Source organism: Prionailurus viverrinus, chromosome A1 (assembly GCF_022837055.1).
Source record: "Prionailurus viverrinus isolate Anna chromosome A1, UM_Priviv_1.0, whole genome shotgun sequence".
NCBI classification, from domain to species: domain Eukaryota; kingdom Metazoa; phylum Chordata; class Mammalia; order Carnivora; family Felidae; genus Prionailurus; species Prionailurus viverrinus.
Window position 1 is genome coordinate 193,713,988 of NC_062561.1, and position 143,690 is coordinate 193,857,677.

The 143,690-nt window shown below is 46.9% G+C and overlaps 2 protein-coding genes across 3 annotated transcripts; one reads left to right on the top strand and one right to left on the bottom strand.

The window, feature by feature from the left end:
- Positions 1-3,622: 3,622 nt before the first annotated feature.
- FAXDC2 (fatty acid hydroxylase domain containing 2) lies at positions 3,623-29,974 on the top strand. 2 transcript variants are annotated; one of them, XM_047836141.1, is made up of 9 exons: positions 3,623-3,740; positions 15,458-15,502; positions 18,600-18,691; positions 18,807-18,910; positions 21,739-21,860; positions 26,318-26,523; positions 27,012-27,117; positions 27,496-27,662; positions 28,577-29,974. In XM_047836141.1, the coding sequence occupies exons 2-9, from the start codon at positions 15,458-15,460 to the stop codon at positions 28,731-28,733; spliced, it is 999 nt and encodes a 332-aa protein (XP_047692097.1). In that variant the 5' UTR covers positions 3,623-3,740; the 3' UTR covers positions 28,734-29,974. The 2 variants fall into 2 exon arrangements, with proteins under 2 accessions (XP_047692097.1, XP_047692179.1); XM_047836223.1 differs by lacking the exon at positions 3,623-3,740 and adding an exon at positions 3,994-4,318.
- Positions 29,975-35,984: 6,010 nt separating this feature from the next.
- Positions 35,985-89,057, bottom strand: LARP1 (La ribonucleoprotein 1, translational regulator). Its single transcript, XM_047836050.1, has 19 exons — positions 88,193-89,057; positions 55,669-55,730; positions 55,353-55,418; positions 54,224-54,398; positions 53,170-53,298; positions 52,887-53,093; positions 52,625-52,787; positions 51,578-51,722; positions 48,676-48,850; positions 48,402-48,571; positions 46,140-46,532; positions 45,203-45,326; positions 44,874-45,079; positions 44,317-44,423; positions 43,284-43,435; positions 39,721-39,865; positions 38,092-38,201; positions 37,769-37,896; positions 35,985-36,251 (listed from the first exon to the last, which is right to left on the bottom strand). The coding sequence occupies exons 1-19, from the start codon at positions 88,632-88,634 to the stop codon at positions 36,042-36,044; spliced, it is 3,309 nt and encodes a 1,102-aa protein (XP_047692006.1). The 5' UTR covers positions 88,635-89,057; the 3' UTR covers positions 35,985-36,041.
- Positions 89,058-143,690: the final 54,633 nt, after the last annotated feature.

Consider the following 143,690-nt stretch of genomic DNA (forward strand, 5'->3'; position numbering starts at 1 on the left):
GAATGGATAAAGATGTGGTATATATATATATATATATATATATATATATATATACACACACACACACACACACACACACACACACACACAATGGAGTACTACTCAGCAATGAAGAAGAATGAAATCTTGCCATTTGCAACAATGTGGATGGAACTGGAGGGTATTTTACTAAGTGAAATAAGTCAGTAAGAGAAAGACAGATATATGTTTTCACTCATATGTGAAAGCTGAGAAACTTAACAGAAGACCATGGGGGAAGGGAAATTAAAAACAGTTACAAACAGAGAGGGAGGCAAACCATAAGAGACTTTTAAATAGAGAACAAACTGAGGGTGGAAGGAGATGGGGGTCAGGTGAGAAAGGAAAATGGGTGGTGGGCATTGAGGAGGGTGCTTGTTGGGATGAGCACTGCGTGTTGTATGTAAGTGATGAATCATGGAATCTACTCCCAAAGCCAAGATGCATTTTTTTTTAAGTAGACTCCGTGCCCAGCACAGAGCCCAACACAGGGCTTGAAATCACAACCCTGAGATCAAGACCTGAGCTGAGCTCAAGAGTCAGCCACTTAACCAACTAAGCCACCCAGGTGCCTGAGATGCATTTCTTAAAGTATATTATGTGTAGGAAGATAAAATGTTTGAAATATAAGTTGACCCTTGAACAATGCAGCGGTTAAGGGCTCCAATGCCCTGCACAGTTGAAAATCTTTATATAACTTTTGACACCCCAAACTTAACTATTAATAGCCCACTGTTAGCCAGAAGCCTTACTGATAACATAAACAACCAATTAACATGTTTTGTATATTATATGTATTGTATACTATATTCTTTTTTTTTTTTTTTTTGAGAGAGAAAGACAGTTCTCAAGCAGGGAGGGGTAGACAGAGGGAGAGAGAGAATCCCAAGCAGTTTCCACACTGTCCACACTGTCCTTGCTGTCAGCAGGGAGCCCCACACAGGTCTAGAACTCATGAACTGTGAGATCATGACCTGAGCCAAAATCAACAGTTGGACATTTAACCGACTGAGCCACCCAGACACCCGTATATATTGTATTCTTACAATGAAGTAAGCTAGAGAAAAGAAAATGTTATTAACAAAATCATAAGAGAAAATATATTCACATTACTGTACCATATGGAAAAAAATTCACATATAAGCAGACCCACACAATTCAAACCTGTGTTATTTAAGAGTCAACTGTTTTTGGATTTGAAATACAAAGTTGGTGGGTGGCAGTGTCAGTTTGAACCCAGACCCACCCTCTTCCAGGATCTCAGGACCTCTTCTCAAGAGCAATTCCTTTAAAGGAGAGCAGCCAGGAGAGGAGCATCTTACACAACCTTGGGGTGACAAGAAAGCTGAGCAATTCCTCAAAGACAGGATGAAGAGAAAACCCAGGAGGACCAAAGAGAGATTCTCATTTATGCAAGCCTTACTGAGGACCTACTATGCACCAGAATTATACCACCGAGATACACAAAGCTCCTGCTTGAAATGACTATAGAAAAAATTGCCTGCTACTCCAGGGAAACACTGACCACATAAGCTAAAAAACGTTCAGGAAGAAAAGAACCAGAGGTAGAATCGTGGACAGGACCAGGAAGGAAAGTCTGGATGGGAAACTCTATGAGCAATGATATAAGGGTCGGGATAACAGAAGATAGAGAAAAACAAATTCTCCACATAGTAAGTGATCAACAATGCGTCCACATAACAGTGATGCCCAGAGCATTAGAAAGTGGGAAGTAGGGGCACCTCGGTGGCTCAGTCAGTTAAGCATCCGACTCTGGATTTTGGCTCAGGTCATGATCTTGTGGTTGGTGGGATCGAGCTCCCTGTCAGGCTCTGAACTCAAGTGTGGAGCCTGCTTGGGATCCTCTCCCTTCAGCACTCTCTGCTTCCTGCCCCTCCCCCACTTGCACACACACATGCACACACGTGTGCACTCACTCTCTCCCTCCAATAAACTTAAAAAAAAAAGTAGGAAGTAGTGGGGAGTACTGTTATATGAAAGGAGCTAGATTAAGGTGGGCATTGGATCAGGTAGCAAGGTTTGATCAGTGCAGAAGGCAGACTCGGTCTGCAGGGAAATCTATACGTTATAGAAATATCTGGAGTATTAAAAAAAAAATACTGCTACCTCTGAAAGGAGAGAGGAGGAAAAACATGGATAAGTTATACAAAATTAATTAATTTGTGAGCAAGAATTGCGTGTTTCCTGAGCCCTTACATGGTGCCAGGAATTAGGCAGGGAAAGATGACTAAGATATAGTCCTTCTCTGGCCAAATAATGACACATGTGGGTAATGGGACAGCATGAAGCTATTAAAAAGAATGTGGTAGTTCTTAAAGGAACTGTATATAACAATCTCCAAGTTTGCGTGCTAAGTGAAAAAAGCAAGGAGCAGAATAAGCATGTACAGTGTGCTGTTTCTAAAGAAGAGGGGGAGACTTACATGTTTATATTTACACAGACAAGCTCTGGGTGGATATGCAAAACACTGGTCACAGAAGGTGTCTCTTGGGAGAATTAAGGGACTGGGAAAGAGTGAAAAAAGACTTTTTACTATAGACACTCTTTGATTTTCTTGTATTTTATTTTAAAAAAAAAATTTTTTTCAACGTTTATTTATTTATTTTTGGGACAGAGAGAGACAGAGCATGAACGGGGGTGGGGCAGAGAGAGAGGGAGACACAGAATCGGAAACAGGCTCCAGGCTCCGAGCCATCAGCCCAGAGCCTGACGCAGGGCTCAAACTCACGGACCGCGAGAACATGACCTGGCTGAAGTCGGACACTTAACCGACTGCGCCACCCAGGCGCCCCAATCTTCTTGTATTTTATATCAGGTACACATATTGCCTATTCAAAAATAGTTTTTAGAAATTTAAAAATAAAACTCCGTTCTTTTTCAAAAGAGCTCACCATTTCAGGTCATGGATCCCGTATCCTAATGTTAGCTGTTTCAGTCAACATGTAAACTTAACCTCTACAGGGGTACCTTTCCTGCATCTAGATTCACCAGAATATATAGTGATATAGTAGTTGATGAATTTCTCCTCCTTGCCTGCCCTCAGCAGCAACAGAAACAATAAAAATGAGAAAATGAGATCTTCTGGTCCATGTAACCTTTTTGTCCACCTGAATTGCCTACTTTCTGCCTTCCACAGTATAGGATACCCACATCTTAAGTTTATTATTTTTTTTAAAGTAATCTCTATGCTCAACGTGGGTCTGGAACTCACTAGACATCTAGAGTAGCAGCCTCCATCAACTGAGCCAGCCAGGCGCCCTATTTTTAAAAATCTGATTTGATTTGATTTTTTTTATATATAACCATATTTTTTAATGCACCAGCCTCCTACGGGACAGCAACATTTTCTTAAGCTAGGGAAGATGAAGGAAGTTTTTAAAAAGAGGGGGTTAAAAAAGCTCAGAGTTTGGCCGAACGGGCTCTTCGAGGCTCCTACTTGAAGTGCGCATTTCCTCTCCGCTTTCAAGAGATGTCCTTCGACCAGAAGGGCGTTTTTGTCTCCAGTCCACACAGACCCAAACTTTTTCTCTCGTCACGTGCCTGGCCCGGGCCAGTGGGCTGCTTCCTAACTCGATCACCGAAGAGCTGCCAGGATGGGCGGTGCAGTGACAGCCAGCAGCCGCTTAGGTAGAGGCTGAAGGCAAGAGAGGGAAAGCCTGAGCTGTGACCTCCGCAGAGCTGGGAATCGGCCCTTTGCGCAGGTGAGTGGGACCTGCTGGGGAGGGCAGCGGTTTGCCAGGGTCAGGACGCATCGGAGTTCACTTAAAGGCAAAGAATGTTCTGGTCACCTCTGCTGCCTCCCTGGCCTCTCCACTTACCCTACAGGTGAGGTTTGCCTCCGACCAATGTCCTGGGACGTTTTCTTAGGGTGGAGTCCCTACAAGCCTCCCGCTAAGGTATGCATCCTCTGCCTTTGTACCATTCACCTCCTCAGTGGTCTTGTTTTTCTAGCAATTGACAGACAGGCCTGTCAGATTAGACTGGGTTTGGCCTCACAACCAGGTGAATAAAGGAGAAGCTCTCAAGTCAGAACTTGAAAGGGCAAAATCCAACGGGAAGTCTGCCATCAAATTGCTTCTCACACAGCTCCCACAACTGCCATCAAATTGCTTCTTGAACCTGCCAGGATCACCTGGAAGGCACGCAGCCCGTTTTAAATGTCTTAAAACTGTAAAGCGCCAAGAAATGTGTGTGAGCTGGGAGTGGGCAGCCACGTCAACGCTGTCTTGTTGCAACGTCCTAAGTAAGGATTTATCAACAGCTTCAGAATTACTAGCAGGTAGGCACTGCCTCTGGAAGGACTCTCCCAAGTTCACTGGGCGAGAGGGTGCAGCCAGTGTGTGTAGATGGGGGTGGTGTTCAGGGTGCTCACACAGGCCCTCTGGGGCTTCAGGCAAGCAAGACAGGATATAGACTGGGGTTTGCTTCAGTTTTATGTGCAATTCCAACTAGATTTCTCTGGTTGCGATAGCAAGATTCAATTCAGTTTGGTAAAACAGCAATGCTCCAAGCATCAGCCTCTGGCCTTAGAAAAGGAAATGTTGGGGCACCTGAGTGCCTCAGTCAGTTAAGTGTCCAACTCTTGATTTTGGCTCAGGTCATGATCTCACAGCTCCTGAGTTCCCCACTCCTCACTGACAGTGTGGAGCCTGCTTGGGATTTTCTTTCTCTCTCTCTCTGCCCCTTCCCCAAGTGCTCTCTCTCTCTCTCTCTCTCTCTCACTAAATAAGCTTAAAAAAAATTTTTTTTTAAGAAAGGAAAGGCCTTAGGATAAGGACAAGGAAAAGGGGCTGATGTATTTAATAGCAAATGTTAGACACCTTACGAGGGCAAAAAACAATGCTTTTTATTCAATTCCCCTTCTTTCATTTATTCAACAAATACTTCCTGAGTATCTGTTTGGTGCTGCGGATCTCACAGTAAACAAAGGCAAGCTCATTGTCACAGGCACGCAATCAAGTGGGAACAGTTAACTCAAGGGGTGCAAGTCCCCTGCAGCAAGCAAAAGCAGTGAGAGGAACACTTGTAGAATGATCCAGATTCACGGTCTTTTTGGCTCGGAGCTTAACCTTTTCCTTCAGGCATTTCATCTTCTTGAATGCATGTCTTTTCATCTGGAAAATCCTCACTTGCATACAGACGTTGCTGTTAGCAGCTCCCTAGAATCTTCCTCACCAGAGGCTTTAAGCTGTGTAAGTACATTTCCAGTCAGTGTCCTCAGTCTTGGAGGCAGACTGCTCAGCTTTTCCCAAGAATACGAACAGCCCTGCTGAAGTAATGGGCTAGTTCTAGTCCTGTCCGTAGCCCTCTCCCAGTGTCATTTCCCACTCACACAGGAGAATCTGTGTTATTCCAGACACACATGCAGTGTCCGGCAAAGTCTCAGGAAGCCTGGATTTTTCCAGAAACTGTGTGGAGTTTGAAACAAGCCAGTTCTGCTACAGAGGCCTATCTTCTTGGCTTACAAAATAGAAGGGGTAGATTAGGTGATCAATGAGGTCTTGTTTCTTTTTTTCTCCTCTAAAAGTAAATAATTCTAACAATTTCACAAGATGTCTACAAACGAACAGTGCACAGTCCTATAAAGATGCTATATCTTATACCTAGAAAATGGGAGCACTCATCAACCATGCAGAATATTCAGGGACCTAGAATCTGAGAGAAAATCTGAAAGAATCAGGCAGCAGATAAAACTTAAAATTAAACAATCTCTGCCTTTCCCATTCTTCTGCTCAGATTCTCGGAGGTCATGAACATCAGCTGTAGCCTCACTGTTATCACTTTCCTAGGCTGGAGATTCTGCAGTAAGAAGCTTGCCTAGTCAGAATCATCTTATTTTCAAAAGAACCATACTTTAAGAGTATCTAATTTGGATAATCTCACAATATATATCAAATTCCCTTTAAAGCAAAATCAATTCATTGTTCTAAAGTAGAAGGATATTGAATTAAATATGTAATCATTGTGGTTGATTTTGTTTGCCAGAATTTCTAGCTTGAGCACGACCATTGGCAAGCAACGTTAAGGAATGTCTTTGGTTGAAGACACATCGGCCTGCCATGTTTGGGGTCTCTCCTAGAACCTTTCTGACAGACTGTGTCCACTTAAAACTGAAAACATGTCTGCTAGCGTGTAGAGAGACACAGAAGACAAGCTGCTTTGGCATAAAATAGTCAACAGAATGTGGGGTTGTGTAGCTTAGAAGGGTCAACCACCTAGACAAGTATCTTGGGAGATAGCATGTGGGCATAGTAGCCTAGCCAAAGAACAAATGGCCTGCTGGGAAATGTTTCATTGCTTCTAGTGAAATCAGAGGTCAACAGTTAAATGCTGTGATTCCTGCAGCCAAAAAGAGCTTTCCCACCATCAGAAGGTAAGCAGTCACCTTTCCTTTGGCCAGAAGGTTTACCTGGAGCAGAGGGTTCCCAGGTCCCGGTTATATATCAGCCCCTAATCACTCAGGCCAGCCACACTCAGTTTCCATAACATGGATACATTGGGTGTCAGCACTCTGCCTTTTGGAATCAAGCAGGGCTGCCTCCTCCCAGGGTCAAGGTCTCACTGAACAGTCACCCTAGGCTCTCTTAGTTTTTGTTTTTAATTTTAATATCTGGTTCTGTTTATTTATACTTTATACCCAGTCTCCATCTCAAAGGAATTTGAGATAGCTTCCAATAAGGGATATATACAACAGAACGGTTGCAAATAAGTAAAAACTGATTAGAAACCACCAGGCATTCAATAAATACCTTTCATACTGTTTTGCATTGTGATCTGTAGAGAAAAGAACCAGCTGCTTTATTGCCATTGCTTTGCTTTGGGATCATGTAAAGCTGTTAGCAAAAAAAAAAAAAAAAAAAAAAAGGAAGGAAAAGAAAAGAAAAAAAGAAAGAGGCAGAGACAGAGAGAGAAGAAGAAGAAACAGGGCACTAGTTCTTCATCATAGTCACCTTTAATAATCTAACGAAAGCTATGAATCTTTCTCTCCTGGAAAATGAACACGGAAAAATTGGCGTACACTTTCAGGGGAAACAAAGACTTCTCAAAGCCTTTCAGAAATTGAAATTAATCTGATTTAGAGAAGTGGAGAGCTAATTACAGGGAGAGCTAATTACCCTACAAAGCTTCAATACAATGTTTCCTACGAATGGGCATTGAATTTATTTAAAAATTTTGGACAGTTCTGTAATTTTCTGAATAGGTAAAATATAACTTATGGCACAGAATTCAAAAGGCACGTAGCAAACAGATACTCTTCCTCCTCCCCTGTCCCCCCAGCTGCCCAGTTCACCTCACCAGAAGCCACGATTGTAACCGGTTTCTTAGATATTCTTCCAGCAATAGTCTAATATTCTGTGTATTATTCTGTGCTTGCATTAACAGCACACACACACACACACACACACACGCACGCATGCATATGTTCCACACATCGTTTACTGGGTACAAATGTTTCACTCCTGGACGTTCTATATAGTTTATTTCACCAATCACTACTGATGGATATTTAACTTGTTTCTAATCTTTAGCCATTATAAACTGTCACACGGAACATCTTTGTACATACATCATTTTTATACAGGATTATATAATAGAAAAAAATATCCCAAAGTGTAATTGAATATTAAATTTAACTCTGAGCTTACTGGCAGTCAAAGCAAAAAGGCAGGGATCAGGGGACCAAAATGGATTGCCTAAAATTTGTTTGCATTTTACAAAAAAACTTACCATTGCTTTCAAAGAGGAAAACTGTACATTAATGTCTTTGTAGGAATTTATCATCTGTATCCTCATACGAAGTATGTTGCTTCTTTCGGAGAACTAAATAATGGAGTAGGGAATATTTCCAATGGCAGTTTTGATATCCATGTGGTAGATTCATACATCTATCTTGATTTTTTAAAGTTTTTATTTAAATTCCAGTTAATTAATATACAGTGTAACATTAGCGTCAGGTGTACTATATAGTGATTCAAAACTTCCATGTGCTCATCACAAGTGCCCTCCTCAGTCCCCATCATCTGTCTCCCCCATCTCCTGCCCATCTCCCTTCTGGCAACCAGCAGTTTGTTCTCTATAGTTAAGAGTCTGTTTCTTGGTTTGCTGCCCCCCCCCTTTTTTTTCCCTTTTGCTCACTTGTTTTGTTTTTTAAATTCCACATATAGGTGAAAATATGTGCTATTTGTCCTTTTCTGACTTATTTCACTTAGCATAAAATTCTCTAGCTCCATCCATGTTATTGTAAATGGCAAGATTTCATTCTTTTTTATGGCTGAATAATATTCCAGTGTGTGTGTGTGTGTGTGTGTGTGTGTGAGAGAGAGAGAGAGAGAGAGAGAGAGATCTTTTTTAAATTAATTTTTTAATGTTTTATTTATTTCTGAGTGTGTGTGTGAGAGAGAGAGAGAGAGAGAGACAGAGCGTGAGTGGGGGAGGGGCAGAGAGAGAGGGAGACACGGAATCCGAAGCAGGCTCCAGGCTCTGAGCTGTCAGCACAGAGCCCAATGTGGGGCTTGAATTCACCAACCGTGAGATCATGATGCAAGCCAAAGTCGGACACTTAACCGACTGAGCCACCCAGGCACCTCTCACACCTTCTTTATCCATTCATCAATCAACAGATGCTTGGCCTGTTTCTATAATTTAGCTATTGTAAATAATGCTGCTATAAACATAGGGGTGCATGTATCCCTTTGAATTAGTGTTTTTGTATTCTTTGGGTAAATACCTAGTAGTACAATTGGTGGATCATAGGGTAGTTCTATTTTTAACTTTTTGAGGAAACTCCATACTGTTTTCTACAATGGCTGCACCAGTTTGTGTTCCCACCAACAACGCGTGAGGGTTCCCCTTTCACCACATCCTCGCCAACACCTGTTGTTTCTTGTGTTATTGATTTTAGCCATTCTGACAGGTGTGAGGTGCTATCTCATTGTAGTTTTGATTTCCACTTCCCTGATGATCAGTGATGTTGAGGATCTTTTCATGTGTCTGTTGGCCACCTGTATGCCTTTGGAGAAGTGTCTGCTGATGTCTTCTGCCCATTTTTAATTGGATCATTAATTTTTTGGCTACTGAGTTTTAGAAGTTCTTTATATTTTTTGGATACTAACCCTTTATCAGACATGTCAGTTGCAAATATCTTCTCCCATTCCATACATTGCCTTTTAGTTTGGTTGTTTGCTTCACTATGCAAAAGCTTTTTATTTTGATGTAGTCCCAGCAATTATTTTTGCGTTTGTTTCCCTGGCCTCAGGAGACCTATCTAGAAAAAAGTTGCTGTAGCCAATGTCTGAGAAATTACTTTCTTCAAGGAAAGCAAAGGCAGTAATTTCATTGTTTCAGGTCTCACACTTAGGTCTTTAATCCATTTTAAGCTTATGTTTGTGTATGGTGAAAGAGAACGGTTCGGTTTCATTCTTCTGCATGTTGCTGTCCAGTTTTCCCAACACCATTTGTTGGAGAGACAGTCTTTTTCCCATTGCATATTCTTTCCTGCTTTGTTGAAGATTAATTACCCACGTGTAACTGTGGGTTCATTTCTGAGTTTTCTATTCTGTTCCATTGATCTTTGTGTCTATTTTTGTGACATTTATCTTGATTTTTTTTAAGTATGATCTGACTAAAACCTAGCATCCCTTGGATAAGCTAAAATGAAATATAGGAGGAAAAGATTCAGTTTTAAGGTTGGAGACCATATGTCTAAGAGCACAGAGAAAACCTTGGCATTGTCCTCCTCTTAAGATTTCTTAGGTGTGTCAGATCTCCTGATCTACTCAGTTCAGGTCCAGACCTCTAGCCCAGTACTTTCCATATGGACTTTGGAATGATGGGTTTATGTATCTAAACTGAAAGTTTCTCATTTATCTTTACATGTCCAGGGTTCCTTGCACAAAATAAGTTCTTCATAAAAATTCCTGAAAGGAATGGATGAGCTTCTAAAGATCAAATTAGCTTTGCAAGCTCTTGGAAAAGATAATGGTGAGACTTACTTGTAAGCAGAGTTCCCCTGGTATGTTAGTTTTGAAAGTTTAACAGACAAACCCCAGTTCCTCCATTTCTTTCCCCAAAGGGATGGTTATCTCAACAAGGTCAATGGAACCTTTCCCATTTTGTCACAAGAACTGAAGAGGGAAATTCATGGTGATAGGAAGGTTCTACCTGTCTGCAAACGGTTTGCAGACATTTAGGTCCCCAAGTCTTTCTCAGCTTGAGGTGCTTCCTTTGACATTTGGTTCCTCATCATTAAGACACTTGACAGGCTTAGCCCCAAAATGGTATTAGCACCACTTCCTTCCTCGTGCTGAGAGATCTGTGCTTTTCAGAACTCCAGGCAGCAAACTGCCAGATTAAAAATAACCCTGGATCGTCAAAGAATCTTATCACTGGGGAGAGGGTGGCTTCTTGGAATGGGCCCTTATCCACATTGAGGATGTGGATCAAACTCGGAATCGGGCCAACAGGAATTGCTCAGGACAAGTGAGAAAACTTGTTATCGAAGGGAGAGGTCAACGGAATCCTTTTTTTTTCTCAGTTAATTAACATACAATGTAGTCTTGGCTTCAGGTATAGAACCCAGTGATTCATCTCTTACGTAGGACACCCAGTGCTCATTACAAAAAGTGCTCTCCTTAATACTCATCACCCATTTAACCCAGTCCTCCACCCACCCACCCCCATCAACCCTCAGTTTGTTCTCTGTATTTAAGATCTCCTCTGGTTTGCCTCTGACTCTGTTTTTATCTTATTTTTCCTTCCCTTCCCCTATGTTCATCCATTAACTTTCTCAGATTCCACATGTGAGTGAAACCATAATCTTTCTCTGACTGATTTTTTTTATTAAAAAAATTTTTTTTTACGTTTATTTATTTTTGGGACAGAGAGAGACAGAGCATGAACGGGGGTGGGGCAGAGAGAGAGGGAGACACAGAATCGGAAACAGGCTCCAGGCTCTGAGCCATCAGCCCAGAGCCTGACGCGGGGCTCGAACTCACGGACCGCGAGATCGTGACCTGGCTGAAGTCGGATGCTCAACCGACTGCGCCACCCAGGTGCCCCTCTCTGACTGATTTATTTCGCTTAGCAGAATACCCTCCAGCTCCATCCATGTTGGGAATGGCAAGATTTCATTCTTTTTCATTGTCAAGTAGTATTCCATTATATATATATATGTGTGTGTGTATACATGTATATGTATGTATATATATGTGTATACATGTATACATGTGTATACATATACTTCTTAATCCATTCATCAGTTGATGGACATTTGGGCTCTCTCCATTATTTGGCTATTGGGTTTTTTTTTAGTGTTTGTTTATTTTTGAGAGAGAGAGCCAGACAGAATGTGAGCGGGAGAGGGGCAGATAGGGAGACACCGAATCCGAAGCTGGCTCCAGGTTCTGAGCTGTCAGCACAGAGCCCGACTCGGGGCTCTAACTCTCAACCACGAGATCATGACCTGAGCTGAAGTCAGACGCTCATCCAACTGAGCCACCCAGGTGCCCCACTCTGGTGCCTTTTCTTATATCAGAGGCTGTCTCACTGACTGGGTATCCAATGTCCCAGTTTTTCTCCTCGACAGACCTTTCCTCTGAACTAACTGCATCCCTGCTGCGTAACGTCATCTCCTGGAGATGGCAAGCGGCTTACATTTATTTCACCTCCTTCTGCTGTCCTAACTCCTTAACCCCCTAAAGGCACTTCATAGGTCACTGTTCTCTCTTCCCTTCTCCAGCCTAAGTAATATATAAGAAGTGTGAGTCAAAGGGAAGCAGTATTTCCTAAGGACATAGCTGGTAAACGTGCATCCAGAATAATAAAACTGAGTACAATCAAACACAAAAGAATAAAATATCCTTAGAGATATTGGAAGCCGGGCTCTGATCCTGGCTGTGCATTCTACAAACTCTGGGAAGTCACCTGGCCTCCTTTATCTAGGTTTCTTCACCCTCGTCACATGGCAGAACCAGATGATCTGTAATGCTCTTACTTATGTATGTATTATGTATGTATGTACGTATGCAGTAATCTCTACGCCCAACATGGGGCTCCAACTCACAGCCCTGAGATCAAGAGTTGCGAGCTCTACTGACTGAGCCAGCCAGGTGCCCTGTAACACTCTTCAGCTAGAAATAGTGATGACAAATACAGTCATAGTTATGACACTATTTGGCAGGGACCATAATCAGTGTTGGTGAGGACATAAACAAATTAGAGCCCTCATACGTTGCTGTTGGAAATGTAAAGTGGTGCGACCACTTTATAGTCCCAAAAAGGTTAAATGTAGTCACCAGATGATCCAGCAATTCTTCCCCTAGGTACATATCTGGGAGAAATAAAAACATACATCCATGCAATAGCTTGTCCTTGAATGTTTATAGCAGCATTATTCGTAATAGCCACGAAGTGGCAACAGCCCAAATGTCCATCAACAGATGATTGGGTAAACAAAATACGATCTCTCCATGTAATAGAATGTTACTTGGCAAAAAAAAAAAAAAAAAAAAAAAAAAAAAAGAAATACTGATACATGCTACCACCTGGATGGACCTTGAAAACATGCCAAGTAAAAGAAGTCAGTCACAAAGGGCCACATAGTATATGATTCCATTTATAGAAAAATGCCCAGAATAGGCAAATCCATAGAGACAGAAAGTGGATTAATGGTTGCCTAGGGCTGGGGTGGGGGTGGAAGGAGAGAGGGACTGGAGATTGATGACTGAAGGGTGCAGGGTTTTTCTGTGGGGTATGAAAATGTTCTAACATCAGTCCTGGTGGTGAATGCCCCACTCTGTGAATATATACTAAAAGCCACATGAATGTACACTTTCAATGGGTAAATTGTATGGTATGTGAATTACATATCAATAAAGACATTTTTTATTTTGAGTATAGTTGACACACAGAGAACAAATACAGTTTCAAAGTCCCCTCAGCCTCACTAGCAGCTCATGCGATCAAACTTTTGGATTGTTGCCCTGCTGATGGGTGAGAAATAATCTCTCGTAGTTTCAGTTCACACTTCTCTTATCATAGGGGAGGTTCAGCATCTGTTCAATTCAAAGTCCATTTATATTGACTTCTTTTTATCATCTACTAAATTCCCATATATATGTGTATACACATATATAGATTTAGGTCTGTTTCTGGGCTTTCTAACCTGTTATATATGTCTGCCTACTGATAGGCTAGCACCACATTTGTCATTATTAAAGCTTTACAATAAAACAGGTGGTGAGACACTCAACAAAGTCAAGTTGGCTGGCAACTCAGGGCAAGTGCAATCCCCAGCCACCCCCGACTGCCAAATCCAGTCACGGTCCAGGCTGCCACGTTCCCAGAGAAGTCATGGCATTGTTTCACATATGGAGAAACGCTTTAAGTTCATCACAAAAACACTTCATCAGAATGCCAAGATAATACTGGAAAAGGCCAAGATTAGGAAATGCATTCAGAAGGGCACACAGTAGTTGCAAGAACACATACCAAAGACGCAAGCCATCAGGAAAACCAAGCAATTTCTTGAGAATAAAGGCTAACGTTGATGCCGTGGCTGCCTGAGACCAAACTGTAGTGACCATGAGCAAAGGCAAGTCTGTGGCAGGTGCAGTTGGATCACGGCTGCCATGCTGGGGAGTATGAACGTGGACAAAAGATTTCTGTCCGGAAGGATCTTAGATATTTTGAGAAAGAATGAGAGAGAGAGAGAGAGAGAGAGATCACTCACAGTCACATAACTTTTATTCCAGTATATTGTTTTAACTTTTATCGTTGTTGATCTCTTCCTGTGCTGAACTTGTAAATAAAGCTTTATCACAGGTATGCATGTATAGGAAAAAACATAGTATATAAAGAGTTCAGTACCACCACAGGGCCTTGCTCAGAGCAGGACCCAATGGATGGTGCTTACTTAGTTGATTAAACGTGAGTTGAATTTCATCATGTTGGTGATATCTCCCCCAGTTGGTAGACTTAGGGAAGTACTGTCCTGCAGCAGTCAAAACTTCCAGCTTCAGTTTTCTGCCAAGAAGAGGGAATGGGAGTAGGAGTGGGTGAGAAGATGTTTTCCGGGGCCAGCCTGTGCCCCATACACCTCAGGTGATTGCTGCCAGTTTTTATCTCACTCTCCTACCATTATCCTGACCAACTCACAGCACATGGCATACCTAGCCAGGGCTGGCACCAAAGTCCCTCAGAAGAATCACCTCGGGAACAAGTCTAAAATGCAGGTGTCCAGGCTCCACACTAAGAGACCCTGCTTTAGAGTGTAGCCTGTAAATCTGGGTTTCAGCAAACCTCTGATGACTCAGACATAGGAGTTCCTGAGATACATCTAGGGAAACACTGGCCCTCTGCTTGATTCATCCATGCTACATATGCTAAGCACCTACTCAGCAAAGGCCCATGGAAAGCTACACAGAGAGCCTGTTCTCATGGCGCTTACAGCTTCCCAGCAGAAATCACATGAGTGGGATACCCTGTTCTTATTCCCATTTCACAGCTAAGGAAACTGAGGCCCAGAGAGAACATCTTGACCACGATCATAAAACTAATAAGTGATAGACACACGTTTCTGACATGACCTTGAGGAAGGTATCAGATTTCAAGACTGGCTGTCTTAACAATTCCTATATATAAATACACAGTTGGTTTCTGGTCTGAATGCTCCTGGCAAACCTAGTGTCCTGGAGACGTTGAATCATTATTACAGTTTGCAAAATGCTTCAATTTTCATCGGCATTAAAACTGCAGCCCACGTGTGTGGTAACCTGACTTCCGGAGGTTGTGTAAGCTGTCCCAGCCAGCCAGGCAGAGTCCTGGCTTCAGTCCTGGCTCCTTGGGGCTGTGGGCCATTGGCAGTTAGGATACTGTGGAGATGTGGAGGAAAGATCTATTCTGAGTGAGACAGGGTTGTGCTGAGGCTGGGAGTGAAACTATTCAAAAGAAGGATTAGTCACAGCCCATCTCTTGGAAAGCTAGTTCCACGAAGATCGAGTCCCCCATTGCCTGCTCTCTGTGATTCATGTTACCTATGCCCACACCAACTCAGTCTCCAGAGGTGGAGCCCAGACAGAGGTTCTCTAACTCCTCAGGTGACTTTTAATGAGTACCCAGCATTAAAAATCACGTCTGGTGGGGCACCCAGGTGGCTCAGTCAGTTAAGCGTCCGACTCTTGATTTCGGCTCAGGCCACGATCTCATGGTTCGTGGGAGGAAGCCCCATGTTGGGCTCTGCACTGACAGTGTGGGGCCTGCTTGGGATTCTCTTTCTCTCTCTCTCTCAAAATAAATAAATAAACTTAATTTTCTTTTTTTAAATCAGGGCTAGCCATTCACCTTGACTTTCTTCATTCTCTACTTGCTTGGTTGCACGTGAACATGACATCATGACTCACGGGGTGCTTTCTTATTCCAGATGAAGGGAGAAGCCGGAAGTATGCGACAGGAGAAGCCCAAACAGGTAAATGCCAGCACCACCCCCGCTTCCCTAAGCTGGGGAGAACGCAGCCCGTGACTCTTTCCATATCTGCAGGTGCTGCGTATCTGAGGTCTCCCCCAAGGTTTAGGGGTAGCTGACACATTGGTGGTGGTGGTGCTCATTTCAGTAGCTGGGCAGAAACCCTTGGACTTCAGGCTGCCATGTAACCATAGCCCCTTTGCCTGTGAGAGGGAGCAGGACCGCATGAGAGTGGCCCAAAAGCCCTCTAGCTGTGCTCCCATTCCCTCTTGGCCCCTAAGAATGTCCCGTGCCTCAGGCCTTTGAAACCACCCCTTTCTGTAACTGCTCCAGAGACAGGAGAGGCCCAGTGCGGGGCTAGAAAGTGGGACTGGGAAGCGGCTCTCGACCCCAGCTAACTTCTGCACTTTACAGAGCCCTTTGGGCTGTTTCTATTCTGTTCCCTTGGGCTGCAGGAGAGAGAGAAAACACCACAACTACTGAAAAAAAAAAATGGCTAAGCCTATCATGAAGTTAAGGTTTTATTTTTTTTAATATGAAATTTATTGGCAAATTGGTTTCCATACAACACCCGGTGCTCATCCTAACAGGTGCCCTCCTTAATGCCCATCACCCACCCCCCCATCAACACTCAGTTTATTCTCAGTTTTTAAGAGTCTCTTATGGTTTGGCTCCCTCCCTCTCTAACTTTTTTTTCCCTTCCCCTCCCCCATGGTCTTCTGTTAAGTTTCTCAGGATCCACATAAGAGTGAAAACATATGGTATCTGTCTTTCTCCGACTGACTTATTTCATTTAGCATAATACCCTCCAGTTCCATCCACGTTGTTGCAAATGGCAGAATTTCATTCTTTCTCGTTGCCAAGTAGTATTCCATTGTGTATATAAACCACAATTTCTTTGTCCATTCGTCAGTTGATGGATATTTAGGCTCTTTCCATAATTTGGCTATTGTTGAAAGTGCTGCTGTAAACATTGGGGTATAAGTGCCCCTATGCATCAGCATTCCTGTATCCCTTAGTAAATTCCCAGCAATGCTGTTGCTGGGTCATAGGGTAGATCTATTTTTAATTTTTTGAGGAACCTCCACACTGTTTTCCAGAGCGGCTGCACCAGTTTGCATTCCCACCCAAAATTTTTTTATTGTTTATTTATCTTTTGAGAGAGACAGGGACAGAGTGGGAGTGGGGAAGGGACAGAGAGAGAAGGAGACACAGAATCTGAAGCAGGCTCCAGGCTCTGAGCTGTCAGTGCAGAGCCTGACGCGGGGCTCGAACCCACGAACTGTGAGATCATGACCTGAGCCAGTCGGATGCTTAATTGACTGAGCCACCCAGGTGACCCTAAAATTGAGGTTTTTAATTTCATTTAGCTTGATCTGATTACACTGAAATGAAAAATTCCTAGTGAATCCGGAAAAGTTCATGAAAAGGGTCCTCTGAATACTAAAAAAGGAATAAAGGCAAAGTCCAAGTTAAATGTCTGGCAAGCTTGAGGGCGACCTTTCAGTGGCCTATTTAAAAGAACAAGTTCCTCTGATTGGTCCTGCCCATCAAGCCCTCCAGGAGAGAGGGAAAAGTTCACTTCCAGAGTTCAAGACCCTGAGGAGCACCAGCGCTTCAAAAACTTTTCACCAGCCGTGGAAAATGATTTACTTCTTCTTGGTCTTCCGATCGGAAGTGGGATGGGGTACGCTGAGAATAAATAATCCAGTGCAGGTTCAGATTGCTGTGAATGGGTCAGTCAAAACAAGCTGCTCCTTCAGATCTCCAAAGTCTGGATTAAAATGTAGTGTCCCTATGGGATCGGCTTCCCCCAACAGCACCCCCCTGACCCTGTGTACGTGGTACAAGTCACAAAATGCAGATAAGCTTCAGGCACATACCTGTAGGCCACCATCCAGTTCTGTCCCATGAAATATAACCAGACTCCATCTGAGCTTAGATCTAGAATAGAACATGTAAAGGACGTTTGTAATTTCTGTCCATGGTACAATGGAAATTGGTGACACACCTGACAGCCAGTCTTTTTCCCTCTCCAAATCTGGCACCTTGTTTGGCCTTCGAGCTTGCAATGATCTGTCTCTGCTTTAGACTTTTGGAGGAGCATAGGTAAGGGACCAGTGATTGCCAAGGGTCTGTTCTTTGCCCCTAGAACTTCTCATTATCCTGTCCCACTGGCATCCCAGGCTAATCTCACCAGAAACAGAGGCCTTATTAAAAGTCAAAATATGTGTTCGTTCTTTTCTTCACAAGCAAGAGGGTGATGGGGATGGGGAAAGAGGCCTGGCCCATGAACACAGTGAAGTCCCTATGCCCTCATCACAGACTGCAGATCTTTCTGTGATGGCTGACTCAGCCTTGCCTGCCTACTGGAATTAGGGAGCTTTCAGAAACATAGAAGCCCAGGTCTCACCCTGGAGACTCTTAGGAAATCAGCTTGCAGAGGAACCCGGTCATCGGGATTTTTTAAAAGCTCCCGGGTGATTCCACCGGATAAGTGATGGGCATTTCTGTTCCACAGAAGGACTGGTGATGAAAGCCTACCACTGCGGGAGGCTCACCTGACCCTCTCGGGGTGACAAAACCGTTCACTAGTTTCTCTGGGGTCAGGTTTGTTCTCTTCCCTCCCCCAACCTTGAGTTGTTATTTTATAAACACACCCAATGGGGCGCCTGGGTGGCTCAGTCGGTTGAGCATCTGACTTCAGCTCAGGTCACGATCTCGCGGTCCGTGAGTTCGAGCCCCGTGTCGGGCTCTGGGCTGATGGCTCAGAGCCTGGAGCCTGCTTCCATTCTGTGTCTCCCCCTCTCTCTGCCCCTCCCCCGTTCATGCTCTGTCTCTCTCTCTGTCTCAAAAATAAATAAAATGTTAAAAAAAAAATTTAAACACACCCAAATACAGCCTGAGAGCTCTTGCTCAGGAAGAACCTCCCATAGAGGCTGGGAAAAGGTCAGCCGATGCACCACGTTGACGTGGTGGAGATCCTGATCCTACATCATTCCTGCCAGGACTGGGTAGCAGCTCACTACTGTGGGCTGTGACTTCTGCCATGACGGTAGGAGGCTTGCTGGGGCCTGACACTTCTCTTGTCCTCCTCTAGGAGGAACGCATCTGGGGCTCCATGAGGAGGGCGGCTTTCATCCTGAGCTCTGGCCTTCTCTTGCTTGTGGCCTTCTCGAACTCGGTCTCAGGGTAAGTCTACACAACCAGCTTTAATTCCGGAGCTGGGGGCAGGGTGCTGCTGGTCTGGAGGCAGAGCATGGAGTAAGGAGCTTCACCCAGAAACCTGAATGATTTTTCTCCCAAGGCAACTTCAGAGATTTTGGGATGCTTCTGGCTGTTTTCAGCAAGCCCAATGGGAGAGGCTCCTGTCTACATTCGAAGGGAAGGAGTGGATCCTCTACATTATAGGTGAGGTTCCCAGACCACCAGTGCTTAGGGCTTGGGTACATGATTATAGCTTAATTCTTTTTCTGTTGTTTTCTTCTCTATTTTGAGATTTCTCAGCTCTTTATTCCAAGGAATGAAGACTTACAATTTAAGACAGTGTTAATCCCAAAGAGTGCTAAATTTGTGGGCAATCTGTAATGGATGCCTAAGGACATCTAAGAAAAGAACTTGAGATCTCCCCCTCCCAAAATAGAAAAATAAAAAAAGAAGTGATTTGTGTAAAACTGAATGCATGTTTAGAGTAATAATCCTGCTTCTGGATGTCAGGTCCACAGCACAGAGAGCTGCTCTATATCCTGTGAGACTATGTCCTTGTATCTAGTGAAATCTAGCTCTCGGGGCTTGACAGCATGTGGTCACTTAATCAATATTTACCGGCAGTGTGAATGGCAGTCAACAAGCCAAAGAAAAGGTATCATTTCAACATAGATATTTATAACAGCATTGTCTGCAATAGTGAATGTCCTCAATGACGCATTCATTCACTCAAATAATATTTATTACTGTTAGTCTGTGCCAAACTTATATGGAGGACATAGAGGTATTTAAGATGAAATGTTTCCCTCATTTCAAAAGCTATGTCATAGTCCAGAAGGGGAGATTTAAAAAAGTGCCAGCTGTCACAAAGCAAAAGTACAAATAAAACGTCCCTGACAATTTTTTTCCAGCTGGAAGGAGAACTCTGAGAACAGGCTAAACATTAACTATGACAGGTTCAATGCAATCTTATGCAGTCATTGAAAAGAACAATGCAGAGTGCAAATGTATATGGGGAAAGTGGTGGTGAAACATTTGATATATTTCTGTTGCAGTGATAGGAAAACTACCTTTCACCCCAATGATATGCAAATACCAGGGAGGTTAAGTATTTGCAATTTTAAGTGTTACAACTGGAAGAAAGTTCAAGATCTTCTTTTGTTGGGGCTTTTATTCCATATCCCTCAAGGAGCTTTTGGATTCGCAAGCAGGCAGCCACCTTGATGGATGGCCCACCAGGCAACTACCGACCTAACATTTTTTTTCCAAAATAAGAAAGCTTGTTATTTCTGAGAATAAAAGTAAATACATGTTCAGTGTTAAAAATAAAAATCAGACAATTCAAATAAGCATGAAGAAAATGAAACTCACCCAATTCCATACCCAAGAAATAACCACAGTTAATATATAAGTATAAATGTCTTACATATTGGATATATGGTTGAACTTTTAAGACACCATTTTTTTTTTCATTGAATAGATTGTGGACATCTTTCCATGTCAGTTAGTATAGACCGACTTATTATCTTAAGCTGCCTCATCTAATCCATTGTATAGAGATACTCTTCTATTTAGTCCATTCCCTATAAATGGACATTCAGGCTCCTTAAGTGTTCTACTACGATTTTTTTTTTTTAATGCAGTAAAGGATGTGTGTATGGATATATGTGTGTCCTTTTTTCTTTTTTCCTGCCTCTGTTACACTCGCTTTTTTTTTTTAATACCTTCTGATACTGTCAAACTGCTCTCCAGGACATTGTGTTAATCATATTTCCCCACAGTGCTGGCCAAATATTTCTCAGATCCCACCTGCCACAGGCACTGGGTTTCTGGTGGCAGCAAGAAGGGTACTGGAGGAGCGGTACAGAGGCATAGAGTTAAGTAAAATGTCCTTGCCCCTTGGGATATTTAGAAGGAAGAGGCAAACCATGGGCAGCATTAACAGCACAAGAGTTAGGTAACATTGTACTGTCACTCCAATAACTGCCAACAGGGGGGACAAAGTGTTTGTTCACAGTTGGATATCAGAGATACTTGGAATGACTTTGCCAGGAAAGTGGGATGTGGATCCAAAAAAAACCCATATCTAAATTTTAAATCTTGATCAGCATTTTTGAAAGTATCCTGTAGAACATCAGTGCTGTGGGATGTGAATAGGTGGGGTGGCCATACAATTTATCATCCAAATAGGGACATCTGTGAGAGTAAATGAGGCACTGTTAACAATTATGCTAGACTGCTAGATGTAAACTGAAACTATCCTGGGCAGACAGGGATGCATGGCCACCCTATTCTTAGGTGGCCTGAGAAAACAAAAGTTCTAGTATAAAAAAAAGACTGGGAAAGGCTGAGTTTAACAAAGTCAAATAGGTTTCTCCACTGCAGGGATTTTTAGAGCCGTTGGCATGTTAGTCTGGACCATGGCTCTCCAAGAGACTTAGGTATGAACGCTGTTTAATCAAGGAGGGCCTTGAGAGATGAGTTTTCCACTTTGGGAAATGCAGACTGGATTCCCGAAGTCCCACTGCTCAGTTAATAGGGATTAGGTTCCCAACTGACTCCTAGTCCAGTGGCTCATTGGGAACTGAATCATAGCAGGAGCTCCCTCTGTTTCTACCTTCCTTCAAATTCATAAAGGGTTCAGTGGGCACAGACTCCCAGATGTCAACCTAAATTTATTTGTAGTTTATTTATTTATTATTGTATTATATAGGTTATACATGTATTATAAATTTTATTTATATTTAACAAATTTTTGTATTTTTTTTTTTTTGTCTTCAACTACCTAGAAGGTTGTTGTCCCCATTTTACAACTAAGACAATAGACTCCTTAAGTGACCTGGCTGAGTTCCCCCAGCTAGCTGGTCACCCCAGGACTAAAGGTAGGCCATATGGCCCGGAGCTCCAAGACCTCCCTGGTAAGGGACTATCTACAATGCAGCCTTCGTCACCATCAAGCTCGTGTTCAGTTAATACATGTGCTGTGAGAACCTTAATTGTTCTGATTGTTGCCTTCTACTTCCCAACCTTAGCTACCATCCTAGTACCTGCTCTGGTTTTCTGGAGCTTCAACGGGCTTCTGCTGGTGGCTGACACAGCCAGAAAACCAAACTTCATCTCCCGCTACCGAATTCAAGTTGGCCAGAATGAACCAGTGAGTGTTGCTGTGGCTTCTCTTGGTCAAAGCACAGAAAGCAAGAGCTGAAGCCACACTGAAAATTCTCACTGCAGGGATGCTTGGGTGGCTCAGTCGGTTAAGGGTCTGACTCTTGGTTTCGGCTCAGGTCATGATCTCGCGGTTCATGGGTGCAAACCCCACATCGGGCTCTGTGCTGACCGTGTGTGGCGCCTGCTCGGGGTTCTCTCTGTCCTTCTCTCTCTGCCCTTCCCGCTTCTCTTTCTCTCTCAAAATAAATAAATAAACTTAAAGAAAATTCTGATTGCAGGCCCAGGAGAGAGCATGGCCACTGTGAGCCAAGTTATTGTGCACAAGGCTTTCCCAGCTGAGAAGCTTAGAGAGAGGAAGTAATCTGCCCCACTTCTCAGAGCCAGCCAGGCAGGACGAATGTTCCAGTCTCCTGATTCCCAGCCCCAGCTCTGCGCCTGCCTGCACTGCCCCCACAGCACTGCCATCAGCATTTGGGGAACCAAAATGATGGGGTCAGCTTGGCACTGGGCTGAGTGCAGAGGTGTTAGAGGTGCAGAGGTGGCCCCACCTCGGCCACCCGAAGCAGGGATGGCGGTGGCTGGAGGCTGAAAGCGCGGATGACAGCTGTCATGAGTGAGGGACACAGCTGCTGAGACAGTGGCTAGCCCACTGTGAATAGAGGGTTCTGAATGTGTGGGCAGTGGCTGGATTTTAAGCAGGTCCTTCTCCCCAGTCATTTAACTGCTGGTGCGTGGCAGATCCAGAGTGAACAAGGCCTGGACTCTGCTTATGAGGAACCCCTGGCCCGGGAAGGGAGAGAAGGCCAGTACATACATCTTTGACTTACACACCACTGGAAATGAGCCCCACTGTGCCCGGAGCCCAGTCACCCCGTTGGTGCTTTGACAACCTCCAAGAGCCTTTTCTTGTGCAGTGGGGAGCTGATTCCTAAACGCCGGGTTCTTTGTCCAGTTTCCACCCAAAACACATTCTGGCTCCTTTCCTGGAGAAGACAATTATCTTTTAATTAGCTGTCCAGGTGCCTGGGTGGCTCATCTCAGCATTCAGGGCATTCTGCCCCAGCCCAGCACTCCAGAAAGCAGAAAAATAGTGCCCAGGACCCAGGCTTTCGGAATAGCCCCTTCCTGAACCAGGGCTGCTGGCCAGGCTTACAACACCCCTCACTGGACACAATAGCTGCCAGCCAGCCGGGGGCCTCCCCCGGATCCAGCATGGCAGGCATGGACCAGAGCCTATCAAAGCCAGTGCCTGGCTGTCGAGAGCCCTTCATCTGTCAGACCATGGCGGTCTCCTTGCCAGGCACCATTGGCTACAGGCTTAGGTCTTCAAGGCCAAGTACTATAATAGCCTTCATGGGTCAGACGATCAAACAGGCTCTGAGGTGGGACATGGGTAGACGATTCACACTCAAGCTCTCTGACCCAACTCATACTCTTAACCACCAGGCCACATCAGCTGTCAAGAGTATTACCTACCATGACGACATTCATTGTGACCGTCTACAGTGATCGGAGAGGCACACAGGGAAGGGCGGGTTGCATTTTGCAGAAGCCAAGGCGCAGAAAGGTGCAGTGACTAGCTCAAGGTCAGAGCGTCACTAGGAAGCAGAGCCGGGGCGTCGTCTCACTGGACTCTAGGTCCGGTGCTCCCACCTCAGGCGCACAGCTCCCCGCTCCTGCTTGCTCTCTACTCTCCAGGATAGCCAGTTCGAAGCTCCTCCTCCCTCCTCACATCCCCGACTTCCTACTTCACTAAGTAAACAGGGGCAAGCCTAAGAGAGATCCCACAGACTTCCCCACTCCAGCTCCGCCTTCCACCTGATACAACAGGTGCACTCTCTTTGCTCCGTTGCTAACCCCTTCCTCCCCTCTCTGAGTGCTACGCCCTATTACCTCTTGTTTACCTCAGGAAATTTCTCCTTTCTCTTCCCTCTCCCCCTCCCTCTCCCAGGCTCTTTCCCTCTGGATTATTAAACATCCTGTAATTTTTCCCATCTTAAGATCCAACCAAAGCAAACCCCCTTGCCCCCATCCTCCAGACTCAATACCACTCCTATTTCTGCTCTCCTTGGCAACCAGCCTCTTTGAAAGAGTTGTCTGTATAGTTTCCAGTTCCTCTCCATCCGCTTTCCTCCCCCCCCCACCCCCGACATTTTGTAATCATTAAAAACTGGAAGCATAGACGCAGAAGTTGAAAAAGCAGTACAATGATCACTCATTTACACACCGCCTAGCTCCACCAATTCTAAATATTTTACAGGATTTGCTTTATCTCTATGTAAAAATATATAGCTATGTATGCATCTATACTTTTTAGCTTAACCACCTGAAAGTGAGTTCCAGACATTACAAAACTTCACCCTAAATCCTTCAGCCTGTATCTCCTAAATAGCCACAAACCTTTATCATCTCAAGTCTTCTTTGAACCTCCTCTGGTGGGGCCTTTCCCACCACGGCACTGTTTTGCCTAAATAGCTCTCGGCAGGTGGGCTTATCTCATCAGAACTAGTGGGCCTGTTATATCCTTATTATATCTTCTCATACCTGGCTTTTCCGGCCCTTCTGGTTCCTCTCCCCCCCCCCCCCCCCCCACCCCAGCGTCCTACTGCTGAGTGTCCCAGGGCTCAGGCCTTGCTCCCTGTCTCTGTCTTCATACCCTCACTTATCTGTTCCAGTGTCATGACTTTAAATACAATCTATATCCCGACAGCTCACACATTTCTGTCTCTAGCCTGGAACTCTCTTCTGAATTCCAGGCTCAAGTTGCCAAATGCTTCTTTGACATCTCTACGCGGATGTCTAACGGACATCTCCAGTCCAACATGTCCCCAGGAGAATTTCTGATCAACCCCTCAAAGACTGCTACCCACATCCTCCCCAGTCTGAGTTCATGGCAATGCCTCAATTTCTAGTTGGTCCTCAACTACTTTCTCTCCCTCATACTCCACATCCGATCTGTCAGGAACCGTGTTGGTTCTATTTCCAAAATAGTTCCGGAATCCAACCACTTCTCACTACCTCCACTGCCACCACCCTCGTCTGAGCCATCACTGTCTTCTGTCAATATTACCGCAACTGTCATTGGTCTCCCTGTGTCTATTCTTGCTCCTTTACAGCCTGTTCCCAATACAGCAGCCAGAGGATTCCTGTTAAGAGCTTGTCACTTGTCTTCTCACAGTGACCGCCCCCCCCTCCCCATTTCCCTTGGAGTAAAAATCAAAGTTTCCCAATGACCTACAAGGCCCTATCTGCTCTGGCTCCTCCCCACCATTTTGGCCTCACCTCCTACTTCTCCCCACCTCACTCGCTTGCTCCTCCCCAGTCAAGTATACCTGCAATGTCCCTGAGAGCCTTTTCACCAGCTGTTCCCTTGGCCTGAAGACTCTCTTCCCCAGGTATCTGTTTCCCTCACCTTCCTCATCTCTTTGTTCAAACCTCACCATCTCCACAAAGCTTACCCTGACCATTCTGACTATTGCTTCCTTCCCAGCACATGGGACACTGCCTGCGACATAGAGGGTGCTCAGAAGTATCGGTCAAATAAATGAAGGAGTAAACAGATGTGACACACTCCTCTTGGTCGAGGTTTCCAGAAGAGGTATACGGCTTTGTCTAACGGTGCTCTCAAACCAGGCTGGCCAGACCTGGTTTCACCATGGGATGGAACTGAAAGCGTAGAGAGTGGATTCTAGTCAGTCAATATACGCAGTGCCTGCAAAAGTTAGAGGAAGAGGAAGGCCTGAAGACTGAGGATCACTCTGAACCCAGCTTTACCTTGCAGCTGGAACCCCTCCAGCTCACAAAGAGAACTCAGGGAGAAATCCCTTATGACCAATCTGACACTAGCTCCTCAGGACCTGAGAAGTGACCTGTGGTCATGGGGCTATTCCTGGGAGCCCCAGTGCTCTGAAGAAGGGAAGGGTCAGGGGGTTACTGATTCTTGCACAAATGCTTCACTCTGGGCCTTGTCTAGGGGGCTGGGCCACATAAGGAGGCAGAGGACTTTGATCTCTGCATTCTGATCCTGGATCTTCTGCATTCTGATCTTCCTGGATGAGGAGGGGCCCAGAGGCTGAATAAGGATATCAACCTGAGAGCTGACAGCCTTCTCCAAGCACCCTAGAGGCGCCCTAAGGTGCCTGTCAGGAATAGGTGGGGCCTGGCCAGAGAAATGCGGAGAACAGCGGTCACAGTTGCAGGGAGGAGAACGCAGGCTCAGGCCTAGGAGACGGCTACCGGGGAGGGAGTTTCCAAGGGCAGGCGTGTTGCCAGATGGTTCCACCTCAGGCCTTGGGCAGCAGTCAGGGGCTGCCAGCTATGGCCAAACATCATGCCTAGCATCCACCCTGAATGAGGGCCTCCTGTGAGTGGGTCACAGTACAGCCTAATTTCTAGACGGGAAAGTCCATCTTGTCCATCTCCCTCCTTCCTTCCCTGATGCAGGTGGACACCATGAAACTACGCCAGTCTATGCGCACAGTTCTCTTCAACCAGTGCATGATATCTGTCCCCATGGTGATCTTCCTCTATCCCATCATCAAGATGCGGGGAGACCCCTACCGCCGAGAGCTACCCACCTTCCACTGGTTCCTTCTGGAGCTGGCTATCTTCACTCTGATTAACGAAGTCCTATTCTACTACTCACACCGGTGAGTGGGGCCCTGCCGGAGCACAGCTGGCTTCTCCCTCTCCTAGGGCTCACTTTTAAGGGAGGAAATGGAGGCCTCAGAATTGTAGATGTAGGACCACCACCACCGGGCCTCAAAAGCTTCTTATTAGTTAACATGGAGACATCTCTTTGTGCCACAACTGACAAGTTGGAACAAGTGAGAAATGTCCAGAAGAGAGCCTTCTGCATTCATGTGTGCAGCAGGGCACTTTCATTTCCTTTTTGAATCCTTTGTGGGCATCATCCCCACCATGGCTGATGCAACTGAGGTAGGGAGAGGCAAAGTAATCCAAATGATGCAGCATAAGAGGTGGGGGTAGAGCTCGAAGGCAGGTCTGAGTGCCAGTCCAATGTGTTTGCAACTTTCTCGATAGGTAGAACTCCTAGTTCCTACCTTTGGTTTCTCATGGCCTGGTGGGAAAGGGAAAAAGGGAGATTGGCAGATTATTAACTTAACTATTTTCCCAGGCTCCTTCACCACCCAACATTGTACAAGAAAATCCATAAGAAACACCATGAGTGGACAGCTCCCATTGGCGTGATCTCTTTCTACACCCACCCTATCGAGCATGTGGTCAGTAGAGCTCTGCTCTCCCCAGAGGCAAAGGGCAGAGGGCCCCAACCCCCTACCCTAAGGTCTCCTGCAGAGAATTAGACATTGGCCCTTTCTCTCTTCTTCCCATTCAGCAGCTACCATTTATTGTTGGCCTGGCCTATGGTAGGCTATGTGAGATGCCCAACATAACTTATCTCAAACAGTTAATTACTTGTCCCAAAGTTATAAAGCTAAATGACGCGGGCAAATCAAGGTTCTGCAACTCTTTCAGCTTCTCCAGATCTGAGTCAAGGAAGTCTTGACTGGGGCAAAGTAGACACCCTGGGGCAAAGTAGACACACAACTGGTCCCCTCCATCTCTCTTGGGTCCACCTTCAAACAGTCCTACCCTTACAGGCCTCCAACATGCTGCCAGTGGTACTGGGTCCCATCCTAATGGGTTCCCACTTGTCCTCCATTGCCGTGTGGTTTTCCTTGGCCCTCATCTGCGCCACTGTTTCCCACTGTGGCTACCACCTACCTTTCCTGCCTTCACCTGAATTCCATGACTACCACCATCTCAGGTAAGGCCTCCTTCCCCACTGTGGGTAATAGCCTGGGCAACAGCCTTCACCTTCACCCCTGAGGCTTCTAGTAGAGACCCTGGTGTCTCAGTTTAAACGTGCCAGTGCTAGGTGCGGCTGGGTGGCTTAGTCGGTTAAGTGTCTGACTTTTGATCTCAGCTCAGCTCTTGATCTCAGGATTGTGGGTTCATACCCTGTGTTGGGCTCCATTGGGGGTGGGGGGAATGTGCTGGTGCTAGTGAAGGGAGAGGTCTGGAGGTTGGGAAAATAATGACCATGCTGGACCTAGACCTCCTTGCTCTTTTCCTTCTCACACCGGGTCTTCCAGCAGCTGTGTGTTTTTAACCTCTATTTAGGTCCTGGACCCTTTGAATATCAAACGTAAGCTACAGACACTGTCACAACAATGCATGTATGCATAAGAATCCTGTATGCAGTTCAAGGAGACTTGCGTGCTCTCTGAAAGCCTCCAGGCTTTTTCAAGTGTGGTCAACAAACCTCCAGTACCATAATCACCTGAGATACTTTGATAAAATGCAGGTTCTCAGGTTCCACTCCAAATATGCTGAATCAAAGTGTGTGTGTCAGGGGAGAGGACTTGGAAATCTGCATTTTAGTGAGTGTTCCAGGGGATGCTGATGGAGGTGGTCCCTGAACCTACCTGGACAAGCCAAGCTCTGCCACAGGTTGACTTATGAGTATTGGACTCACAAAGAGAGCTTTTCAAAGGCAGATCATAGATTTTCAGTCCAGAGCGGCCCCAGGATGTGTGCAACTCCCTGGAATATTCCAATGTAGGTGGTCAGCATGGTTGGGAACGGTTGTGGGGTAGGGGGGCCTAGAAGTGTGTGAGGCTGACGCAAATGAAAAGTCAGTCAGCGCACCCACCTCCAGCACCTTCCTCTCTCCAACAGGTTCAACCAGTGCTACGGGGTGCTGGGGGTGCTGGACCACCTCCATGGGACTGACACCATGTTTAAGCAGACCAAGGCCTACGAGAGACACAGACTCCTGCTGGGCTTCACTCCACTGTCTGAGAGCATCCCGGATCCCCCGAAGAAGATGGATTGAGAGAGGGCCCAAGTGCCACCTTGGCTGTCCCCCTCAGTGGACTGCTAAGGTGGCCTGAGGCATGCTGACTGTATCTAACTCGCTCCTTCAGCCATGCAGTTTCTTTCTGTCTTATTTTACAGGTTTATTTATTTAGAGAGAGAGAGTGGGAGAGCCATGAGCAGGGGAGGGGCACAGAGGGGGACAGAGGATCCGAAGTGGGCTCTGTGCTGACAGCAGTGAGCCCCACGTGGGGCTTGAACTCATGAAAGGTGAGATCATGACTTGAGCTGAAGTTGGATGCTCAACTGACTGAGCCACCCAGGTGCCCCAACCATGCATTTTCTAATGACAGCACCACTGTGGCAAGGGGAAGCACAGCTTCCCAGAAAGGTAGGGCCAAGGATGGGGCCAGGGCTCCCCCAACAGCCTCTGTTGTCCCTCAACAGGACCAGGAGTTGGCTTAAGGGGGAGAAACAAGAACAATTCCCCAGAATGGAGGCCAGTGAGAAGGAAGAAACCACCTCACTAGGGCTCGGGGCAAGTCCCCCATGGTCCTTTGCTGTGGAAAGGGAGAGGTGAGACCCTGGGTGACTTTTTTATGGCCTAGGCAAGACACAAAGAATGCAAAGGTGGCAGTAAGACTGGAAGCCACTCCCAACTCCAGAGAGAGCTCCTTCTGGTGCCAGGGGGTGAGAGAACCAGAAGGTATTGCTTTGCCCCTTCCTGCACCAAAAAGCTTTTCTTACACCCTACTCTGGCCAGGGCCAGGACACCCCGATTGCCAATACACACACACACACACACACACACACACTCTGAGTCAGCCAACAAAGGCCCCATTTCAACTCTGCTCCACTACAGACATCATCCCTCTATGAAAAGAAAAATGCCAATCAGAGAGAGCCCCTCCCTGGATTAAAACTGAGATACCAAAGAGGTGCAGACCAGACCCTGACACCTACCTTCAGCCATATGCGGAAACCAAAGGCTAAACCCTGTTGATCTATGCTGGGGGCCCTTTTATCCACTGAGGGAAGGGTCAGAGTTCCTGACCTTTGGGGACACCCACCTGAGGCCCCCTTATTAGCCTCCCTGAAGTAGGACCAAAGAGGCTGAAACCCTCTTCCTCCAGTGAGAAGGCAAGAAAAACATGGCTGAGGGGCGCCTGGGTGGCTCAGACGGTTAGGTGTCTGACTTCAGCTCAGTTCATGATCTCACGGCTTGTGGGTTTGAGCCCTGCATCAGATTCTGTGTCTCCCTCTCTCTCTGCCACTCCCCTGCTCGTGCTGTCTCTCTCTCTCTCCTCTCTCAAAAATAAACATTAAAAAAAAAAAAGAACAAAGAAAAACATGGCTAAAAAAGGGCAGAACCCTCTTTCCACCCTCCCCCACCCCCCCACCCCCACCCAAATGATTAACCAGTTGTCTCAACACCATTTATTTCAAATGAAACTTACCTGAAACAAAACCAGAGAGCTGCCTGGGTTGCCGCAGTCCCCAGCCTGGCCTTCCCTTAGCAGACATTGCCAGGAGCCCTGTGGCTCCCAACAATTTGAAGACCAATCTTTGGCTTGCAAGGCCACCATATTGTTACTCAGTTCTTATGTATATTTGGGTCTGTTCCTGAACTCTCAGTTCTCTTCCATCAAGAAAACCATCCATTGTTTTAGAATACGTTAGCATTGGATAAGGCCAACTCTTGAAGCAGAACTATCTAAGATCCCTTCCTATTGGCCCTGCCACTCGAAATCTGCCTAGTGGACCAACTGGGCACTTACAGCTTCCTCCTTGGCCTTCCAAACCCCACCCACCCTCCTCAGGCCTTGGTGGGCTTGGCTCTGTCCCCAGGACAGCTCTTCAGGACACTTCATGCCCTGAGCTTGCAGCACAGCTTCTGCGGCACCGATGGTCCGTTTTCACGGCTGCTAGCCTGCTCCTGCAGCCTGTTCCTACACAAGTAAACATACGGAAAACAGTCCATCTTCTGTACACTTAAGAAGGGTAGGGAATGAGGAGCGTGGAGAAAGAGGAAGAACGGATGCATTTCTTTTCCCCTTTGAGGTCTTTGGATTTCGAGGGGCAAGAGGCTGTCGGTGTCTCATCCCTTTTGGCAGCCAGGTGGTTGGGCTCTGGCAGAGGGTCCCAGCCCTATCCTTTTCTTCATCAAACAGAATGGCCCTGAGGTTGGTAAACAAGTGAGGCTTAAGAAAAGGCTGGGGTCTTGAGGTGCCTGGTGGCTCAGCCGATTAAGCATCTGACTCTTGATTTTGGCTCAGACCATGATCTCATGGTTTGGGAGTTGGAGCCCTGCAGTGGGCTCTGCGCCTGACAGTGTGAACTCTGCTTGGATTCTCTCCCCTCCTCCCCCCCACCCCGCCCCTGCCCTGCTTGCTTTCTCCCTTAAAATAAACAGACTTAAAAAATAAATTGAAAGGGGCGCCTGGGTGGCGCAGTCGGTTAAGCGTCCGACTTCAGCCAGGTCACGATCTCGCAGTCCGTGAGTTCGAGCCCCGCATCAGGCTCTGGGCTGATGGCTCGGAGCCTGGAGCCTGTTTCCCATTCTGTGTCTCCCTCTCTCTCTGCCCCTCCCCCGTTCATGCTCTGTCTCTCTCTGTCCCCCAAAAAATAAATAAACGTTGAAAAAAAAATTAAAAAAAAAATAAAGGGCTGAGGTCTCAAAATTCCCAGCAGATCATGTGAAAGTGAAAGGAATGGAAAATAAACTGGGCTCCTTTTAATGCCAGTAGATGCTTCCGTTTCTTCCTCTCCATTACATGCCTAGTTCCAGCACTCCTGATCACATGGCATCTGGTAGCTACTGCAGTGCAATTAAACAACTGGTGGTAGCCAACCTCATGAGCATCCCTACCAGGCTGTGAAGTGGGTCTGTCTTCCTGTCCCCAAGTCAGTCTGCAGAAGCCCTGGTTCCCAACTCCTAAACTCTACAAAGGCCACCGGAGGTTCTAAAGTAACTGCCCGCCTCAAGAATGGCGGAATTCTCTGGAAGAACATTTCTGATGGGATGCTCAAGCACCAGGCATGGGAGACAGCTGTCAGACTAATGGTTAAGGAAGGACACGCCTCACTTCTAGTTTTATATACACGTAGGCCAGACTGGCACTGAGAATGTTACCGTTGCCAGCACCTGGCCTCAAGAGTCAGGGAAAAGCCACCAACAACCCAGGGGCCAGTCCTCAGTAGGTTAGGGTGTGTTCATCATTCCATCCTTTCCCAGCTTCAATCCTCTGGGCTCAGTGGCTGACCTGGACTCCTGTAAGGCCAGAATGTTGACCTGTTTCTCCTCTACTCTGGCAGGGATGTCTGTTCAGAGAGGGGCTGTGTTGACCCTCCACAGGGAATCACAGCAACCTTCCTAGTGATCTCCTTACAAGATGCCAGGCCACAGCCAGAGGATGGAAATCCTGAGAGTGGGACAAGTGGGCAGAAACCCTGGGATTCTGTTGGACTGGCATCTCTCTGTTCTCTAGCACTGGCTATAGCTGCCATGTTTTAAGACACATGGTGGACGTGAATTCCAGGCTGGCAGACGCTCTCAAAACCACGGAGAATTCCTGGATGAATACATTCCTGGATGTATTCACTAGCAGCCTCTGGAGCCCATTCCCCGGGCAGATTCCCCAAAAGCGCAATGGCAGAGCCCTGCAAAGCTTTCATGTACACATCCTGAGTGCAGGGTTCCCCTGGATCTGAGGGGGCCCTAACCAGGCTCCATCCCTCAACAGCTGTACCCCAGATGGGAGACCAGCCAGTACTTTGCCTTTTCAAGTTTTTATTTTTATACATTTTTTTGTATTAAAAAGAAAAGCATAATTACCACAAATTACAAAGGACTAAAGCAGGACTAGAATAATGAATGAATCACTTCAGCCTGGAAAGCAGATATTCTCAATAATATTAATGTTATAATACAAGCTCATTCAAGTATTTTACATTTTTTTTTGTCCTTTTAAATGTGATATCCTAGCACATGGTAAAGATAATGTACTATGAGCATAAGGTGGAACCTTCTCCGCAAAGCCAGATGACAAGTTTTCCTCTCCAGTGAGAAATGGGCTATAAGTTCTGATCTTCTCTGCCTCTGCCATCAACATGGCTGAAGGAGAGGGTGGGGGCTGGGGCAAATAAATCCAGGGACCCTTCCAGACAGGATACACTTTGGGGTCCCACTCAGGAGGGCACCAGATGACCCAGACCGTTGTACCCAGGCTTTTTGGCAAAAAACCACCCTCACCCGCCCTAGCTCGTCTTCCTTGCCCCTCCTCCCCACTTCTAGGGCCTTCTGAGCAGCTTACTTTCTTTTGTAAAATCAATCATCAGGAAAGGGGAAAAAAAAAGAGCTACAATGGAACAAAACAAAAACGTTAACAACTTTGACATGGGGGCTCACCTGGACCTGAGCCCCGGGGGGTCCAGGCTGGGGCAGGCCCAGGCAGCCCCTCTCTTCTGGTAGTGCATCTGCTCCCAGATTCAGGAGAGGGCGAAAGAAACCGGCCCCTTAGCAGGGCTGAGGCACACAGACCTTGTGATGTTTGATGCCCAAAGGTCGTCCTGGTATGGACCGATCGTGGAAGGGTACAGGATGAGAAGGGTTTGGGCAGGCTGCTGCTTTGTGTCTCAGGTCTTGGACCCCCACAGGAGGGTGGTGGGTGTGGAGCGGCCAACCCTGATGGCTCTGGCCGCTCCCGGCATGCCTGTCACAGATACGTCGGTCCTAAATTCAAGTGTCTTCAGAAAGTGAAGATGTAAACTACTCTTTGCAACATTAACTCCTAACATGTTACAAAAAAAGAAAGAAAGAAAGAAAAAAAAAAAAAAAGCCCTCTCCCCCCCCATCCTCAGCCTACGTTGAGATGAAGTCCTCACCTCCCCACCCCAAAGGGGCTTCCTCCCTCTGGGGTGTCTGTGGGAGGATCAGGGAGGGGATGGCAGCCCCCTGGCCTGGGAGTAAACTCAAGATAAGAACAGCCTTTCCCCACACCCCCAAGGCTTCCTTGTGCCCCCAAACCCAGCAGAGGACAAACACTGAGGTTCTATGGTGCCGGATACAGTACTGGGCTGAGCGACCCGAAGGAATGAAGGGGGATAAAGGGAAGGAGGAGGGGGTGCAGGAGTCCAGTGTCTGGTACAACGGGGGGCAGGCACCAGACTGGGCAGGGAAAGGCCTCAGATCCCACTTTTAGAGCAGTGACCAGACACACTCATCCTTGGCTTTCAAGACAACCGGGTAACAGGAACTGAGGTGGGCTCCCCACACAATAACCACTGGGAGGGCAGAGGTGGGAGAGGGCACAGGCTGAAAGCAATGAGGTGCCCGTGACAGAGGGCAAGCCCTTGCCAGCCTGGGATACTGTCTCCGACTCCCAATCTTCGGGCCCAGCAGAGGAAACAGTTAAAAAGAGGGCCAATGAAGTGTCAGCAACTGAGCAACACTACCATCAACTTCTCTGTGCTGCCCGGTCCACACTGGGGGTGACTATGTCATCACGCCCACACCCAACACACAGCCCAGTCTGTGTGGGTCAGTCCTTCGGTCACCCTCCCTAGCTTCGGATGCCAGTAGACTCCAGCCAGTCCATTATCACTCATGGCCCAACCCAAGCAGTCAGTGGCTGGAGAAGAGAAGTCAGGTATACTCTATGTCCACATATACCTTCCTGCCGCGGGGCTTCTCCAACTGGCAGGATTCCCCCCAGCCCCCAAATCCTCCTTGTCCCTCGTTCCCAGGCAGGGTCAGTTGGAGGATGGGCAGAGATGGCTTGCAGAAGGGGGATGCAAGATGGGCAGACCCCACCAGACCCCAGGGAGAATGGCATCCTTCTCCACCTTTGATGAGACAGAGCCTCCTCGAGGCCTCAGATCTTTCAGGGCAACGTATTTCCAAGCCTCAGCTGCCAGGTGTTCACCATTCCCCTTTGAGGTTGGGGAGACGGTCAAGCTGAGGCCAAGTGTGTCCCAGATCCAGGCCAATGCTCTTCTTCAACAGTTTGAAGCACGCTTGGCCTTGGGGATCCGAGGGCAGATGAAGGGTGTCACGGCAGGACGGGGCCTGTCGTGAAGCAACAGCAAGCAGAGCGAGGACACGACAGTGGCAGCAGCGTATAGACACAGGACGTCAGCTTCGAACGATGCAACAGCAGGGGTATTTCAGGCAAGGCTCTGATCTGAGCCGCCTCCAACCCTCTTGCCTATAGGCAGGAGGCACTGTACATGCAACTCAGTCCAGAGAAAGATTCTAGCCAATCCAGCCCAGGCACATCCAGAGAAGGTGTGAGCTCTTCGAGTTGACTCCACCGAGGAAAACAGGCATTTGGGTATTTCAGATTCCCGCTCCACAATAAGGCAACTTTTAAAAAAATATTATTTCCAAGAACAAAACAAAACAAAACAAAATCCAAGGGCAGGGGAAATACATCACTTTCTGTGGATTAGGTGGGGGTTTTCTGATTTATTTTTTTGGTCTTTTATGGTCGATTTTGTCTTTTTTTTGTGTTTTTTTTTGTTTTTTTTTTTTGTTTTTTTGTTTTTTTTTTTTGTTTTTCCATTTTTCCAAGGATGGAAAGGTCAGAGAAAAATAAAATAAATCATCTTTCAATAGTCTTTTCTGGTATGAGCAGCGTCTCTCTGGGCTGGGGAGTAAGGGGCATGGGGAGAGGGGAGTGGAGAGAGGCTGAAACCTTCCCCCACTCCCACTTCTAGATCCTTTGGTTTCCTTCTCCCAGAACATGGCAGAAGGGCATGGTGGGGACAGCAGGGGGAGAACATGGTGATGGTAAGCCCCAGATGATGAGGGGGCTGGTGCTCGTGGGGCCCAGGGACGCTGCCAGAGCCTTCCATGGGACAGTGCTGGGCAATGGGGCCCACAGGGCCTTCTTGTGGGCTGCATAGTTGGTTGAGGGGGAGCAGGAGGAGGCTGTGGGTGGGAACCAGGGTTACGGCTTACCAGCCGTGGGCAGGGCTGCAGAGTGATTTTGGTAATCCAGACGAACTATCAATAATTTAAAACTTGATATATATATATATATATATATATATAAAAAAAATCTCCCCCCTTTCCCTCCCCCCTTAGAAGAAGCTAGGATGTGAAGAGTCATGGAGAGAGGAGGGGGAAGGGGGTGTGTGGAGGCTCCTGCCCAGGGGTACCTCTGATAGCCCAAATGGTATACATGTTGCTACTCAGCACAAAGGCCCATGCTAATGACTCTAGGCCTGTCCCTTCTCTGTCCCCTCTCCTGGGACTGGGCACCCCCATGGACTCTTACCCAACCCCCCATCCCCCCCTCCAAAACCCCAGGGCTAAGGGGCTTTTTCACTTTCCCAAAGTCTGTGTGTCCGAGTGCTGGCTTGTCCATTTGGCATCTTCCCGGACGGGCTGGCCAGTGGGTGGTGTGGGGGGTTGGCTGATCATGGTGGAGGGCCTGCTGGAAGACTGGGAAGGGCACCGCTTCCTGCCCTCACCGCCGCCACCTCCTGCCGCCACTGGGTGTCGTTTGTGGTTGCCCTCCTCACCCATGGGGGGCTGTAACAGAGGAGGAAGTCACAGGTGACCAGGGGCCACTACCCATACCCCTTTCCTTGCCATGGCTGGCTCTCTAGAGACTTCTTACCTCCAAATGCAGATAACAGTTATAACCTTAAAAACTAATTACCAGTTTATGAGGCACATCTCCATGCCAAGATGCCAAAGCCCCATGCTATTTTATGCACCAGAACCCACTCAGGGAGTCTACACCACCCTTTGATGGAGACACAATCATCCCATTTTACAGATGAGGAAAGTGAAGCACAGAAAAATAATTTGCCCAGGGCTGCATAAATTACATAACTGGTGGAGACAAGGCAGGACTAGGCCCATCTATCTAACTCTGAAGCCCAGGCCTTCACCCACACAAGTTTCTGCTCCCCTCTGAGAAGGGATTGCTTCTCAGGCAATGATGCATGGAATGTGGCAATATGCAATATGCTAAGACGTCTCAGCTCAGAAGGCCCACATGCTCCTGGGCTCTGCCTTATCCCCTTCCAGGCCAGAAAGAGGACACTGATCTAAGAGATCATGATCCAGTCTGGCCTTACCTCTGCCAAACGTCTGGTGACCTCAAGGACATTTCCTTCTCTTTCTGAGGGTCAAAGCTGAGCCCTTCTAGTCCCACTTCCACAGGTCTTCCCACTGCAAGGCTTCTCTGCACACATGCCCCTCCAACCCCCAGAGGAGGAAATGCTTAAGGACAGAAAACAACAGATTCATCTTTATACTGGGAGGCCTGAAGGGCACTGCCACTATCTAACTGGGTGGCTACGGGTTTTCATTTATCCACTGGTACAGCAACTGTAACAATGAACTCTGTCTCCTTCACCACATTATAAAGATTAAAATGAGGTCAATATCAAGTGCCTAACACAGCCCCTGGGACACAGTAATCACTCAATTAATGGCAATTTTTTAATAGATGAGAGGACTAATATTGCTATTTGTCTTTTGGCTAAAAGGTTTGAAGGGAATAAGATGACTGGCACATCTCTACTATATTATAAAGTCTTTGAAAGAACGAGTCTCACTCATTTCTGGAGTCTCTGACTGACATCCATGACTCAAAGCTACCGCTTCCCTGATTATACCCAGTAGCAGTAACCCTGACCCACCACTGGATGTCACCATTGAGTCACCCACTCCAAGAAGACGGGTTGTGTTGGTGCGGGGTTGGAACTGGCCTCTTCCAGAAAAAGCAAGTACATTTACTAGGGCACTCATCCCAGGCTAACCAGGGCATACTAAGATAAAAGAGAGAGAGCATTATGATGGTTTAGCTATAGGACCATGGGAAGGAGGGAGGAGCAACTTGCATAATCCCCTTCAATTGGCTGTCAGTGTCCACTTCTCACTCTCTATTTTACAGGCAAAGAAACTAAGGCCAAAATGGGGGAAAAGGGTCTCTGGGCTAGTGGCATAGCTGGGACCAGAACCCAGGTATCCTGACCTCTGGTCCAGTTTTCTTTCCAGGACAATGAGGGTGAGAAAGACAAGAGACTTTCACTCACATCCACTCGGAAGTCTTCGAGACGTCGGAATTTGCCGAGGTATTCTTGAAGTTTGGGGTCAATGTCCAAATTTTTGGCTTTGGAATATTTCAAGAAGGCCCAGAACTTCTCCAGCCCATAGAGCTGGCCTGCAGGAAAGAGGAGGCAGAGGTGGAGAGAGGTAGAGAGAAGCGGGGCTGGTGAGGAGTTGAGAATTAAGAGGTTCAGGGGAGCGGGAGGTGTGAGGTGACTGACACACAGCCAGACCCAGGTGGCCCCGGGGAGAGAGGAGGGAGAAAAGGCCTAGATGACTGGGGCTTGCAGAGTCCAACTCTGGCTCTCACCAGCTTCATAGTCCTTCACCGTCTCTTCCTGAAAATCCTTGAAGATGTCTAGCCGGAACTTCTTTTCCAGGCCATAACTGTAGTATCGAAAAAGGCACTCCAAACCATATCTGTAGGAGAGCACAAGTCAGTGAAATCAGGACACAGTTTATTTGTAAAACGGGATTGCACCTGCATAATAAATGAATGAGGAAATGGTTTAAGCACGTGGATTATTGAGAAAATGGTAAAAAATCCTTAAAAAGGCTAACATTTAACGTTAGTCTAAGTGGGTCTAGCAGTTTATGGTTTGTTTGCCAGAGGTCAGCAAACTTCAGCCAAACAACAGCCCTCTGCCCACATTCAATTGCTGTAAGAGCAGAGCTGAGGAGTTGCGACAGAGACCCTATGTCTGCAAAGCCTTACATATTTCTTATCCGTCCCATCACAGAACAAGTTTGCCAATACCCTGAGATGAGTGCTCCGCAAAGTCACGTGACCATGTCAATTAGCAGGTTTGTTTTTATCTGACTTCAGAAATTTTACTTTTAGGAACATGTCAAGGAGGTGACCAAAAATACATTGTTTCTATTTTACAGATGTTCATTAACATTATTCAACAAAACTTAAATGTCTTAAAGAGACAGTTAATAATGTAAATCTGTACAACAGAATATAAGCTATTAAAAATTATAACGTATGGGGCCCCTGAGTGGCTCGGTCAGTCATGATCTTATGGCTCGTGGGTTCGAGCCCCGCTTCGGGCTCTGTGCTGACAGCTCAGAGCAGCTGGAGCCTGTTTCAGATTTTGTGTTTCCCCCTCTCTCTGCCCCTCCCCTGCTCACATTCTGTCTCTCTCTCTCAAAAATAAAACATTAAAAAAAATTATAATGTAAATACACACTGATGGATACTGAGATGCTTATGATATATCACCAAGTGGAAAAGACAGGTTTCAAAGTGTTACATCAGAATGAGCCCATTTTATAAACAAATATGTAAATTTTACATCTACCCATGCATACAAAGTCTAGAAGGCCACACACTTAAATATATTAACAATGGTTATCTCTGGGAGTTGGAATTTTCAAATGATCTTATCTATATTTTCTAAACTTTCAGCAAAAGGTATGTAAGAATTTCTGTAAGAAAGTTTTAAAAGTTAAATACTTTAACAACATGGAAACACGCTCATGCTTATAAATGATAAGATACAAAAAGGCATTCATGTGATGATCTAAATACATTAAAAAGTACGGTAAAAATTATTATCTAATAGAGGCTATACTTTGGGTAAACAACAGTAGGGTGGTGGGAGACTACAGGTATGTCCTTGCTCACACAAGCAAATGTTTTTAGGAAAGCCCCTCGGGATTCTGACCATGCTGGCTATCTGTGGAGAAAGCAACTAGATGGCATGGGGACAGGGATGAGGAGACTTCTCACTATATAACCTCTGTCCTCTGTGAATTTTGAACCATGTAAACGTATTACTCATTCAAAAATAATCATGTTTTTATACAGCAAATGTGTATGCAAAACAGATTTCTGGTTATAGCTCTGGAGGCAGACCCACCAGGAATACTTCACCTCCCACAGGACCCACCAGCAGCCCCCCCACCCTGGCCACACTCCTCACATCCTGCTCACCTGTAGCCTTCTTTGGCATCCTCCAGAGCAAGCTGCTTAAACTCCTCATACATCTTTTTGTTGAAGTGATCTCGGAGGAAGAAGGACCAGAAGCGGAAGAGAGTGTTCATCTCCTGAGACTGGCCAATGCCCAAGCGTTTCCGCTCTGATTGGGGACAGAGGAGGAAAGACCTTTCAGGGCCAGGCTGCCCGTGTTGAGGGGACAAATGCTCCTGGGGTCAGACTTTGGTCCTTTCTCCTGTCCCCCCCAATTCCCTTGCTCATCCCCTGTCCTTTCAGTCTTTCAGGAGACGGTCATTAAGCGCTATTCCGTGTCAGGCCCTGCTGCCAGGCAGTGGGCCTGAGCCTCGCCACAAGCAGGTGGCATCAGCTTCTAAATCAGGCCAGCCTGGTCTAGCTCTTCATCTCAAATGCTACTGCTCTCAAGTGTAGTCAGAATAAGGAAAAGCATGAACAAATAATCCGACAACCCAACAAATTACACTGATTAGTCATTACCAACAATTATTTTAGGAATCTAACAATTACAAAATGGTGCCATTAAAAATACACAATACCAAAGCACAAGCAACAGAAGAATAGATAAATTTAGTATCATTAAAAAAACTAAAAGGGCACCTGGGTGGCTCAGTCAGTTAAGCATCCATCCGACTTCAACTAGTTCATGCTCTCATGGTTTCTGGGTTCGAGCCCTGTGTCAGGTTCTGTGCTGACAGCTTAGAGCCTGGGGCCTGCTACAGATTTTGTGTCTTCCTCTCTGCCCCTCCCCGACTCACACTCTGGCTCTTTCTCTCTCTCTCAAAAATAAATAAAACATTTAAAAAAATTAAAAACTAAAAACGAAAAACCTGGGGTGCCTGGATGGCTCAGTTGGTTAAGCGTCTGACTCTTGACTTTGTCTCAGGTCATGATCTCACGGTCATGATGAAATCGAGCCTCGTTTCTGGCTCTGCACTGATCACGGAGACTGCTTAAGAATCTGTCTCCCTCTCCCTCTCCTCCTCCCCCACTCGTGTGCGTGCACACTCTCTCAATAAATTAAAAAAAAAGAGAGAGAGACTAAAAACCTCTGTGCTTCAAAGAACACTATCAACAACATGAAAAATCAACCCACAGGGTGGGGAAAAAGTATTTACAACTCATGAATCTGGTAAGGGACTTGTACCTAGAATCTATAAAAAACTCTTATAACTTGTTTAATAAAGGCAAATAATAGTCAAAAAATAGGCAAAGGATCTGAACAGACATTTCTCCAAAGGTATACAAATGGCCGATAAACACATGAAAAAAATTTTCAACGTTATGGCTTCCAGGAAAATGCAAATCAAAACCGTAAGGCGGTATCACTTATCACTTCAAGCCTATGAAGACAGCTGTAATAAAAAAGACAGACAATACCAAGTGCTGGGAGGACTGGAGCAACCAGAAGCCCTATACACCGCTGTCAGGAACGAAAACATGGTGCCCCCACTTTGGCAAACAGTCTCACGATTCCTCCAAAGGTTTAAACACAGCTATCATATGACCCTGCAATTCCGCTCTTCTATCCAAGCTAAATGAAAACCTATGTCCACACAAAAACTTGTACACGAATATTCACAGCAGCACTATTCATGATAGACAAAAAGTGGCAATCCAAATGTCCATCATCTGACAAACAAATAAACAGAACAGGCCATACCCATAATAATGGAATATTATCTGGCAAGGAAAAGGAATAAAGTACTGACATCATGCTACAATATAGATGAAATGTGACAACAGTATGCTAAGGGAAGAAACCAGTCACAAAGAATGGTGTGATACAGGATTCTATCTATACGAAAAGCCCACAAAAGGCAAACCATTCAGACTGGTGGTTGTGCAGGCCCGGAAGGAGCTGTGGGGGCGGGGATGGGAAATGACTGGTCAGGGGTAAAGGGTTTCTTTCTGTGGTAATGAAAACGTTCTAAAATCGATTCTGCTGATGGACGTGCAACTCCTGAATATACTAAAAGTCACAGCACCTTTTACTTTAAATGGGTAAACTGTATAGTATGTGAATCCTATCTCAATAAAACTGTCATACACAAACGCAGAGGGAAGTAAGGCAGACGAAAGAAGCACTTAGCAGTCATGTTTTGCTAAATGAAAAGAGGTGAGGCAAATTAATACAAGGGAGCATTAAGACTGCTTCTGTGGGGGGTTGCCTAGGGCTCAGTCAGTTGAGTGTCTGACTTCGGCTCAGGTCATGATCTCACAGCTTGTGGGTTCGAGCCCCATGTCGGGCTCTGTGCTGACAGCTCAGAGCCTGGAGCCTGCTTCAGATTCTGTGTCTCCTCTCTCTCTGCCCCTCCCCACTCACACTCTGCCTCTCTCAAAAAATAAACAAACATTAAAAAGAAAAATTTTAAAGATTGCTTCTGTGGGGCCCCTGGGTGGCTCAGTCGGTTGAGCGTCTTGACTCTTGATTTCTTTCAACTTAGGTCATGATCTCATGGTTCATGGGATCAAGCCCTGCGTCGGGCTCTGTGCTCATAGCACAGAGACTATTTGGGATTCTCTCTTCCCCTCTCTCTGCCCCTCCCACTGGTCTCTCTAAAAAAAAATTGGGGGGGGGGGGAAGATTGCTTTTGAGCATCTTTACAGCCAACCTGACAGAAATCTATAGTTAAAAGACATTTCAGGAGCCAGGTGGCTCAGTCGGTTGAGCCTTCAACTCCAGATTTCAGCTCAGGTCATGATCCCCAGGGTTTGTGAGATCAAGCCCTGCAATGGGCTCTGTTCTGAGCATGGAGTCTGTTTAAAATTCTCTCTCTCCCTCCTCTGCCCCTCTCCCCCACTCACTCGCTCTCTAAAAAATAAAAAAAAAAAAAAGAAAAAAATCTCATGGCACCTGGGTGGCTCAGTCGGTTAAGCCTCCGACTTCAGCTCAGGTCATGATCTCGCGGTTTGTGAGTTCAAGCCCCGCATCGAGTCAGGCTGTGTGGTGACAGCTCAGAGCCTGGAGCCTGATTCGGATTCTGTGTCTCCTTCTCTCTCTGCCCCTCCCCCACTTGTGCTCTACCTCTATCAAAAATAAATCAATGTAAAAAAAATTTTTTTTTAATAAAATAAAATAAAATCTCATTCTGTGATAAAAAGAAACACATGAGAGTATCTAGAAAGCTTATTTCCCTATACCATCTTCTAGAGCAGGGGTCAGCAAACTCTTTCCCACAAAAGGCCAGAGAGTAAATGTTTTAGGCTTTACAGGCCAGATATTGTCTTTGTCAAAAGTTCTTCTCTTTCTTCTTCACAACCACTTAAAAATGTAAAAAAATGTAAAAAAAGGTAAACTTTTGATATTTTTTTTATTATCCGTAGAGGAAGATCAAGGAACAAAATATTCTGAGTAGCAGATTCTTTTAGCTTTCTGTATTCCCAACTACGTGGCCTGAGTCTAGCTCCAATCCTTCTTGTTGCAATGTCGTGTCACTTCTTGATCTAAGGTCAGAGAAAACAATCACCTGATCCACCACCCTTACACTCGGATCTAAGTAGTGGACCCAGAGGCTCAGCCCCTCTGCCCCTGTGCTTCTTACCATTAAGGCAGCGCCTACGATACTTGTGGTAGACGTGTTGTGTGAAGCCATTTTCCTTGAGCAGCTCGTGGGAAGGATGCTGGAACTTGGGCAATGACTGAGGGGTACAGCCATAGCTGCCAACTGCAGGTGTCCCTTCTGAGGGGCTGGAACTAGAGGTCAGGAAAGAGACAATGTCACCAGGTTCCCTGGAGCAGCTAGCCATCAGTTTAGGAGGGGCCCCTCTGGTCCTTCATTCAGCCAAGATCTAGCTTCTCGTAGGGCAGCAAAGAGACCCAAGTACTGTGCTAGGTCCTTAACTTACATCCACGGGCCCAAATCACTCTTTGCACAGACCTTTGGTGCGTTTTACAAAGCAGTCAGTGAGGCTTACAGAGACTGGGAGACTTGTCCTGAGTCACGGGGCTGTTTAACATCCCAGATCGGCACAATGCCCAAACCTGAGCTTCTAAGCATTTATTTATCCAGAGTTCACGTTCAACTTTCTTTGATAAGCTATTATGGGTTAATCCATCTATATGTTTTCTTTAAAACCATGACCATTCTCAGTCTGTGCCATCTTTGCAGGGAGTAGAGTGCATATATAGGTCAATGGCTTCCAAACCTTGCTCTTGAACAGAGAACACTGGGACAATTTTCCTGGGGCTGGGGGTTGGGGGATGGGGGAAGCCACCTAACCCTACCCCTAGAAGCTGAATCAGTAGATCGAGGGCAGGGCCCAGGAATCTGTATTTTTATTTAATGACCGCCCCATCCTGGGGCAGGCAGCAGATACACACTTTTGATCATTCACAAACATTCTCTCTCTGAAGACACTCTGGTCCCATGTAGATGCAACACCACTTCTTTAGGAAAATCTTCCCAGGCTCTGGATTAAGTTCTCTAGACTCCTCCAGATTTTTGGATTTAGATTAACGGTCCCTTTCTTTAATTTACAGACCGAAGAGGTTCATTCTTCCTGGTCCCATCAGCTGCTTGGCTTTCCCACCCATCCTGCAGTCAGCCTCATCTCTCCTCCCCACTGCCCTGGCACCTGATGGAAGCAGTCCGGGGCCTGTGCTCACGGGAATCCATCACCCAGCCCACATGACTCTCCAGGGGCGGGTTCGAGCTGTGTCTTGTCTTCCTTTTCCGAGGCATCTGCAAAGGCCAGTCCAGATTTTGTTATTAATCGCAGTCACAGAACTCTAGGAGCACCAAGCACTTGTAGGACTAAGACCTCTCATGTGTGTGAGTTATTTCACAATTTACAAAGCATTTTCATATCTATTCTCTCACATGATGTCCAGTTATGAGTCAGGAAATGGTATGCCTATTTCATAGGTGAGGAAACTGAGGCTTGGGAACCCTAAGGACCCACTCCTGGTCCATCCTCCTGAGGCCTTATCCTGGCTACATGGAATCACCACTCCCACACCCGGTCCCTTCTTCAGATGTGGCCACTCGATCCTGGGGGGGCCCAGCTGCCTAAGAATATAGAGCAGGTCTGGGATCTGGCAGTCTCCTGGCTTAAGCAAGGGTAAAAAGCAAAGCAGGGGAAAGAGGTGAAGTGAGCCCAAGACTCTTAGCAGCCCGGCAGGAGAGCCTCACCTTGGCGTCTAGTGTCCGTCCTTCTTTCACTACTGGGTAAAACCGTGATGTCTGACTTGAGTCTTTGAGCTGTGGTGTCCGGGGAGTGCGGGGGGTCCTGGCGTTGCGGTAGTTTGGTGACTCTGGGACAGTGGTTGGTAGAGAACGGGCGATGGTGGAGGGCTCAGGAGCACCAAACAATTTGTTGGCCAGGGCATCAGTGGGAACTGCAGAGGCAGAGCAGACCAGTAAGCAGGGGTAGGCCTGTGACCGTCTGTCCCTGGAAGGCTCCCCGTTGAAGGGCTGCAGACCCTCCCACCCAGGCCAGGGTTCCAGGTGTCACCTCTCACCTTGCTGGAAGCGGGGTGGCCCAGGAGGGACCTCCTGGTTGGGATCCACGGGGGGCTCTGGGGTTAGTGTGTCAAACTGCTCCCGACTGATCATGTTGACTTTCTTGAAGTTCTCGACTTCTTGCTGCAGAGGATATAAGATGGGTGGGGAGAAGAGGTTAGTAAGAAGACTGCCCCAGCCTGTTTAGGAATCGGGACCTGCAGGAAGTTGCAAAGGGCAGCTCCCACGTCCACATACGTGGAATTCTGGTCCCCAGGCTCTCAGCGGCAGCCTCCTCACTCCCCACCCCCAGTTACCAGGGCACGAGCGTGCCCACCCAGAAGGGGTTAGGGCCCGCCCGGCCCTCTCTACGGCAAGACCGAGACGAGGACTTCAGCTCTCCGGAACTCACTGCAGACCCCCGACCTGCTTCCCACCACTGTCTCCTCACCTCCACCAAACACACCACTACCTGCTCCACAGGCTCCCCTCAGGCCCACCTACCACCACACACAGTCGCTCTGTAAAAACCTACAGAAAGTTTTGACTGTTTCCGGGCAACAGTGATTTTTAAAAAGCCTGTCTTTTCTCTATCTTCTCTACTCAAAACAAGTGCCTTAAAAGGCTTTTCAACTTTTATATGGGCCTAAATATTTGAGACCAGAAGTGTCAATCGAATCCTCATTCTCTTCCCCACTGGCATCTGGCCGACTGTTACGACCTTAAACGCAATGCTCAGCTGGCACAACAGTCATCTCCTGCTCTGGCACAGCTTACAAAGTGTTTACATGTCTCTTCTCACCGAATGCTCCAGCAGGGCGTCCATCACCACCCCCTTTCCATACACGAGGACAACTGAGGCTCTGTGTCCAAGGCCACACCACTCATCAGCCTTCCCCTGTCCCACGCACTACAGGTACCCCAGGCTCCACCCCCAGTGCCGTGTCCGAGCCTCACCTTTATCTGGGAATACTCAGGTTCGAACTTCTCAGTCCACAGGTCCTGCTCGTAGTAGAAGAGCCCGTCGTTAATGACCTTGGCCAGCTCGGCGCTCATCTTGGCACGAGAGGTGTGGTTGCCAGTGCGGTCCCCCCCGGGGTGCCGGCGCATGTAAGGTGGCGTCTGGGTGACGATGAGGATCTTGTTGACATCCCGGTCATCGATCTCATAGTCAGAGTCCTCATCAGACCAGGCGGTGAAGGTGTTCTTCCTCCCATCCATCTGCTCCATCTCCTCGTCAAACAGGAAATCCAGTTCCTCTTGCTCATCCTGCTCCTTGGACATCAGCTGCTGAGCGGGCAGCTGCGGAGGCAGAGAGGTTGGGTGGAGGAACCTGGGCTCCTCGGACTTCTAAAATGGGGACAGACCAAGGGGAGAGGGAATCACCGGGGCGCCCTCAGACTGGCCTCTGTAGCTGTCCGCCGAGAGAGAGGCACTGGCCATGCCACCAAGCCGCAGCTGTCAGCTTTGGAGCCAGTCCCCTAGGACTCCAGGTTTCTTCTCTCCCGGCTCACAACACAGTCACTCATAAACAATGAGGTGACAAGTTCCCTACAGCCACCTGTGCTCTCATTCACCTAGCCTGGGAGTGAGCACACAGCAGAAGTTCAACAGGTTGATCCATCTGTTCCATCTATCCAAAATCTAAGAAAACAGAAGCTTCATGAGGCAAGGGCCACAGCTGCCTTGCTTTTCATCATATCCCCAGTACCTAGACTGGGACCTAGCAACAGCAGATGTTCAACTATCTGATGAGTGAGCAAGCACCCACTGGCACCAGGCCCTGAATGAAGAACCTAAAAGCAGAATAATGAACAAGGCACAATTCTTGAACTTCAGGAGCTCACAGTTTAGTGGGAGAAAAAGTCAAACAACCAGCCAGCCAAGTGTAATGTGGTATTGGTAAAGACTAACTATAAATAGAATTTGTGGAGTACATAGGGAGAGGCACTTATTAACGAACTAGAGGTGGGGACAGTCAGGGAACGCTTCCGGGGAGCTGTAATTACTGAAGGATGAGTGTAAGTAAGCCAGGTGAAGGCAGGGACCAAGAGTGTGCTAGGCAGGAAGAACAGCATGTTCCAGATGCAAGAGACAACAAGGTGCTTTCAGCAAAAGAAAATATTTCAGACCGTTGCTAGACTGAATTTATCTGAGACTTTGGCGCAGAAGCATTTGTCTACCTCATAATCTATATCCAAAAAGTCAATTCCATGCTTTGCAAAAAGCTTCCATGTAAACTCCAAACCTACTCGATTTTAAGGTTCAAGATAGGCCAGGTGCGAGCGGGGCTCTGTTTCTGGAATGGGGGCTAAGCCTGCCTGTCTTTCCAAAGTCTTCACAGTCTGTAAGCCTGGACCTCCTAAAGGTCCTCAGGACTCTGGCCTGATCCCTGACACTCTGTGGTCAAAGGATCACAGCCAGAAGAGATAGGGAAGTTGGGGTTTGAACAAGAGGGAGACAAGGGAGACAGTCACAGTGGCACAATGGAAAAGGGGGCATAGAATTTCAGACCCCAAAGTCCAAGGTCATCTATGAAGCCGCCTTACAAGCCTCAGACCAAAGAGATCTTTAAGAGGAGGTGGGGGATGGGACAGAGCACACATCCGCTTCTGGAAAGGGGGCACTCATTTTAGTTGGAAATGGAAACCGTTCTCTAACAGTGGACTCAATGCACACTACTGGCATATTGCTTTATAATTTCTAGAGCAGTCTAAGCCCTCCTTTCTTTCATGTGAAGATAGGAACACTAAAAACTTGAGATATTAAACGAACTGCCCAAGGTCAACAGCCATCGGTGACAGGAGACTGGTGCTCTAGTCTAGACTAACGCTACATCCAGTCCGTGTGTCTGTTTCCTCTCCCTTCCTTCTTCAGAGGGCCTGAGGGGCTTATACAGGGGACAATGAGGACACACTTAGGCATTAAAGCAGCCCCAGCAATTTAGATGGGGCAAAAATAAGAGCCAAACATCAAGAAACCTGGGACACTGCTGCCCGGGGCTGTATGATTTCTTCCCATGGAAAATCCCACTCAGCTAGGGCTATCCTGAGCAGTGGTCCTCACTGGAAAGGGAAACAGTCCTACCAGCTTTCCTGCAGTCACTGCTGACCTCAGATCACATCGCCACCTTGAGCCACCCAGCCTGCCAGCTAGCCCCTCAGAGCCCTGTACCCAGGCGATATCCCCTCTCCATGCTCCAGCCCACGTCCCACACACCTTGGGTCGTGCTGGGGACGGCCGCGGCCTCTTCTTCACTTCAATCCAGTTCTCAGAATCCAGGTCAGGCAGGCTGGCAGACAGGCCCTTGGGCAATGTCTTCAGGTTGCTGACCTCCTCTGTTTTGGCTGGCACTGGGGTGACTGCGCGGGGAGAGCCAGGTGCGGACTCTGGAGGGTGGAAAGGTGAGACCCTCAACCTTCTAGTCCTCCTGATGCCAGTTGGCTGGGTGACAAGGACAACAGGAAGGCACCTACAGGTCTGCAGTACCTACCTGTCTCCTTCTGGTAGTGCTGACGGGGCACAAACTCGGGGCAGTTGAGAAGCTGGGAGAAATCGGTCTGGGAATAATCCACTATTGGGGGACCAGGAAGAGGCCACTTCTCCGGCTCCTCCCTCCTGCGCACTTTCTCATCAACGATCTCCACCACCTTGCTGTCCTTTAGGGCCTGCAGGAGAGAAGGAGGGAGACGATGCAGAGAAAAGACTTGGACAGAATGAGATTTTTGGAAGCTGGCAGACGAAGGACTGGGCCCCACGAGCTCAGGCAGGAGTCTGGTACTGGCAGGGGTATAAGAAAACTGGCACCATCTTCCACAGCTGGTGGCCAAAGGAGCTGTGCAAACTTGTAGGAGGGTACCAACATGAAAAACCCACCTGCCCTTGACCTGCCATTCTGCATCCAGGAATCTGCCCCCAGAGAAATACTGGCACAGACAGTTTGGGGAAAGAGGCACTCTCCTATTCTGCTGGTGAGAATGCAAAGGCCAACCTCTGGAGAAAAGGAATCTGGCCATTTGCCCTTTAGTGCAGGCTTCTCACTTCTAGAAATGTATACCAAAGATACGCTGGCAAATATATGAAAAGATATATATGCAACTGTAAATAGGAATGAAGAGCATCTTCCTATTATGTACTACTATGCGGTCAGCTCCCAGAGTTAGTAAGTGAAAACAAAAAACAGGTGAAGAAATACAGGCACTACATGCTGTCATTTAACTAAGAAAGGGGTAGGATATAAATGCACAGAGAGACTTTTACTTAGGTTTTTTGTTTTTTTTTAATGGAAGGATTCAAAACAAGTTGCCTACAAGAAAATAAAGGGAAAAAAGTGGAAGTGAGAGAATTTTAAATCAGACTTCTCGGAATATACCATGTTGACTTTGAACCATGTAAATGTTTTACCTAAATGTAAAACAAATTAGAAATTAGAGGGGAAAAAAGCAATCCCTAAAACTCGAGAGCAAAATGAAACTAACAAAACTAATACACATCAAGTTAGAGACATGACCACACAGAGATTATTTCAAGTAATAACTTGAAAATACAGTCATTTGAGTGTATAAGAAAAAAACCCTGTTTTTAGTAGTAGAGGTTATTATTACAAGAATAGGCTATATAAGTTGTTGAATAAAACAAATGAATAATTATGTTGATGTCATCAGCAATTAGAATTTGGGGCACAGGATAAAGGAGTATTACAAATAGAAGATAGTTGGGGTTGAATAAAGATCCTGTAGTCCTGAACTATAATGGAAAATATTAGTAGAGGGGTGCCTGGGTAGCTCAGTCAGCCGAGTGTCCAACTCTTGATTTCAGCTCAGGTCATGATCTCACGGTTGGAAGGTCAAGCCCCCTATCAGGCTCTGTGCTGGGTGTACAGAGCCTTCTTGGGATTCTGTCTGCCTCTCTCTCTGCCCCTCCCTGGCTCACTCTCTCTCAAAATAAATAAAAAACAAACTTTAAAAAAAAAAAAAAAGAAAGTATCAGTATTATCTCATGATGCATAAAAACAAAAAAACAAAAAACAAAAACAAAAAACTCCAGAAACAATGACCAATCAAAACAGCAACAATCAACTCAGACTGTAGTATATAAATACCACTTCCCCAGAAGTGAGGACCCAGAATTTCTTGAAAATATGGCCAATCCCCTAACTGAGGCAGGAAACGCACAAGATGAACCAAGGCTCCACTAGCCAAAGATGGGACAATTTGATTCAGCATATGAACTGCAATGGGTTGAAAAAACTGCAGTATGTTTGAATTCACAGGTTGTAACACTGTAATGGTACTAAAAGATACTAAAGGAAAAAAAGAAAAAGAAAAAAACAAACAAAACAAAACAAAACAAAAAAACAATCCCAAGCGCCAAACCTTTAAAGCTATTAGGGATCAACTCATAATTCTGAAAACTGGTTAACAAAGGAAAGTTCAAGCATTTATCCGCCCTTTCTGTACAAACCATACCTCTTGGTAACTGAATAGCTGATGAGGCAAAGTTTCTCCTTAAAGAGGTATTCCAGGTAGCAAATGAAGACAGATTGACAGAATTAGAATCTTACCATTTTACAATCCCTAATGAAATACCAGACAGTCATCAATAGCAGCTTATAGCACAAGAGAACAAATGAAACGCTATGTGCCACCTGAGAGAATCTATCATGATCTTTACTCTCGATGAAGACGGGAGGAAAACCCCCCAAACCTGAATCTTGAATCTGATCAGGCTTCTGGACCACCAATTTACAAAAAATTTGGAATATACAAGAATATGCTAAATGACACCACTGTGTCCCATGAGAAATTTGACAAAATACACAACCCAGTTTATTGAAATAATAAACTGCAAGGAAAAAGAGAAGGGAAGGGGAGACTTAAGACAACATATGGGTCTTGTCTGGATCCCGAGTCTCAGTTTTGACGAGTGGGGTGAATTTGCAACTGGCTGGGTATCTGGACATATGAAGGAATTAATACTTGTACATGTGATAACGACATGGTGACTAGGTTTTTAGCAGGTATTTATCTTTTTGAGATAAGTACTGAAACGTGGATGAAATGTCAGGTTACCTGACATTTTCTGCGAAGTAATTTGAAAGAGGAAACACAGATGGGGGATAGATGGAGTAAGATGGACCATGAGATGGTAATTGCTGAGGCTGGGTTCATCATACCATGCTGTCTACTTCTGAAATATCTGCAATTTTCCATAATAAGAGAGAGAGAGAGAGAGAGGCAAGAAGGGAGGCAGAGAGGCTGGCCAAGCCCTGCGACTTTAGCAGAATTCATCAGATGGGGACTCCTCCAGGGTTTTTTTGCCGTGGCCCAAACTCTAGCTCCTTAAGTAAGGACCTTTCCTTCCCCTGCACCCCAGCACCAGGAAGGGAGACCTACCGCAAAGATGAGTGAAATGTCAGTGGTAAGAGCCTGCACTCGGTGGAAGGAAGCAATAAGGGTGATGGGAAGGAAACCGTCAGCATCCATTTTCCGTCGCAGGAAGAAGTCTCGCTCTAAATTGTCCACGCTGAAGTAGTATTCACTAGGTGGAGGGGAGAAGACAGATGATTGCTGCAGCATCATTTACGAGTCTGCTTTTCTTGTTCGGAACACCCCGGCCACCGCACATAGCCTCTGACCGACCCTGACCCAGCTGAACGTACAATTTTGCAGGCTGAAAAGAGATGCTATCTTTTTATGGCTCCCTAACCATTCCCCCTACCCTTCGGCTTCTTCGTATGCCTGGCCAACCCTTCATCTTCCTTTAAAACCCAGTTCCAATGTTATTGGCCACTTTCTCCTCTGCTCCTAAAATACTACTGCACTTTACTGAAATGATCCACCTCCTTGTATGGCTCCCCCGACTGAGGGACCATCAGAGTGGTTCAGAGCTAGGGTTTTGCCATCAGACAGAAATGGATTCAAATCTGTGCCTTGAAATACTAGCCATGAAACTCTGGGCAACACTCTGGGTCTGTTTGTTCACCTACGAACTGGAGAGAAGACCCAGCTCGTAGGAACAAGATAGCCGCAGGACTAAATAAGAGGATGCCTAGAAAGCACTTAATAGCAAACCTTACTAACTGTGTGGACTCCTTAGGTGTTTGCTAGCGTTCTGACCGTGCTGTCATTATAAACAGAAGTGCACAAAGGGCTGGACTCTGGACACTGCCTCTCCTTTTTGTTGTGATAATTTTAAATTTTCTTTAGGCAAATATGGTATTACTTCTGCAATAAATATTACCTTTATGAAAAACTAGCTTTTATTATGAAAACTTAACTTTTTAAAGGATGAGCAGCGGTTAACTTTTTCAGCTCCAGCCAGGGGCAGGCACTGTCCCTAGCACCAGAAGGACCTGCCCATCCCTACTCTGCCAGCAGCCACCTCTGACGGCTCCCAGGCCCCTACGCATCCCTCCAGGAAGAAGGCTCCTGTCCACTCACATCTGGCGCTTGATGTAGTCTTTGAGCAGTTCCTGGTCCACGCTGTAAAGCTCAGTGCTGCTGACATTGTCAAAGTAGTAGGTGATGTTGTTCATGTACTTGGGGGTGCGAGGCCCCTCTGCACCATCAAACTTTCGGTAGCCAAACTGGTAGTCAAAATGGGCTATGGGGGAAATGGGCGCCATAAGGGAGAGGAGAGCCCTGCCCGCCGCCCCCGCCACGCTCCCTCGGACATCCCGGAGCCCAAAGGGGCCTCACGTACTTCGAGTGCCACCCCGGCCGCGTCCCCGGCCGCGACCACGCCCCCGTCCACGGCCACGGAAGGAAGCCCGCGCCCCACCAGCCCCATCACTCTTCACACTCGATGTCTCATCCTGGTCGTGCCAGGCAGGCTCCGGTTTGGTCTCTGGTTGCCAGGCTGGGGTGGGGGGGGCCATGGGCACGGGCACGTAGGTGGCAGGCTCAGACCCTATGGGGAGAGGGGCGCTGGGTCAGGCTTGAGGGTGACCCCCATGCCCAGGCCCTCCACAGTGGGCGGCGCATACCTTTGATCTCCCCGCGGTTGGCAGGCGTGTGCCGTGGCTCTGGCGGGCGAGCAGGGCGCGAGACCAGTTTCTCTCTGGGCACTTCAGGCTTCATGTCTATTTGCAACGGAACCCACTTGTGTTTGTTCCCTGGAGGACAGCATGGGCACATGAGGAAGGCTTGAAGGAGAGGTCTCTCCTAGCCATCCCTACCCCCAACCATTCTTTGCTGTCTCGAGCAACAGACCTGATTCACAATTTGATGACCCACACTAGACCTCATTTTCATCTCTAAAATAAGGAAGCCATGGACCTCAGTGCGACAGACACTCACAGCTGACTCCTAATATCAATTTCTCCATGGTCAGAGAACCCCTTTCCGGAGCCAGACGCATGGCTGCCCAAAATCAAGACTGCACTTCCAGGCTCCCTGTAGACATTGTCAAAATTCTGTCTATGGAGAGCTCCGTGAAAGTAGTCAATTCCAGGCCAAGTCCCTAAAAGGGAACTGCTCTCCCCTTTCCCGTTCCTGCTAAGTGGAATGAAGAGGGAAAGAGTGAGCCATCTTGGATGAAAAGAGCCAAGACACCACAGCAAGATGAAAGGAAAGGAATAGTTGCCATTCTAGGCCTGGCCTACTTACACTCAGCTGTCAGATGAGAGAAATGAACTTCTATCTTGTTTAAACTACTGTTACTTTGAATCTCTGTCAAAGCAGCCAAACTTGTACCCTAAACATCTTAGCAAGGGCAATGGAAACTCTTGTTTTAAATGAAATCTTACATGGGACAGCAATACAACAAGATACATTAAGATTCCTCTGAGGCGGGGACCTCATCTGTCTTGTGCACTGCTGGAGCCCAACTGCCGAGAACAGGGCTTACCGGATGCTTGTTAAGTAAGAGAGGGAACTGATGGACAGCAGGCAGAAGTGAAGATTGCTGGCCCGGTGGCCTACACCACTCAGCCTCCCAAGGACTTCTCGGGGCTCCTAAAACTCATCCAGCAGCCCCGAGTTCTGATACTTCACAGTTCTGCCTGCACACTTCTCCCAAGCCTGTTCCAAGCCACTCACCTTTCTTTTTCTGGCCCCCTCGCTGGCAGTCCTCGTCCCCATTCTTCTCTTCCCCAGATTCATCCGATTTGGTTTTCGGGCTCTCTTTACTATCACTCCCCTCTCCTTTCTCCTGTTCCTTCATGTCCTTTCTGGGGGGCAGCTTCCGGGCAGGCTGGGACTTGTGGGGCTGTGGCTGCAGTAGGAAGCAGAGTAACAGGGGGTGAGGTGAATCAGAGAGCCTCCTAGGATGGGGCAGAAGGACCCCTGCCACTAGAAAGGTGGGGCAGGGAAGACGCAGCATGCAACGGCAGGTTGGACTACATATATTCTTAGGTCTTGTTTTTATGCCTGAGATGCCTCCACTGGGAAGTGTACTCAAACAGGCAGGAAGTAGGAAACAACCTGTTTCTTCATCTTCCTTGAGTCTCAGTAACTGAGACAACCCACCAGGATACAGGAGCCATACATTTACTCCCTATAGGACCAGACCGTCCAGGTAGTTTGTGGGACGAAAGAGATGCTAGCCCTTGGCTTGTCCACAGCAACCCTGTGTGTGAACTGAAGGCCAATGGCCACAGCCAGTGAGTGATCTAGGCCATCAGTCCAGAACAAAAGCACTGGAAGGGGGGGACTGATCAGGAGTTCCTCTGCTGGGACTAAAGAGCACTACATAAGCTTCCCCAAGACATACAGTCTGGAGGTGGGTACCTGGCCTAATGACCACTCTCCTGCTTCACTCACTGGCAACCCAAGTATAGCTGATGGAGAACACAGGCTCTGGAATAATAATACAACAGACTTGACTTCCAAGGCCCACCTGACCATCAAGGGCTCGTTATTAGCCTCTCCCAATGGCTGGTTATTAGCTTCAGTGGTCTCATCTGTAAAACGGGAATTACTAAAGGACCTATCTTTAAGTCACTGTGAGGATTCGATGAAATGGTAAGCAGCACTTGGCAGTCCCTGACATACAGCAAGGGCTCAAATGATGATGATCCTTAGCTATTTCAGAGTTGCCCATACTGTACCAACCACTCCTCTCAAAAGAAAAAACCGAGAAAGTTAAGACCCGAGGCTCTGAGAACTTAGGCCAAATGTGCATTTGTACATAGCATTTAAACCTGCCCACTCTTCCCCAAAGACTCACCTGCACACTCTTGTGGGCTATCTCTCCAGGTGTGGGCCAGTTGATTGCATCTCCAAAGTCACCAACCTGCAAGGCACGTTCTGTGAAGGCCCTGGGGTGGCCATGCCCCTGCCATTCAGCCCCTCACCCAAACAAAATACAGCTCCCCCGAGAGATCAGAACCCACAATCATCTGTCCACTAGGACCATCCACAGTGGAGGCCCAGAGGGGCTCCCCCGCTATTGAGAGGATCTAGAACTACCTCACATCTCAGAAGAGGCCACCACCTCTTTCTTCAAGGAAGCCCCCTTTAGGCAACCCGCTCCTACTCCTTACCTTGCTGCCTTTGCGCTGTTTAGGAACTGCTGCCCTCACCACCTTAGCTGGAGCAGAATGTTCTGTGGGAACAAGAAGGGAGAGATGGTTATGCACAGCCCACGGAGGTGGCCACCGCTAGCTCATCCTCATGACCACCTCTACTCCATCAAGCAACCTGCAGGTTTCCAAAGGAGGAAGACATGGTGAAGAGGGAAGGACACGTGCTCAAACACCAGTAACAAGTATACCAGCCTCTCTCTGAAGAAGTCGTGGAAAATGAGACCATGGAAACAACCAATGGACAACACCCCATGAACACCCATGAAGTGAGGCAGGAGGGTCCTCCCAGCTCTGTACTCTCCTATAAAGAGGGCACTGAGGCCTGAAGAGGGTAAGTCTACAACAGACTGGGGCCATGCCAGAGCTGGCTCTGTAATTAAAGGCTCCCTAATCCCAGCAGGTTCCACGAAGAAAGGATCTGAAAGACCTTCTCTGGCTCTAACTAACACTGTGGAAGTCTGTGTGTGAGCAGACCTGGGCTAATGATCATGGGGAAGGTAAGGGGAGAACCCTGAGCTGGCAGTCAAGAAATCCAGGGCTCTCTCTTCTAAGCATCCCCAACCTCCACCAGGACCAGCTCTGTCCTCAATGACCTGCAGTCAATAGAAAGGTTAGCCACTTAGGAAAGACTCTGCTGTTCTCCAAGTTCCCAAAGAAAACATGAGACCCATTTGACTCAATGTTCCTTTCAGGAATTTATCAGTACAAACTAGACAAGTGTTTAGAGTTATATACAAAGCCGTCCATAACAAAAGTGCTGTTTGTAAGTTCAAAAAATTGAAAACAACCTACATTTCCAACAGTAGAAAACTGGCTACAGAAATTAAAGCTTAACAATTTTTAGAGCAGGGGTGCCTAGGTGACTCCATCGGTTGAACGTCTGACTTTGGCTCAGGTCATGATCTCACGGTTTGTGGGTTCAAGCCCCACTTTGGACTCTGTGCTGACAACTCGGAGCTGAAGCCTGCTTCAGATTCTGTGTCTCCTTCTCTCTCTCTACCCCTCCCCTGCTTGCACTCTACTCTGTCTCTCTCTCAAAAATAAACACTAAAGAAAAAATTTTAAGCAATTTTTAGAGCAGTCATTAAAAAGATAATGTTCTACTAGAGATAAAAGATGTGAAACACAGTAAGTGAGAAAAGCTGCAATTCTATTTTTGTAAAGCAAAGAAAAAATGTGTATATGCACATATTCACAAGAATTCTGGAAGGCCATATAACTAAGTATCATCAGGAGTAAAGTAGTATGTTAACAGTGATTTAATTCTGTTTGGAATTTTCCAGTCATTTCAATGAGACATGGGCTTTTTAAAAAGAAAACCTTTTGTTTGTTTGTTTAAAGGAAGAACTCTAATAGGTCTGGTCCCTTCTACACCTACACTTGCTTTCCCAACACACTTCTGAAGAACAAGGGTTTCTAAACCCTTCCTCCCTCAGAGACCCACGGGAAAGGTACATCCTGGGGCTCTACTCACCCACTTCTCTCCCATCATGTTGCCCCCCACAGTCCCTGAACAGAGAAATCTGCCTAGCTGGTCTCAAAAGGAGTTTTCTAGTCCTTGAGCACACCCATGTTCTCTTAATGAGTAGAACGAGTCCCTGCCTGACTCCTAACTATGAGGCCATGGCATCTTTGGCTTCCAACCCTTACCAGAACCACTGCCCCCTCAAGACACCCCTCATGCCTTCTGAGAGCTGGAGCTATGGAACGCAGCCCACAACATCCTCTACACCCAGTACTGGATAGTGGAGACCCAGAAATCTCTCAGTGCCAAGAGGATGGAGCCCATAGATCAGGGAGCTATTATGCACCGACTTTCTTGCTGATCCTCGGTGGCTCTGAGAAGCCTAATACCACCCAGTTCCCAGACTAGGCTGGTGCTTCAAACCAGGACCACATAGGGGTGCCTGGGTGGCTCCGCTGGTTAAGGGTCCGACTTCAGCTCAGGTCATGATCTTGCAGTCCGTGAGTTCGAGCCCCACATCAGGCTCTGTGCAGACAGCTCAGGGCCTGGAGCCTGCTTCAGATTCTGTGTCTCCCTCTCTCTGCCCCTCCCCCCCCCCCCTGCAAAAAATAAATAAAAACTATAATATTAAAAAAACAAAAACAAAACCAGAACTGGGTAGAGGGAGCCACCCCAGGATCATCTCCCGTGACTACACCTGAGTTACGGGAGTAATCACTTCTCCAAGGACCCCCCTACTTGCTATCAGGACAAGAGCAGGCCAAAGGACCTGCAACTTCAAGCTCGTTAACAAGATGTGGAAAGGGCGAATCAGGCTCATAGGGCAAGGTGTTCCTGAAGACTTTCCTCGAAAAAGTGAGGCAAAGTTTTTCAGGGCATTGTCTGCTTCTTCTAATAAAAAATAAACCTAAGAAAAACTCTTAAAATTGGAAAGAGTCCTACCCTGCGATCACCCTGCCTGACACTCCATTTGCCGAGATCACAAAGGGACATGGTAAAGTACTGAAAGTTCAGTCTCTGATTAATGGGAGAGTCATCCTGTCATCCTGGGAAATGTCCCCATTCTCCCACTAGCCCCAAGATGACTGAGGGAATATGGCTAGTCTGAGCATACACAGGAATATTCAAGTAGTCCTGTGTGAAGTTTGCTGAAAAAGGCCCATCCCTAGCTAGTCTCCCTCTGCCCCCGGGACCCACAGTGCCCTGCTCTTGCTCTGCTCACAGCTACATCCTCATGCTGCCCCCACTCCAAGGAGGAACAAAGTCTCCCAGACAGACAGAAAAGTCCACTAGGGAGAGAGGACTATTTCTGCCTTTACGTAAAATTCCTAGATCTGTTAAGATCCTGTGGGGCTTAAGCAAAGGCAGGAGGGCTCAGTCAGATGCACTGCTCTCAGGCCCTGTGGGAGACAAGAAAAAACACTCGGCTTTTTGACTTCAATTACACATCCCTTTCTGGGTCCCCTTCCAGCCATCCTCCTTCACCAGGTAACCAACCAAGAGTCTCTCTCCGACTCCCTAATATACAGGGCCTAGCATCTGAAATGGTTCCCAGGGAAAACCAATCCTTTACGCAGGTGCCAGTCCCTAAGTCCAGCATCATCCCAGCCCAAAGAGGGAACAAGCCCCCTCCTCCCACTTCTGCATTCTCAAACTTGTGCCAGCTGCCAGTGACCAGAGCCCAGCTCAAAAAACACTAAACTCGCCACTCTGCATCTGCCCAAGAAAACGACTGTAGAAGGTGAGAAAAAAGGACCCATGGTTCTAATCCCCCCTGTTTGCAGATAGGGAGCAGAGGCCCTCAAGGGGCTTCCCTAGGGAAGAACCAGGATGACAGCCACAGGTTTCCACTCTTTTTGTTTAAGTGCTCCCTCCAGCTTGCCACAAATCCCATGTGGCCACTGGTAGGGTCAAAAGTCCTTCCTGGGGGCGGCTGGGTGGCTCAGTGGCTCGGTCCGTTAAGCATGAGACTCTCGATTTCAATGCAGATCATGATCTCACAGGTTCGTGAGTTTGAGCCCTATGTCGGGCTCTGTGCTGACAGGGCGGAGTCTGCTTGGGATTCTCTCTCCTTCTCTGCCCCTCCCCCACTCGCACTTTGGCTTTCACAAAGAAACAAACAAACGACAACCCTCTCCTTCCTGGTGCAATCTTAGGGCGCTTCCCTGGTGTTTCCTGGTAAACAGGGTTACTGAAGACAGGGAAAGGTTCTCATGTACAGAAGGAAGTAGAACTGTGGAGAGATGGACCCTACTTGAGGCCCAGCATTCTAAGGGAGCCAGATGGCAGACAGAGGCCCTAGGAGTACCTTCCTCCTGATTAAAACAAGTCGGGGGCTAACAGGCATCTGGAAAAGGAGAAAAGCTACTTTCTGTCCCACAGGAACATCCTGAGCCAGGAGCCAATACTGAATGACTCTAGTTCCAGGGGGTGAAGGGGCTTCCCTAAATACACACAGGCATTTGTGTATTAAATGAAGCACACCAGAATCTCTATGTGTGGTTGTGGAACACCAGAAGACTATGCACCTGTATCTGCATGGCAAACCCACTATTTTTCCTTCAGATTACTGAGAGCGGTGGGGACCAAGGCAGCTAAACCACTATGGCTAATGGAGGATACCGGGAAACAAGGGGGGGCAGAATGTGGGCGTTGAGGGTGAGCAGGGCAGAGAGCGGCTCTCCCTGCAAAGCAGAGAGGCTGACTGCACAACACTGACTATCTAACCCTCTGAGGTTCTCTCTTCCTCAACTGTCACCCTTTCATTCAAACACTTGTCTAGGAAAGCAGACAGCCCATCATAAGAACTTGGACTTTGTCATCCACTGCACTTGGCTGGAGGCCCTACATACTCTGCCCCTTAACAAGCCCTTTGAGTTTTGTTTTGTTTTTTTTTGAGAGGGAGAGAGAAGGAGGGAGGGAGGGAGAGTAAGAGAGAGAGAGAGAAAAAAAAAAACACGAGTGGGGGAGGGCCAGAGAGGAAGGGAGAGAGAGAATACCAAGCAAGCTCCGTGCTGTCAGTGCAGAGCCCATTGTGGGGCTCGAACCCATGAACCAGGAGATTCATGACCGAAATCAAGAGTTGATGCTTAACCGACTGAGCCACCCAGGCACCCAGAGAAGCTTTTTGAACTTAAGTTTTCTCATCTGTAAAACTAAAGTCACCATTATCTCATAGGACTGCTGTGACAGTTAAAGGAACAGAGCATAAGAGTGCTCAGCATACGGTAATGCTAAATATTTCAATTCAGATTCACACACCAAGTTTACTATGGCCAAGTAACCCTCATCCTCAGGGTTAAAGAGAAAAAGAGACCATCAAATAATCTCTTAATATGAGAAGAATCAGAGCAACTCCTGGGAATCAAGTGGTTCAATTCACTGATTCAGATTACAAATGCCATCCCCTGTCCAGCTCCAGCCTGGCCCTTCTTCCGGACACCGCCCTCCAGAAGCCGTCCTGGCTTCAGGGCAGGTTTCCCAGGGGAAGAGGAAAGAAAGAGAGAGGATTCACCACAAGTCCTGGGGGGCGGGGTGGGGGTGGGGGTGGGCTGTGACATCAGCCCCTGCTGCAGTAGAGGAAGGAAGAGCACAGGGAAGGCCTGGAGTTCCCTTTCAGTTGAAGAAATTTAGTGACTCAACTTTTTACTCAGCATGGAAGAGGGACAGAGCTCGCCCTCCAGAATCTCTCTCAGCCTACCCAGGGGCCAAACCCATCAACACCCACTACAAAGCCAGATAAAAAGAAATATTTTCTATGCTGTCTTGTTCTAGAAACATCCTAATGCTGCTGACCCTGTGAAATAAAAGCTACCCAGAGGGACTAGATCTAGGAAATCTAAGGAGCAAAGACTTGGTCAAGCAATGGGAAGCCAGTGGTTTTTAGGGTGAGAAGGCACACGGGTTGAGTCAAACTCTTCAGGTCATGGTAACAAAGAACTAGTACGAGGGAGAAGCTGGAAATGAGACTGGGGGACAAATGTGGGTAAAAGGCAAGATGGGCCTAGGCCGGATGGGAGAAAGCCTGTGGGACTGAGAATGGATGGTCAGAGATCTCGGCCTCAGTGCCAGAAGAATGGGGAGGGCCAAATGTTTATTTTGGGGCTGGCACCATCTCCTGGAGATTGGCAGCTGAATAGGCTGAGTTTAGCCTAACCAGAAAGAATTTCTACTTTGGGGAACAAGGTTATTTATTAGGCTGTATTTCTTGAGTTGACACTCACCAACTTGCTAATCTGTATGTGGCCATGAGGTCAATCTCCTCGGGGACCCTCTCAGACCTCAAGTAAAGTGTCCCTCCTACATGCTCTCACAGCGCTGGAACCGTCACCCCCTATGTGGCTCCTTGAGGCCAGGAAGCAGACTGTTCTGACAGCAGTAATCCCAGCGTCTAGCTCAGGGCCTGGCAATGCGCTGACATTTGTTGAATGAGTGGTAAGTTCACAAAACCCATCTCCTCTATGATTTCACACCAAGGGAAGAGGCTTTGTTTTCCGAGTACTAATTCCTGAGGCTACAGCTTCATCCTCCACCTTCAGCCACAGCTCTCCGGAAACAAACAAGTATCGTTGGCACTGCTGGCTTCCAGAGGAACCCCACGCCCAGCCCTGCCTTGACTCTGAGGCACCTGATTACCTGAAATCAGAGCTGGGTCCTAGTCCAGACTCCAGCACTCTTCAGTTGTATAATCTTGGGGGGCACTACTGACCACCCTCTCCGCGTCTCATCTTCCTCAACTGAACAAAAGGTAGTAACATGAGATCTGGAGGGGTGAGGAGAGAGAAGGCAAGACCTCAACCACTGAGATTTCTCATCAAAGAGATGCTAGCAACAAGCTGTGGTGATAATATTAACAAGTGCACACGGTATGTACTAGGCACTTACTAGGTGCCATGTGCTGTTTTAACACTGAGCTTGTTTTTCTAACTGGTCTCATTTTATTTTATTAAAAAAAATATATTTTTTAATGTATTCATTTTTGAGAGACAGAGAAAGACAGGGCATGGGCAGGGAAGGGGCAGAGAGAGAGGGAGACACAGAATCCAAAGCAGGCTCCAGGCTCTGAGCTGTCAGCACAGAGCCCAACATGATGCTTGAATTCACGAACTGTGACATCATGACCTGAGCAAGTCGGACGCTCAACCGACTGAACCACCCAGGCGCCCCATAACTGGTCTCATTTTATAAATGAGGAAACTAAAGCACATGGTGGAAAGATTATTTGCCAAAGATATTTGCAAACTGAGACCCCAAATGTGGAAGGGAGCAAAACCATCTAAGGGGAAGGTGAGGCAGAAGGAGCCTGGGTTACATCGCCCAACTGTGCTCATCCCTCCTAAGCCAGCCTGAGGGCAGAGTCATGGAGGAAGAGTTTGGGGACCACAGGCCTTTCAGCCTAACCCCACTCATCCTAACACCCCTTAAGCAGAAACACTCTTCTACCGAGTAAAAAGTACACTGGGTTAACTTCCACACCTTGTTCACCAGTTCTTGTCGCTGCCATTGCCGCCACTTCTCAGGTCTCTCTCTGCCCAGCCCTCCTGCCCTGACTTCCCCCCAGACCCCAGACCTGCAGATGAAACACACGAAGGGACTGGAGGGCATCCCTGCGTGCAGGAGTGAGTGAGTGAGTGAGTGAGTGAGTGTGTGTGTGTGTGTGTGTGTGTGTGTGTAGGGGGCTTCAGAACATCAGACCATCTAGAGGCTCTGCTCAAAGGAAGCTGCCAGCCCCAGCGTGAGCCCCTTGGCCTGGGAGGAGGGGCAGGATTGCTGGGTTCCAGTCACATGATGCTGCCTGGCCTGGACCAGGCCCAACCTCAGTAGACTATCTTTAGCCTGTGGTGACCCAGGCAGCCTGATGCCCCCACTCTTCATGATCAGACATGGAATCTGCCCCCACAGCTGGTCCTAGCCCCTAAAGTCCGACCAAAAGCTAACTAATAATATTACAACTGGAAGACACAAACAGCCAGTGAAGCCCCTGGTCTCCAAGTGCCAGCACCCTAACACAGCCTTTCTGAAGAGCACATATGGTTCTAAATAGAGCAGTAATAGTAGTAACAACCCCCTTTTACAGGGTGCTAGTCTAAGTTGTTTTGTTATGTGTGATTTTACTAAATTGCCTCAAAAAGACACTATTAGTTCTGTCACTCAGAAAATGAAATAGAGGCAAGGAACTTGCCTAGGGTCACACAGTATATATTCTGTGTGACGTTATTCACACATCTCAGCATTATTTTCAGATTTCTTCCAAGGAAGCCTTCCCTGTTGAGTGCCCATTATAAAGAACTACCCAACTAGAGACTCTGGATCAAGTCCTAATTCAGTCTGTAACCTGGGGTCTTCAGAGCCACCCCCTGAAACAGCTGCACTTGTATCTCAACCTCACTAATTACTGAGCCTGTATTACATACATCCTTGGAAGGTGCCAAAGTTCTTTACATACGGTAACTCATTTATTTTTCACAACCGTTCAAGACAGGTATGATGCTGATTCCAGGTTATAGAGGAAACTAAGGCTCGGAGAGGCTAAATGACTTGTCCACAGTTCAGCAGGCTATGAACTTTCGGAGCTGGGACTGAATCCCAGGTACTGCCTGACCCTACCCCTGGGCTTTGTCGGCCTATAACACATCCTTTGTGGACAATGATTGCAAACTCCATAGGGTGGGGATCTCTTCCACCGTGCCCACTGGCCTCTGAAACCCAGGGTTGCAGCATGTACATGGCAGGCCCACAGTAAACATTTCCCAAATGAAGCAATTTACAGAAGCACAGGTGCTTCTCAAAGAACTCTGAAAGGGAAGAGAGGTTAGTGCCCCTCTGCATTATGACTGAGCAGCACACAGCTGTACAGTCCAGCAGCTGCAACCCCTTTGGGGTCTAGACCTGCGTTCTGTACTCAGAATTGGAATCAGGGTGCTTTAATCCAAACACCACAGGCCAGCCGTGGAAAACAGAGGACCGCGAGGGTATGTGGCAGACAAGCCAGCACAGGAACTTCCCAGAGGTCCCAGACTTAAGCCCCCAGGCCTCGGGCCACACCAGAAATCACAAGTCTGGCCAGCAACCCCGGCGAGCTGGGAAACACAGCTATAGCTAAGGGGGTAGCATCTGTGCAAAAGCAGCCAAGGCTCTACCCTCAAACACAGACTTAGTGTTTCCAGAGCTTCTGAGTTTTCAAGAAAAGTAAAAAAATAGATTAAAAAGAAATTTCTAGCTTTATAAATACTGCTAATCAATTCACATTAAAAAAAAAAAAAAAACAAAAAAAAAACCAAACCTCTTCCATGCATCATATTCTGCTAGTGGGCTCCTGCATGCTCTCTTGAGGGACAGGCCAAGCACTGGGCAGCTGGGCCCTGGATTTCAGGAGCCACCCCTTTCAGGAAGGTTTTGAGGCACAAGTAACCCTCCACTGCCCACCTGACTCCATCGTTCTGATGTGGGAAGCTGCTGACCTCAAAGCTGGTTTTCCCCTGGTAACCCACCACTTCAGGTAATGCAAATTCACTTTTATTGTCTTAATCTAGGGCATTCTCAAGAGGCTTCTGAGTCCCCCGCCTTCCCCAAATTACTTTGGATTACCACTTTATTGGAGTGGAGAGGCTCTCAGACCCAGCCAAGGCTAGAAGGGACTTGAGAACTCTTCTCCTTGTAGAGACAGGAAAGCTGAGCCCAGGAGGGACCAAGGCTGTGCCCAAAGTGCCCAGTAAATTGTTGTGGAGTTGGCACCGAATATCCAGTTCCTGCCTCTAAATCCAGAGCTTTTCCAGCTGGTGGGAAAGCCAACTTCCTGCCTCAACAAAATACGCTCTGTTCACCTCGACACTCACTCATGGCATAGGGGCATATCATGCATGGGTGAGGTGGGGGGTGGGGGGGCAGGTTCAGAAACCCAAGCATTCCAGGAACCACCCTGCTGTTTTTAAGATCAACAATTTCTCACATGAAATTGTAATATATGACAGAAAAGGAGGGGTGCTCTTGTTGAAATGGATCTAGGAGGGGGACCTCACTTCTGCCCCCATCTTTTTTCTTCACACTTCTCCCGGGAAGGCCAAACCTCTCAGCTCCCTCTGGAAGATGTGGGGTAGGCAAGTCCTGATCACTTACCCATGCAGTATGCCAGGTTAGGCTCCCTCACTAGCCCTCAGTTTCCTGCTCTCTGAAATCATTGAGCCCTAACAGCTCCAGCCCTGCAGGCTAGGTATACTTGGCAACAGGAAATCCCAGAGAAATGGAAGAGACTTGCCAGGTACCCCAGAAACAGATGGCAAGTTGGGAGGTCTTAGGTATGGGCTAGTTATACTGATCCAGCTCAAAAAGGCAGGCCTTGCTTCCCAGAAGCAGTTGATCTGCCCCTCTTGAGGGGTCTGGGCCAGGGGACTGCTTCAGTGTCACATGCTACAGCCCGACTGGAAAAGAGTAGAGCCCTGGGATGCCATAGATGAGGAGACAGGGGCTGCCCCACCTGCAGACACCCCACCCCTTCTCACAGATGTTCTCAAAGCACTGCCAGGTACCCTATTACTCTACTCTACAGTCCCTTCCCCTTCAGCAAATGTAGTGGGGGGGGGGGGGGGCGGTCTGAGTCCTATCCAAAACCCACTCTATCACCAATTTACCAGGCTGCTGGGCTAAGAACAGGACAGAGCAGCAGTTAAGAGCATGGACTCAAGTTCACCCAAAGATGTTCTAACCATCAGTCTGCATCAAATAAGTAACCCACAAGACCAGGGGACATGGTTAAATCAGACCAACCTTTCGTGGAGCTTGTAATTTGATAGGCATTCACTGGGACACACAAGAATGAGCCAAACAAGCAGGTTCATGATGGAGGCAAAAAGACAATTTACATGGGAAATTCTAGCATCAGACTTAATCTCTCATTGTGAGGTTCATGATAGCTGCTAGCTCACAGATTTACAGCTTAAATGACATCATCATGAAACACAGAACTATCATAAATACATGGCTATTTTTTTGGCTCTTTGAGGCAACTCCTGAATCTCTCTAGTGCTTTAAAAAAGAGAGAGATGGATAATGGTTGCCAGATTTTTAAAAAATCTCTAATTAAATGTGCATTTCATATCAGCAAGTAATTTTTCCTATGCAATATTTGGGACATCTTATACTAAAAAACTATCCACCATTTATCCGAAATTCAAATGTAATTGAGTGTCTGGTATTTTTATTTGCTAAACCTGACCACCACAGGAAGGAAGGAAGGAAGGAAGGAAGGAAGGAAGGAAGGAAGGAAGGAAGGACGGACTACTGCTCATGTTCCATCACAGTGGGGTAGTGAGCAGGGCCCTGGGCTAGGGAGTCAGGAGACTGGATGCTGGTACTGGTATCCTTGTGGTGGGAGATGGCCATGAGTTCCCACCTGGGTGTCTTTAGTCTCGCCATTCAGAGGCCTGTGGTTGGGGTGGAGGGGAGCCTGTCATCTGTGGTCCTTCCAGGCCTAACATGCTTTGATTTTTATCCCTGTATTCACTGATCATCCTAACTACAACTTAATTGAAGCCAGATGTCCAGGGGCACAATCTACCTCCAAAACCACTGCTACAAAGTACATCAGCTCTAAGATTTTAATATGCAGAACTACCTATCCTCTGAGGAGCTTATCAAAATGTAGATTCCTGGGTCGCACCCTCCAGAGATTTTTGCTCAGAAATGGTAGGGCCAGGAATCTGCTAGCTAATTCTAAGGCAGGTTTTCTCTGGACATACTTGGAAATTTTTTAACTTAACCCAGTGAGTTTCAACTGCTAATTCTGATAGGGGTTACCAGAACCACAACACCACATTTAATATTTTAAAATCAGGGCTACACTTCTTAAACTGGTAGTGGGTACATGGGTTGTTTTAATATTTTATATTAATTAAAATTAGTATTTATCATATTCATATATTTATAATTAAGTTTAATATAATTAATTTGATGATTAAAATTAAAATATTTAATATTTTTAATTTTACATTTATGTTCTTTTTAAAAGGTACACTTAAGTTCTCTTCTAAAGATTTTATTTTCAAGCAATCTCTACACCCAACATGGGGCTCAGACTCACAACCCCGAGATCAAGAGTTGCATGCTCTGATGTAGCAGGGCTGGTCTGATGGACACAGAACCCAAGCCCCCTACCCGTTAACCTTCCACTCAGCTGGGGTTTCTGAGCACAAGGCTATATGAAAAATCCTCACCTCACAGCTGTGGAAACTGGGAACAGTGAGCTAGCAGGCTGGCAATACCACTTGGCGAAGAGGGGCAGGCTTGGTTTAAATGCATACTCCTGGAAGTCCCTCAAGCTCCAGGAATCAGTCTGGTGAGGAAGGCAGAGCTTGGGCATCTGCAGTTTTAACAAGTTTCCGATGCAATGCTGATGCCAATTAATGTTAGAACGGAGACTGCTGGGAAGGAACCCTGGTCCCCAACCCCCAGTCCAGGGCCTCATGTTTGCAGACACAAATGACCTGGCTCACAAGAGCAGGAGGGAGAATGTTTTAATTACACACACAAACAGCAGCCACAGGAGGGGTACATGAGAAGCACATCCCCTCCATTTACCCCAGTCCAATCTCTAGCATCAGGAATCAAGACTGGTCAGACCAAGAAGCCATAAGCTGAGTGTCCTGACAGATGGGAGGTCACAAAGGATCCATCTGGGCTGGGTTCGGGGTTCAGTTTCACAACAGGCTCCGGACTATGGCTGTGCAGAAGAAGAACGGAGGCTCTGAAGGGAACAGCTTGCCTGCCTCCTTTAACAGCCAGCCAGCCTCCACGCTCTTAGGCTAAGCCTGCTCTTTGCTCACCCAGCGCCCTGAGGCCTGGGTCCGCTACACAATAATGGCTATCACTTACTAAGCATTCACCTCAAGCTTCCTGTTGCAGGATTTTTGTGCATTTTGACCCTCACAATGGTGGAATTACCACCCCAGTTTCAGTGACTGAGTAGCTAGCCAAAGTCACACGGTGAGAAAGTATCTGACCCAAGGATCTGAAATCTCAGACTATCCTAGGCCTCTTTCAGCACTGCAGGAGATCAGTATTAGGTTCTCAAAGGTCTCCAGCTCAAACCTGTGGGCCCAACAGGCGACTGAAGCCACCACCACCAGAATCCACTTCTCTGAGACTATTAGCTTACCTGCCAGGTGGGGATGCCATTCCTCAGCACAGGGGGAAAAGGGCAAAGCAGTCAGGAATCAAAGCACTGTTTATCGAAAGGCAATGTTCTAGGGTCACCGGCAAACCAAAGGCCTGAGCCCTCGCCAGCACCAAGCCCAAGAGGATTTTGCCTCCTCCAGCAGATCAGAAAGGAAAGGATGGAGAAAACTGTAAATACCTTATAGTACCAAGGAGAGGGAATAGAGGGGAAAGCGTGGTGGAAAAAGCAGGGACTTTGTATAGTTTCTGCTATGGGGCACAGGAGAGCTGAACAGAGCATAAACCACTCATCCAGGTAAACTACCCTTCCTTACCCTTGCTGACCAGGGCTAATCGGCTTTAAGATACTTCCTCATGCACCACGGTGTCTAAGTCTCAAACAGTCTGAGGTAGGAAGATGCAGTTCTCCCCAGAGTGAGCTTCCTGACTTGTCCCAAGAATATCAACTTGTTTTTTGAGATCCCAGCCCTATGTTCCGACCAGCCTATTGTGTCACCTGACCATTGGGAACTTGGGTATGGAGGGGTCTGTGTGCAAGGCACTAGGGAAGCAGTGGTGAACAAGACCGTCTCTATGCTCTCAGGGTTCAATTTATACAAGGGCTTTAATGTGAAACGCCACATGTGACTGCTTGATCTTGACTGCCTGGGATGCTGTATCGAGGATCCTCAGGTAGTAAATGGGCTCAAGAAAAGCCTAGGATCAATTAGCAAGTCTCCCAGGAATGTCATTTGGTAATGACTAAAAAAATGCTCTTCTTCTTAACAACTATATATGACACACACTATGTACTGTGGATATAGAAAGTAGGTAAGATTACCAAGGACCCAGCCCATGAAACTAGTAGCTGACGTTTAGAGCTGACATGGGTGTGGTGGGCTCAACATGCTTTCCGTCCAAAAGCCACTGGGTCCTCACCTCTGAAAAGATCTGCAACCCTTAGGCATGGGCTCTTCTAGAGGAATTAAGGCAAGCCCCAGGAAGAACAAAAAGCAGAAACACAAGTGAGAATTAAGGAATGGGTGCCTCTGTGGAAAGAACACTGGGCTGGGAGTCAGGAAAACTGCCTACTTCACCCCCAGCAGAAGGGTGGTGCAATGGTTAAGAGCCTAGGCTCCAGGGGCACCTGGGTGGTTCAGTCGGTCCAACTCTTGATTCGGCTTAGGTCATGACCTCACTGTTTGTGGGACTGAGCCCTGATCGGGCTCTGTGCTGACATCGCAGAGCCGGCTTGGGATTCTTGCTCTCCACCCCTCCTCTGGTCGTGCCCGCTCACTCTCAAAATAAATAAACAAACTTAAAAAAAAAAAAAAGAGCCTGGACTCCAACAGCTCTTCTACCTTGGTAATTCTGGGTTTCTGTAAATGGGAATAGTTTCTAACCTAATGGGACCGTGAGGACTGAATGAGTTGATATTTGTTAAGTGCTTGGAAACGTGCCTAGCACATGGTAAGCATTCAATATTTGTTTGTTAGCTATTATCCTGGAAGTTTAGAGGTATCTCTGTGTATCCGGGCAGGCTTCATCACTGGTTTGTCTCACAAAACGGGCCTGTACAACTTTAATTTTTTATTTTTCATAAAGGAATTCTCCCCATGAATTCAATAAAATTCACTGCAGAGGATTTTTTTAAAAGGCCACCAACAAATTTTTCTACCCCACCCCAAGCTCAGTTTCTGAGGTGAGCTTCCTATTAGGTACCTAGTTCTGGAAGTTTGCTCAGTGCCCCCACCCTTCCCAGAACCATGCTTTATGCTCTAACTTAAAGAGCTCATCAGTAAAGCAGAGTAGAAGGGTGGGCCTGTTTTCAGGAAATTTAGAGCATTTCTGGGCAACACCTCCTCCATTTGGGCACGCCTTCCTGGCCTTCTGAGGGCTCAGGGTGTGTCATCCACTGGCCCATGTGGGGGAGGGAAGCCAACTGGAGGCTGGTCAGCTGGAGCCCCAGGAGTCCCAGCATGTGCTTGTCAGCCCTAGAGGCTGGTGCTGCCAGACCTCATCCTCTCCTCATCCACACTCTTGCAGCACTGACAGTGCAAAGGGCTCCTGTTTCTCCTTCCCTGAAAAGAACAAGGCAGAATGAAAAAAGACACAGCACGGGCATCATGATTCCCTTAGTGCCAAGTGGGAGACTCTGGCCAAGACACAGCCTCAGTTTTCTATAAAAGGAGAAGCCAGATGGCTTCCAGAGCCCCTTTGGATTCTGGCCTTCCTCAAGTCTACAATCTCCAAAGAGCTGCTACCTCAGAGGGGCAATGGCAGTGATGATGCAAATCAGGGGGTGGGATAGAGAAGGCTTGGAATGGCAGAGAACATTCCAGAGAACTCCCAAGCCTAGCTGCAGCCAATGGGGAACTTCAGCAGCCTCTCCACTCCCAGCCAGCAGTCCAGCATTCCCAGGCTGCCACTGCCCGCACACTCCTTTCCCCATGCCTGGCCAGAGGGCCTCCGGCTCCATGGACAAACTGCTGTGCTCACAGCTCCTGGAAAGATTGACAAGAGTCCTGCATCTTTAAGAGGGGGCCAATGACCACCCACCTCAAGGGCACTTGTGAAATATGAATAAAGAAGTGTTTACACGTAAAGTCTTCTGAAGTCTTAAGGGCTATCCCAAATGCAGTACCAGTCCTTTCAATCCAAGGACTTGATGAAGAAGACTAGACCCTAGGATAAATAAATGGATGGTGGCTCAGAAACCTCAGCTTTGGTAGCTGCCATCTTGGACAGTATCCTACCTCAGGCAATAGAGCTCCCAAAGGAGTACAAACGAAGCCATCTCCTCGTTCCCTGGAGCAGGCCCCTCCCAGCCTGTGGAGATTTGGCTCAGTGCTCCTGGGTGTCACAATAAAAGGGGAGAAGACCAGACTCCCTGGATCCTCAAAACCTTAATCATCGGGGCGGGGGGGGGGGGGGGGGGGAGGTGGGGGGAGGGCGCCTGGGTGGCTCAGTCAGTTGAGCGTTTGACTCTTGATTTCGGTTCAGGTCATGATCTCAGGGGTTCATGAGTTCAAGCCCCGCATTAGACTCTGTGCGGACAGTGAGGAGGCTGCTTAGGATTCTCTCTGCCTCTCCAGCGCACATGCTCTCAAAATAAATAAATAAACAAAACAAAACGAAAAACCTTCAGCTAATCCCCTTTACCTGAGGGCTAATCCAAGGTCTGTTGCTCATCCCCAGCCCTCCTACAAAGGGAAAGGGGGTGGCCAGTGGCATATAAGTGATAACACTTAGAAGGGAGCCCCATTTTACAGTCTGAAAAACTAAAGCACAATTTTGTGTGTGTGTGTGTGTGGTGGGGGTGGGGTGGGGAATGAAACCAGGCTCCTAAACATCTCAGACCTGCCAAGGAATGAGGTTCCTGCCACCCAAGTGACCTGGTGTGAAGCAGGTACATCCTTGCAATAGCATCACGGGGGCAGGGTGATTTGACAAACTAATCAATTATTTACAGATTTCTAAGTCCCAACCTCATCCAGGTCAAACCATACCCCTCTGCACCTACTGTGGCCTAGCTGCTCTTTTCTCCACTGCTGACCAGCCTCCACTGGGGATGTACTGTGGGCTTGGGAGCACCCCAGAACACCCAAGTGAAAGTCTCTGCCCACCCCACACAGGTTTTCTTTTCGTAATCTGGCTGGTTGCAAATCCAAGCAGTAAGCTGTTGGAGGGCAGAGGAGTGTGGTGGAAAGACCACTGACCTGGGCATCAGTGTGCTTGTGTCTGAAACACTGCATCCCTGCATGACCGCCTCAGTCAGTAGCTTCCCCGATGTGGGCCTGCTTTCGTCAGCAAAGTGCGTGGTGTGTGCAGACATATGCACGTGGTACGTGTGATTTCTGGACTGGGCTCAGTGCTCTCAGATCAACTCCAGGCGCCTGCAGGGGGCAGCGAAGGAGTGGAGGCTTCAGAGGTGGAAGAGCTGGGGTGTGTGAGCCTGCCAGCTCCTCAACCTCCATCATCCGGAAAATGTTCTTTTATTATCAAGGGCTGCTTTGAGGATTATAAGCAGTTAAGTGCCCTTGAAAGCCTATGTTTCTAAGTGGGCTGGGAGGGAGAATCCAGCTCATGAGATAGTATGATCCCATTTTTTAAAAAGGCTTGTGTGTGTGTGTGTGTGTGTGTGTGTGTATATATATATCATAAATATATGTATCACTCCATCAAAATATAGAAACGTGCTTTCCAATACAACAGTCGCTAGCCACATGTGGATACTAGCACTTGTTATGTGACTAGTCCAAATTGAAAAGTGTTTTGCGTGTAAAAGACCCACCAGACTTCAAAGACTTAGTACAAAGAATATGAAATAGTTCACTAATAATTTTTATGTTCATTGTATGTTGAAATGATAATCTCTTATTTTGGGTTATATCATTTAAATTGTCACCTGTCTTTACTTTTCTAGAAATAGGACTACTAAAAAATTTAAAATTATATATACAGCTTGTGTTGTATTTCTATTAGGCAACACTGGTCTTAAAGGATGTGGTTGCTTAGTAGTGTTTATGGTGGCTCGTGGACATTTTTCTACAATGAATTGGTGTTGCCTGAATAAGCTAAAAAGATTTTCCCTTTGAAAGAAATTAAAAGGCCCAACACATAATAGCAGTTCCCATCCCCTTTGGGAAGAGCCAGAGAGCCTCCCGGTGCCAGTAGAGGGCCGCCTCCCACCCCTCAATGGGCCCAGAGGCCATGCCTGAGAAACCACAAGGTCAGCAGGGCCCTTTCCAGCAGGCTGCACGTGGCCTGACAGAGCTGAAGAGGAACCTCTCTGGGGGAAGAGGGGCCAGGGCTCCTCTGCAAGATCAGAAGTTCCAGGGCCTGGCTCACACCCACTAAAGGTGGCCAGGGGGCAGAACTGGGAACTCCAGGCTGGGCCACTAGAGTCCCGAAGAGATTCTTGCTACCTGAAGATTTGTGTGGTCCTCCCTCTCCCAGAAACAGTTTTCCAGGTGAAGTATGTATACTTCTGTGGTCTGGAAGAACGCAAAGTCCGATGCTAAGTACTGCAGAACTGTGGAGTCAGTCTGCCATGGGCTGGAATCCTAGCTATGTATAAAACACTGCATGGCCTTAAGCAAATTACTGAACCTCTCTGAACTCTTCTGTTTTCTCATCTGTAAAACGAGGATTATAACTCCAGATCCCACAGCACTGTGGAAATGAACCTAGATAATGAATGAGATGGTGTGGTGGCTCACAAGTTTGATAATCATGTCAGGAGTGGAGAGTCTGGGGCAGTCTGGCCTGGCTCCCTGGCCCATCTGTCCTCAAGGCAAGCTACTTATGAGGCAGATTCTAGGACATCTGGCTAAGCCCAGGGACATGATAAAGGCACATCAGTGACAGACGAGCAAAGCATTCATAACCACAGGACCCAATCCCTTTTTACAAGTCAAGAAATGAAGGTCCAGCCAGGAGAAACAAGAGAGCAGGGCTGAAAACAGAACTTGGACCCACAGACTTTGCTCTGACCCCACCCTGAAGACCTTACCTGAAACAAGAAAGCCACTGCAGTTTCTGACAAGAAGTCGGAACAGAAAACTGTGACACTGAGAGCTCGTGTCAGGCTTGTTCCCCATCCCCAGGCCCTGCCACCCCTGCCCCAGAGCTCCTGATGGTGCCCCCATGCCATTCCCCCACACTCTCACTCCACCTCCACCCTGGGGCATGGAGCCTGAGACAGGCGTGGGGGTGGGTAGGGTGGGGAGCCGCCAAGCAAGGCAACACCAACACCCCTCCCGGCCCTGCGGCCCTGAAGCCCAGAGACCCAGAACCAGGGGAATGACCTCTGCCTGCCTCAGGCCATCCTCTTCTTATTAATGGGCACAATACAACAATAATTTGCCTTTTGGACAGACGAGAGGAAGTAAGAAACAGCAATCAGAAAACTTCCTCTTTAAAGTAGGCTAAGCTCAAAGGAAAACAGTAAAGTAAAAAAAAAAAAAAAAAAAAATCAGGCCCGGTCACCATGCCATCCTCCATGCCTTTCCACCTCTTCCCTGGACTTCTGTAGAAGTCTCCAAGCAGTCTCCCAGCTTCCGATCTGGCCTCTCCCTGCCCACGCACCGCCCCCCCCCCCACCCCCCACCCATCAGTCCATTCTGCATAAAACAAAGTAACCCTCAGGCAGAAATTGTATCATGCTACCTCTCTCAATGCTTTCAGAACAGGATCCAAACTCCCTAAGCTGGCCTCCCAAGGCCTCTTGCTTCTGAGTTTTTGAGCCTCTCACCTGTCATCCACACAGGCCTCTTGGTCCTTTCCTTGGAGAACTCTGAACTCATTACCACCTAGTACTTGGCTGTTCCTCCAGGCAAGAATACCCACACCATGCTATCAATCCCATCTTGGCTCACTCACCCTTACAGGCATTCCCTGATGTGGAGTTTGAAGCTGTCCTCAGTCGCACATCCCCAACACTTCTCTAGCACACTGCCTTACTCTGTTTCTTTCATGGCCCTTACCGCTAACCAGAAGCTGCCATGTAGTATTAAAGATGGCTGCAAACTGACACTCCTCCCACTGAAAGGCCAGGCCCATGACCCCTTCTCTTCATTCCCAGCAGGATCCGTAACCTGTATCATCACGCCACGGTAAAAGTGACGTTGTGCTAGTGCTCAGGTCTGGGACCTCAGAATACTGACATCTACTTCCTGTCTCTTGGAAAGCTCTGTCTGGGAGCACAAGCCACTGCACAGTAAGTCCTACTGCTCTGAAACCAGCACATTGGAGAGGGCACCTGAGAGCCCTCCACTTCCAGCTAAACTCAGACTTCCAGCCATCCCTGCCTTGGTACCAAAAATGTTAGTGAAGCTTGGTGGGCCCTCCAGACCAGGACACCCACTACTCTAACACTGCCATACAGAAAAGAACCACCTGGCTGAGCCCTATCCTAATCCCAACCTACACACGAATCGAGGAACAAAATGGTTGTTTTTTTATGTTACCAAGTTTGGGGTGACTGGGTAGGCAGCAATAGATAGCAAGAACCACCCTGTTGGTTTACTATGTCTCCCCACTAGAATGTAAATTATGAAGGCAGCTCCCCTCTGTCTTGTTCCCATCAGTATTGCCCTGGTCTAATATTCAGTAGGTTACTCAAATAAACGTGTTAAATGAATGATTTTCACTTTGGTGGTAGCCAACTTAGTTCCTTTCACACAAAAGAAGGTTAGGCTCAAGCCCTAGTGTTTTTCTTGACTAGCCTGATGATTCTGAATACTCAGTCTCTTGAGATGGGCCAGCTTCTTTTCCACTGAGCCAGTTAATACTTTGACCCCAGCCTCCACCAGACTTTGGTTCTAAATCTCAGGGCCAGAGCAGGAGCTCTCAGTAACAACCCGGTGTAACCAGGTACGAGATGGCGAATCTTCTCAAGAACACTTCTGTCACCAGATGCGCCACTACTGTGGGTTTTTTTGGTATGTATTTTTTAAAGTTTATTCATTTATTTTGAGAGAGAGAGAATGAGAGAGCGCATGAGCAGGACGGGGGCAGAGAGAGAGAGGGAGAGAGAGAATCCCAAGCAGGCTCCACACACCATCAGTGCAGAGCCCTATGTGGGGCTCGAACTCACAAACCATGAGATCATGACCTGAGCTGAAGTCGGATGCTTAACTGACTGAGACACCAAGGCATCACCACTGTTTACACACTGCTATGAATACTCACAACCTTCTGGGGCAGCTCATCTTAGCCCAGCATTTTCCAGAAGCCTAAGGCAGAATGCCTCATGTCTAGGCAGAAAAATCCCACAGCCCTGGCCAAGCTCTCAGAATTAACACTAAAGCCGGTCCAATCAGGTGAGGGAAAGCAATTCCCTTTAGAGGAAATCTTTCTCAACACACTGTAGTCTTCATCTCCAAATTGATATATCGAACTTAACCCTAGCAGGAAAGGACCTTGAAAGGTCTTCAGGCTTAACCACTTTCATTTACAGAAGAGGAAAAGGAAATCCAAAGAGGTTCATCAGTAAGTTGCTCTAAGTGTTTTAGCAAGTAAGTGAGCCAAACAGCTGGGACTAGAAGGCTGGTCTCCAGTTTCCTGCCCAGAGTTCTCTATTCTACTCTATTCTACCCCTACACAGCGCTCACACCGAAAATGGTATGAGAAGCAGGCCTGCCTTGGTGAAGACTCTCTCCAGTGTCTCTGCCCCCAGCGAGAATTCAATGCACCAATGACACACCAATGATTCAAAGCCAGGATCTTTTTCCTTTTCCATCTGAGACCTAGTAACATCTGCCTGAGCTGCTCCCACACCTACACAGTGTTTGAGCTGGAAGAGACCTTAGAGATTGAGATTAGATTCCGTATCTATTTTACAGATGGAGGAAAGTGAAGGCTCAATGGGACCTAACATAAGCCAGTTTCCCCATCCCTTAGCCCTCAGACAGCTTTCTATCACTGCTCTGGAACATCAGGACACAATACCCAGTGGTGTCCTGGGTACAGAGCCCCCCTCTAGGGCCTCCAATTTCTGCCCTAGGCCTTAAAGTCTTCTCTACCTTCTCCTCTCAAACTCTTCTCCCATAAGGATGTTTTTCAATTTGCGGGCTGGACAGACTACTATTCTCTCTACTTTGTATGATGAAACATACAAAGTCCAGGCCCACAGGCTGCATGCTGGTGTCCTTGTCTAAAGTGGAGTAGGTACCGCCACTGGACAGCAGTCATAAAGGAACAAAGGTTCAGTATGGCTAGATCTTCTCATTTATTTCTATAACAGCTTTTTTTTTTTTTTAAGTTTTTTTATTTATTGGGGGGGGCGGGGAGAGGAGATGCAGGCTTGCCCGTGCACCAGCAGGGTAGGGGTGGAGAGAGAGGATCCCAAACAGGCTCTGCACTGTCATCGCAGAGCACAGAGCCTGATTCGGGGCTTGACCTCACAAACTGTGAGATCATGACCTGAGCCAAAACCAACTGAGCCACCCAGGTGTCCCACAACAGCTTTACTGATATAATTCACATGCCATGTTATTCATCTATCTAAAGTACAAACAAAATTCAATGGGTTTTCTTTGTTTCTTTGCATGTGGAGTCTACTCTCTTAAAGAGAAGCTCCAAATTTCTAGGTTTCCAGATATATTTTCTTGATTTTAAAATATAGGTGATTAAACTTTTTAAAACACAAGACTAATCAAAACCTGTCAGTAGGCTGGATTGGGCCTGAGGACATAAGGTGAGGAATGCCCATTGGTGACTTCTGCCTTTCAGGAAGTAAGCCCCAAAATGACAGCCCCTGAATTGTCTACCCATGGATTTCAGGGCCTGACACCTATAAGTACTCAAAAACTTCTGAATGAACAATTCTGGGCAAGTACTTTGCAAATTTGCAGCTGCAGAGAGAGCCCTACAGCACATTACCATCCAACCTGTTTAAATATTATCACCACATCAAGAAACTCAGTACCTCCTATGGCAGCTGATTCCACATGGGGGCACTGCTGGAAGTTATTACTTGACCCTCTACCTCCCACCTGCCATCAGAGCTCTACCCATAGGGCCACAGGAAGTAGGTCTATTCAAATGCTGTATTTCAGAACCGCCAGCATTTCCACCCACCCCAAGCTTTGATTCTTTGGGAAAAATAATCCTAGCTCCTTCAACCATTCCCTCCTCACAGAAAGGTGCATGCATCCCAGTGAGCTGCCTCCTCTGTGTGTTCCTGATTTCCTGTCTCCCTCCCACATTCCCTAGCAGCAGCATCCGGCTTCGCACACCCAACTCTGCTCTCACCGCATCCAAACTCTACCCCTACACTCAGCTCCACCTCGGAGAAAACCTAAGCCAGGCTATTCCATGCACATAAATTGGTATCTCTGCCTCATGCTGCTGTTAATACATATACAGAGAACAGGAAAAGCAGAGGCCTCCACTCCTCCATTCACCCCTAAAGCTGGAGAAAGCCATCAAAGACAGAGTAGGCAGGATTTCACTGCAAACTACATGAGTCCATTTTTTTGACATTCTACTGCTAGTGCATTCCTAAGCACCACAATGTGGGCTTCTTGCTACAGGATTATAACCCCCACTGACTCCTTGATTCCCCCTCTACCAGAGTTGCCTGACACCCCAAGACAGGGTCTAAAGAGCTGGCTCTAAGAAATAGCATGGGCTGTCTTCCCATGTATGCTCAGGACCCAACAGAAGGGATCAAGGGGCAAAGGATCCAGGAAGACAGAGAAAGGCTGGCTTTGGCACCTGACTTCTGTTTCCAGAAGACAACTTAGGTCAAAACCAAGTCCTCAACACTCTCAAAACTATCACTTCTTATTATCTGCCAGGCTCCGGCTAAGCTCTCATGTTCACCTACCCCATTTCAGCAAAGACTCCAGCACATGAGGACTCCAGATATAACACCACTGACTGAAGCCTAAAAGTTACCAACCTGTCTAAGGACACCCAGTTGCTAAGCGGCTGGGGCTAACGCAAACTGTGCTTGACGGACTCCCAAGGCTCCGTTCAACCACCCCATTCTACTTCTTCCTCCAGAGGTGGAGTGAAAACTGAACCAGAGTGGGAGCCAAGAGGCTTGGGTTCAAGTCTCTGCCTTTCTCTGAACTGTGATTTTGAGCAACTCCTACTTCCTTTCTAGGCCTGAGGTATACAGCCTGTAAATGAAGGGTTTAGATTCAATGACTTCTGGGGTGCCTTCCAGCTCTACATACTCCTTCCTCTCACAAAAAAAGGAAAGGAAATCCCAGCCCCTGAAAGCACAGCAATGGGGACAGAGCTGACAACTGGACACTGGGCTGGGTGAGCATCCTCAGGGACTCACTACAGCAGCCTATCTGTGGGCAAATGCAGACCCACTACTCCCAGCACAAGTCTAAAAACAGCTGAATTAAGCTGAAGGGAGGTGCCTCTAAAGGAAAGAAACTTCGTGCATGTGGCTATCTGTGGAAAAGCCTGCAGAGCGGCTGACAGCAGGCGGCCTAAGCCTAGGAAGTCCTGCGGCACGGGCGCCTCCCCTGGTGGGGATGGGAGTTGCCACGCCACCTGCAAGCCTGTCCCCTGCCACTACTTCCGGCGCTTCCTCCTCTTTCTGCTTCTCCTGCTGCATCAGTGTCAAGCGGGCTGGTGGCTCTAAGCTCAAGCATGAGCTCAGCTTAGGCCAGTACATCAGAAACTGTGCTTCTTCCGATGCATTCCAGTAGTGCGGCCTTCTAAAAGGTCAGAGAAATCCCATAAACTGGAGCTGCTTGCTCCCTACGCCTAAAGGATGACAGCTGATAATTGCCCAACAGTTAAGGAACGACTTGGGAATCTGCTCCCTTTTGTAATCTGGGAACCTTGCCCCAAAAGATCAGGCAGGAAACCCCAAACCATCTATTCTTAAGAGGTTCTCATGTGGCCAGAGTAATCTTTCAAAAAAGAATCTGACCATGCCACTCTCTCATTTAAAATCTTTGTTGACTTTCCAGGGCGCCTGGGTGGCTCAGTGGGTTGAGCATCAGACTTTGTCTCAGGTCATGATCTCACAGCTGTGTGCGAGTCCCATGTCAGGCTCTGTGCCGACAGCTCAGAGCCTGGAGCCTGCTTGGGATTCTGTGTCTCTGTCTCTCTCTGCACCTCTCATGCTTGTGCGTGCTCTCTCAAAAATAAACAAACAGTAAAAAAATAAAAATAAACTGTTCTCTGGTTCCTATAAAAAATAAAACAGGGGCGCCTGGGTGGCGCAGTCGGTTAAGTGTCCGACTTCAGCCAGGTCACGATCTCACGGTCCGTGAGTTCGAGCCCCGCGTCAGGCTCTGGGCTGATGGCTCAGAGCCTGGAGCCTGTTTCCGATTCTGTGTCTCCCTCTCTCTCTGCCCCTCCCCCGTTCATGCTCTGTCTCTCTCTGTCCCAAAAATAAATAAACGTTGAAAAAAAAATTTTTTTAAAAATAAAACAAAAATTTAATGGCTTTCCACTGCTTTCCAGTTAAAATCACAATTTATCTAAATCATCTACAGTACAGCCACAGGGAATTTACTCAATTCCCTGAACCCCAGGGCCTTTGCTCCACCAGGAATGAGCTTTCTTTCTAGTCTTTTTCTCAAATAACTCCTATCTATCCTTCCCATTTCAAGCGATTTAGCCACTGCTTCCTCCAGAAAGAATTCTCTGACCTTGATTGACTTGGGTGCCCCTGCTACACTCCCAGAGAATCTCACCACCTTCTTACACAGCACCTTCCATACTGGATTGTGAGTGCATGTGCTTCTCTCCCAGCACATATTTGTTATTCACCACAGCATCTTCTCTACCAAACTCAAATGTGCTGTGAGGCTGTCAAAGTAAGAGATTCATCCATTCATTCACTAATTAAATGTTCCCTGAGCTGCCTACTATGTGCCAGTCATGTTGTAAACGCAGGGATAAGCAGTAGCCAAATATCCAAGTCTCTGACTCAATGGTGATTAAGGGTTTAAAAAGAAAAACGAAGCAGGGTAGGAAGGATGGGGATAGAGAGTACGGGATGGAGGCCTGCTGTTTTATACAGGGTGGTCTGGGAAGGCCTCTCCATCACAGTGTTACTTGAACAGGAACCTGAAAAGAGTGACGGTGGGAGCCATGTGGCTGAGGAAAGAGCATTCCAGAACTAAAGCCCTAAAGCAGAGAGTACACAACCTACTCTAGGAAAAGCAAGGTGCAATGCTGTTGGAAGGGAAAAGTGGCAAAAGATAAGGTTAGAGCACTGGGGGGGGAGGGGGGGGGTGGAGATGGGTGGTGTGGGGAGCCACATCAAGTGGAGTCTGAGAGGATGAACTCAAAGGACTTGGAATTTTATTCCACGATGAGAAGCCATGAGAGGATCTTGAGCAAGAGTGACAGGAGACCAGGTAGGAGACCACTGCAGCAATCTAGGTGAGAAGCAATGTCGTATGGATCAGGCTTGCAAAAAAAGAGGTGGTAAGAAGTGTTTAGCTATGGATCCAGTTTTTAGGAGCCAAAAGGATGTACTGGTAAATTAAACAGGTGGCAAGGATGACCCCAAGACTCTCAATCCTAGCAATTAGGAGGATAGTTCCATACTAACTTCTGAATCTCACTTTCCTCATCTGTGAAGCTGGGATAAAAAGATAACCTGTTTGGCAGATGACATGGGCTAGAACATGTCAGGTACCCAGTAAGTGGGGACTATGGTATCACTATTAACAATCTTGCGATCACCAGGAGCTTAACTAAGCCGGTGAAAAGGAGAGCAAAAACCATATAGAGCCCAGGTGGACCATTCATCCAGAAGGTTCCTGGCTATGGGGGGACTTCAGTTCCTCTGAGAGGGGTGCAACTTCATTTTCAAGTACAGAAGAGAAAAGCCTGCCTTGAATTACTGGAATGCATGTCTGGAGGGTAAGGTGGTTACCACAAGTACGGAGGGTTATTACAAAGTGCCCTATAAACAGGACCTCTGATGGAGGGGCTCATCTGGGTTTACTAACAGTACCTCGTACTGAGATGGAGAAGCCCCTCACTACATGTGACAGATTTAGATGGCTGGCTTTACAAAATTCATCAATAAAGACCCACGCTCCTCACACCTATACCTACAGTCCAGAGGTACAGCCAACAGAAAGGTAACAAGTCAAGAACGTCCCTGGAATTCTCAGAAAATCCCTCAGGGAGACACCCTAGGCTATCTGCCACAAGTCGGCCAAATGGCCCTGGTAACTTCTGCAAATAGTGTTACTTGAAAATTAAGCTACCTCCTGATTATCCATACTCAGTTAGGAAAGTCACGAATAACTCCTCAGATGAGGTCACTGAAACCACTGTACACGTATCTGGCTTTGGAATGCATCTTCTGGAACATAAATCGCTTACACCTGTGTGGGACATTTTATCTAATAAACGAGGCTACCCCATACTTGTATTAATTTGATCCACGAAACAACCTCAGTACAGAGATTAGTCCCATTCTGTGTGTAAGAAAAACAGAGGTTAGGCAAGCTAAGGTCACCAGGTGAGAGAAGACACAGGGACTCTGCCCCTATTCAGATTTAAATCACCTCTCCCTCTGCTCCTTCACCTGGCTCTTTCCTATGCTTTCATTAGCCAGGTGTCAAAACTTACTTCCTTTCATGAACCCCCAGCAAGGTAAGGCCATCCTCTCTCCTGACCACTATGTCAGGTAACTCTGGACTAGCCAGGGGTGTTTGTGAGCCCAGACTGAGGCACCTGTAAGCCCTCTTGAGGCCCCAGCACCCTAATTACCCACTTTGTGAGCTTGTCTTGGATTTTGCAAACAGGGGCACTCCCATCTGCCGAGCTCTCCATTTTAAAGAGGTTTTTGTGGTTTCAGGCCCGCTCCTCCTCCTCTCCCTGCCGGCCTCCCTTTGGGAGGGAGTGAGTGCTGAGTAACAGCTCTAAAATGCTTACTCTAGCCTAGGTCCCACAGCAGTCAGTGGGTGGGTCAGCCAAGAGACTCCACCCCTCAGGAGATCTAGGGGTCAGACTGCAGAGACCAACCCTAGCCTGACCAGGGAAAGGTCTCCTTCCCCAGGCAGGCACTCACTGCCCAGAGAAGTATACAACTCAACTCCCCACCCCCTACCTCCCCTTCAGAGGGTCCTAACTGTGTGCTTTCTTTAGAAGAGAAAGAAATTTGAACTGCAGGAAAACAGCTTTAAACCCTCATTTATGGAGGCTAACCTAGCAGTTCTTAGCCAAGGGTGCACAATATAAACAGTTATGGAGCTCATCACCCCTGACCAGTAATTCCTTAATAGTCATCAGATTTCCTCAGTTGTCACCAAAGTATCTTCTTGAAACTGTTTCAAATCAGAATCCACACAATGCATCTGACTGATGTCTCAAGTCTTTTTGTCTGTTAACAGTTCCCTTTTTAAAAAATGTCATTTATTGGTTGTTTGTCCTGTAGAATCGCTCACGTTCAAAAATTAGATAACTGCTACCTCGTGGTCAATCTGTTCCTCTACATCTACACATCTACGGTTCAGTTCTTTGGTGGGGGGAGATTTTCATAAGCAGTGCTATATGCTTCCTAATAGGGTACTACAAGGCACATAACGTCTGCTTGCTCCGCAATGTCTGATATGCACCCCAAGTGATCCACTGAGGTTCGTGAAGCCAGAAGAGTCTAGCCCTCTCAGGACTTGGATTCAAAACTGGAGTTCTTAACCACCACGACAGACATACACGTACACATACAAAAAGCTCTCTTTTGGTTTCTTTCTTTCATGCGAAAGGATTTCTTGAAAGAAAGTTTTTATGATACTAAAAATACTGTGAAGACATTTAGACCTAATCAGATTCCCTCATTTTTAGATGAAGAAACAGAGGCAGAGAAAGCATGGGGGTGGCTGGTATCCACAAGGCTGGTCACCAGCAGAATCAGAAGTGGAACAAGCATGCTTAATAATGGTCATCACTTATTATAAAAAGTATTAAATGCGGGGCGCCTGGGTGGCACAGTCAGTTAAGCGTCCGACTTCAGCCAGGTCACGATCTCGCGGTCTGTGAGTTCGAGCCCCACGTCAGGCTCTGGGCTGATGGCTCAGAGCCTGGAGCCTGTTTCCGATTCTGTGTCTCCCTCTCTCTCTGCCCCTCCCCCGTTCATGCTCTGTCTCTCTCTGTCCCAAAAAAATAAATAAACGTTGAAAAAAAAATTTTTTTTTTAAATAAAAAAATTAAAAAAAAAAGTATTAAATAGCAGTTACTGGATAGGCAACACTTATTAGATGGTCTGTGCCTGGCATCATACTAAGGGCTTTATAAACGTTATCTTCCTTAATTCTCAAAACTCTTTGAAATAGTTAATTATCAATATTCTCATTTTGAGAATGAGAAAATAGTGGCTCAGAGAGGCTGAGTAATTCACCCAAGATTGCACAGCAAGTCAGAGGCAAAGCTCAATATATACAAATATCAAATCATGATGTTGCATACTGGAAACCAATATGTCCATTATACCTCAATTTAAAAAAAAACAGCAGCAGCTGCAGCAAAACAGGTAAAGCTGGGATTCAAAATCGCAGACTGTATGATTCCAAGGCAGAGAGAGCTCGTGCTTCCTCCCAGTCCACTTCTCAAGGTGGGGAGGGAAGAGGCCAAGGTCTGGAGGAGCTCTGATGCTATGCTGAAAACTGATACTCCAGATCCACAGAGATGCCCCACCCTAGTGCAACTAGGAGGGATCTGGGAAAGGGCCTAAACCTAGGAAGAAAAGTAAAGAAAGAGAGTAGAGGTTTATTTGGGGCCAGCTTGGTGGGGTACAGAATTCCTGGGGTTGCCCTGGGTTAGCTGGGATTGTAAGTCTTCTTTATTTTGTGCCATCAGTTGGCTGCACTTCAAAGGAACACACACACAAAAAAGTGATGCCCAGAACATAAATACTCAAGGCTGAGACTCTGCCTAGGCTTTCCTTTACAGTCAAGAAAAAGACCACAGCACTGCTTAATTTTCTTATGACATGGAGATGAAGGTGCCACACAACCAACCCACTGATTCCCCCTGCTGGGGTGGGTAGAAGCTTGTGGTGATGACACGTTCAAGTCTCAACCCACTGCACATGCATTAGCCACAGCAAAAAACTTTTAGTTCAGTTATAGCCTCTCCCCACTGCCCCAAGAGCACATGGGCACTCTCCCAAAGGTAGCTTTTAACGAAAGGCAAATAAACAAATTAAAATTTATTTTTAAAACATGCATCATACCACATTCCAGAGCAAAAAGAGCCAATTCTTTGGGTCAGCAACCTTTAAGATTATCCATAATATGCCCTTTGTGTCTGCGGATAAGCAAAACTCCATTTTAAGGAGATGGGTCCTATGTATTTCACAGACTAGTGACACAATACCAGAAAAGGAAAGTACTGCATTGTCCACTGCCCTTATCTTACAGGTGGAAAAAACGGAGACCCAGAAAAAGTCCTGGAAAGCCCCATAGTCTCCCAGTCTCCCAGGCACTGGGCTACCACCACAGTGAATGATCACAACCCCAGGAAGCAAATAAATCATAATTTAATCCCTCTTATACAAATGGAGCTCAGACACATAATGGCTAAGCAACTTGCCAAGGAGGCACAACTACCAAGTGGTAGAGCTGACATTTGAGCCAATGCAGTTTTAACCCCAGAACCTTTGCTATGCATGTATCATTTCCCATCCTGCTTCTCTCATACTCAAAATTGAGTTGTGGCTAGAAGGAAAAAATTTTAAACGACTTCAAAATATCCTAGGGGAAGGAAATACAAAGAGCCAAAATGCAAATCCTGACTTGAAAACTACAAATGTAAGATGTGGAAGCTTAAACCAGAATAGAAAACAGCACAAGAAAGGAGGATATTGAAAAACATCTTTTATTACTAGTTACTGCATGTGTCCCTTAAAGAACTAAAACACTAGCATCTGAGCCAAAAGGAGGGCTAAAAATAGGCATTTGCAGCAAGCTTTGGAAGCTTTTAGCTTTGCTTATGAGGCACTCATTTCTGTAGACTCCCAAAAACATATGCATCACAGAACACACAATTTCCCAAGACCACACTGTGCACTGGTGTCACATTTAAACCTGTCCAAGCTGCAAATAATATCAGGGCTGAAAAAATGGCCTTAGCAATCCATGTGGACTCCAAAGAAAGGGCCACCATCTAACCTTATCAGACAATTCAGTCACAAAATTCTCCCTCAAAAAGCACCCAAGCCCTAACAACAGAGAAGCTACTGAATTAATTGAGAGTTAGTCTGTCAAAGACTAGTCCAAAGGTTCAAAAACAGATGAGTAGACAAAACACTTTCTTGCCTTATGATTCCAGAAAAACAAGAACAGAACAAAACTCCCAGACTCAGAATTTTGCTTTGGGCACTTAAAGCAAGTTGGCTTCTCCACTCCAAGGAAAGGCAAGATGCCAGCCAAGCTGTCTTCTTCCCACGATCAATAACCCCAGTGACGCACCCTATCAAGGGCCCCTGCACTTGCACAAAATGCCAGCTCAGGCACCCAATACCACCTGATGTCATGGCTGATTTAAAACCCACAAGGCAGGTTCACCATTAGCTAAGCAGCAGCAGCCAGGGTGAGTAGCCCCATTTAAACTTCTGAAGAGTGCTCTCTCCTGGGGATGATTATACCCCTTTGAGTTTAAAGAGGGGGGAAGGACCAAAGACTGTCTTAAAAGTTGCCTTCCCTCCCACTGTGGGTGGATCGGGAGGGATATGCAAGAAAATGGGAGGTTTCAGCACTGCCCTTTGCATAAGAGGGTTCTGGAAGGGAAAGGGGGGAAGGGGAGAGGGCAGAAGGAAGAGAACACAGTTTGAGGTACTATTAGTAAACCTCAAATGTCCCCTCCTCCAAATGAAGCAACCTTAGAAGAAATAAAATTGCAACATGACATTTTCAGAATTGGCTGCTCTGGTTTCCCTAGGACTAAGGGTGATTCTAATCCCTTGAATGTGAAGGCATTAATCTCCTTCAACTTTCCCCATTTTGATGGTTTAAACCAGTCAGCTTCAACCAGCGACTACAGAAGAGGAACACTGAAAAAGCAGTAACGCTACGGCCACAGGCCGTCATTATACTACAAGCGGGTTTGGACACTGGTCCACTTCAACAGGACCCAAAACAGATCCGCTGTGCCGCTCTATGCGCCGGCAAAGGGAGGCGGTAGGGCGCGCCCCCCACCCAAGCCGACGATGAGTCTCGGCAAAGGGAGGCCCAGACGAGCCTCCAAATTCTGCACCGCCTCCCCGCCCCCCCCTCCCCACGCTGACACGGCTCCGCCGGGATCTCCCAAGTGGCCGGGTCCTTAGGACCGAAAATCCGAGCGGGGAGAGGGAGGGCGCGGGGAGCGCCGGCCGGCAGTCACATGCCGCTCCCCGCGCGGGGAGGCACCACGTTGTCCCGGCTGCGGAGGAATGCCGGGAAGGGGGGCCGCGCACTCACACTCGCGCACACGCACAGTCCGGGCCGCGCCGCGCCGCCGGCCCGCACCCGCCTTCCACCCCCAGCGCGGCGGCGGGCGCCGAACGCACAGGCCCAGCGGCCGCGAGCAGTCCGCGGGCCGGCGGCGCGGCGCATGGCGCCCAACTGTCACCCGCCCGCCCAGCCCGGCCACTCCCTCCCCCGTCGCCACACGCCCCTCGTGTCGCCGCATGCCCCTTTCCTCGCCTCACATTTTCCGCCAGCCCCTAACTGGATCCCCGCACACTCGCCATCCGGCTCCCTCTCGAGGCGGAAGGTCCCCGGGATCGGGAAGGGAAACCACCGAATTCAATGACACGTTGGGTTTCCTCTTCTCATCATTCTCCCCGTAACCGACCCCTCAACCCGTCACCAATGGCGATTCTACCGCCTATAATCGTCTACCAGAGAACGAAACTTGTTAACTTTTAAATCCCGAATCCGTGTGGTCGGTATCAACTCATCACCCGGCGCTTCGCTGCCCATGACATATGCTCATTAAACATTTACAACATGGGGACGATCGCAACGCTACCAAAACGGGGAGCATGGGGCGGGGTGGGAAAAGGGGCTTCCCAAAAAGGGGTTAGGCTAGAAACCGTCCTCGACACCCAACACGCGGAGGGAGGGGGGTAGGTGGGCCCTTTTCACCGAAACCAGCGCCCACCCTCTCCTGGCGAGGTAGGCCCGGACCACGCCGTTGCCCACTAACCGCTGAGGCCCAAGCGGTGGCCGCGGGCTCCCGAGGGCTGGGCCCTCCGGCAGGGGCAGCTTCCCGAGTATGTCGGGAAGGACAGCACGGCGACCCAAGAGGCAATTAAAAAAAAAAATCCCGAGTCACCACTACCAGTGGCGGACCCCCGGGCCCTGAAGGCCGCTGGGGGAGGGGACGCCCAAGTCTCCGGAAGAGGTCCCTGGACCCAGGATAGCAAACAGGGAGACCCACCTGGAGGGGACTGTCCGTTCACCGTGGCCAGGACCGGCGGCAGCGCGTTCTTAGTCCACGGGTTCACCTTGGGCGGAGGGGCCTCCACGAAGTCACGGCGCCCGGCGCCCGCGGCTCCGACCGCTCCTCCGCCTGCTCCCGGCTCGCCGCCGCCGCCCTCCTCCCCGTCGCTGACGGCCAGGCCCTCGGCGCCGGGTGGCTGCGGCGGCCGCGGGCTCTCGCGCTCCAGCTGCCCGGTGCCCTCCTTGTGTGGCTTGGCGCAGGGCGGCCGAGATCTCCGGGCGCCGCCGTCCGGCTCCCCCCCGCCGACGTCGTTCGCCCCGGGTTCGCCCTTGCCCTCGGGCGGCGGCGGCGGCGGCTTCTTCCTCACTAGACCCCCGTGCTCTTCGGCCTGCAAGAGCGGGGCGCCCCCCGGCAGCAGCGGCTCCACCTGAGTGGCCATCTGCGCGCCCGCCCCCCCGGAGAAGCCGGGCGCGCCCGAGGCTGCCTCCCCCGCCTCGAACTTGGCTTTCAGGGCACCCGCGACGCCTTCCTCCGGGGCGCTGGGCCCCAGTCCCTGCGGAGAAGGGTCGGGGTTCACGCTAGGCGCGGCCCCCCTCGCGGTCGGATGCAGCCGCCGTAGATCCGAGGCCCACTGGCTGGGCGGGGGGGGGGGGGAGGAAGGCCCCCCACTCTGCGGTCCAGGCCTCCTCGGCGCGCGTCCCCCCCCGCCCGTTCCTCGCAGGGCGCCCCCACCCCGAGCCCGGCAGGCTTCTCGTCCCGTCCCTCCCTCCCCCCCGCCGCCGGGGCGGCCCGGGCTTCCCGGCTCGGGGGCTGCAGCAATATGGACGGACGGGGGAGAGGCGCGGCGAGCCGAGGCGACCACGCGATCCGCGGCAGGCGGCGGGCGGGCGCGCGCCTCGCGACGCGGCGGGCGAGGGGAGGGGACGGCGCCGCGGGGACGCGCCCGCCGAGGCCGGCCCTCGGCGACGGGCGGGCGGGCGAAGGCGGCGGGAGCGCGCGCGCACACAGCCTCGCGGCCCCGCCCCTCACCCCGCCCCTAGCCTCTGACTCCTCGGAGCACCTCCCGGGCTGGGGGGTGAGGGGTGCTCCGACCGGACGGGGGCGAGCACGTGCCTGATGCAATTCGGGAGGGAGGGCATTGAGGGGGGCAGGAGAGGTGGGTGGGGGAAGAGGGGGAGGTGTCTTAAAGGGCCAGCACGTCAGAGCGTTCGCAGGTGGAGCACATGGGAACGGGCCACGCGGCCGACCCGGCCTGCTCGCGCTCTTTAGGCTAAGTGCACCGAATTCGGGAGAAGGAGCCATTAATGTCATCCCGGATTTACAGAGTGAAGGAGAGAGGTGCCCATCCACTTCGAGGACGCGACGACGCCGCCAGCTGCCTGGCGCCCCGCGGGCCTGGCCCCTCCGGGCCCGCCCGGGTGACCTTGGGCGAGTCGCCCTCACCTCTCCGGGCCGTACTGGGCTCCTCCCCGCGGCCCCGGACGGCCAGGACACTGCCCGGAGTTCGGTTCGACGCCCGGCCCCGAAGGCAGGCCCTTAACCCACGGGGACAAGAGTGCCGACGAAGTGGGAACGGAATTACCAACCCCCAACCTGGCCAGGCCCCCGAAACCGAATATTCATGGGCAGGAAATGTTTTTTTTCTAAAGAATTGCTTAGGGCGGAGTTGAACCAACGTGATTGGGACTCAGATACCTGAGATTTTATCCTGGCCCTGGCCCTGCCCCTTACCAACTCTGCAGCAGTCATTTCCTCAGTGGACCTCAGTTTCTCTATTGTAAAACGAACCAATGGTAAATGACAGTGATTTCAAACTTCAATGCACATTCAATAAATATTTACTAACCTCGTACTGTGAGAGCCTGAAGGGTTCTAGGAAAGGGCGTTTGGCAATCAGGCGAACAAGGTCTCTATCCTGGAATTTACACTCCGAGGTGGAGAAAGACAATAAACAGTGATAAATGCTTGTTTCCTTTCTATGAAGACAATAACTACTACAGTGGTTGGTTAAACTAGATCAGCTACTTCAGTATGGATGATGAGGGAAAACCTTGTGCAGATTCCAAATGTTTTCGAATGGAATATGTCTGGGATGGGACCTTGAAACCCGCAAGTCTAACAAACCTCCTTGGATGCTTACCCATCTGGTGGTCCCACACCTCACTTGGAGAATTCCTGGTTCTGACTGGCTGTGATCCCATCACCTCAAGACATAACAGCCTGGAATGTTGGCCATCTCCAAGGCAAGGATTAGAATACATGACCTGCTGGATTTGGGAAAAGGCTTATTGAAAAGCCTCTTGGAATTGCCCCAGGGGACGAGGCTGGTTGTAACCATGACTATTGGGGAGAGGTGCTGTTGGGGGATAATCTGACGTCTAGTTCCAGCTCTTCCATAACTTGCAACTTAGCCTCTGCACATTGGTCAGCATTCCAACCTTCCATGGGCACCCCTTTCCTGGTGGTGAAATGGGGGTAAAATTATGCCTAACTTGCTTCTACCCTCTCAGCTTCTGTGAGGGGTCAAATGAGACGTTAGTCAAAGTGCGGTGTAAATTATAGAGACTGAGACTGGTGCTTCAAAAGAGGTACCAAGGAAGGTAATGATCACAGGAATCTCAATGAATTTGAGCAGGATTCTTCATAATTGTATTATATATGCCCTTAATCGGAAGGTAAATTATTGTACCTTGCCACTGGAATGCACTATTTTTTATCATACTTAACTGGTATTTCCTGAAGAGGTTATTCACACTAGACTTTCTCTGAACCTTGTTAATAAGGGACATTATGGTCATTGGTCATTCTTTTCTATGTGCCTATAGTTGGAGTTGGAGGGTAGAGGCGCCCCCATGTAACTTGTGAGGGGACCAGGACTGTGTGCACAAGTATCCCATTCACACTACCCAGCCATCAGTCTGAGCTGAACAAGCACCACCAGGCCTGCTGTTTGAAGGCTGGAGGGGCACTGGGATCTGCATGCACTGGGCCTGCTCTGCCCCAGAAAGGGGCTCCTAAACACCAGTGCATCATTTTGCAAATGGGAGAACTGGGGCCAGAGACAAAATAAAAAGACTACATCTTAAACTAAGGCTGTTAGAGCTGGAAAAAGGAATCTCAACGATTACTCAATTTCCTTGTTTTGCAGATGAGGGCAGAGAGGTTCAGAGAAGTGAAGTTATTTAAGCAAGGTCACACAGCTAGTTCATGGCAGAACCAGGTCTCACACCTGAATTTCTTGATCCTACGTCCAGTAGCCTTTTCTACATAAAATGTTGGAATTGGGATTTGAATTCAGGTTTTTATTATTTTTATTTTATTTTAATTTAATTTAATTTAATTTAATTTAATTTAATTTAATTTTAGAGAGAGTGTGTGAGCAAGAGAGGGGCAGAAGGAGAAAGAGAATCTTAAGCAGGTTCCATGCTGAGCGTGGAGCCTGTTATGGGGCTCAATCCATGACCCTGGGACCATGACCTGAGCTGAAATCAAGAGTTGGACACTCAACTGACCAAGCCACCTAGATGCCCCTGAATTCAAGTTTTTAAAAATTCCTGACCCAATGTGGCATTCTATATTCAGTTCTAAATGTTAATAATGACCAAAATTAGTAGTTACTTTTACTGAGTAGCAACTATATGCCAGGTTCTATGAGAACTACTTGACATTCATTATCTCACTTAATTCTCACAATAACGCAATGAGATAGGTGTTAATTCTGGCCACAAATAATTATTGAGTCCCTACTATGTGCCAGGCATGCCAAGGCCAGGTAGCTGTTATCTTCAATCACAAATGAAGGTGACTGAAGTTCATCAAAGAAAATAAGAAAGTTAGGTGGGTGTCTGGAGTCACAGGCAGCAGCTGAATATCAGAGTGACCTTTTTCAGGGCAGTGTAACTTCCCAGACCGTATCCTTACCCCCATACCACACTGTAAGGCCTGCCTCTCTTCCTTCCATTGCAAAATTCACAAGTAATTATGGAGAACCCATCAAATACATAAGTCTAGGGAAGATCCTAAAGATATGGAATCTTGTTTCACCCAAAAGTAAACTCTAATTGGGGGGAGAGGGGCAAGTAATTAAGCAATAGTTCACCTCAGGCCTAAAAGGAGGTAAGACAAGATTTGCTTTGGGCAGAAAGTGACAAGAATCAAACTAACTTGTGTGGCACCCAGGGCTTCAACACCCCATGTGCTTAAAAACACAGAGACACACAGTGAGAAAATCAAACTTAAAAAATAAAAATTATGGGGGCGCCTAGGTGGCTCAGTCAGTTAAGCATCCAACTTCGGCTCAGGTCATGATCTCGCGGTCCGTGAGTTTGAGCTCCGCCTGTTTCAGATTCTGTGTCTCCCTCTCTCTCTGACCCTCCCTCATTCATGCTGTCTCTCCCTGTCTCAAAAATAAATAAACGTTAAAAAAAATTTTTTAAATAAATAAATAAATATTATAAAGTGGGTCCAAATACCTATTTGTATTTAATTATGTGCTTGTTTGCTCCCAGTGCTGACAACTTCCTGAAGACAGAAGAGGCCACATGAGGGACAGATAGCCTAGAGACCTGATTGATAAGCTGCAGATCATCTCCGGCTTTGCTGAATGACTTTGGGCAGCCTCTTTGCCTTCCCGGGCTTCCATTTCTCTCTCCACAAAATGGGAAGCATAATACCTGCCTCTCTGGCTTATCAAGGTGAAGAAAGGTACAGTTTCCATGAAACTTCATTCTTTTGGGGGAAGCATTGGTAAAAGGTGGTGAGGTTCCTTGAGTTATCTGTGTTAGGATGAAAATTTTTAATACACATAGATGTACGGTTTTTCTCCTCTTTCAGTTTGATTTTCCAAAGGACCTTGTGTTTCTGGAAGAACTTGGGCTGTGTAACTTATCTTCTGATATCAGGGGCTCCTGGGCAGGAGGCCTCTAAGCAGACATGGAGGAGTGGGTGGGGTCAGCAAGGGAGGGGCCTTGGCCTATACGAACAGTGCCAGCTGGGGAGTGTTTTTCCAAACTCTGAGAACTCTTGGGTTTTTTGGCACATGCCACAAAATTTATTTCGCTTCATGGGAGGAGGCTCAGCCTAGATCTCTTCTTGTGAAGTAAATGCAAACGGCAATAGTTAACTGAGGTGGGATGGCGGGGGTACTGTGTGTTCCCGTAGTACCTCGTTAGCCCCCAGAGCAACACAATTTGTGTAAGTATGATTATTCCCATTTTACAGATGAGGAAGTAGGCTCAGAGGCAGCCAAGCCTCCCCAGGGGGTTAGTAAAAGAGGAGCATGGGTTTGTAATGAAGAAGGTCTGACAGAGAATTTAACTTCCAACACATTCACCACTTGGACGCAGAGACAGGCCTCACCTCAGCCTCTCTCTCCTCCATTCTTCCCCCTTCCCCCAGCCCCACGCCCCTCCCTGGCATGCCTACACTCCTCAGATGGTCTCATGATGAGCTTGTCCACTGATTGTCCCCCGCCTCCCGCCTCGATGCAGCCTCCCACACTGCCTGAGCCAGTTCTCTGGACTCTTTCATGAACCGAGCCCTGCCTCTGCTTAACAACTCCCATTTGCGCCCCTCCCTGTCCTGCTGCCTCTACCACACCCAATACCCCAGCAGCAGTGGACCACTCACTGTTTCTTTCCTTCCACAAATATTTATTAAGCATCTACAATGTGCCAGGTACTGCCTAGGCCCTGGACATAGAGAAGTGAGCAAGATACACAAATTCCCTGCTTTTGGGAAGCTCCTGGTCTTACACCCTGTGGCCCCCACACTTTCCTGCCTCAATTCATGTAAATTCTTTCACTGTGACATTCCTGTTCATAGTGAGGTCCTGAGGGTGAATCCCAGCTTGACCATCTGCTGACTTTGAACAAATATTTAACTTCTAAGCCTCAGTTTCCCCATCTGTACACTGGAGATGATAATACTACTTATCTCATAGAGCTCTGGTGATTTTTAAAGGAGGTAATGTGTATAATTTAATAGGACAATGCTTGCACATAGTATGCAATAAGTAAACATTACCTTTCGTTACTTTTATTATTGCCAGTAATGCCATTCCATTTCCATTTGTCCAGAATTCTACTTATCCTTCAAGGCTCAACACAAAATGCCAACTTTTTCACAAAATCTTATTTAATTTCCAGAACTAGAATAGATTTCTCCCCACTCTTTTTTTAAATTTTTAATGTTTATTTAATTTGGAGAGAAAGAGAGACCACATGAGCAAGGGAGGGACAGAGAAAGACTGAGACACAGCATCAGAAGCAGGCCCCAGGCTCTGAGCTGTCACCACAGAGCCCGATGCAGGGCTCAAACTCATGAACAACGAGATCATGACCTGAGCTGAAGTCGGACACTCAACTGACTGAGCCACCCAGGCACCCTGATTTCTCCCCAGTCTTAACTCCTAGTGGCAATTTCCCTAAAGCATATAGTATTGTTTATTTCCTTTCTGCCCTCAATTATGGTTACTTATAAGTATGTCTTATCTTCCATCTAGATTATGTTTCTTGAAGGCAGGGATTGCATCCCATTGTTCTTAGTGTTTCTTATTGTAGTCATCAGTGGTGCCTTCACAGCACCACTCAGTGTATTTTCTGGACAGCAGGCCCTCAGTGTATTTTCTGGACAAATGAATGGATGAATGAATGAATGAATGAGTGCAGGATCGCTCCTGATCACATCAGTGTTTCAGTAACTAGAATGATACTGTCAAGGACCAAGTGCTAACTTTCATGTATACTTAATATATAATGTAGATAATAAATGTTTAGTATAATTATATAAATTATATATATACTTTGAAATGATAAAATATAATGTGAAAATAAAATGTGCTAACTTTAACAAACAAAGTATTTTAAGTCTAACAAAGCAAAACGTGTATATAAGCCCACAACCCAGAGGCACTCACTGGCAACGTGTTGGTGTATTTTCTTCTCATCTTTTCTCTATGTATATTTTATCTAATTGAGGCAGTACTGCAAATTCAGCAGTTTTATTTCTTGCTTCCCTGCCTTAACACTGTATTATGAGCACTGTCCCCACATCATTTGCAAATGCCCTTCACACAGTTAGTTGTGTCATCTATTGAGCACCTATGGTTTGCTCACATCTGCCCATCTTCGGTTTGTGCCACACTGCATTTCCCAAAGGGCTTTCATGGAGACAAGACAGATGTGATTGTCTCCAATTGGCCGCTGAAGAACTGAGCCTCACAGAAGTTCAGATAAATGCTCTAGGATCCCAGGACAGCAGAATCAGGATGAGAACCCAGGTCACACCCTCTCATTCCAGACCCCTCCACCATCCCACAGGAGATACAGCACGCATTGGAAATGCAAACCTCCCACCACACCAGTCAGACAAACTCAGGTAACCATGTTCAATCATTCCAGTGACTGGAAACATCTCAGTTCACGGAGGCAGGTAGAAATTAGCAGCCAAAACAAAGGCAGACAGCAATTTTCCTGGCAACATGACCATAATTAGTCACAAGTACTGAGCTCCCAGAAGAGAAGGGCCCTGACTTAGGGACTAGAGTGGAAACAATAAAGGGCAAGACATGGTCTCTGCCCCAGGGAACAAAATTCTCTACACCAGCACGGTGTTCTGTTCACACACAACTTGCCTGTCCTTTGCCTATAGCACAGGGGAAAAAAGGTAAAGGGTTTGAAGTCAAAAGAATTAGGTCCAAGTTTAGGTTTGTCTGCTTTCTAGCTGTGTGATGTTAGGCAATTTACTTCACTTCTCTGAGCTTTATTGTTTCCGTCTATAAAATGGTGAAAGGAAAATAGTTAGCTGATAAAATTCACTATGCTTTTGAGAACATTAAATAAACCAACATCTGTGAAAGAGTTTTATAGTCCCAGCTCTGCCACCTTTCAGCCCTGTAACCTCAGGCAAGTTCCTCCTTCACCTCTCTCTGTGTCAGTTTTCTCATCTGTAAATTGGAGATGAAAAAAACACCTCCCTTTAGGGTTATTGTGAGGATTAAGTGAGTTAACACATGCAAAGTGCTTAGAACAGAACCTCACAAATAGTACATACTGAACAAATGTTCCCTATTATTATAGTAGCATAGAATCAAGAGAATCATTCTCAAAAATCCCATTAAAAAATCAGAGCAAGTGTCTAATCTATAGATGAGGAAACCAATCCTCAGAAAGATGAGGTGTTTATCCAGAGTCCTGATGCTAATTGATGGCAGCTTCAGGACTTCTCTAGATTCCAAATGCAATGCCTTCCTTCTCCAGATAATATTCTAGCTGTTGTAAGCTGTCAGCCTTCTGGCCAATTTCAGTCCACAGGCATGTTTTGTTTGGCCCACACAGTATTCTTTTTTTAATTGAATTTAACTGTGATTAGATGGGCCCAGCACATGCTAGTGAGCCTCAGGCCCAACCCCTCCTCTGGTGTTTGTGACTCCCAGCCAACCAGCTGACTACCCTTATTTAGATCCCTGCACAGGCTGATACAATGCCAGTCACTAAACACATGGTATAGACAAGTTCTGGAAACTAAAGGGGAGGCAGAGAGGAGCACAGGCCAGAGGGACAGGAACGAAGTAGTCAGGGAAGCCTTCCTGGAGGTGGCTGTACTTGAGTTAAAACTTAAAATTAGGGAATGGGCTTTGTCCAGTATAAACGGGGTGGGGGGGCAGATTGCTTTAGCATTTGGTGACCTTCAGGGATGTTTATGAGTTTCCCTGCCAAGGCTTCCGCAGGCCTTTCCCTTGGTCAAGAAGAGAAAAGAAATAAGCTGCCCCTTATCTCAGATGAGGCCATGCGACTCAGGAGGTCCAGAGTCAATACGCATTGTCACTGTTTTTGAGTAATTGATCTGTGTCATCACCCCTGAGTACTCAGCACCATGCAGGACACCTGGAGGGAGGTGTGATCACATGAGCTGAATGGAGTATGAAGGATGGCCCCTGCCCTCGATGATAATGATAGCAAGAATAATAATGATAACGGCAGGGTCTGTAGACAGGGGCTTTTTTTTGTTCCGGGTGGCAGTTCCCAAGGGAAATTCCCGAGAATGTGAATAGATAATCCACCAAGATGGAATCTGCCATCAAACTATTTGGGAAAACATTGGGCTTACTTAAGCAATGTTAAATAAATGTTTTGCTCTGGGGTGTCTTGGGGCCTCTAGCATTCATGGTAAATCTCTCAGAAGGAGAGCATTCCCCAAATTCATGTGACACAGAGCAAATCTGAGAACCCCTTTTGAGAAACACTAACTCCCTTTCTGCTGGGGTGGTTTCAGACAAAGGGATGTAGGAAGAGGTCTGGCCCTGCTGCTATTTCTTATGGAACCTAGATAAGTCCCCTTTCTTCTCTGGACTTTAGTTTTCCCATAAAAAAAAAAAAAAAAAAAGTCTGAAGGTCCTGGAAGTTTCTTCCCATCCTAGCAGTCTTGATAGCAGTTTCTAATGTTTCATACCTCTATGACAAAGAGGATGAGTGCTGGTCACAGGAATGAGGTGGGAAAAGGCTGTGGCAAGCTGATGAAGGCTCCTGACTGCCTGTCCCAGTGACAGTCACTGGATCAGAGAGGTTTTCCAATTCCCACAGGGTCACACAGCACTTGAGTTTCTAGATTTGTGACACATGGTAGGAAGGGGGGAACCTCAAATAATGTGAGTGGTCTAATTACTTAATGTGGGTAAAGTGCGTAGAGATGATCCCTAGATAGAGACAAGGGAGAGCCAGGCTCATTTTGTGTGAGTAGCACTGCCTGATGCATTTTCTGCCAGCCTCCAGGGTGATGGGGCTCCCAGGGGGCCCTTCAAACAAGAAAAGCAGGAAATGTTAAGGCATGCCTGCCACTCTCCTGCAAAAGACCCTCCATCGACTTTGTATTGCAACAAGAATAAACTCCAGACCTGTCACCTCAGCCCACAAGACCCTATGTGCTCGAGACTCTGCCCACCCCCTACTCCCCCTACTCCCCCCTCTCTGCTCCTCTCCCCCTGCCTGCCATGTGCCAGCTTCCTTTTTTTTTTTTAATTTTTTTTTAACATTTATTTATTTTTGAGACAGAGAGAGACAGAGCATGAACGGGGGAGGGGCAGAGAGAGAGGGAGACACAGAATGGGAAGCAGGCTCCAGGGTCTGAGCCATCAGCCCAGAGCCTGATGCGGGGCTCGAACTCATGGACTGCGAGATCATGACCTGAGCTGAAGTCGGACGCTTAACCGACTGAGCCACGCAGGCGCCCCAATGCCAGCTTCTTAAACACATAGAGCTCCTTCCAGCCCGGGGGCTCTAGGGCAAAGAGTTCCCACTGCCTGGAACACATGCCCCCCCCACCCCCCGCCCAGCACATGCACACACTCGAACACCATACTCTTCTCATCCTTCAAGCCCCAGCTTTAGAGGGCCCCTTCTCAGAGAGACCTTCCTCGATCAACTTGGCTGAAGCACTCCATGTTCTTCATAGCACAGATCACAATCTCTGATTTTATGTGTTTACCTCCTTTTGCCCATTTCCTTCACTAATGTCTGAACTCCACGGAACTGAAGCTTGTGGCTGTGTTTTCACCCTTAATTCCCAGTCCCAAGTACAGTGCTTTGCACAGTAGGCACTTAATATTTGGTTGAACGAATGCTGTGTGGCCTCTAGCAAGGTGCTTCCCTTCTCTGGGCCTTCGTCTCCCCACGTGTGAAAAGCAGTGCTTGAACAGGGTGCTGCTGGGAGCCTTTAGAGCTCTGACTACGGGTCTGTGACTAATATCTGGGCCTCGGGCCCAGGAGTGAGCCTAGTATGTTGCAGCACCGTGGCCCTGCACACAGCGCAACTGGTTTAATCGGGCAGCAGACACCCTGTCATTTTGTGTTCTGCTGTCCCTCCTCCTCAGTCCCTGGGCTGGGAACCATGCTGTCAGATTTTCAGGATGATCTATGCACAGCCACCTGGGAGAGGCTGGTCAGTCTGGAAGCCTAAGGGCCAAGAGGCCTTGTCACTGTCCTGATGTGAAAGACTGCAATCTTTGGGAGTTTTCATCAAATCCTATAATCTCTGGACGTTTGGCCCGGCCCTCTGCCTTAAAGGTAACTGCCTTCTAAACTTTGCTCACTAGTGGTTGTGGTCACCTGGGTTCTACTTGTAGTGCTCAGAATAGGGGCCTTGCTGTCTCTTAGGGCTGCTCATCTCACCAGTGAACAGCTTTAGGAAGTCCTTTAATCAGATGGTTGGTGGAACACGAGGCAGTGTAGCATAGGGGCAAAAAGTCTGGGCTGTAAGCCAGGGGGTTTGCAGAATCCCAGCTCTGTAACCTACTTGCTATGTGAGCCTGAGCAAGCCATGACCCCTCGCTGTGCCTCTGTTCATCTTCTGCAAAATAGGGAGAACCCTCATCAGGCTGTTGAGAAAACCATAAGCATTAATAGAGTGAAGGTGATAATGTCGGTTTCTGTTAACTGCTACCTGTGAAGTGTTCTTGTTGTTATTATTGTTTTTAGATCTTCTTGGACTCTGTTCTTGGTGTTGATCGATTTGTTTGCAAAAGAGATAGTGGGGCCCAGCCCAAACACACAGGGCTGGGAATCTAGGGGGTGGGCTCGCTGGTATCTATGAGAATATCCACTTCATTGTTCCAGGCCTCAGGACCCCACCTGAAAAAAGGAAAGAGAAAAATCCCTGTCTTGCTTCCTGTCAGAGAACTGATGTATAGATCAAATGAGAAATAAACAAGGCAGCTTTGAGAAGTAAAAAAAAAAAAAAAAAAAAAAAAAAAAAACAACTCTATAGATATGAGGGATTCATCTTATTTTTTAATAAAGTTTATTGATTTATTTTGAGAGAGAGAGCAGTGGAGGGGCAGAGAGAGGGAAAGAGAGAATCCCAAGTGAGCTCTGCATTGTCAGCATGGAGCCCGATGTCGGGCTTGAACTCACCAACCAGGAGATCATGACCTGAGCTGAAGTCAGATGCTTAACCAGCTGAGCCACCAACATGCCCCTCTTATTTTATTAGAGAGCTCTTTCCTCTTTTAGCAAAGGCACATTCGCTCCAAAACAGCAAAATAGCTAAACTCAACCTATTTGGCAAACAGTGTGTTTTTGATACTTGTTGTGAATTTGAAGCTAATCCCTTCAGAATCTTCTTTCGTTAATGTACCAGAGCAAACAAATTTGAGAAGGATTTATTTATAAGCCATTTGGTACATTCCTACAGGATGTAGAGCTCGGTTTGGCTGATTTCTGGTGTCTTTGCTTATTGTTGTTATTTCTTCCCTTTTTCTTCTTCAGGGATTTGGTTTGAAGGACCCAGGTGAGGTGTGTTCATTTTGCAAATGTAGGCAGAACACAGTACCCCTGCATGATTTCAGGAAGCCTGGTGTGATCTCTGTTCGACCCCTGTCATGCCTTGGGGGCCTACAGCATGAGGAAGCCCCTAGAATCGACTTTACTGCACAGATCAGAAACAGAGGCCCAGAGAGGGGAAGGCATTTGCCCAAAGTCACAGCTGGTTAATGGCAGAGGCTTGACCAGGTAGCCAGGTCTCTTGACTCCAAACCCTGTACTCTTTCCAACAGTTCTATGGAGTCTTGCAGTTTCTCTAAATTATCTTACTGTGTCTCAAAATCTTGTAATACATAGGGGTCCACATTTGTCAAAACTCACTGAACTGGGGGAGGCTGGCTGGCTCAGTCAGTGGAACATGGGACTCTGGATCTCAGGGTTGTGGGGACCCATGTTGGGTGTAGGGATTATTTATAAATAAAATCTTTTAAAAAAAGAAAAGAAAAAGAAGAAAACCTCTCATTGAATTATATACTTAAAATCTGGACAGTATATTGTTTTAAACTTAACTCACGTTTTTAAAACAATAAAATGGTGAGGCGCCTGAGTGGCTCAGTTTGTTGGGCGGCTGACTTCAGATCTCGCAGTTTGTGAGTTCTAGCCCTGCATCGGGCTCTGTGCTGACAGCTCAGAGCCTGAAGCCTTCTTTGGATTCTGCTGTCTCCCTCTCTCTCTGACCCTCCCGCTCACACTCTGTGTCTTTCTCTCAAAAATAAATTGACATTAAAAATTTTTTTTAATAAAAAAAATGATAAAATGGTGTGGCAAAGTCCTATTTAAGGAAGGAGGCAGTGTCTAAGGCCAGCATTAAGGCATAAATAATGTAAAATGTAAAGGACTCAAGAAAAGCCCTTAGGAAGGCAGCATGTCAGAGCCAACATGGTCTCTCAGCTGTTTCTGTGGGCATTGCAACAGCCTGCTGCTTCTTCAGAAGGTCCAGATTAGATTGTGGCTGGCATGTAGGGCTCAGGTTGTGAGAGAAAGAATGTATCTCTACAAAAGGATGATACTCAGCCTGGTGAGAGGCACATGTGGGGACCAAGACTGCTAAGGGAGGGGTGCCTTTGTGGCTCAGTCAACTGAGCAGTGACCTCTTGATTTCATGGTTCATGGGATCGAGCCCCATGTCAGGCTCTGAGCTGACAGCAAGGAACCTGTTTGGGATTCTCCCTCTCCTTCTCTCTCTCTGCCCCCCCCCACCCCCGCTCACACACGTGCACACTCAGGAGTGGTCTCTCTCTCTCTCTTTCTCAAAAATAAATAAACATTAAAAAAAAGAAAAAAAGACTGCTAAGGGAATGGTGGTTTATGGTACCACATCTCATACACACACACGGATCTCCCCGAGCAGGTGCCAGAGAAGGTTAAGGGAAGGCCTGGATCTGGGGACAAGGATCTGAGGGTTCCTGGAACCCAGCATGTGACTTAAGTCAGGGGGATTTCAGCCTCTAAGGGGGAGGGCTGAGGGGAAGGGGTTGGAGCAGGGCTGGGAAGCCGAACGATGGAGAACCCTTCATTCAAGATGAGAGGGCAGTGGTGGGGAACTGAGGAGATAAACAGGGAAGGAGGAGATAAATAGCTGGAAGACATCAAAGAGAGAGATGTTTGAAGGCAGCTTAGATTTTCAGCAGATATTAAGTACATAGGGTTGTCACCTTCTACAGCATAACAAAACTAATAAGCATCCTTTAATAAGTAAACACCGTAAAGTCTGGAGTGATGGAGGTGGAGGATGTTAATCCACAAAGCATAATATGTTTAATGAGATTAGATTTGATAAGTTTCAGAACAGTTTGTTAGTTGCTTATATATAAAAAGGAAGATTCCACACTTCTCAGTGTCAAAGAGTTTGTTCTTTTGAAGACTTTAAACATTTTCCCTAGAATTGTATTAAAACAATACATTTGTTCATCTCACACCCCTTAGGATGGCTACTATCAAAAAAGGATGGATGGAAGGAAGGAAGGAAGGAAGGAAGGAAGGAAAACAAGTGTCGGTGAAGGTGTGGAGAAACTGAAACCCTTGTACACTGCTGGTGGGAATATGAAATAGTTCACTTACTATTATTAATTTCAAAAAATTAAAAATAGAACTACTATATGATCCAGCAATCCTACTTTTGTGTATATATTCCCAAAGGAATTGAAAGCAGGGTCTCAAAGAGATATTTAATACACACACACACACACACACATATATATATATATATATATACATATACATATATATATATATATATATACATATATATATATATACACTATGGGTATATACACCCATGGCCATAGCAGCATTATTCAAAATAGCCAAGAAGTGGAAACAACCCACATGTCCATCAATGGATGAATGGATAAACAAATGTGGTGTTTACCTACAAAAGAATATTATTCAGCCTTAAAAAGGGAGACAATTCTGGGGCGCCTGAGTGGCTCGGTCGGTTAAGCGTCCAACTTCGGCTCAGGTCATGATCTCACGGTTCGTGAGTTCGGGCCCCAAGTCAAGCTCTGTGCTGACAGCTCGGAGTCTGGAGCCTGCTTCAGATTCTGTGTCTCTCTCACTGTCTGCCCCTCCCCCGCTCCTGCTCTGTCTCTTTCTCAAAAATAAACATTAAAAAAAATTTTTTTAAAAGAAATTCTGGGGCGCCTGGGTGGCACAGTCGGTTAAGCGTCCGACTTCAGCCAGGTCACGATCTTGCGGTCCGTGAGTTCGAGCCCCGCGTCAGGCTCTGGGCTGATGGCTCAGAGCCTGGAGCCTGTTTCTGATTCTGTGTCTCCCTCTCTCTCTGCCCTTCCCCTGTTCATCCTCTGTCTCTCTCTGTCCCAAAAATAAATAAACGTTGAAAATAAAAGAAATTCTGCCACATGCTACAACATGGATGCACCTTGAAGTCACTATGCTACATGAAGTAAGCCAGGCACCAAACAACAGATACTGTGTGATACCGCTTATAATGAGGCATCTAAACTAGTCAAAGTCTATCAAATCCATTGGCTGGCTCAGTCAACAGAGCATGCAATTCCCGACCTCGGAGTTTTACATTAAAAAAAATAATGAGGTAGTCAACAGAAATTAGAATGGTGTTTACCAGGGACTGGGGAAAAACAGGGAGGGGGGAGCTATTTCATGGGCATAGAGTTTTAGATTTGCGAAATGGAAAAGCTCTAGAGATGTGTTTTACAACGATATCAATAGATGTATAACACTACTGAACTGGACACTTCAAAGTGGTAAATTTTATGTTAGATTTTTTTTATTACAACAACAAAAAACAAACAAGAAACCGATACATTTGCCTGTAGACCTTCCTTTACTCACTGAAAAATAGTGGTTATAAAACAGCCTGTTCAGTATGATCCTATTTTTGTCAAATATCCTTTTCCACTTTAATATATATATTATCATTAGAATACACACTGGAAGATGAACAATAGGCTATTTCTGAGTACTGATTTTGTTTTTTCTACCATTTGTATTTTCTAACTTTTTTTTAAAATTTTTTAAATGTTTATTTATTTTTGAGAGAGAGAGACAGAGACAGAGTGCAAGCAGGGGAGGAGCAGAGAGAGAGGGAGACACAGAATCCGAAGCAGGCTCCAGGCTCCAAGCTATGAGCACGGAGCCTGATGTGGGGCTCGAACTCACTAACTGTGAGATCATGACCTGAGCCGAAGTCAGACGCTTAACTGACTGAGCCACCCAGGCGCCCCTCTAACTTTTTTTTAAAGGAAGCGTTATATTATTTATTAAAACAATAATGAAAGCTTCATCCCATTCCAGTCCCTCTGTTTATCCACAAAATTTACAAAAGTGGAACTCACATTTCTGAGGTTTTATTGTATATATAATTAGAAATCACTGCTAATAATTAATTTTAAGATAATAATAGCAATAGTGATATTTCCTATGTAGGGAAAACTTAATCTGTGCTTTTTATGAATTATTCTATACAATAACTCTTTGAAATAGGTACCACTATTAAACCCATTCTGCAGATGAGGAAACAGAGTTAAGTAGCTGGTACAAACTCATTTATAAATGTCAGGGCTGGGGCGCCTGGGTGGCTCAGTCGGTTAAGCGGCTGACTTCGGCTCAGGTCATGATCTCGCGGTCCGTGAGTTCGAGCCCCGCGTTGGGCTCTGTGCTGACAGCTCAGAGCCTGGAGCCTGTTTCAGATTCTGTGTCTCCCTCTCTCTCTCTGAGTCTCCCCCGTTCATGCTTTGCCTCTCTCTCTGTCTCAAAAGTAAATAAACGTGAAAAAAAAATTAAAAAAAAAAATAAATAAATGTCAGGGCTATGTTGAAACCCACAGCAGTCTGATTCCAAAGCCCGTGTTTCTGACAGCCTGGGTATTCTGCTAGACCCACATGATGCACTAACCTGTGCATGGGCCCCTTCAGCAGCCATGAACATATAATTTATGTGTTAAATTGTTCAGTCAGCACCCCTACCACTCTCCTGATGGTTGTAGGATATTTGTTTCACAGATAAGACAAAGGTCGACCTCCCTCCAGAATTTCCAGGCCACATTATGTTCCAGATGGGTCCAGACAGAGCCAATCCTAGGGATTCTGAGTGGTTTGGGATTGTGGGACTATATCCAGGGCATTCACCTTATCCACTTAGATACTAACTCCACTGCCCACTACAACCAAGAAGGACACACACCCACCTCCCAGGGCCGTCTCCAACCTGAGGGGAGGGCAATGGGCAGACAGGAAAGGCTGTCAAATATGGTAACTGTAATAATATGATTTATCTCAAAAGAATGATTGTGATTATGTAATTAACACTTTTTATTAAAACATTTTCATCTCTAAGGATCTCTGAGAGTCTTACAGATTGTTTAAATATATACCACATACATTACTGGAGAAAAGTCTATGGTTTTAGAAGATAATTAAAATTCCTTTGCCTTTGGAATCAAGAGAATTGCCTATGGGAACAATATGATGCCCACCAGACACACGAACAGATCTAAACCCAGGAACTGTGAACACAGGGCCTAGAAAGGATCTTGAAGAGCCATTTGTTTAAAAAGGACAAATAAACATGTAATAAACATATTGGTACTAACCAATTTAAAACCCCCTGCTCATGGCAGAAATTATTAATCAATGACAGCATTCTTTCTCACTAAGCCTGGACTTATCCTCAGAATCGTTTTCAACATAGCATTCTAGGCAGCTACCACCACCTAATCAGTGTCAAACCCTATTTGCCATCCTGGAAATTAGTTCACTCTCATCCCTCCAATCTGATAGAGAGGGGACTGGAGTTCAGAGAGGTAAATTAACTTGCTCAAAGCTACACAGCCGGTAATGCAAAGCTGAGGTTTCCAAATTTTCGCTTTTTTCTTAACCTCCCACCCCTGCCTTTTTGCTCTGTTCAAAATATAGTTGGTAGATTGTATGTTGTGCAGCAGATTCCTCTTTCTTGGATGACCTGTGTAGAATGCCCCTACCAATGATTTGCTGAGCGACACCAGGCCTATTGCTTAAAATCTTTGTGTGTTGGGTGTTTTCAAGTTGAAAAGGGAGACAGCAATCTGGATTCATGTTCCTGCCTCTTCTACTGGCGTGCTGGTGTGCTCTTTTGAGGAATGTGAGCCGTTGCTAAAATTTCTCTGACTGTAGGGAAAGGGTCAGATATTTTGAGAGCACCTTCCCTAGGCAAGGTAATGTGCTCCTGCTGTGATGTGGTTTTGCTCCAGAGAGTATAAAAATGAAGTAGGACATGGGCTAGCTACAGTCATCTGGCCATGGTAAGGCAACTTGGAAGGAGGTGGCATTTGAACAAGACTTCGGAGATCAAATGGACTGAATGTTTCTTTAATTAAAAAAGTAATACATGGTCATTACACAATTATTGGAAAAGACAGAATGTCAAGAGGCAAAATCACTCCTGTTCCCTTTACCCATAAGCTATGTCAACGTTTTGTTTTATTTTTCTCTTCTTGTATCTTTATTCTATGCACAGATATTTGGTTTTTTTCTCTGCTCACATGGTTGTTGATCTGTGTGTGTCATTTATATTTTGATTTTTAGAAGTTTTAATATACTATGAGAGTGCCCCACAACCCAGTAGTTCTACTAAGAATAACCAACAGAAATGTATACGTCCATATGTTCACCCAAAGGCATTGTGCAAGCATCATTTTCCAAAATAGCTCCAAACTGGAAACAACCTGCGTATCTATCAATAGAATGGACCAATAAATTATGCTGAATTCCCCAAAATGGAAAGTATACAGTGATGAAAATGAACTATCACTACACACAACAACATGGATACATCCACAAACATAATGTTGAGCAGAAGAAGCTGGACACAAGAGAGACACAATGACCCACTGATACAAAGTGCAAAACCAGGCAAAACTAACCATGGTGTAAGCCATCAGAACACTGTTTACGTTTGGGGGCAGGGCTAGTGAGTGGAAGGGACCATAGCGGGAGGCATCTCTCTGCAGGTAACACAGTATAAGCTCCTGGCGAAATGTATCAAGCTGTACATTTATTACTGTGTACTTTTCTACATATGTGCTATACATCAATAAAACATTAATTAATGAAGTGGTTGTAGGCAAATAAATCCGTCAGGTAGAGAGGGCCGAGGATGTCACTTTGAGCAGAGGAAATAGCACAAAGAAAGTTGCAAGAGTGGGAAGTGGAAAACAAGGCAGCTTTCTTGCAACATTGGTATTACAATATTTTGAATAAGCGAATGATCCCAAAACTTAGGCATTAAAAACAATCACACTTATTTGCTCATAATTCTGAAAGCTGGTGGTTTGGGTTGGGCTTAGCTAGATAGTGCCATCTTTTCTAAGGTCACTGAAGAGATTGTAGTCAGAGAGATTGACTTGGGCTATATAGCCCAAGATGGCCTGTGCACTTCACCCTTTTTGCCTGCTCAGGGAAAACGAATCTGGGCCCTTAAATATCTGTTTATTTTGCCAGCTGGCGGGATGCTCAGTTTTGACAGTAGAGGGTGCTGGGGAGATATTAGAGTAAGAAAGTGTTTTGCTTCCTGGTTTTAGTTGCCAGCTCACCACCCTCCCTGAGGCATGTGTGGGTCTCCCATGCCCAGCTCCTGCCAGGCATGGCTTCTCCAGCATCAGGCTCCGAGAGTGCACGTGGCCAGCAGTACCTGGCAGCCCGAGGCTTCCCCAGGAATCTCTCTTAAGTGATTTTGTATCAAAGTGTCTCTGATGAGACATTTCCCTATGAATGGCTTTTCTGAAACCCAACAGGACACAATTTCAGCAACTTTAAAAGAATGATTTCTGCCATGTCCACTGGCCTGGTGTGGTACCACAGTGACTTATCTGCCATTGTGTGGGCCACAGCCATGTCCTCTGCAATGAGATCTGGATTTTGGCCTTGGGGAGGCTCTTCTTCAGGTGCTCTATGTCCACCCGAGGGATAGTGGCTGCTTCTTATATTTGCTATTGTTGTAGAAATTCTTTAGAGTTCTCTTACTTCTTATTAGTCAGTCCCTTGTTACTCCAGCCCCCTGTTATAATTAATAATTCTTTATTTTTTAATTTTTTAAACATTCATTCCTGAGAGACAGAGCGTGAATGGGGGAAGGGCAGAGAGAGAGGGAGACACAGAATCTGAAGCAGGATCCAGGCTCTGAGCTGTCAGCACAGAGCCCGACATGGGGCTCAAACCCTCCAACTGTGAGATTGGTTGTTGATGCTGGCTATTGTCTGTGGCTTTCTCTCCAAATGTCTCCAGCAGGATAGTCTTGATTTTTCTTTTTTTAACATGGCAGCTGGGTTCCAAAAGGTGAATGCTGAAAATGTAAGGACTCTGGAGGCCAAGGCTCAGATGTCCCATAACATCACTTTAACTGATATCTATCGGTCAAAATAAGCCATAGAGCAAGCCTAGATTCAAAAGGAGGAAAAATAAACTCTATCTCTTGATCAGAAAAGTGGCAAAGTCACATTGCAAATGGGCACGGGCACAGGAATGGGAGGAACATGGCAGCCATCATTGCAAACAACCTACCATAGTTCAACAGCATCAGAAACAGCAGAATACTTTTTGAAAGTCTATTCCTTGACTCTACTCCAGAGCTGCCAAATCCAAATATCTGGGGTGGGATTTGGCAGTCTAAAATTTTAACACCCTTCCTCTCCCAGCCCCAGGCCAGGTGATTCATACCCACAATAAAACTTGAGAACCATTCATTTATGCTCATACGGTATCTGTTCTCATTCATCACTTTAAAGATGTTATTCCATTGCCTCCTGGCTTTCATTAGTTCTGTTGAGAATCTGTCAATTTCATTATTGCTACCTTCAAGATATCCCCCTTATTTTTGTTTTTCAGCATTTATACCATAGTAGACCCTAGTTCAGTTTTCTCTTTATTTATTCTGCTTGGGGTTTAAAGTGATTCTTAAATCTGTGGCTTGATGTGTTTCAGCAGGTTTGGAAAATTACTGACCATCAAAACATACTGTTTTCAGTATCACTTCATTTCTCTTTGGGTCTCTCTTCTCCTTCTCCCTCCCTTCACTTCCTTCCGTCTTCCTCCTTTTTTTTCCTACTCCTCTTTTTCTCCCACTCTCCTTTGGGACTTCAATTACACATATTTAGACATTTTCACCATGTTTTATATGACTCTCTTCTGTATTACATGTGCTGTAGTCTGGGTACTTTCTACTGACTTGTCTTTCAGTTCACTAATTTTATCTTCAGCTGTGCTAATATACTTTGCTGTTATATCCATCTTTTAAAAATAGACTTTTAGACAATTTATTTATTTATTTTGAGAGTGAGAGAGAGAGGTGGGGGTAGAGGCAGAGAAGGGGTGAGACAGAGAATCCCAAGCAGGTTCCATTCTGTCAGTATAGAGCCCAAGGCAGGGCTCAATCCCATGAACCATGAAATCATAACCTGAGTCAAAATCAAGAGTCAGATGCTCAACTGACTGAGCCACCCAGACACCCCTCCATCTATTAGCTTCTTAAAAAATTATGTTTTAATGTTTATTTATTTTTGAGAGAGAGAGAGACAGAGCACAATCAGGGAAGGGGCAGAGAAAGAGAGGGAGACACAGAATCCAAAGCAGGCTCCAGTCTCTGAGCTGTTGGCACAGAGCACAATGCGGGGCTTGAACTCACAAACTACGAGATCATGACCTGAGCCGAAGTCAGATGCTTAACCGACTGAGCTACCCAGGCACCCCTTGGCTTCTTAATTTCAGTTACTGTATTTCAGGCTTAGAATTTTCATCTGATTTTCCTTGGTAGATTCTAGTTCTCTGCTGAAATTCTCCATCCTGTCAGTTAATTTCTTGAATATGTAAGTCACATGTTTTAAAGTCCATGTCTTATAATGCCAACAGCTGAATCTTCTGTGGACCTATTTCTATTATCTACTTTTAGTCTTGGTTTTCAGCCGTTTAGTCTTGCCTACTGAGATGTCAGGTGATTTTTTTATTGAATGCTAGATATTGTGTGTGAAAAAACTATAGGAAAATTTGAGACCCCAAATGGTATTATCTTCCTTCAGAGAATTTTTTACCTTTACTTTTGGCAAGCAAGAGTCTTGTAGGTCTTGTAAGGGGTTTAATTGATTATATGCTAGTCTTCAGTTTTGTGGAGCTAGTCTGTTTCTGATTCGCCTCTATTCCTAGGGTAGAATCTTTGTAGGGTTCCATTTGAAAGCTTGGGGTGTTTATTAGGGACAATCCTACTTGGTGGACCCTGAAATCCATTTTTTAATATCTCAGCTTCATAACACCTTCAGATTTTCAGTCTCTGCTTACCTTCTTAATCATCTTGAGAAATGGCATATGCCTTGAAGGGCAAAGTAGCAGCTGAATATGGGCCTTACCTCCCTGCATTTCTCTTATCTCTGGAATCTTGAGCCCTCAGGTCCATGTTGCTTTGGTAACACTCTAATACCTTCAAATACACACACACACACACACACACACACACACACACACACAGAGACATTTATTTTGTCCACCTCTTTTAACAATTCTCAGTGGGAAGGTTGGTCTTCAATAAGCTATTCCATTACTGTTGGAAATACAAAACCCTTGCTCATCTAACATTTATGTTATATTTTTAAGTGGACAAAAACCATACCTTACCCCTCTCCATAGTGCCAGGGCCCCCTTGCTTTAAGTTCTTAATAGCACCATTTGAACAAATGGATAACAGTTATATATTGCTTTTACTTATGTAATTTTAACCTGTGGACAGAAAAGAAATGACCCTTCTATAGTCCTAGGTATTGGACCCAGAGAAGACTTGCCCAAAGGTTCCCTGACTAAGGTCTACTAAGAAGTGAGTGGCCTACCTGGGTCTTGAATACAGAACCAGAACAGTGCTTTCCCCCACTCTACCAGATTGTTCTGTAATGTGATGGTCAAGACCATCATGAGTTTGGATGTCAAATAGACCAGAGTTTAAATCCTGGTTCTGCCACTTACCAACTGTCCAGCCTTGGCCAAGTTACATGAACTCTTGGACCTTTAGATTCCTCATCTGGTAGAGTGGAGATGATAATAGGAGCTACTCAAGAAAGTGCTACTGTGAAAATTAAAGTGAGCCAATGTGTGTAAAGTACTTGGCAGGGTCACTGGGTCTGTAAATAGGAATTATTCTTTAGGGGGTGTCAGCATGATAAACAAGGTGCCTTAATTCTATGAGTTTCACGGGTAGTGCAGCAACCAATGATATCTCACCACTTTTCCCTCCCCAAGGGCTGGGGGCTTTACTCCCAGAGGAATCATGCAAAATACCCACCCCCAAGTCCTGCTGATAAGCTCAAACCCATGAAGGCTGGGGGGGGGGGGTAGTCTTCTTAGGTGTCTTCAGGACCTTACTGCCGGCTTCCCCCATGCTGAAGGCCTCCCTGAAGCCTGGTAGTCTGGGGTGGATGGAGAATCAGCAGTTCAGAAATCAGGGCAGCAGGGCTGAAAGACTCCAAATCTTTCTCTTCCACTAGTCCCCCAACAAGTCCCTATGGCAGAGCAGTTAAGAGCACAGAATCCAAAGAGAAACAGATTGGGTTCACGTCTTAGCTTCGTCATTTCCTAACTTTGGGATCTTATTCAAAACCCTTAATTTTTCTGACTCAGTTTCCTCGTCTGTATAATGGAGTTGATAACAGTACCTACTTACAGAACTATTTGAAAGATTAAATGTGGCACAATAAATAGCATCTCTTATTTTTTCTCCTTTTATTTTTCCTCCAAAATATACTAGTCAGAAGGAGATAGTATAGCTACAACTGGAACCTGTGTCTTTAGACTCTCCCTTTCCCCACTTTGCCCACACCACCCCTAAAATTTTCCTGCTCTGGGGTTGAGGCAGTATTTCCCAACTTTTCCTATCACAGTACATAATAGCATTTGGACATCCTCTGGACTATAATAATGAGGCTGCTTGAGGCCTGCAGGGGACCGTCTCATCAGATTTGGGGGCTCTGGCTGCCCCAGGCTCCACCTGGCCACTTGAGAACTGAGGACTCTATATTTCAGCATACTTGTAACCTATCACTGTCCCCCAGCTGAGAATCTTTTGGTTAAGATGTTGACAGTCTCCAGTAAGAGCCAACATTGCACTGCCCAAAAGTGACACATTAACCCATTGTTGGTAAATCAGTCCTGGACCAGCTAATTCAGTCTCCGGGTAGGAGTCCAGAGGCCAGAGCCCAGAGCATGGAGATTGGGAAGAAAATCAGGCGTTGGCTCCAGTCTAGGCTCTGCCTCAACTCATGTGACCTTGGGCAAGCCATGACCCTTTTCTGGGCTTTACTTTTCTGTCTGAAGCAGAAAGGAATTAGACTAGAGGAAAGATCTACATGGTCCCTTTTGGCTCTGACATTCTAAGAATCAGGGATTCTATGAATTCCCCATCACTCAGCAGTATTCTGTTCCTGGTGACCTAGTTCCTGTCTCTGGTTCAGATTAGTGTAGCAAATAGTAGACTCTCTCCGACTGTGCAGGTGCTCCCAGCTTTCCCCACATGTTACAGGCTGGTCTCTGAAATTAACCCCTGCCTGGCCTTGACAGAGGGCAGAGCCACACCTACCCGGTGCCCCCGTCAACGGAACTCCTCTGAGTCCCGTGCATGTTCAGCTTCCCCCTGCCCGCTAGCTCAGCCTCCGGGAGCATTCCTAGTGTCCCAAATCATCTCTTCTCCCCACAGCTCCCAGGGCTTGCACTATCATCTGGGCTCATGGAGAAGGCAGGGAAGACCAGCAGCAGAAGCACAACAGCCTCCCTGTAAGAGGAGGTAGGGATGCTAGGGAAAGGAAGAGTGTGGGGAGGCTAGAGGCAGATCCCCTGAGGAATCTGGGGTACAATACTCTGGAGGCTGGACTAGGACTGGTGTGCAGGGAAGGGACACCATGGGCCTTGAAGCAGAAGAAGGACATGGCCAAAACTTAAGGTCACAATGTGTTTGGGCTCCATGGAAGGCAGACTGGAGCAGAGAGAGAGAGAGAGCCTGGGGGCTGTTAGAGAACGCAGGCCAGAGATCATGACATGGCAGTAGGGAGAGCAAAGAGGAGGAATTAAGGGGGTGAGTTGGCAGACTGGGTGCCCGGTTGTTCCACCACAAATCTAACTGTATCGTGGGCTGGGTGACTGGAGTTACACTGTCATGGGCCCGAGGGACTATCTGCTTTGTTAGTATGGGAAACAAGACCTCAAGGAAGAGTTGAGAAAAGGGTCTCAGGCTTAGAGACAAATATATTAAAATCTCTTCAATAGTTCTTTATGCTTCTTAAAATGTTTTCTCACTTGGTCCTCCCAACACTTGTCTGTTTTGTAGATGGGAAGCTTAAGATTGTGGCACAATTAGAACCTCCAACTCAGATCTCCTAATCATTGGCCCCGCACTTGGCCAGAGAAGATGTCTTTCCTGAACTGATGGGCAGGCAGAGGTGGTGGGAAGTTTGCCTCCGCCCAGCTGCTTCCCATTGCCTCCCCTGGGCTCCGCAGCCCCAAGCCTGCCTCCAGCACCTTCACACCCCCACTTGGGCTTTCTTTAATGTCCTATGAAGAGGTGGGTGGGGCCAAGTGCAGGTTCTCAACATTCAGACACAAACAGGCGATCCCTTATTTACAAAGGAAACTTACATGAATTGCTAACGTGAACTCAAATAAAAAAGAACCTGCTGAGGCTGAAGCAGAGGTCTTGACTGCTCCCACCATCTGGCAACCTCCGTGACACTTTCAGAATCCCCAGGGTTCCATGGCCCAGAGTTTGTAAACCACAGGACTGGAGAACTCCTACTTGAACATCCTAGAGTGAGGAATTCTCCGCCTGGGTCCACAAATAGAATTCTGGGGTCTCTGAACTTAAAATGAAAAATTCCGTATTCATTTTCACTAACCTCCAACTCAAGTTAAACGCTTTATTCCATTACAAATGTTGACAGTGACTAGAGTAATATTGACAGTTCCTGTGACCATGTCACTAAGAGAAATCAGATATTTTCCTATCACATTATAGTTGTCATATATCTCACAAACTATCATTTATGCTCATCATTACTTTAAAATGACAAGTTATTATATCTGCTGCCAGATCTCATTTGTAAGTTAATAAAGAAGTATACATTATTATGCCATACAATTTTAAAAAATACCTTGATAACCATATTTCAATATGATTCGTTTTCTTTACAGTCCTGAGTATTTTCTTTGATGCATTTAAAAACATCGTGAAAAAGGGGTCCTTCAGACTTCACAGATTGCCAGAGGAGTCCATGGCATCAGTAGGTTAAGAGCCCCTGTCCTGGGACTTCTCTTTCAGAATGGAGGGGGCTGGGGAGCTTGATGAAGGCTGCCAAAAGAGGGCATGTAGGACCTAGGATCTCCGGAGGCCTTGTGCTCCGATGTGCACACTCTGAGCCTGAGGAAAATGAGACAGGAAATTGGGGCAGGAGCAAAGGGACTCTGAGAAGTGGAGCAGAAGCCAACAGGCCAGGCTGGCAGGACTCGGTCTAGTGGGACAAAACTGAATTCCTCAGCCCCAGTCCCAGCCAGGCTTCTGGGGGAGCCAGGACTTGTGGGCCCTCATCTCGTTTCTCATTTCTCTGCCCAGTCTCCATTTTCTTCTCTGAGCTACTATAGTGGAAGCAACAGTGGCCTTGAGGGGAAGAGCGACCCTGCCTCTGGATCTGACTCTTCCTTGCCTTGCTGAGGGACTCTGGGCAGGTCACCTCCCTTCCCCAGGTATGAGTGCTGGTGTAAGTCCTGCCATGCCCACAGTAGACATTGCTGATAGGTATCAGCGTGCGATCATTCCATGCAGCTTCAGAAGCCTTTTCGACACTCTACTGATCAATTGGAATTAGCAAATGAAGTGAAGCATATTTGCTATTATTGGACAAGATGATCTACACATTTCTATCTGTACTAGTCTGTGCCTCTAAAGATTTAATCCCAGGAACCCAAGTAAGACCCTAGATAGACGTTCAGACACCTAAATCATGACTATTTCTCACTCATAGGCCTGTGTGTGTGTGTGTGTGTGTAACAGACAAAGATGGGCTGTGGATTTTCTCTTATGCACTCTATAGCAAAAATGGGGTCAGAATAGGACACTTGGATGGTGAAATCTCAGTCAGACTTCCTGGAAGAGATGAGCAGAGGCACATGGAAGTCAAACTCTGAGCAGTGTCGGGAATGGGCGTCACTCCAGGATCAGTACCGCCAGGCCCTACCTGTCCCCAAATGTCTCGTGTCACAAAATTAAGATCAGACATGTAGTGCAGCCGAGTGATGGTGACAAAGAGTGAACACCACCCACAGCTCCTAGTGTAATTTACATGGACTCATGCACACAGCCAGGTGGGCAAGATGTCGATATGCTGGAGACTTGTGGCTTCTCTCCCAAACAGCACAGAAAGCCACTTAGAAAGTTATTTCAGAGTGTTAACTATCCCAGGTTACAGCTAAAGCCTAGACAAATGTTATAGTTTACTTAAGGTCATAGCCAGTTCAAGTGTTAGGACTGGGGCCCAGGTCTCTCCAGGCCTGTGGGGCCGGGCTGGTATCATAAATGAGACAGTGGGTTGGGTAGATGGGGATTGCAGCAAGCCAGAGGTCGCATGTTCTATTGAAAGGCAGCAGCTGTGGGCGCCTGGGTGGTGCAGTCGGTTAAGCGTCCGACTTCAGCCAGGTCACGATCTCGCGGTCTGGGAGTTCGAGCCCCGCGTCGGGCTCTGGGCTGATGGCTCAGAGCCTGGAGCCTGCTTCTGATTCTGTGTCTCCCTCTCTCTCTGCCCCTCCCCCGTTCATGCTCTGTCTCTCTCTGTCCCAAAAATAAATAAAAAACGTTGAAAAAAAAAATTTAAAAAAAAAAAAAAGAAAGGCAGCAGCTGATAATCAGTTTAAGTTGATTGTTGGCATGGAAGGGTGTGGATCTATAGTGCCACATTCTCCTGATTTCTTTTTTTTTTTCTTTTTTCTTTTTTTTAACATTTTTATTCATGTTTGAGAGACAGAGAGAGACAGGGCATGAGCGGGGAAGGGGCAGAGAGAGGGAGACACAGAATCTGAAACAGGCTCCAGGCTCTGAGCTGTCAGCACAGAGCCCGATGTAGGACTTGAACTCACGGACTGTGAGATCCCCTGACCTGAGCTGAAGTTGGATGCTCAACCGACTGAGCCACCCAGGAGCCCCACATTCCCCTGATTTCTAAAGAGAAGTCAGAATCGAGATTTTGATATTAAATAGCCCCATTTTCACATGTGGTCATCTAAATTTTAAAAAGGCTAAAACAGGGGGCACCTGGGTGGCTCAGTCGGTTAAGCATCTGACTTCAGGTCAGGTCATGATCTCCCGGTATGTGCGTTCAAGCCCCACGTTGGACTCTGTGCTGACAGCTTGGAGCCTGGAGCCTGCTTCAGACTCTGTCTCCCTCTCTCTTTGCCCCTCCCCTGCTCTCTCTCTCTCTCAAAAATAAACAAACATTAAAAAAAATTTAAAGGGCTAAAACAAAGTAAAACACTGTGTAGACCAAACAAATTATATCTGGGGGCGTTAGTATTTGGCCTGATTTGCACCTCTGGGTGGGACAGGCTCTAGATTTAGCTGTACACAGACCTGAATCACGGTTCTGCCATTTGTTAGCTGAGCAATCTTATGCAAGATGTGTAGCCTCCCTGAGTCTTGGTGCTTTCTTCTGTAAAATGGGAATACTAAAGTGGAACACCGTGAGGATTAAATGAGGTAATGAATTTTAAACACTTAGCACAATCATTCGACCAGAGTAGGTGCTCAGTAGATGTAGCTCCTCTACCAAAGTGCCTCTAAGATTCATGGTGATGGATCAGATGGACCCCCAACCCCAAAGCACCCAGTCTATCCACCTCAGACTTATTTTTCTGCAAGGTCATGGTGCTCAGTGTCCATGCAACTAACATAGACACCCAAGGCCCTCAAACGTGCTCACACACAACCTGCATTCACCCTCGGGAGGATTTTGAGATGCCAAGATTGGTTACCAAGGAAAGATGTTTAGGAGGCTTCCCTGGGGTGCAGCTACAACCTTCTAGTGTTGTTGAGAAGAGAGGCCTGCCCAGTGCAGGGGGCTGGCTAATGAAACCTGATGGGGGCCTTCATAGCCTTAGAATTTTTCACCTTGAATTTTGTTAGCTCATGTGTACAAATAGGCACACACATACACACTGCCACACACCATCTGTCCCAAGCCTGGGCCAGAGTGGCTGCTTTTCCTGCTCCTGGGAAGCTTCTATTCTCTCATTCTCCTGCAGGCTCACTGGGAGGGGAGGTACTGTCACAACCCTTGAACCAGCATTCCCTGAGCCGGATTTGCTCAGCAGGGAGACTCGGGAGACGGACAGGGCAAAAGAAGTTCAAATGACCGAACTGGAGGGGCTTGATCCCTTGACTGGGCCCCCGAAGCAAGGAACAACAACACCCCCCACCCCCACCCCTGCACTCAGGGGCATGGACTGGTTCCAAAGACCCGCTCCTCCGGCGTCTCCAGGAGTTTCCTGCTGCCCTGGATGATGGCAGGGCTGGGAGGTGTTCCATTTTACGGATGGGGAGACAGACCCAAATGTCTTGCACTGAATCCGTTTATTCAGTCCTCTCTAAGGATCGGGAGCCCTCCCGACCTGGGACTCTAAGGGAACAAGTGTGTGGGTTCTGAGTCCCTGTTGTAAGCTGCACCCCAACTTACCACCACCACCACTACCACTTAGCCAGCCAACTCTTTTGATTTTTCTCCACTCCCACCTCATTCTAGAATTTAGAAGACACTGAGGTAGAGAAAAGTGACTTACACCCAAGGTCACCAGTAGGTGTTAAAGTCTGAATGTGAACACAAGATCGTCTGACTCCGAAGCACATGCTCTGACCACCTATTAGACTGCCTCATACATGAGGGCCACATTCCCGGCCTGGGTTTCAGTTCCAGGAGTCATTAGAAAATACCATGACTCAGTGAGCTGTTTCCACCTGCTTTTTGTTTATATGAGTCTGTATTTCAAAAAGTCCCAATAAATGGTATTGTAAAAAAAAGTAAAAGAACTTAACAAGCAACCATAATCCATCATACTCAGAATAATTCTCTATCACGCAGGTCACATTTTATAAAACATCCATTACTCTATTTCGTCAATTCTAAAATGCATGTCTGTGGGGTTTTTTTCGGTTTTTGAATTTGGGATGCATTTAAAACTCTGTGGACTCTGAGCTTCCAGGATATACACTATTTTATTTGGCCCTAGGAATTATCCTGATAGGCAAGCATTGTCAAGATTATAATCCCCATTTTACAGCTGGGAAAACGGAGGTTCAAAGGGGTTAGGCAACTTGCCTGAGGTTACAGAGCTAGTCAATGCAGATTAGCCCTGTGCCCTGATTCCCAGCACAAGCTGTGTCCACCCTATGCTCCTGGACTCCAGGCTCTGTGCTCACACCTGCCTGTTTCCATCACCCCGCTGGCCGACCCCTAGCAGAGGCCTGAGGGACACCTCAGCTATCCCAGGGTTGTCCAGCCTGTCAGAGGGGGAATGAACCCAGTGTGGGGTCTCCTAGGAGTGGTCCAACCCCAAATAGGAAGTTTGCAGGCCCATTTTCAACAATGGATCTCATGTATTGTAGAGGCCAGAGCTGGGCTTGGGGTGTGATGGCAGTGTTTCTGCCTGGTGCCCTCATAAACCACGCAAGCCAGATCCCACCTAAGGCTCCCCACTCTCTGAAAATTGCCCTATTTCTCATATTTCAAAAGGCCAAATGGAAAGCAAACATTGACTCTAGATAAGCTCGCACAGGCAGACCAAAACACCACATTTCTTTGCTTTTGGTTTAACTTATATCAGCTCAATGGTATCACCGCGGTTTGTTCCTGCTGACCAGAAAACACTGATTGGCTATTACATGGTCCCAATTAACAAAGAAGGGGAAAAACAATTAATGACATTATGTAACAGGTACAGCCTGGCAGACAAAAATCTTGCAAAACAATGGGTGTAAGGGGGGTGGGAATAAGAAAAGGAGAAAGCTGACATGGAGATCTGAGCTCCACATTTTCCCAGATGGGGAACATGAGGCTCAGAAAGCTAGAGTGACTTGCTCAAGGTCACACAGCAGGGCTGGAACCAGCACCCGAGGTTTCCGCCCCTCAGGCGGGAGCATTTTCCTACCAGGCCCTGCTCTGTTGAGGTTCTAGAAACCCAGACCGTCAGGACTCACCAGGGTTTGTTGAAGGGGGTCAGGACAGGGAAATGGCTTCTCCCTCACACCTCTGGGCTCCTTCCTGCCGAGCAGTTGCCAAAGGCCACGCTGTCTTTCCTCCCTGGGCATCTGCCAGGGCAGCTAGGCATGGGAGCCTTCTGGAAAGCCAGCTCTGGGCCAGGCGAAGGAGGCGTCTCTGAAGAAAGCACTCTCCCGGACATGAAACGACCAGGCCCTGGGGTCACAGAGTGGCCATGGAGGGCTTAAGTACACCTAAATGGCACAGCTGCCTCTGGCCTCCAGCAGGGAGCTCTCCAGGTGGCATGGCTGGTTTCCCTGCCAGCTGCTGGGTGCCTTTAAGAGAATAATTGCCGTTCATTGGCTGAGCGAGGCTCCCCCTACCTCTTTACCTGAGCAGGTGAGAGAAGCCAGCCAGGCTAGGGGAGGGCTGGGGACTCAGGTGAGAAAACAAACCATGGTGACCAGCTGGCTCTCCCTTCTTCCACAGCGCTTTCTTCCCGGGCTTCCTTCCTTATCCCTGCTCCAACCCCAGGACCGGCTGGAGGTAAAGACCGGATAAACGTTCTGCAAAGTGCCTAGGGCCATTCAGTCCACAAAGCTTCACTATCTCACGGTAGCCCTAGACCAGAGTTATTTGTAGGTCTTCTCTTTTGATGGAGAAACTGTCTTTGGAGGGATGAAATGGCTTGTTCAGCTCACACGGCTCTTGGAAGGAATGTTGACAGGGGAGGATGGTATGAGCACCCAAACCTGAGTCTGTTGCTTTTGACTTTCCATACAGTGCCTCTGGACCACACCACCCTCTTCCCTGTGAGGCCTTTGGCAAGCCACTCACTGTCTCAGTTTCCACATCTGTAAGACGGTACAGTCATGCTTGCATGTTGTCTACACTCAATATATTGAGTGTATATTAGAGCTAAAAAGGACTTGGGAGATTATCTAGCTCATCCATTCATATAGCAGGCATTCATTCCTATTATGTGCCAGGCCTGTTTTAGATCCTAGGGATACACCAGTGAACAAGAAAGTCAAGGGCCTTATTGGGTTTGCATTCTAGAAGAGGAAAGATAGACATAAACCAGTAAACAGATTAGATAGGTAAAAGTACCATGAAGAAATAAAATAGGCTGATATGATAAAGTAATGGAGGGGTATTTTAGATTATCTAGTCAGCAAGGCCCTCTCTGAGGAGGTGATATTGAAGCTGAGACTTGAATAATAACAAGGAACCAGTCATTAGAAGGCTGGAGCAAGAGTATTCTAGGCATTGGGAGCTGCAAGTGCAAAGGCCCTGAGGCAGGTGTATTAGGAGAAGAGAAAGACGCTGCCATGGCTAGAGTATAGCCCAATCCTTGCACTCCCTTTTTAGTAAATAAGGAAATGACTCAGAGCAATGGCTTGCCCAAGATTCCCTCTTGCAAATTTCTCCTTCCTTTCTTTATTCTCATTCATTATGGACGGAAACTGAAGTCTGGAGTTCATCAGCACACTTAATTTACCAATAAAACAATCATTCTATGAGCCTACACTACTTTAACCTCATGCTTCCCCAACTCTGTAGACATGTGTCAGTTCCCAAAGGGCAAGGGCTACGATTTTAAGAGTTTCCCACAGTGAGGAACCAAATCCTCACCAACAGAATATAGTACTAAAAATCCCAGCAGCAATGCAAACTGCCATACAGTGACATGGGGTCAGCACAGACCCTTCCCAGTGAATTCCTTTCCACTTCCACTTTCAGAATTTTTTACTCTGATTTTGAAAAAAAGGGCTGCCTGTTTTCAGTCATCGTATTGTGGTGGTAACTCTGGGATTGTTATTCTGAAACTGTTGGATAGGTAGTGTGGGGTAGCCAGTGAGTTTCATGCTGGTGGTGTTGAGAACCAGGACTTTTGGTGTGAGAGAAAGGAGATACAAGTGAAAGACAACAGGGGTTAAGTAAAAACTTTATAATCCTGGATTTAAATTGGAAGTTCCAGTATGAATTTCTGATGTAACTGATTTGAAAGCACACACCATATTCCTAGCTCTGCCTATCGTTTTCAGGTCTAGCAACAACAACCAACACTTGAGTGAGCATCTTTAGTGCCCAGACTGTGGTCTCTAAATACTATTTCCCCTTAAAGGAACCCAGGTTCCTCCAATAAATAAATAAATAAATAAATAAATAAATAGTTGATTCCAGCTTTGGGGCAGAAAATGTACATGTTCATAGACTTTTAACGCAAATCAAGGAAACCAGAGTCGTGGCAAAGGGACTCTGGAGTCCCACTTGCCAAAGTCCAGACAATTTCAGTCTAATTAACTGCAATGAATTGAAAATATCAAACACATTTAAATCCATGAGTTCATAATGATATTTTAAAAATAAACAAAAAACCTCAGCGATCATCTTTGGAGGATATTAGGAAATCAATTCATTATTTTGAAAATCAAGAGAGACAATTAAGCATTTATTCTGTCTTTCCTGCACGAACTGTGCTTCAGGCAACCAAGTAGTAGATGAGAAGAAGGTGCTTTTTATGTAAGCATTCCAATAAAGAAAAGGAAACAGGAATGAAGAAGGATTAACTTGGAATATCACCATTTTGCAACTCCTTATGAATTAGTTGATCTAATTAAACACCATATCCTATGAAGAAAGCATGGCCCAAGAATCAAGCAGGAATCTGAACAAGCCTTTAGAGTAGGTGTTGGCAAACTTCGTCTCCAATGGGCCAGGTAATTTAAATTTTACAGGCTATACAGTGTCTAGAGTCTGTTGCAAGTACTTAAGCCTGCTGTTGGAACACAAAAGGCAGCCACCGACAATAGCTAAACAAACGGGCAGAGTTGTGTTCCAACAAAATCCTGTTTACAAAAAAAGGTAGATGCTAGATTTGGCCCACGGACCATGGGTTTCCCAACTGATCCTGACCACACTACAGTGTACAGGAAATACAGGGACTGAGGAACACGTGAAATGACACCATGGGGACATAATGAACAAAAGCCAGACTGGGGGAAAGTCTAACAGGAAAATCAACCTGATTTCTTTAACAAATGAATGGTAGAGAGAGAGGGGAGCACCTCTAGATTAAAAGAAACTTAAGAAATGTTAGCCAATCACATTGTATGGATCTTGTTTGAATCTTAATTCAAGCAAGCATAAAAAGAAAAAAAATATAGAGAGTAATTTGATAAATGTGAACATGGACTCGAATATTTGGTAATATGAAGGAATTATTGTTGACATTTGGAGATGTTTGATGATACATTGTGGTTATGTTTAAAAGAGGAAATCCTTATCTTTTAGAGATATTTGCTGAAATATTTAAAGATAAAATGGAATAATATCTCAGGTTTGGTTAAAAATAATGGGTGGTGATGGGGCACCTGGGTGGCTCAGTCAGTTAAGCGTCCGACTTCAGCTCAGGTCATGATCTCATGGTTTGTGGGTTCGAGCCCTGTGTCGGGCTCTGTGCTGACAGCTCGGAGCCTGGAGCCTGCTTCGGATTCTGTGTCTCCCCCTCTCTCTTCCCCTGTCGTGCTCATGATCTATCTGTTTCTCAAAAACAAATAAACATTTAAAAAAATTTTTTTTAAATAATGGGTGGTGAAATATAAAGAAACAAAATTGGTGAGGATTTGGATGGTGGGTGACAGGTACATAAATTTATTACCCGATTCTATTATTTTATAAATACAGTAAAACTTTGGATTGTGACTAACTTGTTCTGAGAGCGGTCTGCCAGACGAGCAAACATTTTTAATAAATTTTAACTTGATAAACGAGTGATGTCTTGCAATACGAGTAGCACATGAAGCCAAATGTCACATGATCTCAACTGACCCGATGTTTCTTGAAATTTGCTCTGATATACAAGTGCTTTGGATTATAAGTATGTTTCCAGAATGAGTTTTTACTGGTACTTGAAACTTTTCACTATGAAAAGTTAAAATATATTTATACTATTTCACACTTAACCAGTTGACAAATTTTTAAAAATCTGACAAACTCTAAGTTTGGAAAGGATACAGGGGAAAAGGTAAACTCTCACAGCTGGTGGGAATATAAAATCCTATAATTTTTGAGAGGGTTTTGTATACATCCCATGATCTAAAAATTCCCCATCTGGAGATATATATATATATATATATATATATATATATATATATATATTCATTCCAAGGAAACTTCAGCCCATTAAGAGATATATGGAAGCATTTTTTAATAGGAAAAATGGGAAACAACCCAAATGGGTAAATTATGGTATCTTTGGACCATAAGAGGTAGGGGGAGGCTATGAAATGTAGAGATTTGGAAATAGCAACTACATGTGGAGATAGGAGCCAGGGTCCCATCAGGATAGATTAAGCTCAACCTATGTTGACCTGTTACCCACTCTGGGCCAGGCCCTTTTCTGAGTGCTGAGGATATAGACGCGATATCCCTCAAAGGGTTTAAAGTCTAGATATCAGAGCTAGAGAGGGCCTGACCCTGACATATCATTGAGTCCAATCTACCTATATTACAGATGTGGAAAATGAGGCCCAGAGAAATTAAATGACTTGCCAAGGCACAATGTTGGTTTGTGGAGGAAGCGGGAATTGAACCAGGTCTCTGATGCTCAGCAGAATACAGATCTTGGAGCCATACATTCTTAAGTTGAATCCCAGCTCTGCAACTTACTAGCTGTAACCTTGGCAAAGTTATTCTCTTTCCTTAGAAGTATAATAATAAATACTTCCTAGGTCAATAGGAGGATTAAATGAAATGATATACATAAAGCACTTGACCCAGTGACTGTAAAGGAATAAAACCTCAATGGGTAGGTTATTTGCTTTTACTATTGTTGATACGAGGAAAAGCCTTAGCAAAAAGGACAAAATGCTACATTCTATGTTGCTCTCAAATGATTAAATCCACACTTGTTACAGCCAGGATGGCCGAGGCTCTGTACCAAGTTGCAGACTTGTCCCAGGTCAGTTAGCTGCTCTGTGCTCCGGGCCCTCCCCACAGAAGGCACATGTAAAGGACTCTGCACCACCCTTTCACTCTGCTGTCTCTGCTCTCGGAGGTTCTGGCTGAGACATGACAGCTCTGTGATTTCTGTCAATCCTGCTCCACTAACTGGAGCCCCAGCTCCCTGTGAGATGAGGGTAACAGTAGAACCTACCTCATGGGGTTGTTGTGAGGGTTAAATGAACAAATCCCTACTGCAGAGTAAGCCCTCAAGATATAGGAGCTATGATGTTGACCAGGCAAGCCATCTATCCCAGGGTGTCAGGAGACACAAAAAAGAATCAGCTGCGTTTTTCGCCGACAGGGTGCTTCAGTCCAGTGGGGGATAGTCAGAGGCCACGCCTTCCTTTCTATTTTTCCCCATGCTGTCACATTTCAGGCCCGGATTGGGGCCCAGGGGGCCAAGTGATTCTGACTGATCCTGCAGGGAAGCTGGCTCTAAAAATGACCAGGCCAGACCTGCTAGGTCTGAACCCACACACACTCTCACCTCTTTTAGTGAGAACCCCATTCCCAGCGCTGCAGAATCCCTGACTACCTCAGGCTGCTGGAGCCAAAGCATCACATGCTCTGAATAATAAGGCCATCCAGAAAGTTCCCTGCGGCGATCTGGGCACCACACTCTGGTCTGCACCCTTGGGGCCAGGCAGCCAAAAATATCATAAAAGGCCTGCCCTCAAAGCCGAGCTCCTGTCCCCGGTATGCTGGAGCCATGGGGCACAGGGAGTTTCAATATCCAGTTCCTTCCTTTTCCTGATGCCTTCTCCTCTCAATGAAACTACGCATATTTTTCACCCAAGACCCTATTTTTACAGAGCCTAACAAAACATGTTCCCATTTGGCCCCGTGACCATCGGTCCCAATTTCCCCAATCCTAGAGAATGAAAACCATTAAGGATCAGAGACAGGATTGCGAGATGAATGAAACCAGTTAAATGTATTTGGTTCTCCTGTAGAAGCAGGAGCGAAGTTGTTCTTTCAAGCCGGTATCAAAGCTGTCGACTTGTAGCTGCTCACAGGCTGCAGGCTGGAGACACAGCCGGTCAGATGGTGTATTTGCTATGCACAGCGATCTCTTCGTGGGCAGGGGCTATGTCTGCTTCCCCACTCTGCCCAGCACTCAGCCCCCAACACAGTGCCTAGCACCGAATGGTCAATCAAAAAATACCTAGGAAGCGAATGAAGTTGCTTGGTCAGACAGTTAGCCGACGGGTTTAGATGTCTCTGTTGCACACTTTCACAACAGCCTGAACTGTTCCTTCTCAGGGCTTATCATGCTTGTAATTAAATAATTACATGTGCAATTATTTGTTTAATGTGTGCCTCCCTGACAAGACTGTCAGCAACCTGGAGGCAGGGACTGCCCCCAGTGTTGTTCACTATTGTATCCCCAGTGCTTGGAATGGGATGTGGCATATACCTGGCACTCAATGAGTATTTGTTGAATGAATAAATGAACACAGATGGCAAAGATGGCCACAGCCAGTGGGTCAACCCATCTGTCAATCTTGAGGGCCAACACTGCCGAAGGTGCGGAGTCCACTACCAGGCCAAAGGAAGCTGCCCTTAGGCCCTTTATTTCAAGATGCTGACAGTGTTATGAGAAAGCGTAGGGAGGGGCGCCTGGGTGGCTCAGTCCGTTGAGTGTCTGACTTGGGCTCGGGTCCTGATCTCACAGTTTGTGGGTTCGAGCCCCGCATCGGGCTCTGTGCTAAAGGCTCAGAGCCCAAAGCCTGCTTCAGATTCTGTGTCTCTCTCTCTCTCTGCCCCTTTCCAGCTTGCGCTCTGTCTCTCTCTCTCTCAAAAATAAATAAACAATTTTTAAAAATTAAAAAAAAAAAAAAAAGCATAGAGAGAGGGGTTTGCTAATACCCAGGCTCAGAAGAGCCTGCCCCCTAGGAAGTCTACCCATTTACAAGAGAGACAAAATGGAGTGGGAAGCAGCCTTTGCCTGCTGTTTAACTGGAGCCTTCTCTTTGCCTCTGGTTGGCAATTTGGGACAGTTGGCATAGAAGTAGATGGACGATTTCAGCCTGGAGTTCACGGAATCTACTTCGCAGAGTTGTTATAGGACAAAAGGAGTAAATAGATGTGGAAATCTTAACCACAGGACCTAACAGTGCACCAGTGCTCAGGAATGCTATGTGGGGCTACTGTTGTTGCTCTCAATCCTCTGCCTCCCACAGCTGCCCTGTGATGAAGGGCACCTTGGATGGAGAACTTCACAGTGGAAGTCTGGTGATAGGTGCTGGGCTTCACCAAAGCATCTCCTGGGACCAACCTGACCACACAGCAGGCAAGAGGGAGTGAATCATGTAAGTGATAGAAAGACAACTCAAACTGACTTAGGCAAAAGTTGGCCAACACATCCCTTAAGTCCAGATAGCAGTCTTACTTCATGTACAGCTGGATCCAGGAGCTCCAATACTATCAGGATGTCTCCTCCCTGACTCCATCACTCCATACTGCTGTCTTCTGTACGAGCTCCAGTCTCAGAGAGGCTCAACACCCCACGTGGCTTACATCCCATCTCAAGTACCAGAAAAGAGAAAGTATCCCTTCTCCAAAGTTGAGATCAAACCCCCAGAATTGAGTCTCATTGGCTGTAATTGAGTCATATGACTACTCTGAAGCCACGACTATGGCCAGTGGTTGCAAGGCTCTGATGGCAGAGCTGAGTCACATGCCCACCTCTAGGCAATAGGCTGGAGTCAGTTCGGTGGATGGGGAGGGGAGGGTCCCCAAGCAACATAGAGTTGTTGTTGCCAGAGCAGGGAGAATGTTGCTGGGGCAGCAAAATAAATATGCACTGCAGATTGCAAACCCTCTCTTTAGGTCAGATGACAAGAGCAATGGTACAGTGAGACCAAACAAATGTCAATTCTGTCAGACAAATAAAGTGATAGGATCTGGAAGGATTCCCAGAGGGCAATGGGGCATTACTCAGACATGTGCCCCAAACCCTGTTTTATAGGGATCATATCAGGGTGCCTCACTTGCTTCAGGCACTAAAATAGGGGAGGCCCCCCAAAGTTAGTAACCTAGGTAAATAATACTTGAACACAATATTTTAAAAACCAAAATGAATGCAAAAAATCCATGATGAACAAAATTAGGAACTTAGCACCAAGCTTGGTATATAGTTCTCAATAAAAGTTTGCATTATCATTTTTCATTCTGGGAGATTCCTAAGAGTAAGTTTACTGAGGAATCATGCACTATGGCAATAGTACAGTCTTCATTCATTCAACACCTGTTTATTGCCTGTTTATTATGAATGTGGCACCACGAGAGAAATACAGTTCATCTGGATCCTACCCCGGGGAGCTCATAGTCTGTAATCTGAATGGCAAGACCCACTGGCAAACATCACCTCCAAATATTGTGATTCGTGTTTTAATGAAGGCCCAGAAACCTGCTATAGGAGCCCAGGGGAAGGAGCTTTTTAAAAACCTTTATGTATTTATAAAAAGGTATATACCTGTATGTGTGTGTGTGTGTGTGTGTGTGTGTGTGTGTGTGAGTGTGTGTGTGTGTATTTATATACATAATATATATTTATAAAATAAATAAGTCCTGGGGCTATACCATATAGCATGGTGACTATAGTTATAATATTGTATATTAGGAAGTTGCTAAGAGAGTATATGTTAAAAGTTCTCATCACAAGAAAAAAAATTGTAACTATGCATGGTGATGGATGGTAATTAGACTTATTGTGGTGATCATTCTGCAATATATACATGGACCGAATCATGGGTTGTACACCTGAAATAATATACTGTTACATGTCAATTATATTTCAGTATTAAAAAACCCTTTTTAAGGAAATGTTGAAACATACAGAAAAGTAGAAAGAATTGTAAACTGAATACATATTGATCATGTAGATTCAACAATTGTAAACATTTCACCATATTTACCTCATCTCACTATATGTCAAATTAGTGGCTAAACCATTTTAAAGTGAATTACAGATATTCTAACACTTGAGCCCTAAACACTTAGCATGCATTTCCAAAAGCTATAGGAATTCTCCTTCCATAACCACAGTAGACTTATCTCAACTCACAAAATTAACAATAATTTCCTTACATCATCTAATACCCAATTCATAGTCAAATTCCCCCCATTGTGTAAAAACATGGTCTTTATAGCTTTAAAAGAAAAGTGAACCAAGATACAATCAAGAATCACACGGGGGGCCTAGGTGGATCAGTCAGTTAAGCGTCAGACTTTGGCTCAGGTCATGACCTCAGTTTGTGGGTTTGAGCCCCTTGTCAGTCTCTGTGCTGACAACTCAGAGCCTGGAGCCTGCTTTGGATTCTGTGTCTCCCTCTCTGCCCCTCTCCCGCTTGCACTCGCTCTCTCTCTCTCTCTCAAAAATAAATAAACGTTAAAATAAAAACTTTAAAAAGAATCACATCTCATATTTAGTTGTTGGACTCTTACATCTCTTTAAATCTAGAACCTCCTCTCCTTGCTTTTGCTTTGTTTTCACGACATTGACTTTTAAGAGATCATGCCAGTTGTCTTATAAATTGTCCCACATTCTGGATTTGTCTGGTTGCTTTTCTGGGTGTTATTTAATGTGTTCCTCTACCCCTGAAATTCCAGTAAACTGCAGCCAGCTCTAAAGACCTGATTATATTTACGCTCAACATTTTCGGCAAGAGCCAAAATAGTAGAACTGTGAAGTCTACTGCATCCTATTGGGAGGCATGAAATGCTGGTTGTCCCACCACTGGGGATACTGTGTGGTCCCTGGGTTAAGGTGGTGACAGGCAGGTAGAGGAGGAAGCAACTGGGAAGGATGGTTAAGTCTTCACAGTGACGTTTAAAAAAATTTTTTTAGGGGCGCCTGGGTGGCGCAGTCGGTTAAGCGTCCGACTTCAGCCAGGTCACGATCTCGCGGTCCGTGAGTTTGAGCCCCGTGTCAGGCTCTGGGCTGATGGCTCAGAGCCTGGAGCCTGTTTCCGATTCTGTGTCTCCCTCTCTCTCTGCCCCTCCCCAGTTCGTGCTCTGTCTCTCTCTGTCCCAAAAATAAATAAACGTTGAAAAAAAAATTTTTTTTTAAATGTTTATTTATTTTTGAGAAAGAGAGAGACAGAGTGTGAGCCAAGGAGGGGCAGCGAGAGAGAAGGAGACACAAAATTGGAAGCAGGCACCAGGCTCTAGCTGTCAGCACAGAGCCAATGCAGGGCTCGAACCCACGAACCGTGAGGTCATGCCTTGAGCTGAAGTCTGGTGCTTAACTGACTAAGCCACCCAGGCGCCCTCACAGTGACATTTGAATAGGGCTTTAAAGGGTGTGTAGGAGCCTACCGGGTGGAGAAAAGGGAAGAGGAAGGGTTTTCCAGGTATACATGCAGGCACAGTGTTGGGAAAGAGAATGATTGGCTTTAGGAAGTAGGAGGTGGTAGCCAAATGTGGTTGAGAGCTGTCATAACAACACCAAGCACTTAGGGTGAGTTTACCATGTTCCAGGAACTATGCTAAGTGACTCATTTAATTCTTCACACAGTCCCTATGGAATGGGCGCTACCACCCCCATTTTAAGGGTGTGGAGTCACAGTTGAGTGATATGTGGAAACTTGCCTAAGGTCACATAGCTAGAAACAGACTCGGGATTTGAATCTGGGTGCCTGACTCCTGGGCCTCTGCATTTAAAAATCACCAAGCTCTGTGTTGAGGTGACAGGGCAAAGCAGCTGGGGAGGCAGGTTGGGGGCAGGTGGAGACAGACCTTCTAGTCACTCTGAGTTTGGGTGTTCTTCCCGCCACAGTGGGGAGCCAGTGAAGGTTTCCGGGTTTGGGCATGGCTGTGTCTGGGAACGCACACCCTGGAACTCGGCCCTGTGAAGGATGAGTGGACAGCTGCTGGGGTGAGCTGTTAGGGGGAAGGGTGGGCGTCCCTTCAGGCGAGCGGGACCCTGGTGAACAGAGATCGAGGGAGGAATTCAAGTGTCTCCCGGACCTGTGCGCGGATCCTCAACTCTCCCTGGCGGGCGTCGGAGGGTTGGGGGAAGGGATTAGAGGTGGGAAGAGGGGGTGGGGTGGGCTAGGTTCTGCGGGACACCTGCAGCCTTCCCGTGCGCACGCAGCCACCGGGGCGGGCTGGAGCTGGCTGGGCGCGGCACTCCGGGACCCCAGCGCCCTGCGAGCCGCCCCGGTTTCCACCGCATCGACCCCGCGTCCCAGCAACTGGTCGGCCACATCGCGGTGAGTCGTGAGTGGCAAAGACCGGGTGGAGGGACCAGCTTCAACCTCCGAGAGCCAGCGGGCGGGGGGAGCGACGCGCCCAGGATCAGTCAGATCTCAGCAGAGGAAGGACTAGAAGTTGCGTGGTGCTTCTTAATTCTAAATCCAATTCTTTTTCAGGATGGAGTCTATTTCAGAATCAAAGAGGGATCAAGACAAACCCGCTTTGGACTAGCCACTGGGAATGCCAAACACTCTGGGGACTACCTCCTTTTTAAAATTTATTATCTCCCCATTTGGGGAAGCCTCTCTGAGGGACGGGGCGGCCACAGAAGCGGGGGTTCCGGGCAGACCCCTGGCTGGCTCCTGTGGCACAGCCCCTCAGCCAGTGCGTCTGTCATCCCCTCCTGGCCTGCGTGTCCCGAGGGGCACGACCAGTCGGGGAGGTGGGGGTGCCCACCGTGTTGGGGACTCCCAGCTGTCTGGGCTCTGGCTGTTCTCCCTTCAGCCTAGGCAGGGAAGGTGCGGGGATGGAGTGGAACTGCTCTGGGGCCAGGCTGCCTGGTTCAAATCTCTGTCCTCACTCACCAGCCATGCAACCTTGAGCTGAGCACTTCCCCTCTCTGTGCTTCTATTTTTTCAAATTTTTTTTGAAAATATTTTTAATGTTTATTTTGGAAAGACAGAGAGAGAGCACAAGCAGGCGTGGGGCGGAGAGAGAGGGGGACACAGAATCTGAAGCAGGCTCCAGGCTCTGAGCTGTCAGCACAGAGCCCCACTGCAGGGCTTGAAGTCACAAACTGGAAGATCAGGACCTGAGCCAAAGTCGGACGCTTGACCGACAGAGCCACCCAGGCGTCCCCTATTTTTTCATTTTTAAATTGGTGAAAATAACAGTGCTTCCTAGGGTTTGGTATGAGGATTAAGTAACATAAGTATTCAAGAGCCTAGCAAGGTGCTTGCCACATGATAAAGGCTGGTTATTATTTTTATTTTTTAAATGTTTATTTATTTAAGTGCATGGGGGGGGGGGCACAGAGTGAGGGAGAGAGAAAATCCCAAGCAAGCTCCATGCAGAACCCCAAACCAGGCTCCATCTGATCTAACCCATGAGATCATGACCTGAGCTGAAATCATTTGTCCCACGCTTAACAGACTGAGCCACCCAAGGTTCCCCAAGCTGGTTATTATTATTAATCTGGGAGTCGGGAGGTTTGGATGCCTGGCACTCATTTACCTATGAATAGGACAAACATTCCAGATCCTGAATAAAACCTGCCTCCTCCACAAAGTCCACCCAGATTAACTGCACTGTTTAAAGCCTTCCTTGATTCACAGAATCTAAAGCACAGCTGACATGATCTAAACTAACTATAACTGGGGTGGGGAAGAGCAGCCTGGTTACCCCCTTCCCCACAGCACTAACCTAGACTCAGAAGGCTTGGGGGTTGTAGTGCAGCCCCCCACTAGCTACTTACTCCGATAACTCACTTCATCTTTGTGATTCAGTATCCTCTTTCAATTGGGGGTAATAATTCCTCCTTTATCTGTCTTGCAAGACAAAAAATTCAGATTCCTGACTACTTTGAGAATAGAAGGAAACAAGCATATAAAATGTTTTTTTCAAAGCATATTTAATAACCCAGAAAAATGATGCCAACATGCAATGTTTACTTCTCCATTGTAAATTTCTTATTTAAATTTTTTACAGAAAGATGCATTATTATATTCTCACGGTAAAACATTCATGGGATAGTGTTCATCAAAAAAGGGCAATCAACTGTATATGAAATGTGACCCCTACTTCATTTTTTAAAAGTATAAATACACTGAAAAAAATAATAAAGGTGGGGCGCCTGGGTGGCTCAGTCCGTTAAGCATCCGACTTCAGCTCAGGTTGTGGTCTCGGGAGTTCGAGTCCCTCATCTGGCTCTGTGCTGACAGCTCGGAGCCTGGAGACTGCTTCAGATTCTGTGGCTCCCTCTCTCTGCCCCTCCCCTGCTCGTGCTCTCTCTCTCTCTTTCAAAGAATAAATAAACATTAAAAAAATTTTTTTAAAATAAAAATAAAAATAAAGGTAAGGAAATCCACCAACATATTAACAGAGTTACCTCTGGGTGGCAGGATTACTGATGATTACCTTCACCTCTATTTTTCTAAATTTTCCTTTTTCTAATAAGTATACGATTTTTGTAAACACAAGAAAACTACAGTTTTTTTTTTTAATGTGTTTGAAAACAATTAAGGCCAAGCAAAAGCAAGTTAGAGGTCACCTATGTGTGAGTAATCAGAAACCTTTTAAGATTAATATTCTGCCTTTAGGAAGCACCCTGTCTCCCGACCATGGGTCAGTCCATGTTTTATCTTCTTTGAAAGCCCCATGCAGAGCTCCCCACTCTTTTGGCTTCCAGAACTTCACCAGCCTCCTTGGCCCAGAGTTCCTGCTTATGAAGTCAGGCCTGGCTTGGCCAGGGCAGCTGTGGGCTGTGCTCTGTGGAGCCGTAGAAGACCCTGAAATCCCGGCCATTACCAGCTCACTTAGTTAACTGAGGAGGCCTGTTATTTACCAGTTCAAAAAAAGAGCTGGGGCATTCGTGCTCCCTCACTTTGGGTTATTATGCCTTTTCTGGGTGTTCTTTACAGGCCATGAGGAACTTCTGAGTCCCCCCACAGCTTTACTGTGATTTACAGCTAAAGGTTTACAGCTCAAAAACCTTCAATGGTTTCTCATTTCCTTCAGTTGGTATTTGCCAACTTCCTTACTCTGGCATTTCAATGCCTGTACCCTCTGAACCAAGTTTCCTTACATCTCCAGTGGGTCAATCAAATGGTCTTCTAGCCAGCTGCACAGTGGGCCACGAAGGAAGAGTAATGAGCAAGGAAAGCTGGGTGTAAGAACGCACTGGGGAAAGGTAGGGGCTGTGGTGAACTCCAGCAAGCACAGACTTTCCAAAGGGACTGTCACTTTTCAGTGCCAGTCAATTGTTCGTTGGTGGCATCTTCCAGTTTTTTAAAGAAGATCAGGAAATCCGGATCTTTATGTGAAATCTCATCATTTTTAAAAAAATATTGGCAGCTAATTCACAAAACACATTTAGTCAGTCTGCTGATGGTAATTTGTGACTGGTCATAGGAACACACTGAACTCTTCTCTCTCTCTGTACCTTTGCTTTTGCTGTTCCCACTGCCAAGAACACCGTCCCACTCATCTGAATCTGGTGAACTCCACCTATTCTGTCAGGTCCAGCTAAAACACCTCTTCCATGAGCACCCCTGGATGACCTCTGCTGGAAGGGACACCTCCCTCCTTGGGGCTGCACCAGTCATTCAGGACTGTGCCTGTCCATCTCATGCCATAGCTATTTCCACGAGTCCGATCTCCCCTGGTAGATAATGAGCTCCTGAAATATTCAACAAATATTTATGGAGCACCTGCTTTGTTGCAGGCACCAGGCTAAGCACTGGGAATCCAGAACTAGATGGATAGACGTTGCCTTGATGGAATATAGAGTCTACTACAGGGGGAAGATTTTAAATAAACCATTCCCAAGATACCTAATTCCAATTGTGATGAGTTTTATGAAGTTAAGAAAGTTTATAAAGGAGCTTAATCCAGGCAGGAGGATTAAGCAGGTCACGAGGCAGCTTGGGGGAAGGAAGCATTAGCACTCGGGCTGCTACATAAGGTTGCATAGTTTGTATACTGCACAAAGGTAACCAGCTGAGAGGGCAGGCGAGAGCTGCTTGCTTGCCCAAGCCATGCCCTTTTCTAATTTGCAGAAAGGCAGGGGACAGTGTTTAGTTCCTCTGACCCCCCGACCTCCCTCCCTCACCCAGCCAAAAGCTGCTCTAAATAAATGTAGAATCTAAGTAAAAATGGTGACTTCCCTATTTATGTGCAGCCTCAAGAGATGGAACCGTTCTCCCTTTCTACCAGAATATACCCCTGAAACCCTTACTTGAAAGATTCTGGGGGTCAAGGAGGGCATCTCTGAGGAAGTGACATTGGAACTGAGGCTGCAGGATAAGAGGCCAGGCAGGTAGAAGTATGAGGAACAACAGCATGTGCCAGGCCTCTGAGGAAAGTACTGTGGCAGACACCTAATAAATGTCCAGCATGAGACAGAGAGGGGAAGGACAGCAAGGGGTGGGCTGGGTAGTGATCATACCATGCATGGCCTAGAAGGCCATATTAGGGGGGTTGATTTTTATCCTGTAATGTCTTATATACTCCCCCTCTCGAACCATGCTACTGATGGGTGTCACCGCTCATGGGCAGGCCCATAGAGTGCACGATACCAGAAACTACCTTTACAGAGCATCCATCATGAACCGTACACTATGCTGGGGCCACGTGTCCAGTCCATTCTTCCTTTCCTAGCCTCCTAAGGAAGTAAGTATTCTCAGTATTCTCTGATTCCAATTGCACAGATGAAGAAAACTGAGGCCCACAGAGGATGAGCTGTCTGCCCAACATTACCTGGCAACTCAGGGGTGGGCAGGGATCTACGCCCAGGTCTGCGGGATTCTGAGCCCCTCCTTTGGGTTACCATGTAGCAATGACCCTCATGAATAAACAGAAGGCACAAGGAGTCCAGAGCCTTTGCCGGTCAGGGTGGGGACTCGGGGCTTGCAGTATTGGAATCACCTGGAAACTTGTCAGAAGTGTAGGCTTTGCAAGTTCTATCCCAGTACCACTGACTTAGAATCTGCATTTTACAAGACCCCTGTACACATCACAGGCTGAGAAGCACTAGAAAGCAGTCCAAGCAATAATAGCCCTTCCACAACAGCCTAGTGTCTCGCAGGCCAGGTCTCCTGTGACTTGAAAACAGCTTATTATAACCAAATTTGTCAGAATTGCCAACTGTTCCATCCATCCACCTGCCCCAGTTTTGCCTTCTTGTTGTGACTCCAAAAGAAAGACTATTAGAATATACCATCAACTCCAGGGAGGGGTTTCTGCTCAATTTCTTACTATGATCTCACCCAGGAATAAATATAAAGCTGTTTGACCCTTCTCCGGGCTAATTTCTGCTCTGAATCATCTTCCATTGGGGGCCCACTCTGACCCCCAGATCATGTTCTGGGACCCACCTTTCACAAGACAATTCCCTTTCTCTGTCTGCATATCTGAGGAGGCAAAATGGCTTGTCAGAAAAGATTAATGGGCGAGAAAAAGCTGGAATCTCTTTAGCATTAAGGCCACATGTTGTGTGACTCTGGGAAACTTCCACCTCCACTTCCTCACCGGCATCTGAGAAATGGGTAGCTTGGACAGAACTAGGAGTCGCTAGATCAAGGGTTTGGCAGGTAACATAAAGGAAGTTGAGTGGCCTAGGTGAAATAGAAAAGGATAGAAGGAGATGAAACCGAAATAGTGGGGACTGTGGCAATGACTGAAGGCAATGCCCTGACTAAAAAAGGCAGCTACACCTAGCATTAGGCAACTGTTGTCCTGGGAAATATGGGTCCAGTGTTGTTATGGATTCTAATTTCTCAAGTGTTGCGAATCTGATTTTCCCACTCTGAAATATCATATGGTTTTTCAATGCTGGCATCTGGCTAAAAATTAGACACTCTGTGGGTCACATAAGAGATCAGGAGCACGGCACATCTGCCCGTGGGCCGCCAGCTTGAGATGCCTGGCCTGGATGCCACCCTAATGTGGTAAGCTTAGGACTCCATTCTACGTGTAGCTCTTTTAGAAAGCCGCAAAGCGGCTGCTTCAAGAGCGGCCGAATCCGCGCCCTCCGGGGCTGGCCGCCCCTCCCCACCGCGGCCCCGGCCCCCATCGGTGCCCCCTCCCAGGCCTCTCCGGCAGAGGGGCTTGCACGGGGACTCCGACCCGTTCGCGGTGGCGGTGATGGGGCGCACGACGTCGCTTTCTTCTCACTCTCCCTACCTGCTCGCCCTCTGCCGCCTTACGCCGCAGCGATGACTCAGCCTCCGGCGGCCCTGGCGCGGCGGGGGAGGGGCGAGGGCGAGGGTGGGGAGGGGAGGGAGGAGGAAGGAGGGTAGACGGGAAAGGGAGGGGGCTGAGAGGCGGCAGAGGAGGGAGGGGGGAGGAGAGGGGCGGAGCAGAGGGGAAGGAGTGGGAGGGCGGAGAGGAGGGGCGAGAGGAGAGAAAGGGGCGGGGCTCCGGGAGGCCGAAGCCCCGCCCCCCCGCTGCTGGGGGCCTGCGGACAGCTGGCTAACAGGGTGCGGAAAGCGGGGTGGAGAATAGTGGAGGGGCGCGGCTGGGAGGAGAAGGGAGGGTCGTATGCTACCCCCCATTGATCCCCTCTCTCGAAAGCTCTTGTGGAAGTACACCCCCTAGCCACACCCACAGGCCACCCTTGCCCTTGCTGGAGCAGTGCCAGGGAATGCACCTTTAGCCACGGACCTTTTAAAAGTGAGCACCTTCAGGTGGGGGCCTTGGGTCCTGGGCAGTTAGAGACCGAGATGAAGGAGCCGGAGCCCTGCATCCTGGGGCCTTGCGGGTGAGAGAAAACCCACGTCGCCTATCCACAAGTGCAAATTTAAAGGGAGGAATGATCTAGTGGCACATTGTGCTGGGCTTACACAAGTAAGTAGCTGGAAACACAAGGTGGGATTTGGAAGGTGCCCTAAGGAAGTTTCCTTAGCAACTTTCTGATAATATAAATGAATCTATGAATGAATAAAACGTGCTGTGGGAACATACTTGTGTGTCTATGAGGGGCTAATTTTTTTTTTAAATGTCTTTATGTGTGTTCATGTGTGTTTGGGAGGATGTATAGGAGTGTGTGTGTGTCTTGGGTGATGTATGTACTCGTATGTTTATGCATGTAAGTGCATTGATAGCTGCGTATGCATCTGTGTGCCCAGAATGTGTCTTTGTGTATATGTATAGGTGTTTATGTGCCTTAATATTAAACTTGTGTGTCGGTGAGATCTAGGGGCACGCCTGAGTTTGTATGTAAATATATATATGTACAAGAATTTATATATTTGTGTATGTGACTACGTACTCCTTGGGTGTATATTGCTTTTATGTGTCAATGTCATATCTGGGCAGGGCCAGGGAGCGGGAGAGCATGTGTCTTGGTGAGACTGTATTATGGTGATGTGTCTGTGTGTATGAGAATACATTTTGAGTCTGACCAGGGCTCCAGTATGTCTTGAGGCTGCAAGTGTGTGTCTGTGTGTATGAATGAGAACGTATGTGTTTTTCGGAGTCTGTATGGATGTGACTATGTGTGTGTCTTGATGTATCTCTGTAGCTATCCTGCGGATTCCGTCTGAGATAAGGAGCATGGGATTCTTTGTTTCCAGTTTTATTGAAAAATAATTAACACACATTATTGTGTAAGTTGAAGGTGTGCAGCATGATGGCTTGATTTACATATATTGTGAAATGATTACCACAATAGGTTCAGCTAACATCCATCTTCTTACGTAGATACAATTAAAAGAAAAGAAAGAAGAAAAAAGGAAAAAAATTTTCTCCTTGTGGTGAAAACTCTTAGGATTTACTCGTAACAATGTTCTGAGGTATCATACAGGAGTGTTAGCTATAGTCATCATGTGGTACATTATATCCCTAGTCTAACTGGAAGTTTGTATTTTTTGGACCACCTTCCTCCATTTCCCCCTCTGCCCCCCACTTTGGTAACCACGAGTCTGATCTCTTTTTCTATCTCTTGTTTTTTATTTTTGTTTTTAGAGTCCACATTTAAGTGAGATTATACAGTATTTATGTTTCTTTGACTTATTTCACTTAGCATAATGTCTTCAAGATCCAGCCAGGTTGTGGCAAATGATAGGATTTCCTTGTTTTTTTTAAGGATCATGTGATTTTTTTTTTACCTGTTTATTTATTTTTGAAAGACGGAGCATGAGCAGGGGAGGGGCAGAGAGAGAGGGAGACACAGAATCTGAAGCAGGCTCCAGGCTCTGAGCTATCAGCACAGAGCCCCATGAGAGGCTCAAACCCACGAGCTGTGAAATCATGAACTGAGTGGAAGTCAGATGCTTAACCAACTGAGCCACCTAGGTGCCCCACGGGTAACTCTTTAAGTTTACATCTTTATTTTGAGGGGGGAAGGGACAGGGAGGGAGGGGGACAGAGGATCCAAAGCAGGCTCTCAGCTGTCAGCACAGAGCCTGATGTGGGGCTCGAACCCACAAGACTTGAGATTGTGACCTGAGCCAAGGGCAGACACCGAACAGACTGAGCTACCCAGGCGCCCCATGGCCATGTGATTCTTAAGGGTTGGGCTAGTGGAGGTGCTTCTTGGAGGAAGAGGCCCTTGGCGGGCATGGGGTGGGGACCGTGGAAGTAGGAAAAAGATCTGGTTGTGCCAGCCCAGTGACCATCCAGAGTAGTGACAGGTTGGGCCAACAATGTAGGCTAAAGCAAGACCTTGAATGCCAAAATGATTCTTTGCGGCCTCCTTGGGCCCTCCCAGGTGCTTGGTCTGTTTCTCTAGTGGCCTCCTCACTGTTTATCTTGCCAGTGCTCTTCTGCAGAGTGCACGTCCTTGGTAATTAACAATAGCAACATTATGGTGCACTCACTGTATGCTAGACCCCCAAAGTCATGAATGGGCATTGGTTCAGCTCTGTGAGGCAGAAATCTAATATCCCCAGTTCTACAGAGGGGAAACTGAGTTGGTCAAGTGCCTATTCCTTTTTACACAGCTAAGAAGGTGCCTCTGGTGCCTCGGACTCCAGAGGCCGCCTCCTTCTCAACTGCTAGACCAGGGCCTTGCAAACTCGGCATTATTAACATTTGAGGCCAGATAATCCAGTGATGCGGGGCTGCGCTGGGCACTGTGGGATGTCCAGCAGCATCGTCAGTCTCTACACACTGGATGCCATTAGCAGCTCCCTCCCCAGTTGTGACAAGCAAGATGTCTCCAGATAGTTCCAAATGTCGGGACATCTGGGTGGCTCAGTCGGTTGAGCGTCCGACTTCGGCTCAGGTCATGATCTCGCGGTCTGTGAGTTCGAGCCCCGTGTCAGGCTCTGTGCTGACATCTCAGAGCCTGGAGACGGGAGCCTGCTTCTGCTTCTGTGTCTCCCTCTCTCTCTGCCCCTAATCCACTCGCATTCTGTCTCTGTCTCTCTCAAAAACAAATCAACATTAGATAGTTCCAAATGTCCCCTGGGGACAGAATCACCCCTCCCCCCTGACTGAGAACCACTGCCCCCCTGGATAAATGTTTCCTGAGGGGCTGCACTGTCTCCACCAGGTCCAGTGGCTGCAGCTGTCACGGCGACCCTCATTTTCATGCAGGTAGCCCCTTCCCTTTGCCACAAACAGAAGGTTTACCAGCTGGGCCACCTTGTTCAGCAACTGAAACTCTATGCACCCCAGCCACAGAAAGCTTGGCACTTCAGTGATACCTCTACAGCCCTTATTATTATCGTTCAAGTCACAGGGGTTTCCTGGGGTGCGAATGTGGAGAAAGAAGGCCCCACGCCAGCCAGCTCTCTCTGGCCCAGAGCTATAGACGCTGCTGCTGCTTCTGCGAGTTTGCTTTCCTGGTTCAGTGAGAATACAATGCTATAGTGTTGAGCCAAAACTGGTCCCGTTTGACACTATCATCATTATGCAGTTTCATTTTTGCAAATAAAACAGCCTGACTCTCCCCACCAGCAGAGCCTGGTTTTAACGAGCAAGAGCTACGTACGTTACAGTCAGAGCAGGTGCTCAGGAAGGGCAAGGTGGAGCCATTAGCAGGGCTCTTGACCTGTCCAGGCCTGGGCAGGGCATCCATGCTGCTGGGCAAGGGCCTGGATGGCAGCTGGAGGGGAGAGCCGTAGCAGTGCCAGGCAAGCAGGAGGCCTCAGGCTCCTGCTACAGACAAGACAGAGGCGACAACACCCGCAGACGACTTTCACACCACTCCTGTCTCTGGCACTCCGGAAACTTTCATCTCTTGCCTGTGTGTTCCTATACTGTGCTATCTCTCCCTGCACTCCTATTCTCCTGCAATCCCCGCGGTGTTCTATGTTCACAGGGTCTCTGTCCATTTCCTCTTGGGGGGCTGTAGAGCAAGGTGGTTAAAGACGGAGGTTCTGGCACCTCATTACCTGAGTCTGTGTGACCTTGGGCAAGGCGCTTCACCTCTCTGTGCCTCAGCTTCCTCATGTCTAGAGTGGGGATACTGAGAGGCCCTATCTGGTAGGGCTAAATGAGACAGTACACGTAAAGGATACAAGATATCTACTGAGCCCTGAATAAATAGCAGCTACCACTATTGCTGTGATTCTTGATGAACAATGAATGCAAATGAGCACTTATTTATTTGCTGGGCCCTGTGCTAAGCCCCGGACAATTTTTTTCTCATTGGATCCCTTCAACAGCTCTGGAAGGAAAGTGCTATTATTAGCTTCACAGCAGAGAAAGGAAGCTCAGATACCATGATGCTAAGTGACTTACTCAGGGTGACAGAGCTAAGATGAATCTGAACCTGAGTGTTGTCACTGCAAAGTCTAACCACCCTGATCTTCTCCGCTGAAAGCAGATTTCTCCATAGGAAGGGGGGCTTCTCTCCAGCTGGGGTGTGCAGAGGAAATATGGGAGGCATGGAGAAGGCAGGGAGGTGCCTGGGCAGAAGGAGGGGGTCAGCTTAAAAGTTGCCCTTTTTCAGCTTTTGATGAAATCCCTAGCACAGTGGACTGTGGTCTCATGACCTCCGAGGGGTGGTGCCAAGTTTTTATCAGTGTATGAAGTTTATTTTTATTCCGAGCCAGGGTATATATTGTTCTGGTGCTTTTTGTTTGAATTGGGTTGTAGGAAAGGTACAGAACGCCATCACAGGGACAGACGGGAGGCCCGTTTTAGAGCTGATGCCAGAGAAAGATGGTGTGCTTATCAGGAGCTGTGAGAACGCGGTCAGGTGAGCGTATAAGAGAGGATGGTCTGTGCCGAAGTGTTCTTCCAACTCTCGGGGACCAAGAGAGTCATGTGGCAATTGTTTTGTTTTCCTTTAAAGATATCCAAGGTATCATTTTTCCTTGTGCTGTGATTGTGTAATTGTATTAGTTACCTATTGCTATGTAGCAAACGATCCCAAACCTTAGTGGCTTAAAACAATTATTTATTATCTCCCAAGTTCCTGTGGATCAGGAATTCAGGAGTGAGTTAGCTGCACAGGCTCTGGCTTGTAGTCGCTCATGGAGTACTAAGGTAGGTGCTAGCATAGATCTTTTGTAAAAGCAAAGTGGCATAATGCAACCTTTCCAAAAGTAAGGGACGACTGTATATGGACATACGATTAGTTAACTATTTCCCCTATTGTTGTGTACTCGGCTTCTAAGTTTTTCTTGTTACCAATGAGGTTTCAGTGAACATCTTTGGAGCCTGGAGCTCATCACGTGCCGAGGGCTGTCCTAGGTACCTATTGTTTGTGTACCTCATTTAATCCTTCACCAGACAAAGGAAACTCAGCCAGACAACGACACTTTCAGGCTTTTGTCTAACTCAGAGTGCTTTTTAAGGATGGAGAATTCCTTGTTTTCTCAGCCCTAAAGTTCTTTATTCTACTAGGACCCCTGAGGAGTACTTATCTTGCACTCTGCAAACCTGTGTTTAAAAAAAGGACAGGTCCTGGGGCGCCTGGGTGGCTCAATCGGTTAAGCATCTGACTTCGGCTCAGGTCATGATGTTATGGTTTGTGAGTTTGAGCCCCGCGTCGGGCTCTGGGCTGACAGCTCAGAGCCTGCTTCAGGTTCTGTGTCTCCCTCTCTCTCTCTCTGCCTCTCCCCCAGTTGCACTCTGTCTCTCTGTCTCAAAAATAAATAAACAATAATAATAATAATAAAAAGGACAGCTTATCACTAGGCTCACAGTAGGTAGGGCCCACCAGACATGGCCCTGTAGCAGGCAGGATAGGCCAGGTTATGCTGCAGTGACAAACAACCCCGAGATAAGGGCTTAAGGCATTGGTCATGGGGTCGCCATAGGTTCTGTTGTGTGTTGTCCCCAACCTGAACACTGCCGGTTGCCGTTCCAGGAGGCAAGAGAGAATGTAGTCAAAGGCACACTGGCTCCTCAAGCTTCACCTGGAAGTGACTTGTTACTTCCTCTCACTTTTTTTTTTTTTTTTTTGATGAAGCAAATCCTATAGGCTTAACTCTAAAGGGGAAGTGACATGTGTTCTCCCGTGTGCCCCAAGTGGAGAGAACTGGAATATTTGGTGAACAGCACGGATGACTGCCACAGGCCTTGTCCTCTGTTGATCATTGAAAACAGTCTGGCAATCCTAACCACATTTTGGAATAACGAAGTCCAGGCCAGGAGTGCCCAGGGGTCTCTCAGCATTCCGTCCCTGAGGAAAGACCCTTGCCTGTAAACCCCCTCTTGCCCATACTGTGAAGCCCAGCTGCCTTGAATCTCTGGGGCCCCAGGATATAAGGAGAACAGAGGAGTCTGGGTCCAGGGACACAGTTGGATCCCACCCGTGACCAGGGGTACGGTGGTGGAGCTCTGAATTCTGAACTGTATTTGTCAGAGTGACTATGGGTCTGTGCTGTTGGGTAGTAGAAAGGGCATTTGACTCCTCTGTGACCTTGGAAATGTCATCTGGAAACAACCTACATGGACCTCAAAGGGGAATGGATATACCAGCTAGAATACTAAATACTAAAGAGAAATGATTCCGAGTATATATGTATGCAGATATACCTAGAAAACATAATGCTGAGAAGGGAGGGAAAAAAGGAAGTGGTGGAATGATATGTTATGTGCAGTTTGATGCCATTTATGTAATTTTGAAATACATGTGCTAAACAATACTGCCCATATTGTGTTTTGCATACGATAGTCGATAGTGGATAGTGGGCTGGCTGAGGGGCCGTGGGGAGGAGGGACGGGGCAGAGATGGTGGCAAATGGGGCGTTGAGTCTATTTGTAATTAAAAAAATAAAAACACAGGATTAAGCAAATATAACTAATTCTTAACAGTTGTCAATTCTGAGGAGGAGACTTGGATGTTTGTAATATTACTGTTTGTATTTTTTGTGTGTTTTTAGAATGCAAGCTTGTGTTTTTAGAAGGCTCATCTTGCTAGGTCTCAGTTTCCCCATCTCTAAAATAAGGTAGTTCATCTAGAACAGTGGATGGGTATCAGATAACAGGACTTCACAGACCAATGAAATTGCAGGCAAAAAAATGGGAACAGGGATGTCCATTTAAAATTTTTCCCAGAATAGATTTTAAAAAATGAATGATCTATTCTGATCATGATTTCAGAGAAAGAACACTAATGTGAAACTAGTGGGAAGGA

Excerpts from the sequence above, each read along its gene's own strand:
- LARP1 (XM_047836050.1), bottom strand. The coding sequence starts at position 88,634 with ATGGCCACTCAGGTGGAGCCGCTGCTGCCGGGGGGCGCCCCGCTCTTG. Across the intron at positions 46,533-48,401 it reads CGTCCCCAGCACGACCCAAG|AAGTCCGAGGAGCCCAGGTT; the intron begins GTGTGTGGGACG and ends TCCCCATTTTAG. Across the intron at positions 38,202-39,720 it reads GATGCCAAAGAAGGCTACAG|ATATGGTTTGGAGTGCCTTT; the intron begins GTGAGCAGGATG and ends GCTCTCCTACAG.
- FAXDC2 (XM_047836141.1), top strand. The coding sequence starts at position 15,458 with ATGAAGGGAGAAGCCGGAAGTATGCGACAGGAGAAGCCCAAACAG. Across the intron at positions 18,911-21,738 it reads GTGGATCCTCTACATTATAG|CTACCATCCTAGTACCTGCT; the intron begins GTGAGGTTCCCA and ends TCCCAACCTTAG. Across the intron at positions 26,524-27,011 it reads CTATTCTACTACTCACACCG|GCTCCTTCACCACCCAACAT; the intron begins GTGAGTGGGGCC and ends CTATTTTCCCAG.